General features: G+C 27.6%; 4 protein-coding genes and 1 long non-coding RNA gene across 9 annotated transcripts; 1 reads left to right on the plus strand and 4 right to left on the minus strand.

Annotated features, from left to right (window-relative positions):
- Window positions 1-12,240: 12,240 nt before the first annotated feature.
- On the minus strand, window positions 12,241-28,408 carry LOC132937023 (uncharacterized). The gene is made up of 11 exons (XR_009663586.1): window positions 28,291-28,408; window positions 27,999-28,113; window positions 26,430-26,522; window positions 24,802-24,894; window positions 23,178-23,270; window positions 19,931-20,023; window positions 18,307-18,399; window positions 16,683-16,775; window positions 15,060-15,152; window positions 13,857-13,949; window positions 12,241-12,325 (listed from the first exon to the last, which is right to left on the minus strand). It is a non-coding gene; the product is annotated as an uncharacterized LOC132937023 (long non-coding RNA).
- An 11,209-nt stretch (window positions 28,409-39,617) lies between these two features.
- On the minus strand, window positions 39,618-46,119 carry LOC132934835 (peroxidase-like). Its single transcript, XM_061001219.1, has 10 exons — window positions 46,071-46,119; window positions 44,321-44,474; window positions 43,967-44,240; window positions 43,675-43,901; window positions 43,340-43,501; window positions 43,059-43,261; window positions 42,205-42,749; window positions 41,236-41,392; window positions 39,978-40,344; window positions 39,618-39,918 (listed from the first exon to the last, which is right to left on the minus strand). The coding sequence occupies exons 2-10, from the start codon at window positions 44,457-44,459 to the stop codon at window positions 39,734-39,736; spliced, it is 2,259 nt and encodes a 752-aa protein (XP_060857202.1). The 5' UTR covers window positions 44,460-44,474; window positions 46,071-46,119; the 3' UTR covers window positions 39,618-39,733.
- Window positions 46,120-61,734: 15,615 nt separating this feature from the next.
- On the minus strand, window positions 61,735-71,912 carry LOC132936594 (uncharacterized). Of its 3 annotated transcripts, XM_061003345.1 has the most exons (3): window positions 71,521-71,853; window positions 64,365-64,424; window positions 61,735-64,046 (listed from the first exon to the last, which is right to left on the minus strand). In XM_061003345.1, exon 3 carries the CDS (start codon window positions 64,024-64,026, stop codon window positions 62,125-62,127), a length of 1,902 nt encoding a protein of 633 aa, XP_060859328.1. In that variant the 5' UTR covers window positions 64,027-64,046; window positions 64,365-64,424; window positions 71,521-71,853; the 3' UTR covers window positions 61,735-62,124. The 3 variants fall into 3 exon arrangements, with proteins under 3 accessions (XP_060859328.1, XP_060859329.1, XP_060859327.1); XM_061003346.1 differs by lacking the exon at window positions 64,365-64,424 and having other exon boundaries at window positions 71,757-71,912; XM_061003344.1 differs by lacking the exon at window positions 64,365-64,424.
- A 75-nt stretch (window positions 71,913-71,987) lies between these two features.
- On the plus strand, window positions 71,988-87,807 carry LOC132936596 (7-methylguanosine phosphate-specific 5'-nucleotidase). 3 transcript variants are annotated; one of them, XM_061003350.1, is made up of 9 exons: window positions 71,988-72,100; window positions 75,735-75,852; window positions 75,996-76,097; window positions 76,197-76,295; window positions 76,359-76,428; window positions 83,110-83,332; window positions 86,944-87,202; window positions 87,277-87,399; window positions 87,499-87,807. In XM_061003350.1, exons 3-9 carry the CDS (start codon window positions 76,080-76,082, stop codon window positions 87,637-87,639), a joined length of 933 nt encoding a protein of 310 aa, XP_060859333.1. In that variant the 5' UTR covers window positions 71,988-72,100; window positions 75,735-75,852; window positions 75,996-76,079; the 3' UTR covers window positions 87,640-87,807. The 3 variants fall into 3 exon arrangements, with proteins under 3 accessions (XP_060859333.1, XP_060859331.1, XP_060859330.1); XM_061003348.1 differs by lacking the exon at window positions 71,988-72,100 and adding an exon at window positions 75,134-75,578; XM_061003347.1 differs by lacking the exon at window positions 71,988-72,100 and having other exon boundaries at window positions 75,134-75,852.
- Window positions 87,808-87,961: 154 nt separating this feature from the next.
- Window positions 87,962-111,704, minus strand: LOC132936597 (galactosylgalactosylxylosylprotein 3-beta-glucuronosyltransferase S-like). The gene is given in 8 exon segments (XM_061003351.1): window positions 87,962-88,202; window positions 88,283-88,424; window positions 89,141-89,347; window positions 89,443-89,717; window positions 91,600-91,889; window positions 102,163-102,227; window positions 102,229-102,883; window positions 111,182-111,704. Coding segments are annotated over 7 exon segments (1,434 nt in total). The 5' UTR covers window positions 102,637-102,883; window positions 111,182-111,704; the 3' UTR covers window positions 87,962-88,155.
- Window positions 111,705-144,179: the final 32,475 nt, after the last annotated feature.

Raw genomic sequence — 144,179 nt, forward strand, 5'->3', positions numbered from 1 at the left:
GGTGATAAGCATTTAAAAGTTGTAATTACAATCTATAATCTAAAGATTCGATTTGAAGTTGATGATTGCTCTAGTAAATCAATTTTTATACTAATTATAACATTCATTGGAGTTTAAAACAAAAAAAAAAATGATTGGAACTAAATTGTTCCCAATGTTATAGAATGAATATCAATTAATATTGTATGTTTATCTCAGGAATAAATTGTTTTAAGCTATTTAAAATGTGAAACAATTTTATTTAAATAGACCAACAATATATTAAAATTAATATCTTAACATTTAAACTAAATGAAATAACATAAATGATAGGTAATAAGCAATTAAAAGTTGGAATTAGGTAAATAAACATCAATTTAAGTGTATCATAAAATAATATTCAGTAAAAAACAAAAGGGAAGTTCCAAAAACTTTAAAATATATATATTACTAGATTAGAAACATTGTAAGAACTCGTAAATGTATAATTTATGAAACCTGATACGGATGTTTAAAATATTATAGATGTTTATTGGTAAACTTGCATGAAGAAGAAAGAATGAATAAATATATTAGTTACTCAATTCAGAGATAATTGTACAAAATGATAATATTTAACAAAAGAAATAGATAAAAATACATAAGTGGCAAATCATATTTATAAACCAATAAAATATAATGATCAATAGTGTGTTACAGCTAATAAAATAAATTGTGGATCTTGATGTTATAATATATTCTATGCAAACTCATAATAGAACTAATTGAGAATATGAAATTTTATTTTATTTTAATTAGAAGATTATAAATCAAATTAAATAATTTGGTAAAATGTTTCTTAAATGACTTTCAATTTAGTATTTATAATAAATTAATTGTTCAGTTTTACCATGATCTCAGCTTTTCATATTTGATGTTGAAGTCTTATTTTCAATTGTGTTAATTGTTGCATTTAAAAATTCAATATGATGTTTTTATTCCACTAAAAAAAAAATTTTATGTTAATTATAACAATAATTAGAGTTAAAATCTTAAAATATATTAGTGGATCTAAATTTTAATAAATGATATACCATGAATATCAATTAATATTGTATGGTTAACTCAGGAATATATATTTTAAACCTATATAATATGTTTAACGAGTTTATTTATATACACCTACGATATAACAATCACAACAATTTGAAATCGATACTCAATGCAATAACATCAAGAATAAGTATTAAATGTTTAAGAGTTGTAATTTAATAAATAAGTAAAATAAATATCAATTATTTATTTCTAATAAATTAAGAGTTCAGTTATACCTTGATTTCAGGTTTTAATAATTGATGTTTAAGTTATATTTTTAATAGGGTCAATTGTTGCTTTTTAAATTCTATTTGACGTTGATATTCTACTAGAAAAACAATTTTTATGTTATTCATAACAATTATTAGAGTTAAAAACTTAAAATATATGAGTGGATCTAAATATGATCCAATGATATGGCATGTTTATCAAATAGTATTGCATGGTACCTCAGGAATATATATGTCAAAGCTATAAATTATGTAAAATGATTTTATTTATTTATACACCTACAGTATAATAATAACAACAATCCTTAATTGACACTCAACAAAAACATTAATAATAATAGGTGATAAGCATTTAAAAGTTGTAATTACAATCTATAATCTAAAGATTCGATTTGAAGTTGATGATTGCTCTAGTAAATCAATTTTTATACTAATTATAACATTCATTGGAGTTTAAAACAAAAAAAAAAATGATTGGAACTAAATTGTTCCCAATGTTATAGAATGAATATCAATTAATATTGTATGTTTATCTCAGGAATAAATTGTTTTAAGCTATTTAAAATGTGAAACAATTTTATTTAAATAGACCAACAATATATTAAAATTAATATCTTAACATTTAAACTAAATGAAATAACATAAATGATAGGTAATAAGCAATTAAAAGTTGGAATTAGGTAAATAAACATCAATTTAAGTGTATCATAAAATAATATTCAGTAAAAAACAAAAGGGAAGTTCCAAAAACTTTAAAATATATATATTACTAGATTAGAAACATTGTAAGAACTCGTAAATGTATAATTTATGAAACCTGATACGGATGTTTAAAATATTATAGATGTTTATTGGTAAACTTGCATGAAGAAGAAAGAATGAATAAATATATTAGTTACTCAATTCAGAGATAATTGTACAAAATGATAATATTTAACAAAAGAAATAGATAAAAATACATAAGTAGCAAATCATATTTATAAACCAATAAAATATAATGATCAATAGTGTGTTACAGCTAATAAAATAAATTGTGGATCTTGATGTTATAATATATTCTATGCAAACTCATAATAGAACTAATTGAGAATATGAAATTTTATTTTATTTTAATTAGAAGATTATAAATCAAATTAAATAATTTGGTAAAATGTTTCTTAAATGACTTTCAATTTAGTATTTATAATAAATTAATTGTTCAGTTTTACCATGATCTCAGCTTTTCATATTTGATGTTGAAGTCTTATTTTCAATTGTGTTAATTGTTGCATTTAAAAATTCAATATGATGTTTTTATTCCACTAAAAAAAAAATTTTATGTTAATTATAACAATAATTAGAGTTAAAATCTTAAAATATATTAGTGGATCTAAATTTTAATAAATGATATACCATGAATATCAATTAATATTGTATGGTTAACTCAGGAATATATATTTTAAACCTATATAATATGTTTAACGAGTTTATTTATATACACCTACGATATAACAATCACAACAATTTGAAATCGATACTCAATGCAATAACATCAAGAATAAGTATTAAATGTTTAAGAGTTGTAATTTAATAAATAAGTAAAATAAATATCAATTATTTATTTCTAATAAATTAAGAGTTCAGTTATACCTTGATTTCAGGTTTTAATAATTGATGTTTAAGTTATATTTTTAATAGGGTCAATTGTTGCTTTTTAAATTCTATTTGACGTTGATATTCTACTAGAAAAACAATTTTTATGTTATTCATAACAATTATTAGAGTTAAAAACTTAAAATATATGAGTGGATCTAAATATGATCCAATGATATGGCATGTTTATCAAATAGTATTGCATGGTACCTCAGGAATATATATGTCAAAGCTATAAATTATGTAAAATGATTTTATTTATATATACACCTACAGTATAATAATAACAACAATCCTTAATTGACACTCAACAAAAACATTAATAATAATAGGTGATAAGCATTTAAAAGTTGTAATTAGAATCTATAATCTAAAGATTCGATTTGAAGTTGATGATTGCTCTAGTAAATCAATTTTTATTCTAATTATAACATTCATTGGAGTTTAAAACAAAAAAAAAAATGATTGGAACTAAATTGTTCCCAATGTTATAGAATGAATATCAATTAATATTGTATGTTTATCTCAGGAATAAATTGTTTTAAGCTATTTAAAATGTGAAACAATTTTATTTAAATAGACCAACAATATATTAAAATTAATATCTTAACATTTAAACTAAATGAAATAACATAAATGATAGGTAATAAGCAATTAAAAGTTGGAATTAGGTAAATAAACATCAATTTAAGTGTATCATAAAATAATATTCAGTAAAAAACAAAAGGGAAGTTCCAAAAACTTTAAAATATATATATTACTAGATTAGAAACATTGTAAGAACTCGTAAATGTATAATTTATGAAACCTGATACGGATGTTTAAAATATTATAGATGTTTATTGGTAAACTTGCATGAAGAAGAAAGAATGAATAAATATATTAGTTACTCAATTCAGAGATAATTGTACAAAATGATAATATTTAACAAAAGAAATAGATAAAAATACATAAGTGGCAAATCATATTTATAAACCAATAAAATATAATGATCAATAGTGTGTTACAGCTAATAAAATAAATTGTGGATCTTGATGTTATAATATATTCTATGCAAACTCATAATAGAACTAATTGAGAATATGAAATTTTATTTTATTTTAATTAGAAGATTATAAATCAAATTAAATAATTTGGTAAAATGTTTCTTAAATGACTTTCAATTTAGTATTTATAATAAATTAATTGTTCAGTTTTACCATGATCTCAGCTTTTCATATTTGATGTTGAAGTCTTATTTTCAATTGTGTTAATTGTTGCATTTAAAAATTCAATATGATGTTTTTATTCCACTAAAAAAAAAATTTTATGTTAATTATAACAATAATTAGAGTTAAAATCTTAAAATATATTAGTGGATCTAAATTTTAATAAATGATATACCATGAATATCAATTAATATTGTATGGTTAACTCAGGAATATATATTTTAAACCTATATAATATGTTTAACGAGTTTATTTATATACACCTACGATATAACAATCACAACAATTTGAAATCGATACTCAATGCAATAACATCAAGAATAAGTATTAAATGTTTAAGAGTTGTAATTTAATAAATAAGTAAAATAAATATCAATTATTTATTTCTAATAAATTAAGAGTTCAGTTATACCTTAATTTCAGGTTTTAATAATTGATGTTTAAGTTATATTTTTAATAGGGTCAATTGTTGCTTTTTAAATTCTATTTGACGTTGATATTCTACTAGAAAAACAATTTTTATGTTATTCATAACAATTATTAGAGTTAAAAACTTAAAATATATGAGTGGATCTAAATATGATCCAATGATATGGCATGTTTATCAAATAGTATTGCATGGTACCTCAGGAATATATATGTCAAAGCTATAAATTATGTAAAATGATTTTATTTATATATACACCTACAGTATAATAATAACAACAATCCTTAATTGACACTCAACAAAAACATTAATAATAATAGGTGATAAGCATTTAAAAGTTGTAATTAGAATCTATAATCTAAAGATTCGATTTGAAGTTGATGATTGCTCTAGTAAATCAATTTTTATTCTAATTATAACATTCATTGGAGTTTAAAACAAAAAAAAAAATGATTGGAACTAAATTGTTCCCAATGTTATAGAATGAATATCAATTAATATTGTATGTTTATCTCAGGAATAAATTGTTTTAAGCTATTTAAAATGTGAAACAATTTTATTTAAATAGACCAACAATATATTAAAATTAATATCTTAACATTTAAACTAAATGAAATAACATAAATGATAGGTAATAAGCAATTAAAAGTTGGAATTAGGTAAATAAACATCAATTTAAGTGTATCATAAAATAATATTCAGTAAAAAACAAAAGGGAAGTTCCAAAAACTTTAAAATATATATATTACTAGATTAGAAACATTGTAAGAACTCGTAAATGTATAATTTATGAAACCTGATACGGATGTTTAAAATATTATAGATGTTTATTGGTAAACTTGCATGAAGAAGAAAGAATGAATAAATATATTAGTTACTCAATTCAGAGATAATTGTACAAAATGATAATATTTAACAAAAGAAATAGATAAAAATACATAAGTGGCAAATCATATTTATAAACCAATAAAATATAATGATCAATAGTGTGTTACAGCTAATAAAATAAATTGTGGATCTAGATGTTATAATATATTCTATGCAAACTCATAATAGAACTAATTGAGAATATGAAATTTTATTTTATTTTAATTAGAAGATTATAAATCAAATTAAATAATTTGGTAAAATGTTTCTTAAATGACTTTCAATTTAGTATTTATAATAAATTAATTGTTCAGTTTTACCATGATCTCAGCTTTTCATATTTGATGTTGAAGTCATATTTTCAATTGTGTTAATTGTTGCATTTAAAAATTCAATTTGATGTTTTTATTCCACTAGAAAAAAAAATTTCATGTTAATTATAACAATTATTAGAGTTAAAATCTTAAAATATACTAGTGGATCTAAATATTAATAAATGATATACCATGAATATCAATTAATATTGTATGGTTAACTCAGGAATATATATTTTAAACCTATATAATATGTTTAACGAGTTTATTTATATACACCTACGATATAACAATCACAACAATTTGAAATCGATACTCAATGCAATAACATCAATAATAAGTATTAAATGTTTAAGAGTTGTAATTTAATAAATAAGTAAAAAAAATATCAATTATTTATTTCTAATAAATTAAGAGTTCAGTTATACCTTGATTTCAGGTTTTAATAATTGATGTTTAAGTTATATTTTTAATAGGGTCAATTGTTGCTTTATAAATTCTATTTGACGTTGATATTCTACTAGAAAAACAATTTTTATGTTATTCATAACAATAATTAGAGTTAAAAACTTAAAATATATGAGTGGATCTAAATATGATCCAATGATATGGCATGTTTATCAAATAGTATTGCATGGTACCTCAGGAATATATATGTCAAAGCTATAAATTATGTAAAATGATTTTATTTATTTATACACCTACAGTATAATAATAACAACAATCCTTAATTGACACTCAACAAAAACATTAATAATAATAGGTGATAAGCATTTAAAAGTTGTAATTACAATCTATAATCTAAAGATTCGATTTGAAGTTGATGATTGCTCTAGTAAATCAATTTTTATACTAATTATAACATTCATTGGAGTTTAAAACAAAAAAAAAAATGATTGGAACTAAATTGTTCCCAATGTTATAGAATGAATATCAATTAATATTGTATGTTTATCTCAGGAATAAATTGTTTTAAGCTATTTAAAATGTGAAACAATTTTATTTAAATAGACCAACAATATATTAAAATTAATATCTTAACATTTAAACTAAATGAAATAACATAAATGATAGGTAATAAGCAATTAAAAGTTGGAATTAGGTAAATAAACATCAATTTAAGTGTATCATAAAATAATATTCAGTAAAAAACAAAAGGGAAGTTCCAAAAACTTTAAAATATATATATTACTAGATTAGAAACATTGTAAGAACTCGTAAATGTATAATTTATGAAACCTGATACGGATGTTTAAAATATTATAGATGTTTATTGGTAAACTTGCATGAAGAAGAAAGAATGAATAAATATATTAGTTACTCAATTCAGAGATAATTGTACAAAATGATAATATTTAACAAAAGAAATAGATAAAAATACATAAGTGGCAAATCATATTTATAAACCAATAAAATATAATGATCAATAGTGTGTTACAGCTAATAAAATAAATTGTGGATCTAGATGTTATAATATATTCTATGCAAACTCATAATAGAACTAATTGAGAATATGAAATTTTATTTTATTTTAATTAGAAGATTATAAATCAAATTAAATAATTTGGTAAAATGTTTCTTAAATGACTTTCAATTTAGTATTTATAATAAATTAATTGTTCAGTTTTACCATGATCTCAGCTTTTCATATTTGATGTTGAAGTCATATTTTCAATTGTGTTAACTGTTGCATTTAAAAATTCAATTTGATGTTTTTATTCCACTAGAAAAAAAAATTTCATGTTAATTATAACAATTATTAGAGTTAAAATCTTAAAATATATTAGTGGATCTAAATTTTAATAAATGATATACCATGAATATCAATTAATATTGTATGGTTAACTCAGGAATATATATTTTAAAACTATATAATATGTTTAACGAGTTTATTTATATACACCTACGATATAACAATCACAACAATTTGAAATCGATATTCAATGCAATAACATCAATAATAAGTATTAAATGTTTAAGAGTTGTAATTTAATAAATAAGTAAAATAAATATCAATTATTTATTTCTAATAAATTAAGAGTTCAGTTATACCTTGATTTCAGGTTTTAATAATTGATGTTTAAGTTATATTTTTAATAGGGTCAATTGTTGCTTTATAAATTCTATTTGACGTTGATATTCTACTAGAAAAACAATTTTTATGTTATTCATAACAATAATTAGAGTTAAAAACTTAAAATATATGAGTGGATCTAAATATGATCCAATGATATGGCATGTTTATCAAATAGTATTGCATGGTACCTCAGGAATATATATGTCAAAGCTATAAATTATGTAAAATGATTTTATTTATTTATACACCTACAGTATAATAATAACAACAATCCTTAATTGACACTCAACAAAAACATTAATAATAATAGGTGATAAGCATTTAAAAGTTGTAATTACAATCTATAATCTAAAGATTCGATTTGAAGTTGATGATTGCTCTAGTAAATCAATTTTTATACTAATTATAACATTCATTGGAGTTTAAAACAAAAAAAAAAATGATTGGAACTAAATTGTTCCCAATGTTATAGAATGAATATCAATTAATATTGTATGTTTATCTCAGGAATAAATTGTTTTAAGCTATTTAAAATGTGAAACAATTTTATTTAAATAGACCAACAATATATTAAAATTAATATCTTAACATTTAAACTAAATGAAATAACATAAATGATAGGTAATAAGCAATTAAAAGTTGGAATTAGGTAAATAAACATCAATTTAAGTGTATCATAAAATAATATTCAGTAAAAAACAAAAGGGAAGTTCCAAAAACTTTAAAATATATATATTACTAGATTAGAAACATTGTAAGAACTCGTAAATGTATAATTTATGAAACCTGATACGGATGTTTAAAATATTATAGATGTTTATTGGTAAACTTGCATGAAGAAGAAAGAATGAATAAATATATTAGTTACTCAATTCAGAGATAATTGTACAAAATGATAATATTTAACAAAAGAAATAGATAAAAATACATAAGTGGCAAATCATATTTATAAACCAATAAAATATAATGATCAATAGTGTGTTACAGCTAATAAAATAAATTGTGGATCTTGATGTTATAATATATTCTATGCAAACTCATAATAGAACTAATTGAGAATATGAAATTTTATTTTATTTTAATTAGAAGATTATAAATCAAATTAAATAATTTGGTAAAATGTTTCTTAAATGACTTTCAATTTAGTATTTATAATAAATTAATTGTTCAGTTTTACCATGATCTCAGCTTTTCATATTTGATGTTGAAGTCTTATTTTCAATTGTGTTAATTGTTGCATTTAAAAATTCAATATGATGTTTTTATTCCACTAAAAAAAAAATTTTATGTTAATTATAACAATAATTAGAGTTAAAATCTTAAAATATACTAGTGGATCTAAATATTAATAAATGATATACCATGAATATCAATTAATATTGTATGGTTAACTCAGGAATATATATTTTAAACCTATATAATATGTTTAACGAGTTTATTTATATACACCTACGATATAACAATCACAACAATTTGAAATCGATACTCAATGCAATAACATCAAGAATAAGTATTAAATGTTTAAGAGTTGTAATTTAATAAATAAGTAAAAAAAATATCAATTATTTATTTCTAATAAATTAAGAGTTCAGTTATACCTTGATTTCAGGTTTTAATAATTGATGTTTAAGTTATATTTTTAATAGGGTCAATTGTTGCTTTATAAATTCTATTTGACGTTGATATTCTACTAGAAAAACAATTTTTATGTTATTCATAACAATAATTAGAGTTAAAAACTTAAAATATATGAGTGGATCTAAATATGATCCAATGATATGGCATGTTTATCAAATAGTATTGCATGGTACCTCAGGAATATATATGTCAAAGCTATAAATTATGTAAAATGATTTTATTTATTTATACACCTACAGTATAATAATAACAACAATCCTTAATTGACACTCAACAAAAACATTAATAATAATAGGTGATAAGCATTTAAAAGTTGTAATTACAATCTATAATCTAAAGATTCGATTTGAAGTTGATGATTGCTCTAGTAAATCAATTTTTATACTAATTATAACATTCATTGGAGTTTAAAACAAAAAAAAAAATGATTGGAACTAAATTGTTCCCAATGTTATAGAATGAATATCAATTAATATTGTATGTTTATCTCAGGAATAAATTGTTTTAAGCTATTTAAAATGTGAAACAATTTTATTTAAATAGACCAACAATATATTAAAATTAATATCTTAACATTTAAACTAAATGAAATAACATAAATGATAGGTAATAAGCAATTAAAAGTTGGAATTAGGTAAATAAACATCAATTTAAGTGTATCATAAAATAATATTCAGTAAAAAACAAAAGGGAAGTTCCAAAAACTTTAAAATATATATATTACTAGATTAGAAACATTGTAAGAACTCGTAAATGTATAATTTATGAAACCTGATACGGATGTTTAAAATATTATAGATGTTTATTGGTAAACTTGCATGAAGAAGAAAGAATGAATAAATATATTAGTTACTCAATTCAGAGATAATTGTACAAAATGATAATATTTAACAAAAGAAATAGATAAAAATACATAAGTGGCAAATCATATTTATAAACCAATAAAATATAATGATCAATAGTGTGTTACAGCTAATAAAATAAATTGTGGATCTAGATGTTATAATATATTCTATGCAAACTCATAATAGAACTAATTGAGAATATGAAATTTTATTTTATTTTAATTAGAAGATTATAAATCAAATTAAATAATTTGGTAAAATGTTTCTTAAATGACTTTCAATTTAGTATTTATAATAAATTAATTGTTCAGTTTTACCATGATCTCAGCTTTTCATATTTGATGTTGAAGTCATATTTTCAATTGTGTTAACTGTTGCATTTAAAAATTCAATTTGATGTTTTTATTCCACTAGAAAAAAAAATTTCATGTTAATTATAACAATTATTAGAGTTAAAATCTTAAAATATATTAGTGGATCTAAATTTTAATAAATGATATACCATGAATATCAATTAATATTGTATGGTTAACTCAGGAATATATATTTTAAAACTATATAATATGTTTAACGAGTTTATTTATATACACCTACGATATAACAATCACAACAATTTGAAATCGATATTCAATGCAATAACATCAATAATAAGTATTAAATGTTTAAGAGTTGTAATTTAATAAATAAGTAAAATAAATATCAATTATTTATTTCTAATAAATTAAGAGTTCAGTTATACCTTGATTTCAGGTTTTAATAATTGATGTTTAAGTTATATTTTTAATAGGGTCAATTGTTGCTTTATAAATTCTTTTTGACGTTAATATTCTACTAGAAAAACAATTTTTATGTTATTCATAACAATTATTAGAGTTAAAAACTTAAAATATATGAGAGGATCTAAATATGATCCAATGATATGGCATGTTCATCAAATAGTATTGCATGGTACCTCAGGAATATATATGTCAAAGCTATAAATTATGTAAAATGATTTTATTTATATATACACCTACAGTATAATAATAACAACAATCTTAAATTGACACTCAACAATAACATTAATAATAATAGGTGATAAGCATTTAAAAGTTGTAATTAGAATCTATAATCTAAAGATTCGATTTGAAGTTGATGATTGCTCTAGTAAATCAATTTTTATACTAATTATAACATTCATTAGAGTTTAAAACAAAAAAAAAAATGATTGGAACTAAATTGTTCCCAATGTCATAGAATGAATATCAATTAATATTGTATGTTTATCTCAGGAATAAATTGTTTTAAGCTATTTAAAATGTGAAACAATTTTATTTAAATAGACCAACAATATATTAAAATTAATATCTTAACATTTAAACTAAATGAAATAACATAAATGATAGGTAATAAGCAATTAAAAGTTGGAATTAGGTAAATAAACATCAATTTAAGTGTATCATAAAATAATATTCAGTAAAAAACAAAAGGGAAGTTCCAAAAACTTTAAAATATATATATTACTAGATTAGAAACATTGTAAGAACTCGTAAATGTATAATTTATGAAACCTGATACGGATGTTTAAAATATTATAGATGTTTATTGGTAAACTTGCATGAAGAAGAAAGAATGAATAAATATATTAGTTACTCAATTCAGAGATAATTGTACAAAATGATAATATTTAACAAAAGAAATAGATAAAAATACATAAGTGGCAAATCATATTTATAAACCAATAAAATATAATGATCAATAGTGTGTTACAGCTAATAAAATAAATTGTGGATCTAGATGTTATAATATATTCTATGCAAACTCATAATAGAACTAATTGAGAATATGAAATTTTATTTTATTTTAATTAGAAGATTATAAATCAAATTAAATAATTTGGTAAAATGTTTCTTAAATGACTTTCAATTTAGTATTTATAATAAATTAATTGTTCAGTTTTACCATGATCTCAGCTTTTCATATTTGATGTTGAAGTCATATTTTCAATTGTGTTAACTGTTGCATTTAAAAATTCAATTTGATGTTTTTATTCCACTAGAAAAAAAAATTTCATGTTAATTATAACAATTATTAGAGTTAAAATCTTAAAATATATTAGTGGATCTAAATTTTAATAAATGATATACCATGAATATCAATTAATATTGTATGGTTAACTCAGGAATATATATTTTAAAACTATATAATATGTTTAACGAGTTTATTTATATACACCTACGATATAACAATCACAACAATTTGAAATCGATATTCAATGCAATAACATCAATAATAAGTATTAAATGTTTAAGAGTTGTAATTTAATAAATAAGTAAAATAAATATCAATTATTTATTTCTAATAAATTAAGAGTTCAGTTATACCTTGATTTCAGGTTTTAATAATTGATGTTTAAGTTATATTTTTAATAGGGTCAATTGTTGCTTTATAAATTCTTTTTGACGTTAATATTCTACTAGAAAAACAATTTTTATGTTATTCATAACAATTATTAGAGTTAAAAACTTAAAATATATGAGAGGATCTAAATATGATCCAATGATATGGCATGTTCATCAAATAGTATTGCATGGTACCTCAGGAATATATATGTCAAAGCTATAAATTATGTAAAATGATTTTATTTATATATACACCTACAGTATAATAATAACAACAATCTTAAATTGACACTCAACAATAACATTAATAATAATAGGTGATAAGCATTTAAAAGTTGTAATTAGAATCTATAATCTAAAGATTCGATTTGAAGTTGATGATTGCTCTAGTAAATCAATTTTTATACTAATTATAACATTCATTAGAGTTTAAAACAAAAAAAAAAATGATTGGAACTAAATTGTTCCCAATGTCATAGAATGAATATCAATTAATATTGTATGTTTATCTCAGGAATAAATTGTTTTAAGCTATTTAAAATGTGAAACAATTTTATTTAAATAGACCAACAATATATTAAAATTAATATCTTAACATTTAAACTAAATGAAATAACATAAATGATAGGTAATAAGCAATTAAAAGTTGGAATTAGGTAAATAAACATCAATTTAAGTGTATCATAAAATAATATTCAGTAAAAAACAAAAGGGAAGTTCCAAAAACTTTAAAATATATATATTACTAGATTAGAAACATTGTAAGAACTCGTAAATGTATAATTTATGAAACCTGATACGGATGTTTAAAATATTATAGATGTTTATTGGTAAACTTGCATGAAGAAGAAAGAATGAATAAATATATTAGTTACTCAATTCAGAGATAATTGTACAAAATGATAATATTTAACAAAAGAAATAGATAAAAATACATAAGTGGCAAATCATATTTATAAACCAATAAAATATAATGATCAATAGTGTGTTACAGCTAATAAAATAAATTGTGGATCTAGATGTTATAATATATTCTATGCAAACTCATAATAGAACTAATTGAGAATATGAAATTTTATTTTATTTTAATTAGAAGATTATAAATCAAATTAAATAATTTGGTAAAATGTTTCTTAAATGACTTTCAATTTAGTATTTATAATAAATTAATTGTTCAGTTTTACCATGATCTCAGCTTTTCATATTTGATGTTGAAGTCATATTTTCAATTGTGTTAACTGTTGCATTTAAAAATTCAATTTGATGTTTTTATTCCACTAGAAAAAAAAATTTCATGTTAATTATAACAATTATTAGAGTTAAAATCTTAAAATATATTAGTGGATCTAAATATGATCCAATGATATGGCATGTTTATCAAATAGTATTGCATGGTACCTCAGGAATATATATGTCAAAGCTATAAATTATGTAAAATGATTTTATTTATATATACACCTACAGTATAATAATAACAACAATCCTTAATTGACACTCAACAAAAACATTAATAATAATAGGTGATAAGCATTTAAAAGTTGTAATTAGAATCTAAAATCTAAAGATTCGATTTGAAGTTGATGATTGCTCTAGTAAATCAATTTTTATACTAATTAAAACAATCATTGGAGTTTAAAACAAAAAAAAAAATGATTGGAACTAAATTGTTCCCAATGTTATAGAATGAATATCAATTAATATTGTATGTTTATCTCAGGAATAAATTGTTTTAAGCTATTTAAAATGTGAAACAATTTTATTTAAATAGACCAACAATATATTAAAATTAATATCTTAACATTTAAACTAAATGAAATAACATAAATGATAGGTAATAAGCAATTAAAAGTTGGAATTAGGTAAATAAACATCAATTTAAGTGTATCATAAAATAATATTCAATAAAAAACAAAAGGGAAGTTCCAAAAACTTTAAAATATATATATTACTAGATTAGAAACATTGTAAGAACTCGTAAATGTATAATTTATGAAACCTGATACGGATGTTTAAAATATTATAGATGTTTATTGGTAAACTTGCATGAAGAAGAAAGAATGAATAAATATATTAGTTACTCAATTCAGAGATAATTGTACAAAATGATAATATTTAACAAAAGAAATAGATAAAAATACATAAGTGGCAAATCATATTTATAAACCAATAAAATATAATGATCAATAGTGTGTTACAGCTAATAAAATAAATTGTGGATCTAGATGTTATAATATATTCTATGCAAACTCATAATAGAACTAATTGAGAATATGAAATTTTATTTTATTTTAATTAGAAGATTATAAATCAAATTAAATAATTTGGTAAAATGTTTCTTAAATGACTTTCAATTTATTATTTATAATAAATTAATTGTTCAGTTTTACCATGATCTCAGCTTTTCATATTTGATGTTGAAGTCATATTTTCAATTGTGTTAATTGTTGCATTTAAAAATTCAATTTGATGTTTTTATTCCACTAGAAAAAAAAATTTCATGTTAATTATAACAATTATTAGAGTTAAAATCTTAAAATATATTAGTGGATCTAAATATTAATAAATGATATACCATGAATATCAATTAATATTGTATGGTTAACTCAGGAATATATATTTTAAACCTATATAATATGTTTAACGAGTTTATTTATATACACCTACGATATAACAATCACAACAATTTGAAATCGATACTCAATGCAATAACATCAATAATAAGTATTAAATGTTTAAGAGTTGTAATTTAATAAATAAGTAAAAAAAATATCAATTATTTATTTCTAATAAATTAAGAGTTCAGTTATACCTTGATTTCAGGTTTTAATAATTGATGTTTAAGTTATATTTTTAATAGGGTCAATTGTTGCTTTATAAATTCTATTTGACGTTGATATTCTACTAGAAAAACAATTTTTATGTTATTCATAACAATAATTAGAGTTAAAAACTTAAAATATATGAGTGGATCTAAATATGATCCAATGATATGGCATGTTTATCAAATAGTATTGCATGGTACCTCAGGAATATATATGTCAAAGCTATAAATTATGTAAAATGATTTTATTTATATATACACCTACAGTATAATAATAACAACAATCCTTAATTGACACTCAACAAAAACATTAATAATAATAGGTGATAAGCATTTAAAAGTTGTAATTAGAATCTATAATCTAAAGATTCGATTTGAAGTTGATGATTGCTCTAGTAAATCAATTTTTATACTAATTATAACATTCATTGGAGTTTAAAACAAAAAAAAAATGATTGGAACTAAATTGTTCCCAATGTTATAGAATGAATATCAATTAATATTGTATGTTTATCTCAGGAATAAATTGTTTTAAACTATTTAAAATGTGAAACAATTTTATTTAAATAGACCAACAATATATTAAAATTAATATCTTAACATTTAAACTAAATGAAATAACATAAATGATAGGTAATAAGCAATTAAAAGTTGGAATTAGGTAAATATACATCAATTTAAGTGTATCATAAAATAATATTCAGTAAAAAACAAAAGGGAAGTTCCAAAAACTTTAAAATATATATATTACTAGATTAGAAACATTGTAAGAACTCGTAAATGTATAATTTATGAAACCTGATACGGATGTTTAAAATATTATAGATGTTTATTGGTAAACTTGCATGAAGAAGAAAGAATGAATAAATATATTAGTTACTCAATTCAGAGATAATTGTACAAAATGATAATATTTAACAAAAGAAATAGATAAAAATACATAAGTGGCAAATCATATTTATAAACCAATAAAATATAATGATCAATAGTGTGTTACAGCTAATAAAATAAATTGTGGATCTAGATGTTATAATATATTCTATGCAAACTCATAATAGAACTAATTGAGAATATGAAATTTTATTTTATTTTAATTAGAAGATTATAAATCAAATTAAATAATTTGGTAAAATGTTTCTTAAATGACTTTCAATTTAGTATTTATAATAAATTAATTGTTCAGTTTTACCATGATCTCAGCTTTTCATATTTGATGTTGAAGTCATATTTTCAATTGTGTTAATTGTTGCATTTAAAAATTCAATTTGATGTTTTTATTCCACTAGAAAAAAAAATTTCATGTTAATTATAACAATTATTAGAGTTAAAATCTTAAAATATATTAGTGGATCTAAATATTAATAAATGATATACCATGAATATCAATTAATATTGTATGGTTAACTCAGGAATATATATTTTAAACCTATATAATATGTTTAACGAGTTTATTTATATACACCTACGATATAACAATCACAACAATTTGAAATCGATACTCAATGCAATAACATCAATAATAAGTATTAAATGTTTAAGAGTTGTAATTTAATAAATAAGTAAAATAAATATCAATAATTTATTTCTAATAAATTAAGAGTTCAGTTATACCTTGATTTCAGGTTTTAATAATTGATGTTTAAGTTATATTTTTAATAGGGTCAATTGTTGCTTTATAAATTCTATTTGACGTTGATATTCTACTAGAAAAACAATTTTTATGTTATTCATAACAATTATTAGAGTTAAAAACTTAAAATATATGAGTGGATCTAAATATGATCCAATGATATGGCATGTTTATCAAATAGTATTGCATGGTACCTCAGGAATATATATGTCAAAGCTATAAATTATGTAAAATGATTTTATTTATATATACACCTACAGTATAATAATAACAACAATCCTTAATTGACACTCAACAAAAACATTAATAATAATAGGTGATAAGCATTTAAAAGTTGTAATTAGAATCTATAATCTAAAGATTCGATTTGAAGTTGATGATTGCTCTAGTAAATCAATTTTTATACTAATTATAACATTCATTGGAGTTTAAAACAAAAAAAAAAATGATTGGAACTAAATTGTTCCCAATGTTATAGAATGAATATCAATTAATATTGTATGTTTATCTCAGGAATAAATTGTTTTAAACTATTTAAAATGTGAAACAATTTTATTTAAATAGACCAACAATATATTAAAATTAATATCTTAACATTTAAACTAAATGAAATAACATAAATGATAGGTAATAAGCAATTAAAAGTTGGAATTAGGTAAATAAACATCAATTTAAGTGTATCATAAAATAATATTCAGTAAAAAACAAAAGGGAAGTTCCAAAAACTTTAAAATATATATATTACTAGATTAGAAACATTGTAAGAACTCGTAAATGTATAATTTATGAAACCTGATACGGATGTTTAAAATATTATAGATGTTTATTGGTAAACTTGCATGAAGAAGAAAGAATGAATAAATATATTAGTTACTCAATTCAGAGATAATTGTACAAAATGATAATATTTAACAAAAGAAATAGATAAAAATACATAAGTGGCTAATCATATTTATAAACCAATAAAATATAATGATCAATAGTGTGTTACAGCTAATAAAATAAATTGTGGATCTAGATGTTATAATATATTCTATGCAAACTCATAATAGAACTAATTGAGAATATGAAATTTTATTTTATTTTAATTAGAAGATTATAAATCAAATTAAATAATTTGGTAAAATGTTTCTTAAATGACTTTCAATTCAGTATTTATAATAAATTAATTGTTCAGTTTTACCATGATCTCAGCTTTTCATATTTGATGTTGAAGTCATATTTTCAATTGTGTTAATTGTTGCATTTAAAAATTCAATTTGATGTTTTTATTCCACTAGAAAAAAAAATTTTATGTTAATTATAACAATTATTAGAGTTAAAATCTTAAAATATATTAGTGGACCTAAATTTTAATAAATGATATACCATGAATATCAATTAATATTGTATGGTTAACTCAGGAATATATATTTTAAAACTATATAATATGTTTAACGAGTTTATTTATATACACCTACGATATAACAATCACAACAATTTGAAATCGATACTCAATGCAATAACATCAATAATAAGTATTAAATGTTTAAGAGTTGTAATTTAATAAATAAGTAAAATAAATATCAATTATTTCTTTCTAATAAACTAAGAGTTCAGTTATACCTTGATTTCAGGTTTTAATAATTGATGTTTAAGTTATATTTTTAATAGGGTCAATTGTTGCTTTATAAATTCTATTTGACGTTGATATTCTACTAGAAAAACAATTTTTATGTTATTCATAACAATTATTAGAGTTAAAAACTTAAAATATATGAGTGGATCTAAATATGATCCAATGATATGGCATGTTTATCAAATAGTATTGCATGGTACCTCAGGAATATATATGTCAAAGCTATAAATTATGTAAAATGATTTTATTTATATATACACCTACAGTATAATAATAACAACAATCTTAAATTGACACTCAACAATAACATTAATAATAATAGGTGATAAGCATTTAAAAGTTGTAATTAGAATCTATAATCTAAAGATTCGATTTGAAGTTGATGATTGCTCTAGTAAATCAATTTTTATACTAATTATAACATTCATTAGAGTTTAAAACAAAAAAAAAAATGATTGGAACTAAATTGTTCCCAATGTTATAGAATGAATATCAATTAATATTGTATGTTTATCTCAGGAATAAATTGTTTTAAGCTATTTAAAATGTGAAACAATTTTATTTAAATAGACCAACAATATATTAAAATTAATATCTTAACATTTAAACTAAATGAAATAACATAAATGATAGGTAATAAGCAATTAAAAGTTGGAATTAGGTAAATAAACATCAATTTAAGTGCATCATAAAATAATATTCAGTAAAAAACAAAAGGGAAGTTCCAAAAACTTTAAAATATATATATTACTAGATTAGAAACATTGTAAGAACTCGTAAATGTATAATTTATGAAACCTGATACGGATGTTTAAAATATTATAGATGTTTATTGGTAAACTTGCATGAAGAAGAAAGAATGAATAAATATATTAGTTACTCAATTCAGAGATAATTGTACAAAATGATAATATTTAACAAAAGAAATAGATAAAAATACATAAGTGGCAAATCATATTTATAAACCAATAAAATATAATGATCAATAGTGTGTTACAGCTAATAAAATAAATTGTGGATCTTGATGTTATAATATATTCTATGCAAACTCATAATAGAACTAATTGAGAATATGAAATTTTATTTTATTTTAATTAGAAGATTATAAATCAAATTAAATAATTTGGTAAAATGTTTCTTAAATGACTTTCAATTTAGTATTTATAATAAATTAATTGTTCAGTTTTACCATGATCTCAGCTTTTCATATTTGATGTTGAAGTCATATTTTCAATTGTGTTAATTGTTGCATTTAAAAATTCAATATGATGTTTTTATTCCACTAAAAAAAAAATTTTATGTTAATTATAACAATAATTAGAGTTAAAATCTTAAAATATATTAGTGGATCTAAATTATAATAAATGATATACCATGAATATCAATTAATATTGTATGGTTAACTCAGGAATATATATTTTAAACCTATATAATATGTTTAACGAGTTTATTTATATACACCTACGATATAACAATCACAACAATTTGAAATCGATACTCAATGCAATAACATCAAGAATAAGTATTAAATGTTTAAGAGTTGTAATTTAATAAACAAGTAAAATAAATATCAATTATTTATTTCTAATAAATTAAGAGTTCAGTTATACCTTAATTTCAGGTTTTAATAATTGATGTTTAAGTTATATTTTTAATAGGGTCAATTGTTGCTTTTTAAATTCTATTTGACGTTGATATTCTACTAGAAAAACAATTTTTATGTTATTCATAACAATTATTAGAGTTAAAAACTTAAAATATATGAGTGGATCTAAATATGATCCAATGATATGGCATATTTATCAAATAGTATTGCATGGTACCTCAGGAATATATATGTCAAAGCTATAAATTATGTAAAATGATTTTATTTATATATACACCTACAGTATAATAATAACAACAATCCTTAATTGACACTCAACAAAAACATTAATAATAATAGGTGATAAGCATTTAAAAGTTGTAATTAGAATCTATAATCTAAAGATTCGATTTGAAGTTGATGATTGCTCTAGTAAATCAATTTTTATACTAATTATAACATTCATTGGAGTTTAAAACAAAAAAAAAAATGATTGGAACTAAATTGTTCCCAATGTTATAGAATGAATATCAATTAATATTGTATGTTTATCTCAGGAATAAATTGTTTTAAACTATTTAAAATGTGAAACAATTTTATTTAAATAGACCAACAATATATTAAAATTAATATCTTAACATTTAAACTAAATGAAATAACATAAATGATAGGTAATAAGCAATTAAAAGTTGGAATTAGGTAAATAAACATCAATTTAAGTGTATCATAAAATAATATTCAGTAAAAAACAAAAGGGAAGTTCCAAAAACTTTAAAATATATATATTACTAGATTAGAAACATTGTAAGAACTCGTAAATGTATAATTTATGAAACCTGATACGGATGTTTAAAATATTATAGATATTTATTGGTAAACTTGCATGAAGAAGAAAGAATGAATAAATATATTAGTTACTCAATTCAGAGATAATTGTACAAAATGATAATATTTAACAAAAGAAATAGATAAAAATACATAAGTGGCTAATCATATTTATAAACCAATAAAATATAATGATCAATAGTGTGTTACAGCTAATAAAATAAATTGTGGATCTAGATGTTATAATATATTCTATGCAAACTCATAATAGAACTAATTGAGAATATGAAATTTTATTTTATTTTAATTAGAAGATTATAAATCAAATTAAATAATTTGGTAAAATGTTTCTTAAATGACTTTCAATTCAGTATTTATAATAAATTAATTGTTCAGTTTTACCATGATCTCAGCTTTTCATATTTGATGTTGAAGTCATATTTTCAATTGTGTTAATTGTTGCATTTAAAAATTCAATTTGATGTTTTTATTCCACTAGAAAAAAAAATTTTATGTTAATTATAACAATTATTAGAGTTAAAATCTTAAAATATATTAGTGGACCTAAATTTTAATAAATGATATACCATGAATATCAATTAATATTGTATGGTTAACTCAGGAATATATATTTTAAAACTATATAATATGTTTAACGAGTTTATTTATATACACCTACGATATAACAATCACAACAATTTGAAATCGATACTCAATGCAATAACATCAATAATAAGTATTAAATGTTTAAGAGTTGTAATTTAATAAATAAGTAAAATAAATATCAATTATTTCTTTCTAATAAACTAAGAGTTCAGTTATACCTTGATTTCAGGTTTTAATAATTGATGTTTAAGTTATATTTTTAATAGGGTCAATTGTTGCTTTATAAATTCTATTTGACGTTGATATTCTACTAGAAAAACAATTTTTATGTTATTCATAACAATTATTAGAGTTAAAAACTTAAAATATATGAGTGGATCTAAATATGATCCAATGATATGGCATGTTTATCAAATAGTATTGCATGGTACCTCAGGAATATATATGTCAAAGCTATAAATTATGTAAAATGATTTTATTTATATATACACCTACAGTATAATAATAACAACAATCTTAAATTGACACTCAACAATAACATTAATAATAATAGGTGATAAGCATTTAAAAGTTGTAATTAGAATCTATAATCTAAAGATTCGATTTGAAGTTGATGATTGCTCTAGTAAATCAATTTTTATACTAATTATAACATTCATTAGAGTTTAAAACAAAAAAAAAAATGATTGGAACTAAATTGTTCCCAATGTTATAGAATGAATATCAATTAATATTGTATGTTTATCTCAGGAATAAATTGTTTTAAGCTATTTAAAATGTGAAACAATTTTATTTAAATAGACCAACAATATATTAAAATTAATATCTTAACATTTAAACTAAATGAAATAACATAAATGATAGGTAATAAGCAATTAAAAGTTGGAATTAGGTAAATAAACATCAATTTAAGTGCATCATAAAATAATATTCAGTAAAAAACAAAAGGGAAGTTCCAAAAACTTTAAAATATATATATTACTAGATTAGAAACATTGTAAGAACTCGTAAATGTATAATTTATGAAACCTGATACGGATGTTTAAAATATTATAGATGTTTATTGGTAAACTTGCATGAAGAAGAAAGAATGAATAAATATATTAGTTACTCAATTCAGAGATAATTGTACAAAATGATAATATTTAACAAAAGAAATAGATAAAAATACATAAGTGGCAAATCATATTTATAAACCAATAAAATATAATGATCAATAGTGTGTTACAGCTAATAAAATAAATTGTGGATCTTGATGTTATAATATATTCTATGCAAACTCATAATAGAACTAATTGAGAATATGAAATTTTATTTTATTTTAATTAGAAGATTATAAATCAAATTAAATAATTTGGTAAAATGTTTCTTAAATGACTTTCAATTTAGTATTTATAATAAATTAATTGTTCAGTTTTACCATGATCTCAGCTTTTCATATTTGATGTTGAAGTCATATTTTCAATTGTGTTAATTGTTGCATTTAAAAATTCAATATGATGTTTTTATTCCACTAAAAAAAAAAATTTTATGTTAATTATAACAATAATTAGAGTTAAAATCTTAAAATATATTAGTGGATCTAAATTATAATAAATGATATACCATGAATATCAATTAATATTGTATGGTTAACTCAGGAATATATATTTTAAACCTATATAATATGTTTAACGAGTTTATTTATATACACCTACGATATAACAATCACAACAATTTGAAATCGATACTCAATGCAATAACATCAAGAATAAGTATTAAATGTTTAAGAGTTGTAATTTAATAAACAAGTAAAATAAATATCAATTATTTATTTCTAATAAATTAAGAGTTCAGTTATACCTTAATTTCAGGTTTTAATAATTGATGTTTAAGTTATATTTTTAATAGGGTCAATTGTTGCTTTTTAAATTCTATTTGACGTTGATATTCTACTAGAAAAACAATTTTTATGTTATTCATAACAATTATTAGAGTCAAAAACTTAAAATATATGAGTGGATCTAAATATGATCCAATGATATGGCATGTTTATCAAATAGTATTGCATGGTACCTCAGGAATATATATGTCAAAGCTATAAATTATGTAAAATGATTTTATTTATATATACACCTACAGTATAATAATAACAACAATCCTTAATTGACACTCAACAAAAACATTAATAATAATAGGTGATAAGCATTTAAAAGTTGTAATTAGAATCTATAATCTAAAGATTCGATTTGAAGTTGATGATTGCTCTAGTAAATCAATTTTTATACTAATTATAACATTCATTGGAGTTTAAAACAAAAAAAAAAATGATTGGAACTAAATTGTTCCCAATGTTATAGAATGAATATCAATTAATATTGTATGTTTATCTCAGGAATAAATTGTTTTAAACTATTTAAAATGTGAAACAATTTTATTTAAATAGACCAACAATATATTAAAATTAATATCTTAACATTTAAACTAAATGAAATAACATAAATGATAGGTAATAAGCAATTAAAAGTTGGAATTAGGTAAATAAACATCAATTTAAGTGTATCATAAAATAATATTCAGTAAAAAACAAAAGGGAAGTTCCAAAAACTTTAAAATATATATATTACTAGATTAGAAACATTGTAAGAACTCGTAAATGTATAATTTATGAAACCTGATACGGATGTTTAAAATATTATAGATGTTTATTGGTAAACTTGCATGAAGAAGAAAGAATGAATAAATATATTAGTTACTCAATTCAGAGATAATTGTACAAAATGATAATATTTAACAAAAGAAATAGATAAAAATACATAAGTGGCAAATCATATTTATAAACCAATAAAATATAATGATCAATAGTGTGTTACAGCTAATAAAATAAATTGTGGATCTAGATGTTATAATATATTCTATGCAAACTCATAATAGAACTAATTGAGAATATGAAATTTTATTTTATTTTAATTAGAAGATTATAAATCAAATTAAATAATTTGGTAAAATGTTTCTTAAATGACTTTCAATTCAGTATTTATAATAAATTAATTGTTCAGTTTTACCATGATCTCAGCTTTTCATATTTGATGTTGAAGTCATATTTTCAATTGTGTTAATTGTTGCATTTAAAAATTCAATTTGATGTTTTTATTCCACTAGAAAAAAAAATTTTATGTTAATTATAACAATTATTAGAGTTGAAATCTTAAAATATATTAGTGGATCTAAATTTTAATAAATGATATATCATGAATATCAATTAATATTGTATGGTTAACTCAGGAATATATATTTTAAACCTATATAATATGTTTAACGAGTTTATTTATATACACCTACGATATAACAATCACAACAATTTGAAATCGATACTCAATGCAATAACATCAATAATAAGTATTAAATGTTTAAGAGTTGTAATTTAATAAATAAGTAAAATAAATATCAATTATTTATTTCTAATAAATTAAGAGTTCAGTTATACCTTGATTTCAGGTTTTAATAATTGATGTTTAAGTTATATTTTTAATAGGGTCAATTGTTGCTTTATAAATTCTATTTGACGTTGATATTCTACTAGAAAAACAATTTTTATGTTATTCATAACAATTATTAGAGTTAAAAACTTAAAATATATGAGTGGATCTAAATATGATCCAATGATATGGCATGTTTATCAAATAGTATTGCATGGTACCTCAGGAATATATATGTCAAAGCTATAAATTATGTAAAATGATTTTATTTATATATATACACCTACAGTATAATAATAACAACAATCCTTAATTGACACTCAACAATAACACATTAATAATAATAGGTGATAAGCATTTAAAAGTTGTAATTAGAATCTATAATCTAAAGATTCGATTTGAAGTTGATGATTGCTCTAGTAAATCAATTTTTAAACTAATTATAACATTCATTAGAGTTTAAAACAAAAAAAAAAATGATTGGAACTAAATTGTTCCCAGTGTTATAGAATGAATATCAATTAATATTGTATGTTTATCTCAGGAATAAATTGTTTTAAGCTATTTAAAATGTGAAACAATTTTATTTAAATAGACCAACAATATATTAAAATTAATATCTTAACATTTAAACTAAATGAAATAACATAAATGATAGGTAATAAGCAATTAACAGTTGGAATTAGGTAAATAAACATCAATTTAAGTGTATCATAAAATAATATTCAGTAAAAAACAAAAGGGAAGTTCCAAAAACTTTAAAATATATATATTACTTGATTAGAAACATTGTAAGAACTCGTAAATGTATAATTTATGAAACCTGATACGGATGTTTAAAATATTAAAGATGTTTATTGGTAAACTTGCATGAAGAAGAAAGAATGAATAAATATATTAGTTACTCAATTCAGAGATAATTGTACAAAATGATAATATTTAACAAAAGAAATAGATAAAAATACATAAGTGGCAAATCATATTTATAAACCAATAAAATATAATGATCAATAGTGTGTTACAGCTAATAAAATAAATTGTGGATCTAGATGTTATAATATATTCTATGCAAACTCATAATAGAACTAATTGAGAATATGAAATTTTATTTTATTTTAATTAGAAGATTATAAATCAAATTAAATAATTTGGTAAAATGTTTCTTAAATGACTTTCAATTTAGTATTTATAATAAATTAATTGTTCAGTTTTACCATGATCTCAGCTTTTCATATTTGATGTTGAAGTCATATTTTCAATTGTGTTAATTGTTGCATTTAAAAATTCAATTTGATGTTTTTATTTCACTAGAAAAAAAAAATTTATGTTATTTATAACAATTATTGGAGTTAAAATCGTAAAATAAATTATTGAATCAGATTATGATTCCTAAATAGGAATATATATTTTAAAGCTATATAATATGTTTAATGAGTTAATACCTACAATATAACGATAACAAAAATTTGAAATTGATACTCAATGCAATAACATAAATAATAAGTATTAAACAATTAAAAGTGTGATTAAATAAATAAGTAAAATCACTATCAATTATTTATTTCTAATAAATTAAGTGTTCAGTTATACCTTGATTTCAGGTTTTAATAATTAATGTTTAAGTTATATATCTTATTGTGTCAATTGTTACATTTTAAATTGGATTTGACGTTGATATTCTACAAGAAAAACAATTTATAGGTTATTCATTACATTTATTAGAGTTAAAACCTTAAAATATATCAGTGGATCTAAATTTTACTTAATGATATAGCATGATTGTCAATTAATATTGCATGGTAGCTCAGGAATTTATATGTTAAAGCTATATATTATGTAAATTGATTTTATTTATGTATACACCTACAATATAATAATAACAACAATCTTAAAATGGCACTCAACAATAACATAAATATTAAGTGATAAAGAATAAAAAGTTGTCATTAAAGAAATAAGTAAAATGACTTTCAATTTTATATATCTAATAAATAAAATAATCGGTTATACCTTGATTTAAGGTTTTAATAATTGATGTTCAAGTTAAATTTTCAATTATGTTAATTGTTGAATTTAAGATTCAATTGAACATTGAAATAACATAAATAATTAGTGATACGCACTTAAAAGTTGTAATTAAATAAAAAAACATTAATTTAAATATCAAACAATAGCCAGTAAAAAGAAAATGGGATGATCAAAGAACATTAAATTATATATTATACATAACTAGATAAAAAAAATTGTAATAATACATAAATATATAATTTTTAAGACCTGATATGGAAGCTGATAAATTTATAGATGCTGATGGCTATCTAAATACTTAATTATTTTGCATGAAGTAAAAAGAATCAATAGTAAAACAATCGTAGTTACTCGATTCAGAGTTAATTAGACAAGAAGATAATTTTTAATAAAAGAAATAAATAAAATAATTTGTGTAGCATATAACATTTAAAAACCAATATAAAATGACAATCAATAGTGTGTGATATCTATGAAATTAACTTTTAGCTTTAGAAGTTTTTATATTTTCTATGTATACTTACAATACAATTAATTGACTATAAATCAAATTCAATATTATGGTAAAATGTTTATGGTTTGATTTTTAATTAAATAATTAAATAAATTAGATGCCTAATATATTATGTTAATTTTTTATATTTAAATACACCTATAATACACCTAATACAAGTTTTAACATTTACTACACTGTATGCATATAAATATATAATAGGGATATGTTTAATTCTATAGATTTTATTGTATATAATTACCAAATTGTTATCGTTTGATGTTTAATCTCTGGCTATTTGTTATTGAAGTTGTATTCATGTTGATTCTCGAGGTACAGTTTTGGTTTATTATAACTTTAGAAAATGTAATAATACACTAGAGGAAATAAGACAATATTTTTTAGTACTATTTTATTGGGCTAATGAAACATAATTAATAAAAAAAAATACAAATGTTAAACACCAATAATGTTAATATCATGTAAATACCATGAGTATTATGCTATATTGCTTCACTACTCATAAGCATTTCATTAAACAAAACTTAACTTACCTAACTATAAACTATAATATAATTAATGTCTATAAGTTAATTTCCACGGTGATAATACACTACTGGCTGCTCAGCGGCCACTGACGAAGATCGTAGTCCGTTTCCGCGGATCTGTTGGTTGTTGTACTTAGTAAATAGTGTTATCTCTTTTGTCACTGATAATATATTTGTTGATATCAGTCATCTGTTATATTAAGTTGCCTTTACCAAATTTATTAGGAGCAATTTATACCTACTTTTACATTATTTAGTTATATTTTTTGAACACCCATGGATTCAAAATCTTTAATTGTCTATTATGATATTCTTGCAAGCCTATTGAGTCTATTGATTTTATAAATTTGCTTGATGATGTATTTTATAATTTCAATGTAAATTATTTTACTAGATCTTTACGTTAAATAATAAACGAATGCATTTAAAACATTAACGGGAATTTTTCTAATTTTTGATGTACACTACAAAATAGGTACAACAAACGAAATTTGTATTTAATGTATTTAAAAATGTTTATTACATATAAGGCATGAGCATAAAACGTACTTTTTACTATTTTCTTCACAGTGTACTTTTTTAATATAATTTTACACAATTTTAGAATGTTGAAGTAGTTCATCTTTTCCATTAATTAACCAGTAAACAAGGCCTAGATCAAATGCCCATCTAACATTTCTGGTTTGAAAATCACCACAAACATTCGATTGTTTGAGTATTACATACATTTACCAAGTTATACAGGTAATCCTAACTTAAATAAATTAGATACACGTTACACCGTAACGGAAAATGTAGATCACCAACAGGCAACAACCGTTAGTTCACGCGTTAGGTATTGGTCAGTGGTCACAATATTACGTCCGATATTGGCTGTATACGTCCGAATATATAAATTCTATTTATAATGGTCACACTAGTTCAGAATAATTCGGCTGAATACGACCGTTGACGGACAAAAACAATATTATTTGCTTTTATCGGCCGTTTGAAGCCGAAAATGGATATTTCCCGCGCATCGTCTACTGATCCGAAATAATACCAATATAGTTGAACAATTATTATTAGGTTTTAGTATTATTATTCATCATTTACATCAAACACTAGTACGAAAACGGTACGTCGTACGTTGCTAGTTTTCGTGTTTCATTGCCTGTGTTTTATTGCGATTTTTATTGATTTAAAAAACGTATCTTTGAAATTTTAAATAATGGTTGACTGCGAACGACTAATTAGTTTAGTTTTTGAAAGAGAACCTATATGGGATTCTACTAGCAAAAATAATTATAATAGAGATATAACCAGGAAATTGAAAAAGAAATATCGGTCAAAAGTAAGTAAATATAAAAAATAAAAATACATAAATTGCATTTGAAAATTAATAATATATTGTAATTGAGATTATTGTTTATTATTATTATTATTGTGATGATGGTAAATCTGAGTTCAATTTGATAATTAGATAATAAATAAAATACAAATATATAGGTAATGAATTATATACTATACGTACAATATTTAACAATTTTTACTTTTATTTTATAGCTCCAACAGTTGTGAAATAATCTTTAAAAGTATCACGTTTTATGTATACTTCCGTTCTTGATCTGTTATTGCGTCTAGATACTGAATGTGTTTCTGAGTTTATAGTCGGGTCACGACGAAACCTGCTCCAATAGTGTTTCATCTATACTTTCATTATCGATGATAATATTATGCAATAAACATATATTCTTAATAACTATATTAACATGTTCCGGGTTCATTTGAAGTTCAGTTTTTAAACATCTCCATTTTGATACCAAAATTCCAAAAGTGCATTCAATCATACGCCGAGCTTTGCTCAAACGGTAATTAAATGTTTCTTCTGCCGAATCCAAATTTATATCAAACGGATAGGGTCTTAATAGATACTCTTTCAGATATCCTTGATCACCCAATAGAACAAATGGCATTGGAGTATTTGTGCTCGGTAATGGTCTGTAATTAGGTATCTACATTTTTATTTAGCTTCCAAATGTTTAAAAATATTTGATTCGGTAAATAGTCCACTATCGCTCTGTCATCCGTATGCTCCTATATCAACCGATATAAATTTATATTTGGCATCACAGACTCCTTGTAAGTGGACAGAAAAATAACCTTTGTAATTATAAAACATCGAACCAGAGTTATTTGGGCATTTTATACGAATATGTTTTGAGTCAATACATTCAATACAGTTCGGGAATTTCCATAGTTTCTCAAAATCATATAGGCGATTTGTTCAAATAATTCAGTGCTTGGGAACGGCATATGAATGCTAGAAAAAACCTCCCAAATATAGCATTACAAGTCTCGTAGATAACTTTACCAATTGTATATAGGCCATTCGAAATGAAAATGACAACGCTCGATAAGATATGCCTGTAGATAAATACCTACAAAATACAAATAAATAAACATACATTTCCTTGAAAAAAAATTTAAAAAATGATATGTATATGCACAATATGTATTATGTATTTTTAATATGTTTAAACTGCTATTGTAACAATTTGTGTAAGGAGCCTTGTATTACATTTTTCAACTTTTTTAAACATTTTTTTTTGTGTGTCTATACGATAAGTATAGTCAAAATAATGATTCGTTTTCAACTTCAGTATCTCGTTCGATGGGACCTTTTAAAGATAGAAATTTTGAGTGTTTTATGTCTACGCAGATTGTTCCACGAATCTACTCGAAAAAGTACATTAATTCTTTATTAAATATTATGTAATTATTTATTTTCATGAATACATGCATTTATACATGTACCATATACTTACATTATACAAATTATATATGACAATGGTTAGACTGAAAAGTTTTTATGACACAAACCAAATTTTTTTTTTGATGAGTGGTGGGGGGTAAATGTTGGAAGTAAATGTTTTAATCCCCCCCCCTCCAAAAAAAAAAAAAAAACATGACCAAATTATGCCACTGGACCGTAGATATATGAAAGTTTAACTGGTTGTTTAATTAGCATCTTCCATATACCATAAAATTTTGAAAATATTTTAACTCTTTTTGAGCTGTTTACGGACATTGTCAGTTTTCAATTTTTTTAGTTTTTTTTTTTTATAAATATCAATAAAATTTTATTTGTTGAGGAAAAAATCTTGAAAATTTAATACAATAGGCTCCTAATATACTGTTACAGTGATATTTGAAAAATATTAAAAATCCAGTCACAATTTTTTTTATACGCATTTAAAGTTCAAATATTGATAAAATACGTAAAAACGACGAAAATGTGCAAATTATTTTGAGCTAGAAATTCATAAAAATGTTGCTTTGTAAATCTCACGCCGAAGCAATAGCAACGAGCAACTATCAATTAACAATATTCAACAGGCAATACGTATTGCCCCCTGGCCGGGCCCTAGCTCTCAGATAGAAGAAACTCTGTAGCAGCAACACTCAGTACTCACCACCTTGTCATCATCTGATGAGGATGATGTTTTATTCTGGTGGCATTTAAGAAGAAGAAGAAAAATAAAATGAATAATAAAAAAACATACTACGAATAGCTCGTATTGCTCAACACTGTCAATAAATATCGACCGGCAACACGACGGTCATGCGCGTTGCTACAAGTTCGCAACAAGAAACATCGTGTTGCTCCGGTGTGAGAATATTCATTAATTTATCAAATGGCAATATTATTGCTTATTGCCGATTGTTAGTTGCTCGTTGCCTGTTGCTCCGGTGTGAGAGCCGCCTAAGATTTGAAAATGTAATACAAGATTCCTCATAAGTTTGTCCACCTTTAACAAAAAAATTCTACAAGATAGTCAAATTAAATTTTTATGAGCGTTTGAAGTTCATATTTTTACAACATTGGATATTCACTCGATTTCTCATGTAGCGATTTTCTTATTTTGTTGTAATTCAATAACGAATAACTGTATACATGACAATTTCACTGAATATTTATATTTTCATTTTCTAAACTTAAAAAATGTTGACTCATTTTGAGCTGTTTACGGTCAATTTCAAATTTCAATTTTTAGTTTTTTCTTTTGCAAAATAATATCAATAAAATTTTATTTGTTGGGCCAAAAAGCGTGAAAATTTAATACAAGACTCCTGATATATTACTACAATTATATAGTTGAAAATATTAAAAATACATAATTTCATTTATAAGAATTTAAAGTTCAAACATTGGCAATATTTATCAAATTTAAAATTTATTAATTATTATGTAATTAAAAAGTTATAAAATGTTCAAATTGTATAGCTAAGGATTGAAAATTTAAAACAAGGTTCTCTGTAGGTATAAGTATAGTTAGTTCCATAATCAAAAAATCTAAAAATATACATGAACACAGATTTTTTTATAGTTATTTTGAACGAAATTATATTTTAAATAGCCAAGAATAACGACTTTACTTATTTTTTAAAATTTCATAATAATAATTCAACTTACTGCGCGGCTACCGTTAATAAAAACTAATAAGTAATAAAAATACAAATATAATATAATATAATTATAATATGTATAAACATTTAGTAGGCTAATTTTTTTTTTTACATATGTGATATTTTAAAGACTAAATGGGCAAGTTTGAGAACTACATTTAGGAAAGAATTAAAACGTCCCACAGGACCCGAATTAGAGGATGACATTTTTGAATTACAGTGGAAATATTTTGAGTCATTATATTTTTTAAAGGATAATATAACTCCTAGAAAAATGGCGGGAAACATAGTAGAACAATCAAAAACTCATACTGATGAACAAGCAGAGAGCTTTCCAAATTCACCATGTAATTCATCCATTGATGTCGTGAATGATTTTGATGAAACGAGTTTTTCGAAAAAACGTACGGAAAATCCATCGTCTGCAGGTATTTTATCTTTTGCAGCAGGACCATCATCCAAAAAAAGAAGGGAATAAATTATGTGATGCAAGATTTACTAGCAATCGAAAAACAAAAACTTCTACAGTTCAATACAATACAGGCAAATTCACAAAAAAAAAAGCCGAAATCCACAGATTTATATATAGGTAGCAAGTCTTTTAAATTCAGCACATAAATCTTGTTATAATTTTGATGTAGAACCAGGTATAATAAAAAAATTTAATAATAAAAAGTGGGCAAGAGGATGTTGTTCTGCTGTTCAGTACGTTACAAGTGGGTCACTGAAATGAATGAGCTTTTATGAGCGTTTGAAGTTCATATTTTTACAACATTGCAAGAAGTAATTTTAACCATTATTATTAATTGAGCAAAAACTAGATTCGTTGTGACTTATGACGAACATAATATGTTATAGTATGTATATATTGTAAAAAAAAATATTATAAAAAAATATTTTTGGTATTCAATAGGTGAAAATTGTAAATATAAAGTAATAATTATTATATTATAATAAATATAAATATCATTTAAATAAAAAGAAATATAACATAGATACAATAAAATTTTAATTTATAATAATAATTTTCTTTTTGATTTTGCCATTATATTCAACACGTCTATTGGTTGAAACTGATATTTTCCCAATGAACGGATAAAAGAGTCATCCCTGTTAAACGGTCATTTCCAATTTGGTATTTCACCGATTAATGTGTGTGCTAACCATATCATTTAAATTTTTTTAAATCATTTAATTTTTCCATAACATATAATTAACTATTAGCTATGTCGTAAGTGAATACAAAAAAAACATCATTTTAAAAACACTAGCTTTTTCGTTCCACTCAAATTCTAAAAAAATTTCGTCGATGACATTTTGGGGGGAGGAGGAGGGTCCGGAGTCCGGACCCCATAGACCCACCCCCTGGCTACGTCACTGGTTGCACTTTTTGGCGGTTGCCCGACATGGCATTACAGTGATTCTCGGGAACACCCACTAATGTTCATATACTACTCAAACACAGCCCAAATATTCATGACATGTGAATTGCCTAAACATTACTCCTTAAAACATGATACTTTGGAGCCTATTTAAGAGCATGTCAGTGCAATATTTGTTTCTCTCTTAGACCCCCGCGCAACATAGATAAAACGCTTTCACCTAAAATCGTTTTTTTTTTATGATTTTTTACTAATCATAGTAATATTATAGTAAGTAATATCAACTACTACAACAATTAAAGAGGATAATATTTTTGAGGGTATGAAATATCGATTTTTTTTTTTATATTTATTGACTTTGTATTCAATGTAAATAAACATAAAATGTTGTACATACATTTAAATGATGTTTAAATTGTATTGAAAAAATAATTAAACAAATCGATATGTCATATCCTCTTAATGTAATAATTTTCGGAATAATTTTATAAAAACCAACTTTTTTTATTGGATAATTTTTTTCTTGGTAATATATAAATCATATAAATTATTTCCAGATTAGGTACCTACTAAGTAATATAAGAAAATAAGAAATATAAAATATTTATAAACGTATCATCTAAAATATTATATAATAGCATTTGAAATAATTGAACAATTTGTTAGTAAATAAATAAATAAATATTGGAATGATTGTTTAAAATAATGGATGAGTCACTTATCGGCACTAAAAATAAAATTTGCATTTTCATAAATTAAACCATAGTGTATTTTTAAGACTTGATTGTATCATACTTTAAATAGATGGTTAAAATATTTTTGGTATTCAATAGGTGAAAATTGTAAATATAAAGTAATAATTATTGTATTATAATAAATATAAATATCATTTAAATAAAAAGAAATATAACATAGATACAATAAAATTTTAATTTATAATAATAATTTTCTTTTTGATTTTGCCATTATATTCAACACGTCTATTGGTTTAAACTGATTTTTTCCCAATGAACGGATAAAAGAGTCATCCCTGTTAAACGGTCATTTCCAATTTGGTATTTGACCGATTTATGTGTGTGCTAACCATATCATTTAAAATTTTTAAATCATTTATTTTTTTCCATAACATATTATAATTAATTATTAGCTATGTCGTAAGTGAATACAAAAAAAAGGTGGATAAGTGGATGCCGCTCTGCTGTAAAGTAGATTACAAGTGGATCACTGTAATGGATGGTGTTAAATTTGAATTCAATGATATAATATCATTGTATAAGAAAAACGATTCTGAGCGAAAACGGTCAGTCAGCCATGATATTACCAAGTATATTTGATGATATTATTGTGAATCACGCTTTTACCCAACAAATAAAATTTTATTGATATTTATAGAAAAAAAAACTAAAAAAATTGAAAACTGACAATGTCCGTAAACCTCTTAAAAAGAGTCAAAATATTTTCAAAATTTTATGGTGTATAGAAAATGCTAATATAAACATTCAGTGCAATTTTCAAGTATCTACAGTCATTTGTTTTTCAATTACAATAAAATTAGAAAATTGTTATGTGAGAAATCAAGTGAATATCAAATGTTGTAAAAATATAAATTTCAGACGCTCATAAAAATTTAATTTAAGTTTCTTGTAGACATTTTTTTTTTGATAAAGGTAGACAAACTTATGAGTAATCTTATATTACATTTTAAAATCTTAGATTTAAAAAGAAAAATTTTTATGAATTCTCAACTCAAAATAATTTGCTAATTTTCGTGATTTTTCCGTATTTTGTCAAAATTTGAACTTTAAATGCTTATAAATAAAAACTGTGACTAAGGATTTTTAATTTTTTTCATCTGCCTTTGAAACAATAACCTAGGAGCCTTCTATTAAAATTTCAAGCTTTTTTACTCAACAGATAAAATTTTATTGATATTTAAAAAAAAAAAAAACTAAAAAAATTGAAAACTGACAATGTCCATAAACAGCTCAAAAAGAGTCAAAATATTTTCAAAATTTTATGGTGTATAGAAAATGTTAATATTCAGTCATAATTTCATGTCCCTACGGTCATTTGTTTTAGAGTTACACCAAAAACCAAAATCGATTTTCTCGAAAACAGATTTTGCGTAAAAATTCCCGTTTTTCCTTAATTTTTCTTTTGTTTTTCACGTCGCTTTTGAAAACTACTGGGAAATTTTTACTTTTGACCCCCAAAGTATGTGGAATATTATATTCAATCGGATGTGTATATTTTACCGATGACGGGTGCAGTGAGACCAGAAAATTCAGCCGATAAATAAACCTGAAAAATCGTATGAATTTGACGGTCTGAAATCGGCCGATATCGGGCGGAGTGTGACCAATGCCTAAAATGACAAAGGCCCATTGGCCATAACCGAAAAAAATATATATTATTTCATAAAAAATGTAACTGTTTGAGTCTTTAAATGTCCACCAAATTATAGGTATTAAATAATCTTAAACATTTTTAATAGATTTAATTAATAATAAATTAAATTTTATGTCAGTTCATTAGAAATAACAATTTTTATATGCATATTTGAATAAATAATAATGTAATACAACTAATCCATCAAATTATTTTGTGAATGAACAAAATAAAGTTTATATTTCATTTTAAATTACCCATGTATTTTGTATACTGTTTGTTGTTTAATTAAATTGTATGATTTGTTTATCAATTAAAATGTACATTTTTACCATCTTTTAGTATCTTTCGAAATTCTAAAGAGTTCAAAAAAACAGTACCAAAGATTATAAATCGTTCACTATCTTAACCTCTTATCGAAGCTATATCTAAAGCTATAAAAGTTGAACATTTTATTCATTTTTAACTACAAAACCATTTTTAAGTTTTAAATTCTATAGGTCCGTTTTGTTAAAATTCGAACTTTAAAGGCTCCTAATGTATTGTTACAATTACAGTTGAAAAATAAAATTACATTGTCACAATTTTTTTTATAAGCATTTAAAGTTCAAATTTTGACTAAATACGTATAAATCAAGAAAATGTGCAAATTATTTTGAGTTAGAAAATCATAAAAAATTTCTTTTTTAATCCAAGATTTGAAAATTGAATTCAAGATTCCTCCTAAGTTTGTCTATCTGAAAGTCAAATTAATTTTTTATAAATGTTTGAAGTTATTTTATACAAGATTGGATATTTACTCGATTTCTCATGTAAAGATTTTCTTATTTTGATATAATTCAAAAACAAAAAACTGTAGATACTTGAAATTGACACCGTATGTTTATTTTATCAATTCCTATACTTGACAAAATTTTTCAAAATATTTTGAATAATTTTAGCTGCTTATGGACATATTCAACTTTCAATTTTTTAGTTTTTTTTTTTCTATAAATGTTAATAAAATTTTATTTGTTGGGTCAAAATAGCGTGAAAATGTAATACAAGGCTTCTGATATATTGTTAATAGCAGTTGAAAAATATTAAAAATACTTTGTGAGGATTTTTTTTTATAATAAGCATTTAAAGTTCGAATTTTGTCAACATTTATCAATTTAAAAATGATTTTGTAATTAAAATGTATAAAATGTTCAACTTTTATAGCTATGGATTAAAAATTTAAAAAAGGTTCTACGTAAATAGGTAAATAAATTACTTTATTACCTATATGGCTATATATTTATATGTTGTTACCTTTTTCAATACATAGACAATTAAAATACATTTATTAATATTAATACTATTAATACAATTTACTATTTTATAAGACTTACTAATTAGAAAAGTCTTAGTCAGTACGTTTTAATAGACCTAGGTTGCTATACCTTATAAAAGAGATGGGAGTGGACAAAAGATGGTTCTTCAGCACTATCCGCAGTGATTGCTTGATGTGATCAATGAAGAACAAAATAGTAATAAAGTGTTATATTTTAATTGTGTGTTTTTTAATGTGCGTCGGAAGCTATCGGCGTATACGACTACTTATATTTTATTATATATTATATGTTGTTGAGAAGTGACATATTAAATTTAAATGTTGTGATTATGAGTTATGATATTTTGTTATTAATTTTTGTATGCATAATTTGAATATTATTACAAATCAAAAGTTACATTACCTTTCGAAATTGATCATTGTATAGTGTACAGAGTAATGTGTTAATCAAAGGCGCAAATTGGGTTAAATATATGGGGGTGCTAGATTTATGTCGACTAAAGTGATCAGTGGAGGACTTTGCCCCCCCCCTCACACCCCCCTCCAGTCATACACCTTAATTGTATACACCTTCGCGTTTATCTTAATACAAACAATTACCTATAACATAATATATTACTATCTATATTATTGTTCTGATAATGTTATTATTATGAAAACGACAAGGTCTTATAAATAATTGTATCCAAATATCTATGGCATAATATTATAGTGGATAAAAATTCGTTGATGCTATCAAAAAGTGAGCCGTTAGTTGAGCCCAGCTTTATCGACAATGTTATCGATTAATAAACTAGTTCCGGATCAATAAAGTTCCGACGTTTTAAACTTGAAAGGGAAATATCAGATAATAAATTAAGATACAATTCCAAAATTATTATAGAAATAATTTCAGTGTTCAATCACCCATACTCTACAGTATTCTAGAGTAACCATGCGTGTTTTTTTTTAATTCGTACCATATTTTGATTTTATTATCTTTATAACTATTATTATTATTGTCATCATCATTATTATTATTATCAAACAGATTTATGAAATATGACTATTTTATTAACTATGAAATCATGTATTTTTTTTTTGATATGTTATATTTTGAATTATTATAATTATTTAAATAAATATTTTTGTAGAATATAGCTTAAAATGGAAAATAGCAACGTTGTTTTATAAAGTTTTATAAACGCTATATAATGTTTTTTATGCTCAATCGTGTAGATTTTCTTTTGTATTCCGATTTTCTTTGATACGCCGACAATAAAATTTGGGTCAATCGTGTCTCAGTCAAAATTTGCCATGTCGTACATAATATGTAAGACGGATACAACAAATGCACGGATAGCGTTCTCTTAACACAAAATTGTAAAACACAGTAAATTAGTTAAAATTGTTAAAATAAAATATTTTAAAATATAATCCAGTAATTAAAATATATTATAATAAACAAATTTGTTAGGTTACAATCAATTGTAAGCTTGGTTAAGTCAATTGTCGGGAATATTTATTATTTTGTATTGGAGATTTTTTTATGGAGACATTTTGAAGAACCTATTGGTTGAATTTTAAAACATGTTTAAAAGTTTCCTTTTTAATTTTTCCCAAGATTTTCTCATTTAATTTCCAATTTGCCCGAAAATCTATTAGCTGAACCTATCTTTTAAAATAGTTGATAAAATTTAAAAGTATATTTTAAACAATTATAAATAAAATATATAATATAGACATATAATTAATATTGAAAGAATTTATTAAAAAACATTACATATATATAATGCAAAAAAGTTCAACTTATGGTTAATTAATATTTATTGATATTTTTATACAAAAACTTAAAATAATTATTAACAATTTCAATACTGATTTTTCAATAAATTAATAATTAATAAATATATCAATGTTTTGTATGCAGTTATTTTCAAATTGTATCGACCTTCTCAAACCAATGATTGAGATTGATTTTTGGAATTGAATGTGAATTACAAAGTTGCAAATCAGGAGTTGTAGGTTTTAAAAATACATTTTTCTGCATCGTTGTGATATTATCACTGTTATCACAAAAGACTCTGGCAAGTGACACTTTTCTGATTTCTGCCAGTTGATCTTAAATTTAAAAAAGTTAGTTAAAATCCGTTCATTAAAAATATTTCAGTTATACTTACATTCGTTGAATACTTTTGGTAAATCATAGAAATATCTATCTGCAATTCTGGTTCTAATAAACTGTTCTCTAATGATACACCTCATCGTCGGGCCAACCATTGCGTCGTCTTCGTGTTTCTCAAATAATGCACCTACCAATAGCTCTATATCGTTCCAAGCTCTATACACCTTCAATACTTTCGGATTAATGATCTCTAACATATCTTGTTTATTTCCTATATCTTTTAGCCCGCAATATTTTCTAAATTGTTTGTAGCTTGGAATACCGTGATCGCGGTTTCGTTGTATAGCCAAGCCTAATACGTCCATTCCATAATAATCATAACCTAGTATTGATGGACGATACAAGTATAAGTAATTGATCATCTAAAACAAAAATTCGATATCAGAAAATATAAACAAATAATTATATAATAATACTAGCTGATCCCGTACACTTCGTTACCCATTAAATGTACCAACTCTATATGACTCAAACTTTGTTCAGTTGATTATTTAATATTCGGTGTATCGTGTTCAAAATGTATCTTAACTTTTCTGTTGCCCAGAATAAAAATTCTGTTTCGCAGCAGTACATTATCAGGTAGGCAATCTACCTGCAGTAGATCGCGGACCCCGTGCTGTTTGTACATAAGTGTATAATTTAACTCTAAAGTATCAAAGTTATACCAAGTTGGTCGTTTCTACAATTAATACAAAATCCTATCCAAACCTAACCGTACTAAACTCTGATGAATAAAAAAAACCAAATGTAACCCTTTTTAAATTAGCCTATCTTCTTCCCAGAGGTCTAATCTACCCATAAACATTCATTGATATATATATATTGACAAAATATAATAATACAAATCAACAAACATGCCCGATTAACCAATAGCAACCAATATATTATACACTATTATTATTTTAATCTGCAACAAAAAACTAAATTTTTATTTTATTATTTAGTTTATTTTTTTTTTTGGACAGATGGGGCCACTATTGTATTTTTGACATCCAGATTTCCTACTTTTCCGGTGAATTTTTCTGAAATTTTCTTTCATGTAAACCTTCTTCGTGAAATAATCTTTCGTTTAAAAAATAAATCAAGAAGATCTGATAAGTAGTTCCAGAGTTTAGCCTGTAGAGAGATTTTCATTTCACATTTATATAGTTAGATTTAATATAGTCAATATAATTTGAACGTTTTATAATCATTGATGGAGTAAAAAAAAAACAATATCGTTGCGTTATTTTGTTTATGTTGCAAAATCCTACCTCTGATGAAAATCCCATATGGACTTCAAGCGTATTCTGCGTAGCTAGTCCCCTGACAAGTTGATCCAAGAAATGTACCATTACATGATTTGGTATGTTGAAATGTTCATTTAGCAAAAGTTCCCCTTGTTCCTCTTTTCGGTCTTCCGAATATAATCTAGGTAAACAAAAATATTCATACAAATTAATAATTATAAGTAGCATCGTACGTACACTGGTAAATTTGTTGATTCTCTTTACGCACAAATTCACAACATTTGACTTCTCAATAAATTGTTATATTATTACTTATTAGTAATAAAAGTATAAGCAGACACTTGTTAACTCTTAATACTATATGATACATACATTTTTAAAAAAAAGTTAAGATATATATTTCATATAATATTTCCACGCAGAATATTGTTACGCACATACTAATTTTTAAATTAAATATCAAATGTTGAAGAAATAGGATTATTTCTTTGAAAGAAATTGTAGATAAGATGATTTAATTGGTATTGTGTACACCTCTAAATTTGTAAATTTGTAATTAAACTAAAATTAATGTCCTAAACCTAAAGTCCCTGAATAATAAAATAGGTACATTTTTTCAATATGGTATAATCATATACATTTTTAGAAAAGAATTCCACTTAAAACTTTGGAAAAAATGTAGAGGTCGTCATTTAAAAATCAAAAGCCAATAACTGGTTCACCGGGTAAAAAGCATATAGCCTAAAACTGTTGAGGGGGGCTGTAACCTCACTATAATCATTTCTAAAAATGATATGTGTTTAGTACCTACTAACTTTTAAATTGGTGGGACTAAGTCCCCCCAAGACTCCCCCCCTGTATCTGCATTAGAGAAAAGAAGGTAACTATTGTTGCCCGTATACACTATACATAGGTATTTTACATTATTTTCCAAAGAAACATTATTTAATAAAGATGATTGTTCAAATCAATTTTTAATATTATTGAGCTAACTTGAATTTATCACTGATCATTGAATTGCTGAATGGTAGTATGGCGGTCGCGAAACTGTTGCTAACGGCCGGATCGACAGTCTCGTTGTACGCGTTGCTGTACCCTTCTGTCAACAGATCCAGTCCGTTTTGCCTGGTGTAGTTTTCACCAAGGAGAGCCGGTAACCACTCAGCGTACGTGATGTGCTGTATGGACGCTATTACGATTTTCCTGGCTTCCTGGAAAATGCGTTCGTCACCCCAGTGTGGGTTGATGTAGGACAGCTGTTTGGCCAACCGGTTGTGTTCTCTCATCCACAGTGTATGCAAAACTGTCAGTTGGGGAAGCCCGCTTGCCCGGACGTCACCAGCCTTGTAGCACGTGCCTATGCCATACTGGCACGCGTTATCATCGTCTTCCCGCGGCATATATTGCGGTTCACTTCGTCTTTTGTAGTTTATATTCGTCATGAGTTGGCCATTCGACTTGGTCCTCAACGACCGCATCTTCTTCTCCGTAGAACCGTAAATCATTGACCCGTCTAAATAATGAGTAGCTTGGTTCATCTGTAAAACATAAACGTGTTAAATAAATGTAAATCTGTTATTTTATGTGATTTTTGGCGAATTCGCAGTCAGTTATCAACATTACCTAAAGGTAGGTATATAAATTATAAACGTAAAAACTAAACATAATTTAACCAAATTAACAACATTTGTAATTTTTTATTTAACATTAAGACGCTATTTGCTGTGTAACATCTTATAGGGATTTTGAATGCAGCGCATTTTCCCCAAAATGGTTTCCACGGCTATTGTAATCATTATTATAAAAATATATAAGCTTATCGATATAGTATTTTATATAGCCGTTACTTGTTCCCTGGGTCCAAGTGTACAATCTGAACGCACCGCTGATACCGAACGCACGTAGTTCATGCAATTTCTAAGTTTACGTGGACTAACAAAAATATAATCGTCCTCCGGTATCTCTACTTCCATGCACAGATTATGTCTTAGTGGAGAAGGTAGGTTCGTTCCGTTATCATAACAACAGTTCAACGGTATTTTTGATTTCCCTATGGATTTAATTAAATATTCACATGCATTAATTACGACCAATCAATATATATATACGGTAATGTATTTAATCCTACTCATATTAGACATTGCCGTGTGTGATAGATCGTGGCCTATAAACATCGTCCAGTACGCCATTGCCATAGTTTTTACGGGGTCAGGCGTGTGCTCTTCATTTACAAATACATTGCTTAGATATCTAGGTTTGGGTAGATCTATTGTTCTAATCGTGTCAACACCTGTATGAACAATTAAGTAAATCACAGTATTATAGCTACATGGATGTAAATTATAAAACGTCATGCTAATAGCAGATACCACGTTCTAGAAGGAAGAGTGCTATGAATATCTTAATGTTTTTAATAAAAAACTTATATAAATATACGTTACAAAAAAAATTAAAAAATATTACCATTTAAGTAGATTGGAGACAGCAAACGTTTATATGCCGTGGTTGACTTTCCCAATGAGGAACGTTTCAAGTTGTTACAAGAACCATCAGCACTACGATACATAAAATTCTTCCCGATGCAGGCAGTTTTGTTGTAATACTCGGATAAACACATCTCACCCAAAGATGTCCTGTCTAGTTTTATTTTCGTTAATTGTTTGGCACATTGTATAGCACTATTATTGTATCTGAAATAGTAATTTAATTTATGCATATTAAAATATTCATTGGGATATTTATTGTATGTTTATACATTTGACAATATTTATCGTTTATAAGGCGCGAAACATCAGTAATAAGTTCGGCATTTCGATATCCTGGATATCCGTCTCTGAAAAGCTTAGATTCAATCTGTTGTGCACGAACTGGGTTTGTCAATGATGTAATATGAACATTAGCAGCCGTTATTAAATCCTCGACAATATTATCTTCATATTCTAAGTTTTTGACAGCAGACTTAATTTCTTCTTCTATATCATCGAGTTTGAGATTTAGGTACCAGTTTGTTGAGTTTATTTCCAAACCATCTATATAAATAATTTAATCGTTGCAACCAATTATTTGTATAAAAAAAATAAATTATTTAAGTTAAAATTATGATTTATACCTTTACAAACGAACTTATTATTCCATTGAGAACCAGAATCTATTTTTGAAGCATTACAAGGCTGTCTTAATCCTCTACAACACGATTGTAAGAATACCACCATACAAATCAACAAACGTATAGATATCGAGAAACTCATTCTGCTAATTATAAACTGTAATCATAGCATAAAATGTATAATTAATAATTGTTAACTATAAGTCTATAAATCAAACTATTTTATTTACCTGATATTGGTTGAAGTAAATAAATATACTTTCACAATTATTACTTCTCATAAATTAATCACTAACGTCTAACACATTATCAAGTATAATTTGTTAAAAGTTTACCATCAATAAGTTATGTCCATACATTAATCTATTTGACTATACAGTAAATCTCGACCAATTGTATATGCAAATACATAGTCGTACCTGTCCAATGTGAATATTAGCTCCCCGCCCAGAATTATTGTTGTGTATTTCGTTATGGTAAATGTAAAAGCATAATAATATAATACTTACTAATATTATCACTTTTGTAATTAGTATTCATCACAATTGTGTTTTACATCAGAACATAATAAATAATATCATTATAGATTCTGAGCAAAGTAAATTAGTACTTTTAAGAGGTAAAAATTGAAAATTGAACATATTCAAATACTAATAACCAAATTAAGAAAACTTTTCTATATTTTTAGACAACTACAAAATATACCTACTAAACATAAATCAATTAAAGGTGATAGCACTTATAGAATCTCTAATTTAATATGGAATTATTGCCTAGGGTAGTGCCAATAATACGAACCTTCGTCAACTACATAACACAAATCGTATTAAAGAAAAACGGTTTATTTCATGTAAACAATCTATATTCAAAATCGAATGTTTTACCAGTAAAATACCTTTTCTATAAAGCAGCTGTCACATTCATGGTCAAAAATTACCTAACGAAAACATCAAATCGTGCTTTTAACACGAGATATAAAACTAGCCATATTATCATTCCCAGAATGTATAAAACTATAATATCCCAATCGTCACACACATTTGTTGGACCATTTATATACAATAAACTTCTTCATGCGCTATTTGGTGAAAATCTCAACATTTTTAAATTCAAACTACAAAATTGGCTTATGCAACAAACTGGAGACCTAATAAAAATAATTTCTTAACATGTCACAATGCCTTATGTATTTCGTGTTCATTTAATTTTCGCATTAATATAGGTAGATACTTATAAATATTTTTATAATTTTTATATTTTATATTGAAACTTAAATTGAATACTTATCTAAAATTTGTGTTCATAAATTATTAAATATATTTTTCCAATTTAATTTCTTATGGTTTGTTTAAAGTTTAAATAGATTTAATTTGTTGAAACTCCAAGTTTATAATGAATAGGTACTTCAATATTTTTCGAAAGGGGTGACATAATTATTAGTGCCTAGAGCGCAAGCTGATCTAAATTCAGTGTTGGTTATAAAAATAATCCAACCAAAATATATATTTTGTTATTGCGTAACTAGGATTTTAGGTTATTTTACTTAATCAAAAGATAACTCTTCACTATTTTAAGATGAAAAATAAACACGTTATTATAATGTTAAGTTAATTAATTTGTTCAAAACATAAGTATAACTGTATGGATTAAACATCAAGGAACATTAACATATGTATAAAAAAATACAATAATAATTATTATTAAGTCATTTGACAGTAAATATTAATTCATCAATATTTATTTTTTTACTAACATATTTTTGTATAGATATTAAAGCTAAACCTCGAAGATGCTCTTGTTTCATGAACACTCATGGCATTTCTCCAAAATGTCTTAATTATTTTCAGTTTTGAAAAGAAACTTTCTGCACTAGCACTGGTTACTGCAGGAGAGTCAAATAAAATATTAAAGCTGTGCAAACTTCGGGGAAACTTGATAACAATAAGTAGTTATTTATTTTAATTAAATTTGATAGTTCACGTATGGTTAAAATCTTATTAATTTCACTTTTTTAGAAATCAGATAGAATTGATAACTTTATTGGTTACAATAGTGAAAAAGTTAAAGAAATATTATTAAAGCTACTAAAGCGCAGGTTTATCTAATTTATTATATTATCGTGTATACAATAAAATATAGTTACTTTAAAACGGTTTTCTAGATTTACTAACGAATAAAATGAAATTATCATATCAGATAATATGAGTACCTAGGTAAACACTGAATAACTACAAATGTTTACCACATACCTACAACAAATTATTAGATAAATGTTTAAGAAATTGTTAAAAATATAAGAAATAAGAAATTAATACATAAATATCATTATCATAAGTATGTACTTACCCCAGCGAGTAAACTCCCCTTCCCAAACCATCACAGAAAAGCTGAACGATGACCGTCTGAGCCAGCGTTTCCCAACCTTTTTGCAATGGCGACCCATCAATTTAATCTTTATTAGGTACGCGACCCCCCCCCCCCCCCCAAAAAAAAAGTATGCCGTAAATAAATAAGATTTTTATTATAATCCATTTTATCATTGAGTTTTTTATAAAATACAATACGCGCAGAGAAGAACCAGCAATGTGCCTAACCTGTGGAGAACTTCTCACAGTCAAACACCTCCTCATCCACTGCCGCATCCATATAGATACCAGAAAAAATCTAAAAATGCCCGACAACCTCTTTGAAGCCCTCAGCCCTACACATGACAACACCAACAAAATAATCATATTTTTAAAACAAATTAACATGTATAATTTAATTTAAGAATTTATTGTAAAACTATACTCTATTATGTACTAACTACCAATTTTGTTGCAAGCTAATAACCTAGTAGTTGATGCTGTACCATGAATAAAAAAAAAAAAAAAAAAAAAATACAATACGATTACAATATACTGAATAATAATAACTTAATAAATAAATAAATAAAATAAATTATAATAAAAATATAAAATACAAAAAATTAGTATAATAGAAAATGTAGTGTGAATTTTGATTTTGGACACTGTTGCATAAAATTTCTCGACCGAGACCGATCGTATCGACTAGTCACTAGTCATTAGCACATTTACCGATAAGATAAAAAAAATTCCATAATCGTAATAACTTTACGTCATTTATTCTACAATACTAGTTATTTATACTATTTATCAGACTCTGAGCTATACTAGGTTAATCATTCCGGAAGCTCACGATGCATCAATCAATACAGATATTCGCGCGCTCATTAAACAGCATGAAAAAGGAAAAATGAGAAAAGTACCTAAGTAAACGCTCTGCTGTACAGTAAATATGTATACAGTGTGCCTCATCATTGAGTAAGTCACTGTAATGTTAATATTAAATTTAAATTCTATGATAACTGAAAAATTATTCTAATTGAAGACGGTCAGTCTATATTAGGTATAGCTGTATAGGTACTACCTAAGTATATTTTATATGTTTATGATATATTATATATGTTACGGTGAATGATGTAAACGTGGTAAATGTCGTCATTCCCTAGTAAATTACGTCATTTACCTAAAAATTAGTAAATGTTGTAAATGTAGACATTCCCCGGTTATTGACGTCAATCCTCGGTTTAATTGGAGAATGATGCGCAATATATTCAAGGGAAGAATTGTATCAAATTTTAAAAAATAGTGTTGACTATTTAAGTTATTCATTCGGCACATTTAGCAGTAGGACATGGTGGTAGAAATAAATTTAGAAATTCAATTAACCTAACCTTTCATTAATTTCATTGAAATCAAAAATTACAATAAATCGTTATTAAATAGTATCTATATTAAAATAATCAGTGTATTATTTGAGATTTATCATCATTTACCACAAGTTTTGGTAAATGACGTCATTGACAGGGAAATGACGACATTTACTAATTTTCGTCTTTCGCCGTAACATATATAATAATAATTATAATAATACTATAATTTATTTTACTATTAGTACTTAATACAGTAGGCATTATTTGGTATAAATTTATACTAAGGTGTTAACCTTAACAGGCTTAAAATTAATCTAAATATTTTGAAAATTGTATTGTATATTACCTACTGTAACTGTATGGACGTATAATAAAATTTAATACTACCTATGGGTACGTAAAAGTTCACCCACGAATTAAATTTTTGAATTTCAACAAAATAACTATAAAATCGTTATTCTTTGTTTAAATATCTAAATTTGTGCAAATTTAAATTTAAAATATCTAAAAAAAAATTGTTCTTATATATTTTTTAGATTTTTAAATATAAATATGCACAAATTTATACACTATAATATAATCATAACAACAACTTTTCATCGAACTCCGTTAACTTTTTAACGGATATCAGGTACCTAAATTAAACACTTTGTTTACACCTCATTCTAAGAGCCTAAGAGTGTGACGCTGGATTAATATACTCTAAGTACATACACCTAGTAAGGTCGGAACTTTGTAATTAAAATTGTCTATAAAGGAAAAAATCTTGATTTTGATGTGTAACCTAAAAAACCTAACCATAGATTGATTGTTAAAGAGCCGCTTGCTTGATATATTAATTTCCTACTAGTTAGTAACTTAATATATAAGTAGTAGGTATTATACGTATTGCACAGGTAACCGCACAAGTGTATTAAACAACAATAATTCTAGGTTAGAGAAGCAGAATGCAGAAAACGCAACGATTAACGGCCAACTATTAACGGCACTAGGTATAGTATAGAAGTTTGAAACAATGAAACGGGTCGTAAACATTGATGTTATAAGACTGGATACAACACGCCTATACTGACTTCGTAAGCTGAGGTCGCGGTCATTATTGGGGAAGAGGGAAAGTTCAATATCTACGAGAGAGATAGACTATAAGAGGCCTTTTGAGGCCTTTTTAGGTTAGGTTACAAATATGAATAATGATTATTAAATAATATGTAATAGACTGTAATAAAATAATTAAAATGTTATTTCATATTTTCATAATTTCATAGTTTTGAATTTATGATTCATGATTTTATTATTTGTTGTTGTTTTTTTTAAATCGTGTTAATGCTTATCAATAATAAAGGAACTCTTATAACCTCAAAAATTGTATCACTTTATTCTTAGTTGATAAACCCGATGTCCTATCCAGTTTTATAATATCTATGGTTGTAAACACGTCACAAGGCGGTAACCAGCGGTCGACACTCATTTTCACCCACCTATTGTGTACCAAGGCCTCGTACCTACTCTGCGTAAACGGGGTCCGGACAACAACGCAAGATGCGGCCGCCATTATGGCATGATACACATTATATTTTTTTATTAAAAATACACGTTTCATTTAATAGGTTAATTTATGATTTAGATGGTTTTTACAAAGGGGTCATCTGCACAATTGTTCTAATATTTTGCATTTTACAAAGTATTAATTGATGCAGTAGATAAAATTAGTAATCCCAATTGACAAAAAACCACCAATATTCATACACTAACCTATAATGGGCAACTTCTGCTTCAAGATCATAGACTTGTAATAGATATACCGCGCGTTAGTGAAATATATTTAAACCAACATATTATTATGTGCGAGAGACAGACTGTCTTTACTTTTTCAAGGAGATTATAAGAAATTTTATAATACTCCTTGATAGCTGGTAATATTTAGTTGATTACTGGCTTCTATACTACACTAGAGAGCATAGATAATATATATATAAATGCTCTCTATACTACACTAGAGAGCCTTTATAATAAGAGAGTGGCCAACTCGCTAATGCCGTCCGATTGGCCGTTTGATATAGACCGTTATTTTCGGTCCATCAGTGTTTCACTGCGAAAAATATTATCGAATTAACGTAAACAAATTATCGTAATTATCGATTTAGGTATGATAAAACCACAGATATATATAATATATTATATGTATATATATGTGGATGAAACGTGATAATAATTAATTTGATTTAAACATAACCTCAATGTGGACCGTAAATGGCGACCACTATATAATCCTGATAAGGACCGTTGGCGTCTCTCTTCTTATATAGGCTCTCTATACTACACTATATAGAAATCTGTGGTCTATACCATAGAGTAATATAGAGGCGGCGTATAATAGATCCTACTTATTTGTTGGTAAATAAACGTATAGTACTTACCGGTAACTTGTATCAGCTTGTTAAATGAAAAGATTCTTCCTTTGACTGCTATCCTGCAATTGAATTTGGATTACTTATGTTGTTAAATGACAAAATTACTTATTCAATGGTTGAGATAATGTATTTATCTACTCACGTTTATCAATCCGTCACTATGCCATGATGGAGAGACAGCTAGCCAGTTGTAAATCTTCTTGTCTTCTGACTGGTGGTGGTGGTGGTGGCGTACGAAACTGATGTCCGTGGTCATGGGAGTGGTTCCCACTACCGCCCCCATCGGACGAATGACAATCTTTTATTCCTATTGTGTGCACTCCCGCCGCAAACCCTCCAGCAGTACCACAATTATCTACCGGGTGTGCAAGGTGTTCATTGTACAATGGCCCTATACCTATATAGCCCCCTCCCCCCCACCATTATCGGTGTGTAAAGATTAATTTTATATAGTCGTGGTTCTGGAATTGAAACTTAAAGAGCCTCGCTATGGGTTTTTATTTAAGGGACAAAATTCTAATCTCGTCATCATCTACCGGGATCTATATGTTAATTCTCAATTGTTAAATATTATTATTATTATTATTATTATTATTATTATAAGAGTGTGAGAACGGAGTACCTACGAATGCCACTCTTATACGCACATGCACAATGCACATGTCAATAACTCAATAACAGTTAACTTCCAATACGAATTTGAAGGGAACTTACTTATTTATGTCTGTTTTTAATTTATTTGACCTTATAAATGTGTGAGAAGTAAATTAAATAGTATAAGTCCCTATCGGCTATCTGTAATATTATTCGGTGTATTATTGTCAAACCATTGGTCACAAATACAAATAGTATGCGTGTTTAGGAATTAAACCTAGTTTTTTCGATAATCACTCCATTACATTTGATTATAATAAAAAATAATATACAGTTTATTTTCTATTTTTCGATTTTTTCCGAGAAATATATAGTAGGTATTTAATATTCAAAAACCAAAAAGAATATTAACGCAATATTATAACGCGTCTGGTCGTTTTTCATGTTTCTATAATATTGTTTAAATGTGTGTTTGTACCATGTGTGCTGTATGTATGTACGGTATTTAGAATTCGACCTTGGGTTCAAGCGAGGCGGTGACCAGTTTTTTCTCGGTATTTTGTGTCGAGGGGTGCGCAACAATGAGACTCTGCCTATACAATTATTGTCGGAATTCAGGAATTTACGGACCGGTTTTATTGTGCCGGGTACGTATAATGTAATTTATAGTGCACGTGCAGCTGTAGCGAACGCATGAATAACCCGAACAATAATCACGTTAGCCTAGGTATAATCCGGAGACACTCTCCCGGTTTAAACTCTAAAATAACATACCAAGCTCACTGTGACGAAGCTGAAGATTATAAAAATAACAATAATAATAAAAATAAAAATACTAACTATATTCCCTTGTGAAGATCTATCAAACAACTAGGTGGCACAGACAGAAAGTCTCACCCAACTACCCAAGTCGCGTAAATAAACGGACAGGGAAAATACTGGATCATAATAATTCATATTGTAATAATTTAAGCATATGTAAAGCTACCCAACTGAAGTTTCTCACAATACAACTATCTTACATTTCGTTGACATTAATTATAATAGCAATAATTTACTATATACATATAAATATACATATAAATGTATTGTGCCGTAAAGTTCGTCACTCACGTAGGCGTACATAACTGGCGGTGAAAATTTTTTTAACCAATAATTGAAATGGAGTACAGTCAAAATGGTAAAAACCTATAAACAGTTGATAAATATAAATTTGTATTACATTATACATTTATACCTACCTCAGATTAAATAAAACAGTTTATATAATATTATAATCTGTTATTATACTGAAATAAGTGACCAAAAAAATTGGCTTTGTATTAATAATAAGTATAAAAATAAAATTTAAACAAATAATTTTAAAAAAGGTGGGTAAGTGGATGTCGCTCTGCTGTACAGTAGGTTACAAGTGGGTCACTGTAATGGATGGTGTTAAATTTGAATTCAATGATATAATATCATTGTATAAGAAAAACGATTCTGAGCGAAAACGGTCAGTCAGCCTATGATTTTACCAAGTATATTTGATGATATTATTGTGAATAAAGTAATTTATATATAAACTATTTACTCGGAGCCTTGTTTTAAATTTTCAATCGTTAGCTATAAAAGTTGAACATTTTATAAATTTTTAACTACAAAATAATTATTACATTTTAAATTTGATAAATTTGAACTTTATATGATTATAGCTGAATTACCCGGCTTTGCCTGTGTGTAGTTTTTGTTTTATCAAAATTAAATTCTTAGATCAACACAAATTGTTGTGTTTTAAAGAAGAAAAAATTTATTTTACTTAATGCTATCAAGTGCTAAAAAAGTAGTAGTTGCTGAATTATAAAGACAACAAAAATAATAATAATAGTATTTACAAATGATACTAATGATTCTGATACACATATTGTTATTAAAAAATGTTTCTATAATTATATAAAATTTTGAAAATCGGGTGACGTGGTGACACTCGAGAAGGTATTTGGAACAACTTTGTGAAAAAAATTGGAAAAAAGTTAAATAGCGTCGTCACAAAATTGGTACATAAAAAAAGCCTGTTCTTTTATATATATAAGGATAAAAAAAAGGTGGATAAGCCATAAAAGTTAAACATTTTATACATTTTTAACCACAAAATAATTAATAAATTATAAATTTGATAAATGTTGTCAACATTTGAACTTTAAATGCTTATAAAAAAAAATTGTGCCTATGTATTTTTAATATTTTTCAACTGCTATTAGAACGATATATCAGGAGCCTTATATTAAATTTTCACGCTTTTTTACCCAACAAATAAAAATTTATTGATATTTATAGAAAAAAAAACTAAAAAAATTGAAAACTGACAATGTCTGTAAACAGCTCAAAAAGAGTCAAAATATTTTCAACATTTTATGGTGTATAGAAAATGCTAATATAAACATTCAGTGAAATTTTCAAGTATCTACAGTCATTCGTTTTTTAATTACAATAAAATAAGAAAATTGTTACATCAGAAATCGAGTAAATATCAAATGTTGTAAAAATATAAATTTCAGACGCTCATAAAAATTTAATTTAAGTTTCTTCTAGACATTTTTTTTTTTGATAAAGGTAGACAAACTTATGAGTAATCTTATATTACATTTTCAAATCTTAGATTTAAAAAGAAAAATTTTTATGAATTTTCAACTCAAAATAATTTGCTATTTTTCGTGATTTTTCCGTATTTTGTCAAAATTTGAACTTTAAATGCTTATAATTAAAAACTGTGACTAAGGATTTTTAATTTTTTTCATCTGCCTTTGAAACAATAACCTAGGAGCCTTCTATTAAATTTTCAAGCTTTTTTAATCAACAGATAAAATTTTATTGATATTTATAGAAAAAAAAAACTAAAAAAATTGAAAACTGACAATGGCCGTAAACAGCTCAAAAAGAGTCAAAATATTTTGTAAATTTTATGGTGTATAGAAAATGCTAATATAAACATTCAGTCAAAATTTCATGTCCCTACGGTCATATACCATAGTATTATAAACGTTACTCTATATTCAGTAATCACCAATCACCATTAGGTACCTATTATAAAATCGTTTTTATAATAATTTAAACCTACTGTGTTGATATGTTTGTTATTAACACGAACACGACGGGACCACAAAATAACCTGTTCGTGTTAAAAAAATTTGTGTAAACCGATAGGTTTAACACGAATTTGTTCGTGTTATCAGAGAAGGTTAAATCTAATACGTTATTTTACACTCAAATACATTTTTTTTATTAAGTAATCTTCAAAATAAAAATTTACATTTCTTTGGTACATACTACATATAAACAAATATTTGAAATATTTTTAATTAATTAATTACTACGCTACATTACATATATAAAGAAATATTTTGAACCAAGCGCAACTGCTTCGTCAATCTTATCTTTATTTTTAATAATTGTTGATAATGTTGATTTTGGAATGCCATATTTCTCCGCGATTTTGGTTTTAGGCAGTGTACCTTTTTCGACTTCTACTAAAATTAGTTGCTTAGTTTTTAGATCTATGGACATTTGCTTCCTTTTCAAACTCATTTTGGTCAATCACTAACGACACCAACAAAGTCAACTGACCAACTGATTGATAGAGCAATTATTAGTTTAAACGAGAGCGATTATCGCCGAACTAGATTGCACACATACAAATGTACACATGTATACATATGTATGTACCTACAATAGAGAATATGTACATACATAGTAGGGATAAGATAAGATATCGATAAAACTGTGTTATAAAGATTAAATTACTAACGACTAGTATACGAGTAATAAAACGAAATTAGATACATATGTACAGATTGACATTTTTCTGTTCGTGTTAATCAACAAAACGACAATATGGTACCTAAAATTTGTTCGAGTTTCGTGTTAACCGAAATAATTCGTATAAACCGAGGAAATAAAAAAACCCCTATCTTATAGTATAGAGCCTTTCTCTGGACTGAAAAACCGGTTCGCGTTATACAATAATTTGTGTTAACCGAGTTCGTGTTAACGAGGGAGTACTGTAGGACGCAAAAAAAAACGAATTCCAATCTATATTTAATCTATATATATTAATACACAAGGACTTTTTTTTATCGTATCAATATCTCCCCATATGTGTATTGTAAGGGAAAAATAAACATCATTATAATGGCTTTGTCGATTAGAGTTGCTCGGAAAAAAACGTTTTTTATTATATGGCCGTTAATGCAAGTAAAATCACATAAACAAAATACCTGTTTTCCATTATAAAACGTTGATATTATACGAATTAAAGGAAAAGAAGCTCAAACGCTGATTCCCGAACATTATACGGACTCAGAGTGTGTGGGTCAGGTATATTATTTGTTTGTTCAGTCGTAAAATATAGAAATGTAGGTAGGTACGACAACGATGAAGGTAGTCTTACTATCTGCAGGACGTCGGTGTAGGCAGGTGCATATACGTAAGAGTAGGTACATAATATAAAAATATAATGTGTTTAAAATCGGCTGAATTCCAACCCCACAACTCGGTAGATTTATGTTATGCTGCAGCCACGATATTCGGGAGAACGCTCATAAATATCTTAGTTTGGTTAGAGTTTTACCTGAGTAAATAATTTACATTATTTTTTTCTAAACAGTTATAACATGGTAATAATCGATGGACATGATGATACATAACGACAATTATGGCAAACGCTCAGAAATATACGTACGTTTCTCCAGCCCCCATACGAATTAAAACGGTTAAATAATGTTTAATTCAGTCTTCGACGCTGAGTAGAAACGGTTTAAATGCTCGAATTTTGGCAGGAAAAATCATCTGATTAGCTAGGTTATCCCGTAGGCTTAGGCGATAGGCAAAGTGACGTTAGGTAGGTCCGATTGAAATTCAAATTTAAAATGATTTTGTTTTATTAACGGAACTATAATTACATAATAATAAAATCATAAATGGCAATAAAGAGGAATAGCCCACGGTACTTGGGGCTTTGGGTTTACGGATTCAAAATAGGTCACGCAAAACCACGCCAATTGCACGCTAAATATTGAGACATAAAAAAGTCCTTAAAGTTCAAAATTCTCCTCCCACTTTGCTTACATTTTTAAACCTGACCTAGTGCCACGCAAATTTAAAAACCAGTCACGCCAATTCACGCTAATTGCACGCTAAATATTTAACCAAAAAAAATTTTGAAATTCGATATGGGAGGGGGGCTGGAGAAACGTACGTCAGAAATGTTCTAAATTAGCCAAAAAACTGAAACTGCGATTATCGACGTCTTTGTCATATTTGACAATTTATTTTATATTCATTAAAAATTACCAACAATTGATTGACTCTGTATTGAAATTGTGATAAATAAGATTTTTTGTTAAAGGAAGACATTTCAGGGGGGGTCAGAACCGTGTGTATATGATAATAATTAACACCTGCGAAGTGGAAACAAAATATACATAATATGACGATGTAGGTACAGTGTATATATTATTACAATGGTGTCTATGATGGGGGGACAAAGCGATAGAAACCCTACCACTTTGGACTTTTTTTTCATAGACTTACTTTTATTTTGTACATCAAAATCCAATTCATATTATAGTTTGAGCAATTAACACACAATATTTAATTACTCCAAAGTCCAACCTATACTTAATTATGATAAATAATTTAACCCAAATGTGAAAGGTAAAATTGAATAACGTTATTAAAAAAATGATTTATTATTAAAAACAACTATTATTTTGAAGTTTTTAATTTAATGTTTTTAGAATGCAAAAATTCACCAAACTCTCTCAATCAAGGCCTAATGAAGTCCATACGAATGTATTATACACCCTCCACTCGCCCCCCCCCCCTTCACAGGGGTCAAATTAATAGTTACGCTGATTATATCGATGGCGAAATATAAACTCTTAAACTAATAACCCTTTTACCTGAAAATAAAAGATACAATAATATCCTACACTCCAACATTTTTACTTAAGTTGACGCCACACCCGCATGTGTTGTCTCCGTCTTACAAACACGTAACATATCAAATTTACGCTCAAAAATTCACGTTTTATGCCGTTAGCGTAAAAATTAGAGAGAATCGACTTATTATGAAACTTGATAGTAAGAATATTATCTATGTTTTGTTGGAAATCTTTTTACGATAATTCAGTTTTTAAGTGAGTTATGCGTGTATAATAAATGTAAATTAAAAATGATCATAACACACTTAAAAACTGAATTATCGTATCAAAACACAGATAATGTTCTTACCATCAAGTTTCATAATAGGTCGATTCTCTCTAATTTTTAAGCTATAACGGCGTAAAACGTGAATTTCTGTGCGTAAATTTGGTATATTACGCGTTTGTAAGACGGAGACAACACATGCGGGTGTAATGTCCTGACCGTATTATGAATAGCAACTTCAAAGTCCACCATAACTGGAAGTGGTTGAAACCATCAATTATTAATAATTATTAATGTGCGGTATGAATGGCTATTTTTGTCAGGAAGCAAAACAAAAACTAATACAATTTCTTGATTGCCCCTTAAAAACACTGATTCATGGCTCTTGGTGTGCCAGGCCGACACTGCTTGTAGACATTTTTTTATTTGATAAAGGTAGACAAACTTATGCGTAATCTTGTAATACATTTTCAAATATTATATTTAAATAGAAACATTTAAATTAATTCTAACTCAATATGATTTGCACATTTTCGTGGATTTTACGGATTTTGTCAATATTTGAACTTTAAATGCTTATAAAAAAAATTGTGACTATGGATTTTTAATATTTTTCATCTGTCTTTGAAACAATAAATCAGGAGCCTTCTATAAAATTTTCAACCTTTTTTACAAAGCAAATAAAATGTTATTGATGTTTATAAAATAAAAAAATAAAAATTGAAAACTTATAATGTCCGTAAACACCTCAAAATAAGTCAAAATATTTTTTAAATGTTCTGGTGTATAGAAAATTTTAATTTAAAGATTCTGTCGAAATTGCATGTATCTACAGTAATTTGTTTAGAGTCCAAAAACCAAAAACCAAAATTGATTTAGTCGAAAAGTCCCGTTTCACCTTAATTTTACTTTTATTTTTCAGGGAACTTTTGAAAACTACTGGGAAATTCTTACTTCCCCCCCCCCCTTCCAAAGTACCAACTAGATTCACTTTCCTATAAGAAAAGATACTGTTAACGAAAGTCTAAGCACTTTTACTGTCCTAAAAGGTGATGACAGACACAAAAAAAAAATTTTAAAAAAACACATCATTGTAAAATCAATACATTCATCTCTCCGCTCAGAATCTAAAATATATTATAATTTATAAATAAAATACACTTGAATAGAACATGTTTATGCGCTGTGTATGATGATTCTCGAACTTCAACAAAACCTTTCTTTCTTCCGGTACAAAATATTTTAATTTTTATTGTTTGATCAAAGATAGTATAGGTATGGTATCGAATAATTGAATGTCGATAAAATATGATAATCTCAGCCATTTCCGAACGAATTATCGTTAATTGCCGATATCGTAGTCCGGTAGTAACTGTCTCGTCGTTAAGTACATATACTTATAAATTATAATATAATATATATTGTTTAGTTAAATATTTCGTGAGTCATGAGTAGCTGCAGGGGGGACTATTAGGGGCCACTCCCCCCCCCCCAAGCTGTATATCTAAACAATTTTATACTGTTAAAAACAAAATTACAAAAAAAATCATCGACATTTTCTGAAAACTATGATTCCTCATCCCCCCCCCCCCTAACCAAGTTTATGGAGCCGCCCCAGGTTAACCTTTTAAATGTATTGTGCCGTAAAGTTCGTCACTCACGTAGTCGTACATAACTGGCGGTGAAAATTTTTTTAACCAATAATTGAAATGGAGTACAGTCAAAATGGTAAAAACCTATAAACAGTTGATAAATATAAATTTGTATTACATTATACATTTATACCTACCTCAGATTAAATAAAACAGTTTATATAATCTGTTATTATACTGAAATAAGTGACCAAAAAAATTGGCTTTGTATTAATAATAAGTATAAAAATAAAATTTAAACAAATAATTTTAAAAAAGGTGGGTAAGTGGATGTCGCTCTGCTATTCAGTATGTTACAAGTGGGTCACTGTAATGGATTGTGTTAAATTTGAATTCAATGATATAATATCATTGTATAAGAAAAACGATTCTGAGCGAAAACGGTCAGTCAGCCTATGATATTACCAAGTATATTTGATGATATTTTTGTGAATAAAGTAATTTTTTTATAACCTATTTACGTGGAGCCTTGTTTTAAATGTTCAATCATAGCCATAAAAGTTAAACATTTTATACATTTTTAACCACAAAATAATTAATAAATTATAAATTTGATAAATGTTGTCAAAATTTGAACTTTAAATGCTTATAAAAAAAAATGTTGCCTATGTATTTTTAATATTTTTCAACTGCTATTAGAACGATATATCGATATAACGATATACTAAATTTTCACGTTTTTTTACCCAACAAATAAAAATTTATTGATATTTATAGAAAAAAAAACTAAAAAAATTGAAAACTGACAATGTCCGTAAACAGCTCAAAAAGAGTCAAAATATTTTCAACATTTTATGGTGTATAGAAAATGCTAATATAAACATTCAGTGAAATTTTCAAGTATCTACAGTCATTCGTTTTTTAATTACAATAAAATAAGAAAATTGTTACATGAGAAATCGAGTAAATATCAAATGTTGTAAAAATATAAATTTCAGACGCTCATAAAAATTTAATTTAAGTTTCTTGTAGACATTTTTTTTTCGATAAAGGTAGACAAGCTTATGAGTAATCTTATATTACATTTTCAAATCTTAGATTTAAAAAGAAAAATTTTTATGAATTCTCAACTCAAAAATTTTGCTAATTTTCGTGATTTTTCCGTATTTTGTCAAAATTTGAACTTTAAATGCTTATAAATAAAAACTGTGGCTAAGGATTTTTAATTTTTTTCATCTGCCTTTGAAACAATAACCTAGGAGCCTTCTATTAAATTTTCAAGCTTTTTTACTCCAACAAATAAAATTTTATTGATATTTATAGAAAAAAAAACTAAAAAAATTGAAAACTGACAATGTCCGTAAACAGCTCAAAAAGAGTCAAAATATTTTCAAAATTTTATGGTGTATAGAAAATGCCAATATAAACATTCAGTCAAAATTTCATGTCCCTACGGTCATTTATTTTAGAGTTACACCAAAAACCAAAATCGATTTTCTCAAAAACAGATTTTGCGTAAAAATTCCCGTTTTTCCTTAATTTTTCTTTTGTTTTTCACGTCGCTTTTGAAAACTACTGGGAAATTTTTACTTTTGACCCCCCAAGTACCAACTAGATTCACTTTCCTATCAGAAAAGTTACTGTTGAAGAAAATCCAAGCACTTTTACTGTCCTAAAAGGTGATGACAGACACAAAAAAATAAAATTAAAAAAATAAAAAAAAAAAAACACACATCATTGTAAAATCAATACATTCATCGCTTCGCTCAGAATCTAAAAAGTAACATAGGTATTAGGTATAAAGCTGTTACAGTAGGGGGAAAGAATTATGGAATGAAAAAAAAACTAAAAATTAAAGAAATATATTATGAAAAAAAATTGTCTTATTTATTATTTAATATATACAATGATAGTTTCATCTCAGTGGTTTCCTATAAGCTATCCCTAACCTATAACTATATACTAAAATGAAAATAGTTAAAAAATGTAGGTTTTAAAAATATTATAACAGAACATTTTTTAAAACAAAAATGTTTTTAACAGAATCAGTATTCTTAAAGTACAATAATAAATTACTTCTAGTTTTGAAACGATTATTTATTTTTAGATTCTGAGCGGAGCGATGAATGTAATGATTTTACAATGATGTGTGTTTTTTAAAAATATATTTTGTGTCTGTGTACATGATAAGTATTTTCAGTGTGAAAGTGAATCTAGTTGCTGCATTCGGGAGGTCAACATTTATAATTCCAAAACTCCAAGTACCTATCTAGTTTCCAAAAGCACCGGAAAAAAAATTTAAGGAAAAACGTGAATTTTTACTCAAAATCAGTTTAAATCGATTTTGGTTCTTGGTGTAGCTCAATAAAAAAATTACCGTAGATACATGACATTTTCACAGAATGATTAGCATATTCCATAAAAACCTTTCAAAATTAATAACTCATGTTGAGCTATTTCTATATGCTTAAGCACATTCAATTATTGTTTATTATTAGTTTTATTTAAATGTCAGAGTGAATTGACCTCTTATAAAATCTAAAGGTAAGATTATTATCTAGGCAATGATAAGATGTATAATAAATTTACAATTTTAAAATACTCATAACTCGCGTTAAAATTAAAATATAATAAAAAGCCCAAGAGGTTGCCTAGATAATAATCTTACCTTTAGATTTTATAAGAGGTCAATTCGCTCTAATTTTTAAATTAAAGGAGTTACACATGTTCAGCTGAGCGTACAATTTGCTGTTATGCACTTGTAAGACGTAGACAACACATGCGGGTATCACATCCTCTTAACGACTTAATCTCTAATATTCTAATCTGATAATACTTGATTAGTATAATTTTTTTTCATGTACCTATTTGATTTATTTTTTCTTAACATAATTAAATGCATACATTTTTGAGAGATGGTACTGGTCAAACAAAATTCTTTAATAAATAAAATTACATTTAGTTTCTTAACATATAATAAAAGCGTACAACAAATAGTGTTAAATTAATTATATTTCTTATGATATAGAGTATAAGGTTAAAAACATTACAATATTGTTATGTATACCATACATATTTTCATTCCTTTTACATCTAATTGATGGTACATTTACAAAATATTTACAAATTTGGTGTTGATTATCATTATTTAGTTTTCATTACATTTATTAATATTCAAACACATATTATTTAATTTGTTGAATTCTCCATCTGGAATAATTGAGTTATTTTTGAAAACATCACTACACATAATCATCTTCAATCTTATATGTAATAACTTTTGATTTGGAAATTTATTAAAAATTTATGTTATTCTCCATTTTTTAATATTTCATTTGAATCAGTTAAGCTTTTCTTCAGTATTTCATTATTGTAATTTTCATCTTCTGTTATTTTATCAGTTTCTTCCTTTTTTAATTCGTTATTTTGCATGATTTTGTCTTCTTTTTGGTTGATTGTTACGTTGTTACTTAGACTTAAACAGTCTCTTTCTTCTGCAGCGTCATCAGAGCCAATTTCTTCCTTTATTAATTCGTTATTTTGAATGATTTTGTCTTCTTTTTGGTTGATTGTTACATTGTTACTTTGACTTAAACAGTCTCTTTCTTCTGCAGCGTCATCAGAGCCAATTTCTTCCTTTATTAATTCGTTATTTTGAATGATTTTGTTTTCTTTTTGGTTGATTGTTACATTGTTACTTTGACTTAAACGGTCTCTTTCTTCTGCAGCGTCATCAGAGCCAATTTTTTCTTTTTTTAATTCGTTATTTTGAATGATTTTGTCTTCTTTTTGGTTGATTGTTACGTTGTTACTTTGACTTAAACGGTCTCTTTCTTCTGCAGCATCATCAGAGGCGGTACTTGCCTCACTACCAACTATTAATTCTGCAATCTCAGGTTCTAAATGATTGGACTCATCGTCAGATGAAGAACTTATATATATGATTTCAGAATTTCGATTAATTGTTGGTAATACTTCCTCGTCTTCATTACTTTCATTTTCATCATCATTTGGATCAATTTCTGATACTTCCTCTTCATATTCTTCTTCTTCTTCCTCTCCTCCTTCTTCTTCTTCATTGCTTTCATTTTCATCAACAATAGAGTCATTTTCATCATCTGAATCGTCTAATATCATTTCAATATCAGAATCATCACTGGAGTCAAGTGTCACTCCTGATGCTGAATTTTTAGCCTCAGTGATCATTTGATGAACAGTAACTATATTTCTTGTTTTTGACTTAGGTCCTGGTTTCATAGTTTTTCGGGTATTTTCAACCTCGATATAGGTTGGAATCAAACTTCTTTTGCGTTTAAGAGATTTTGTTGGTTTATGTTGTGATGAACATTCGCCACCACTACCAGATGATATTAATGTATGTAATGATGGTGCAATTAATTCATCGTAATCATTGTTATCAATTGGAACAGATGAACATCGACGCTCAGCCACCCCGACAGATAAACACCGTTCGAAGGACTTAGGTTCAGATGAACGGCGCTTAAACATAGGCAGATTATCAGGTACTAATGGCATAAACATAGGTATATGCATAGGTATATGCATAGGTATATGCATAGGTATAGCCCTACTTAAATGTATTGTGGCGGATTCATCTTCGTCATCACTTATTGTTATAACATCAGATTCAATTACTTCCTTTTTTATTTCGGATTCTTTTAGGAGAACAGCGGGTATGTCCATTTTGTCTTGATCAATTTCGCTTTGGATCATACTTTGATCTGGGTTGCTTCCAGTCGCATTTGGATAAATTTCGCTTCCAGTCGCATTTGGATCAATTTCGCTTCCAGTCGCATTTGGATAAATTTCGCTTCCAGTCGCATTTGGATAAATTTCGGTCGCATTTGGATCAATTTCGCTTCTAGTCGCATTTGGATCAATTTCGCTTACAGTCGCATTTGGAAAAATTTCGCTTCCAGTCGCATTTGGATCAATTTCGCTTCCAGTCGCATTTGGATCCATTTTGCTTACAGTCGCATTTGGATCAATTTCGCTTCCAGTCGCATTTGGATCAATTTCGCTTCCGATCGTTCTTTCATTCAATTCACTGCCAATTGCATTTTCATCCATTTCGCTTCCAATCGCACTTTCATTCAATTCACTGCCAATTGCATTTTCATCCATTTCGCTTTCAATTGCACTTTGTTCCATTTTGCTTCCAACCGAACTTTGATCCAATTCGCTCGACATATTTAAAAATTAATCGACACCTAAAAAAAACAACAACAAAATGCATTAATAAAAGTTATATATTTTTTTTTAACATAATTTACATTAACATTTACTACTTAAAGGAAAAAGAAACTACTATTATTGAAATACGCATTATAGTTAATGTAATTGCATGTTTTTTATATAAATTATAAAGAAATATGTATCTTACACTAAAAACAAATGTAATCTTATTTTTATATTGGCAATACACACACAATTTAGCAGTGGAGACAAAAAAAAAATGAAATGGGGTCTTAACAATAAGGAAAATGACAAGTGTGAATGCGGCAAACGGCAAACAGATGAACACTTACTCAGCTGTACCATGAATCCAACACAGTGTACCAAGGATGCCAGACATAGCTACACATTGGCTGCAATATAAGATTTGACAAAGTTACTGACCATTAATAATAATTATTACTATCTATTTATTTATTTGTTTACTCATTTATATATATGTTACCTATTTTATAACTAATTGTGATTATTGGCAATTTAAACTGGCCACGAGAAGAAGAAGGGGAGACATAATATCTATTCCACTCATGCCAAAAATGGCACATAGGCCAAATTTTATCAATGTGCACAAATTCTTTATCATTTTCAAATATTATATTACAAATTATAAAATTATGAAAGTTTGGAACTCACAAAGATATCTAGTACTAGAAAAATAGCCAAATTAATACTCTCAATATGCGCATCAACAAACAGTTGTGATAATGTATTTTCGATGTGATCTAATCAAAATCGAAGAATACATTAACGGATGAAGCTAGTGTTACTGGTGTTTCAATTAAACTAATGAAATACACATCTGATATCACAAACTATCCAATAAAAAACAGGAACCAAAATCACAATACAAATATAATGTAATAGATAGAGAAGTTTAGATAACAATTAAAAGGAAATAGTATAACAATGATCATAAATACTTAATTTCTAATTTTTTTTCACCAATCTCTCTTACCACCCTAGCAAAATATTTTGATCAATAATAATTATAAAAAAGCAGGTAAGTGAATCGTCACTCTGTTGTACAGTAAGTTATAAGTGGGTTTTTGTAATTGATGGTGTAAGCTCAAAACAAGTCGAATTATTTTGAAAATGATATCATAGCAGGAATTGATAAAATAAACATATAAGATGTAACTTTTAAGTATCTACATCAAAATAAGAAAATCGCTACATAAGAATCAAGTGAATATCCAATGTAGTAAAAATTCGAACTTCTATTAGAAAAATGAATCTAGTTGGTATCTTGACCGACTTTTCAATATTTTTATTTTCAATAGATAAAAATATGGGTATGGAAAATATTACCAATTAATAATACTCATATCTAACTTGAAAATAAAGATCGCTGACACATAAGCACAGATAATGTTCTTACTTAAGTTTGATAATAGGTAAATTCACTATGATATCAAAATTGACAACACACTATTGAAACTAGTGAATGAGAATTTTATATATCAAACGTATATAAGACAGACCTACGGCTCCAAAACTCTCAAGCCACTCTGCGTACCACAGAGTAATCATCTACTGATGACCCATGGACCACCAGTTAAGAACTCCCATGCTTAAGGATGTGGTCTATCTGCAGCCGGCTAGCTATTTACACAGGCTTATGATCTTTAATAGAAACGGTCTAATCTCTTTTCTTTGGTTAACACTTATCTTTATGACTTTCGATAACCTTAGACATTCCATAAAAGTATGGACGACACTACAACTTATTCTACATATTAGTTTAGCTTTCATGCAGTGACACCCTCAATATATTGTCAAAATATTTGTGTTTAATCATAAGTCGTGACAACTCAAACACCAATTTTGAATTATTAAAATGTTTTGGCAAACAATGAAAATGCTTTATTGTGAAACTGAATATGAATTTGTATATATGTTAAAAGAGGAGAATTTTACATTGCAAACAAAAGAGATGTTAAACAACTCCAAAATCTTTTTAATTTACTTTGTGGAATGGTACTATTAAATTTTAAAGAATTTAGATTTTTTTTTTCACCGGTAGTCCACATACTATATTTGTTAATTTCTGATAGATTGCATACTATATTCGCAAATTCATCGATGGACCACATACTATATGACAGGCTTACCATCCACCACTCTATAAAAAACTCAGAGGCCATTCGATTGAAACGGGTCTTCACTACGTCTCTTACACCAAGTAATATTAACAAGAACGGAAAATAAGTTTTTTTAATTTGTAAGAAAAATGGTATAGATTTTCTACTCACATTATTCAATGAGTTAGAGGAATTGCATATAGACATGTGATGTCTTGGGCCGTGTTTGGCAAAACCGCAAATTTTTGCTGTACATATGTGATGTGATTTTATGCACTGAAGATGTTAGTGAGACCAGAATTTGTCTCAAGTATTTAGTTTTTTTGAAATATTTAAAATCTTATAATAGTAATTATTATTACGTACACCTCTATAACTGCAGCAGTCACTTATCGCAATTCTCAACACAACATGGCACAACCGGCCAGTTTTTTTTAATAATTAAAAAAAAAACAAAATGTTTTACTGAAATTCTGATACATCTATCGTCTTTTACACAGTCTCACATTTATATGTAAATCAAACATCAAAAATACAATTTGTAGATGGATAAATCGTTGTGTGAAGCGAGCAACTTTTTCATGTATGTGATAGGCCATTATATCGAGTCTGGCGCAATGTCACCTAGCCATTTTAATCTCCTTAAATAATTTTTTTATTTTACAATGAATTTTGACCAAGTTGTTTTTAAAGGTTCTAACAACCTACAATAATATTTAAAGAAAAAATTTTTTTTGTGTTTTCTACTCATTCAATACTAGCTTGTTATTAGACCAAGCACATTAACTATTAAGTTTACTTAAGTGTGAAATGTGAATAATTAGATTACAATGTGCTTAAACAATTTTACTCATAAAATATTGTTAACTAGTATACAGTAGAAAAGCACAAAACATCTAAAATAGGTATGAAGATACTGGAACAAACAAGCTTGTTTACATTAATTATTATCTAATATAAACTAATGTGTGTTATTTGTATTAACTATTTAAATTGTATATTGTATTGTTTTAAACTGTTGTATACGGCTCAGCCCTTCAATAATGATAAGTAAATAAAATAAAATAAATAGATAATAGACTAGTAGAGATCAGAAGTTGTATTTTTTTCTGTATGCACTTAAATATAGCAGACCAAGCTAGATATCCATTCTATATAATGACACGTTGAAATGCAAAAATTAAAAATACATATTTTTGCATATTTTATCTATTTTAGAAAAAAGTGCGTATTTCTCAATTTGTATGGGCTTTTTATACTTGTTTAATATTTTTGCGTTAGAAAAATATACTTTCAGATACCGTTGTTTGTTTGATATAGAAAATATCAAGAAAGTTTAAGTTGTTCAATGCAAGCGTTTACTGGTATGAAAATGACAATAATCTATATGTTTACTTTACCTAAAAAATTAATTTTATTATCAAATAACTTTCATTCTATATTTATATTTTTAGATTGAAAAAATTACAATTTATCATATCATCCAACCAATTTTGAATTCAATAAAATCATAAAAAAAATTATTGGTAGGTATGCTTGGTACATATTTTTGCATATTTAAAACATTTTCATGCATATTTTGTCTTCTTTAGCTCCTACAACTTCAAAGCCCTTATTAGTAACAGTTTTTAAAAAATTATTATAATATATTATACATTTGTACATAAACAAAATTTATAATAGGTTACCTATTACAAAAGACCAGATATAATAGATATTGAAACTTTTTTAAATATCAGGTAAATCAAATCTGATCAAATATGTAGGCACAGTGTACAGTGTAAACTAATCAGACTTATTCCAAGTCCCCATGGGAAGATAAATATAACTATATAAATAAATCATAGAAAAAATGAAGGATGAACTATTAAGACTTGCTCTGAGTTTATGGCAGAAAATCAAAATTTTAATTTACATAGTCCGCCAATTTTTTTTAATTACCTGTCTAAATTATACAGCGACAACAAGTGTATCTAGACTTAGCAGTACTTTTTAATTATATATAATTTAGATAAGTATATAATTAACAATTTTAATCCAGAAAAATAATAAGTACCTATCTTTTAATTTTTTAGATTATGGTTTTATAATGGTGTTTATTTTTTTTATTTTTTTATATCTTGTATACAAAATATCTACCAGAAGGAGTGCTTTGATTTCAACATATAGTACCTTATCTTTTAGCAAATTGGATCAAGATGGACTACATAATAGACTACACACAGTAATACTAATGTTTATAGCTGTAGTAAAACTAGATGTAACCTATTGGAATTGGACATTTAGAAAAATACGAAAGAAAAGTGTTGATAAAATTATAAAATATACTATACTATAAGTTACTTACAAGTTCTTTCTTCACCACTTACTAACAAAATTATTTTATTTTTTAAAAGGTGAAATTAAATAGTATTATAATATTACTCATATTTTATTGTTTGACATAATAATAATAATAATAATTAATTTTACTGCTATATTGTATAAACTAGAATAAAGGTAATTATTATAAATTTAACTGACAAATTACGAAAAACCGCTAAAAATGGGATTTTAATTTCTAACGCTTTGTCTATCACCATAGAAACGAATAAAAAATACCTATTATAATATAAATTCAACATACAGGATATAATAAATAATAACAATATCCTGACTGATAATTGACAAACCGTCTCCGCTCAGAATCGTTTTTCTTATACAATGATATTATATCATTGAATTCAAGTTTAATACAATTCTTTATACATTGACCCACTTGTAACCTCCTTTACACCAGAGTGACATCCACTTACCCACTTTTTATTATTTATTATAGCCTTTAAGTTGAATCCCATTTTTTTTAATACTATTTTATAATTGTGTAATCTGTTAATGTTCATCATGTTATTTAAGTAAATAATTAATTATTATAAATTTTATGTTTTTATTGTGTAACTTTAATGTATTAATCATTGAAATTTTGTCATATTTATACTGCAATTTTCATATGTACATATTTGCATTGCAATTTATACATACTTTTAGCGCAATACTGCAATTTAGACATATTTTTAATGTAATTAAATCCAGTCTTTACCTATGAAACAAGATCAAGAGTACCTACATAGGTAATAAACTAATAACTAATAATAATTATTGAAAAATTTTAAATAGTAGTTGTACAGTCTTGTTCTGTCAATTGGAACTTTTACATTGACTTTTCAGGTACTAATTTCAATATAATTTCTTAATGTTATAATTTTATTGTATACAACAGTTATTAGGTACAACACACCAATTCTAAAATATTTTTAACATTATAAACTATTTTTACTCTATTCAAACTATTGTCTTAGTAGTTTTTATTATTTAAGAAATTATAAGAAAATAAGAAACTTAGATATCTACTGGGATATCTGTTTGAGCCGTAACTTACATTGCCTGTAAAGCAATCAGATAAAACGGTAGAAATTGTAAGAAAAAAGTAACACAATCTGACGAAGAAATTCAAATAAATTAAATAATATAAGTATAATATTAGGTTTATAATATTACAGTCGATAATTATTAATCTAATCAATTTGTAAAAATCTTTATTTAAAACAGAAGCAGTCGGTGTACTCGCATGCAGATTTGTCTAGCTCTTCATAAGAATTATCAAGAAAAATATTTGTTTGTCGACAAACACGTATTAGTATAATATGATCAAAGCTAGTACCAAAAATTGCATTATCAGGAACTCCATAGGTAATGAAATTCACTATTTGCCTTTTATGTAATTTTTATCTTTTCAATTATTTAATTAAAATTGTTAAAATTAATTAAATTACTGAATTGAACTAAAACTGGTACCTATTTGGTTGGGGGCGTAGATCTTATAATTTTAAGAGGGCCTACCAGCATTTTTCTGGTATCCTGGTGGGCCAGTACTCGCCGAATAGTATACACCTATTTTATAAATGCACTACAAGCGAAACGAGTATATCATATTTGGAGCCCTTGAATTTGTTTCTCAGTACCTAACATAATCTATCCCTATACACCAGAGGTCGGCAACCTTTTTGAACTCCCGGGCCACATTCAAAAATAAACATTTTATATTCCAAATAATCCAAATTATTTATCAAGAAAAAAATAACTGTTTAAAACTTTAAAATAATAGAACATAAAAATTACAATTTTTAATGACATAATAATTATAATATAAAAGTATGGAAATTACAACTGCTTTAGGCTTAATTTGATTTTTGTTGTTTGGATTATTTTTTCAATTTCCACATTAAAATTACTTGTGCTGGCTCTAAGTATATGGTGGAGATGGTCATCAATTAAGCGTGAACGGTATGGGTTTTTAATTTTTTTCATATGAGAAAAGGCCTGTTCACACACGTAAGTGGATCCAAACATATTGAAGTATTTTGCAGCTATAATTTTGCAGCGAAAAAAAGTAAAGGAGATGCTTTGAATGAGTCTTTTAAGATATCGTGTGACTGCAAATCTATTATTTCCATTTGAAGCTCAACATCAATATCTTCATAATCAATATTAAATGGATTGGCGAGTAGTTGAAAAACGCAACGTTTTACGTTACTGAACAGAATCAAAAATTAAGAATGTAACCCAAATACACTCGTCGTATCTACTTTAAGTATCTTATCGGTAACTGCAGTCGAGGTATATCTACCATTATAAAATATGACTGAAAGAAACGTTCAATTATATATTTTATACAATATGATTTTTTCGATATGATATTCAATTAAATGTCGTTGTCGTAGAATTTAAAGCGGACCACGGGTTGCCGACCACTGCTATACACCCCTGGGTACCTGGGCGTATTCAAAACGATGGAAAAAATACTAGACAACAAAAATACCAGCAAACGTGTGACGATAAAGCAAAGTAAAGAGAAGTGTGGCTAAGTATAGTAAGATTGTATTGGGCACACAGAAGAGAAACAGCAGCTTAAATGTCAACATGTTACCTGAATAATTGTAGACAAAATTCAACGAGTGGCAACTCAAATCCTAGGACTTTTACGATAGATAATAATTATTATGAACAAAAGAATAAGCAAATGTTTTGGAAATGTATATCAAGTCTGCTATAATTCACTCAATTTAACAATAATAAAAACCTAGTTGTTGAAACGGAATCAATCTGCGCTACAACAGTGGTGATAATGGAAGAGAAGGTACCTAAAACTAAAAGACAAACATTCTTTTTTAATAAGCAGCAGGTGGCAGGTACCTGGGCGTATTCGAAACGAGGAGAAAAAATACCAGCAAGCGCACGCCCAATAAAGCAAAGCGAAGTGAATCAAATATAGCGAGATTGTGTTGGGCAGAGAAAAGAAACGGTGTCATAAACGTCAACATGATGTTACCTGAATAATAGTAGACAAAACTCGACGAACGACAAATCGTATCCGAAGACTTTTGCGATGGATAGTAATTATTACTAATATGGTGTGCACCGGCACACACACGTAAGGAACTCACTTGAAAATGTTGTGATAAATGACAAAAATACAAAATGCATATGGCGACCGGTCTAGAAAAAACAGCGTCTCGACATACGTCATTCACGCGATCAACAACAAAGTAAAATGTCGGCACTTACTACTTCACACAGCGACAAAAAATGGCAGTGGCACGATCAGTGTGTGAAACGAGTACTACGCGTCTAGCGCTCACACTAAACAAAACACACGTTTCTCGCGCCGATGCGGCGATACTGTCTGGCGTCTACACACTGCTTCTTACCTCCAATAGTGGTATCGCGGTAATAGTAGCGTCTACCACTAACTGCCACTCACTACCATGGACGACTAGCCGCGGCTGATGCATTCTGTTATCGGTGCTACCAGAACCGTGGTTTGAAAGTAAACATACAAGGAGACAGTATGGAACGTTATCGCAGTATACAAAATAATAACAATAATATTGTAATAAATTACATAGTAGGTACGTAATATTATTCTTACCTTACCATTTTTTTTTTTACAGATCATGATATTATACTATATACTATGGATGGAGCCACAGCGTATTAAATCAATACAAAAAAACGTTCCCGATGTCAGCAACGAGTCGCCGTATTATGTAGATATGCGCATGCGCAACGCGACTTCTCGCATATTTATCCACAGATACCAATTGTACCTATGGATAATTATGCGAGGAGTTGCATCGCGCTTACTCACCTCGATCACCTAATTCAGCGACTCGTCGCTATATCGGCAACAAAATCATACGCTGTAGTTACATCCATACTCCATAGTATATAATCTAAGGTAATATTATCATAGATGTTATGATATTTATGTATATTATCCATGAATATTATACATTTACACACTATAATAGAAAATAGTGGTAATAATACGTATATTACGTAATTTACCTAATAACGAAAAGTTTTATGCCATAAGAAAATATCGTTTAAATATCCAATTTTGACGAAATTTTAACCTAAACTTCTAAAAAAAATCATTGTGCCCATAATGTGTTTAAGATAATATTATTTAACAACTGTAAGAACAACTTCAGAGGAAGTTTGTACCTATTACATTTTCAAGCTTTTTGACTAACAAAACAAATTTTGTACTGTCCCAGAGTACGCCATTGAGAAACATAATAATTAATAACATACATGATAGTATGATATTATTATATTATATAGTATTAGTATATGACGGCAAAATAATATTACGTTGCACTTATGACCTATAAGCTACAGTAGCGTACCTATCTAGGATTTTTTCAAGGGGGGGGAGGGGTATCTAATTTTTAATAGTCATTCAGAATACACATATTATTTTCGTATTATTATATACATATTGTATTGTGTTAAAATTTGGTTTCAGAGGGGGAGTACACGCCACTGATAAGCTATGCATGAAAACACTAATAAGAGTATTGAGTAAACCTGCTACGACGAAGAACGATACAAATTACAATTTCTTATATTATATTAATATAATACACAACGTAATCGAATAACTAACATATATCACTGATTTGATATTTTTTGTTAAATTTGTTTGTTGTGTCGATTTAACTTGGACTAAATTTTGACCTAATAATTATTAATAGGAGCTGAAATTGCTGAATAATTTGGCACGTCTAATGTCTACCTAACCTACGAATTCCTTATTTTTGTGTACCTAGTACACTAGCGTCTATCAAATTCCAATTGGCTGTCGAAGGACGATAACCGTTTATATTCTATAGTAGTATAGTCATGTAATCAAGTAGATTTAGGTATAGTGTTTATACTATAAATTACGAATTTTTTATATTTATCTATTAACATGCAGACAAAATAATCTTATTATGCGAGAAATATGTTCAATCTGCCGAAAATCTTAATAGAGTCTCGTTGTAGGTAAGAATAAGATAAAATAGGTAAACGATTTTTCATATCGACGTAATATTATCTGATTTACAATCTATTGCCTACTCGAGTGACTAGATAACAGTTAGTGCAGTTCGTTAATTTGTTTTTCTATTCAGTACTATTCATTTTTATATGATACATAAAATTTTTAAAATTCATGTCGAATAAAAACTTTTTGATAAATATTTTTATTACATAGGTATTTTGGCGAAAATACCAACAAATATTTAAAACATATTTTTAATTATCAATTTTTATACGCCTAAAATTAAGTTAACAGAATGTAAAATAAACGTGTTTCAATTCGTTTTGAAACTATAGAATAATTAATTATAAAATATATATAATGTATAGTATTATATTTATTGTAGGTATGTCATTGTGTCAAAAATCATTATAAAAACATTAATGTTATCGCCGCGGCCGTGCTGCCTCGAACTTTTAATACCACGGAACAACATTTTCCTTTTAGAAATTACTAATAAAACTAATGATTGTTAGCTGCAGCAAATAATATAATAATAATATGTATAATTAATGTACAATGTATATTACTATTTCGACATTCATATCAATTTGTTAAATGCAGTCTGCAGCACTCGATTATTTGCTCTTAATCGGCGTCGGCCGTCTTTATTTAATATTTATAATTATTTTTAATTATAGCTGTACATAAAGGTGCACACACTTATGAATAGTATGTAAATTTAATAGTGGAATACATTATGCAATATGCCTATTGTTCTGTGCTAACTAGTAATAATAATAATAATAATAATAATAATAATTTATTTACGGAAATAAATTCCAATTACAAAAATATTGTAGTGACAGTTTGTGTTAAGTGCACATAATATGGGTTACAACTTAAAAGTAATGTGACTAGTAGGTATGGTATAATAACTAGTAGGTTAATGCAAATGGGTAATAGGTAACTTCTTAGGTACAATCGAACCCATTCTTTCTTTGTAAGTTTGTAGTAGGTAGAAAATAGAAATTATAGACTATCCCACGAGTCACGGCTTCTCATAATTCGTTTATAAATAGGTAGGTGCTAGGTAGGTAAACCACTGAACTAACATTATAAGTACCTTTGTATATTATAATAATAATATTATCATAGTTACATGTCAGCCGCGGGTATGTACGATAGAACTTAAAAATTAATTTATAAATATATTATATAATAAGCAAATTATCAATGGACTAAATGCTATTGCGAAAAAAATACCAAGCATAACATTTTTTCAAAGGAAACAATTTTCCTAAGACCAATACAATTATCCGTTTACGTGGCTTATTATGTTCGTGGTGGACAATTATTGACATCAAGCAATATGCCCATTTTGAATGTTGATAACGCGACTGGCGATTAATAAATAAATAAAATATACAAAGCAGTGAGCACTATAATATAATATAAGCACATGAATGTTTTACAGTATTTAAATTTCAAATATTGTACGTCGTGTCGACTGTCGAATACGCGGAGAATGGTGAATTCAGAAAATTCCGATTTTGACACAAAAGTAACAATAAAATTGATAAAATAACAAATAATTTCCTTATCATTTCCATAGCGTTGGCGAAAATGTATATAAGTACAATTAATCGCAAAACAATGCCAAAGGCCAAACAACAGCTAAAATCCTTAAGTGAATGGCATCAGCCGTAACTGTTCAGCTATGTTTAATCCACTCATAAAGGATACCTAAATCATAGATGTATAACAATCCCATGTCGCTCGTGTATTTCCTCCATAGACCTATAAACTATGATTTCCCCCGAACTGCAATCCCCAATATATTTTGTGCCACTGGTCTATAATACATTTGTGTTTTGTACGGCGGCAGCGACGATTATAATTAATATTATACTAATACAATAATACCTAATTAGTAATTTGTATTAGAATATAATATTGTTATTGTAGAAAGTTAGTAGACACGAGTCACGGCGGACATTGCCATTGGCCAAAATCTCGTCGCCTTATCTGCCATTCTGCCACGTTATTGTGACGAACGACGGTGTTAATCTTAATAGGTAGCTAATTCTATAATCTATGGTGTTATTTGCCCGGTCATTTTTTCTATTACCTACATGACAACCGTGTCATGCGATTAGCTCCAATAGTATTACAACGTAGGTAGGTAGGTACTTGCAATAACATTTTTATCGGCCACATTTAATTCTTAATAGTCGCATTGCCGTCCGATATCGACGTCGTCGTCAAGAGGTCGAAAGTCGTCCAAGTCGAACATACAATCGCGACCGCCGACAATCGTTGAGATCTGGTCAGTCTTCGCTGACTATAACAGTAAGTTACTGTCGCCACCTCCGCGGTTTCACACGGTTGAGTTGTGACGACGTTTATTTCATTTTGTGGGACGGACATTGTGCACTTGTTGCTCGACACCGTTCTCATAACACATTAATAATAATTGTGTGTTGTTGTTGTAGGTTTGTACCTAATTGATTTTCGTGTGAAGCACTCCCGAGCCATTTTACGCACTGCACACGTTCGATTCACATCTCTATTCAACCATGAAGTTCACTGATGAGGTACGTTTTGTGTAATTTTCATCCAGCCTCATCGACTGCGTTTTAGATAGGTAACCTATCTATAGTTAATATAATATAATACCTATTTGTATTTTGTAGATCCAACAAAAGTTTGCTTTCACAGTTCATATCCGATGTGAAAATGATGTCAATGAAAAGATAAAACAACTGGTATCGGGCGGCCCAGATAAATTACAAGTAAAATTGTTTTGTGTAATATTATATACCTACTAATACTATATATTTATCGTGTATGTCTAGATAATATCAGATTTCGATCGAACCATAACTACTTCAGAGTATAACAATAAACAAACCATGAGTAGTTTTAGTAAGTTGAAAATTGAAAACAAATATATTATTAAATATTCCTTTATAATTAATGTTACAAATATTTGGTTTAAGTTTTAATATTTAATTTTATCTATTAGCCTGAATTTTTACTGAACAAAAATTAAATTATAAGTTATACATTTTTTATAGGTATTAACATTTTTAAGATGTGCTAGAATTTTAGTATATTTTTAAGATCATACAGTTTACAAAATATGTTAAGAATTTAGGTTTTGTTTAAATTTTGCTACAAATTCTAATTTTATTATTTAGTCTTAAATTAAACAAAATAAGTTTTAATGCTAGCTAAACTATATTTAAATAAAGTAAAACATTTAGGTAATTGTCAAATAAAGTAAAAAATAAAATAAATTTAAGAAAAAATTGAAGTAATGTAATACATAATATGTACATTACATACTAAGAATTAAGAAACTATTGGTTATTCTATCCGTAACAACTATAAGTTGTTTTTCTAATGTAATATTTTTATCTTATTTAATAAACAATTAGAATATTGCAACATTTTATTATTTCTGAGAAAAACAACAAATTTCAGAAAACTGTGCTATCCAAAATATAAACTTTGTCCAATGATAAAACACACTAAACATTTATAAGATTATAATTATATTTTATAAGAAATAAAACAAGAAACTAGGAAGTAAAATTGTAATACATTAAACTTTTTTTGAAACAATACAAAATATAAACATAATCATTCATAATTTGTTGTTATAAAAAAACAAATTAATGGAAAAAAAAAACAGTATTTTAATACTGTTACTATTTGACATTGTTATTTAAATTTTTTTTTTTTTTTTTATTGGTCTTGAAATCTATAAAATTTCTGCTTCGACAACTTGGTCATTAGCATGTTACTATAAATAATAGATACATAATATTTATAGTGGGTGACAGATCTAAGAATTAAATACAAAAAGATACAATAGAAACAGTTTTAGATTAGTTCGTTTAGTAATTTGTACATTGAAAAGGGGTTGACTAGAGTAGCTTGAGTAATTTGGTTGTCTTAAAGAATTCGATGGTGTTGATCTCATTTTCAGGATTTGGGCCTAGACTTGCTCCAATTTGGTGGCTTATATTGAGCTCCTCTCTTTGTTGTATGTAAATTCTACATTCTTCGAATATGTGTTTTATTGTAATTGTTGTGCCACATGATTGGCATATTGGTGGATTTCCTTTGCTCATTTTGTACTCATGAGTTAGTCTTGTGTGGCCAATTCTGGCCCTATTTAGTTTTTTTTCATTTGTGGTACTAATATTGGGATTTCTTCTCCATCTTTGGACCGTTTGTTTAACTTGGTTTAATTTGGTGTTTTGGATGTTCCATATATTTTGCCATATTATAGTGGTGTCTCTTTGAATTTGTTTTCTTATGTCAGAGTATGATGAAATGTTAATATATTGTGAATTCGGTGAATTGATTGCTAATTTAGCTTGTTTATCTGCCCTTTCGTTGCCGATTATTCCAATGTGTCCAGGTATCCAGATTAATTTTATATTGTTGTTCTTTTGGTTTGCTTCCTCTAGTCTATTCTGAATTTGAATTGCTATGTCGCTCGGATTGAATTTATTTTTTACACTAATTAGTGTACTTAACGAGTCGCTTAGAATGATATGTTTTTGGTTTTCCTTTTTGTTTATATATTTTATGGCTAGCAATATAGCAAGTGCTTCGGCTGTATATATGGAACATGTCGATGGTAGTTTGAATGATGTCTGTGAATTGTTTTTTATTATGGCTATTCCTACCCCTTCGTCATTTTTGGAGGCATCTGTATATAGTTCTTGAAATTCATTTTGGTTCTCTAGAGTATTTTTCAGAAGGTTTTTGTATATAAGTGGAGGCGTGTTTTCTTTACGTAGAGTATTCAATTCTGTGTTTATTTTATATATGCTTGTCCATGGAGGACAAATTATTTTTTCTTTTTTTATTATTTGTGGAATCTTGGTGTAGTTTTTATTATTTTGTAGATCAAGGGTTATGTTGCTAGTTGAAGCTGGGTTATTTGTTAATCTGATTAGTCTCGCAGCGTATAGGAGTGTCAACTCTGTTCTTTTTAGGTCTGGTGTTGGTTCACCCGCTATATTATAAATACTTTTAATTGGGCTGCTTTTAAAGGCCCCTATAGCCATTCGCATCCCCGTGTTGTGGTTTGAGTCTATATATTTTATTAATGTGTTTTTGGCCGTGTTATAAAGAAATGAACCGTAATATAATTTTGCTTGAATTGTTGATTTAAATATTTTGATCAATGTTTCTGTTTCACATCCCCAATTTGTGTGCGATAATAGTTTTATTAAATTAAGCGCTTTATTTGTAGATACTTTCAATGATTTTATGTGCTGCGACCACGTGAGCCTAGAATCGAATGTTATACCCAATATTTTTATACATGTTTTGTTGGGTATATTTTTATTATTCATTTTGATATTTAGTTCTCCTACATTTGATTTCCTGGTAAAGGTTATGCTCTTTGATTTTTCTATTGAAAAACCGAATCCCGTTTTTGCTGACCATTTTTCTAGTTGATTTGCTGTTGCTTGCAGGTGGTATTTAACTGTTTTGATATTTTTACTTCTACATGAGAAATTAGCATCATCTGCAAATATGTTGGCTTTTATCGGAAATTTACAATGTTTATCAATTTTGTTAATTGCCACTAAAAATAGTGTAACTGAAAGTGCGGATCCTTGTGGTACTCCATTTTCCTGTGTAAAGGTATCAGAGATATGGTTTGATGTTTTGACTTGGAATGTTCTATTTTTTAGGAAGTTCGTTATAAAATTTAGCATATTACCTTGGCATATGACTTTATTTAGCTTAGAAAGAATGTAGTGTCTCCAGGTGACGTCATATGCTTTTGAAATGTCTATACTAAGTAAGCCTAAGATTTGTTTATTTTGAAGAGCTTGCTGAGCTTCTTCCTTTATTGCGATGAGGTTGTCGTATGTGGAGCGATTTTTTCTAAAGCCACTTTGGAACGGCGTTAGGTAATTAATTTTTTCTAGATACCAAATAAGTCTAAAATTTACAATTTTTTCTATGACCTTACACATGGTGTTTAATAATGTGATTGGCCGATAACTTTCTGTGTTGAATCTACATTTTCCTGGTTTGTTAATAGGGATGACTATGCCCTTTTTCCATGTTGAGGGGAAGATACCGTTACACCAAATGGTGTTGTATATTTTTTCGAGTAAGAGTTGACTTTTTGGACCAAAATATTGTATAAAAATAAATGGAATCCCATCAGGTCCTGGGCTTAGACTTTTACATTTTTTTAGTGTGTATGCTATTTCTTCCCTTGTTATCTTTGAATTAATTTGAAGTTGATTTTCATTGTTGTGGTCAACTATATTAATGATGGGTGTATTTTCTTTTATGTGTTTGAGATTGATAAAGTTTGGACTGTATGATGTGTTATTACTGTTTAAATGGAAGTACTGTCCTAATTTGTTAGAAATTTCATTTGGATTTGTTATTAGTTTATTGTTGATTTCATCGATTAGGTTTATTTTATAGTTACGTTTAATTCCTTTAAGAGAGTGTATTTTATTCCATATGAGTTTGGTATCTGCCTTTTCGTTTATATTATTGATGAAGAATTCCCATGACTTTTTTTTACTTGATTTAATTATATATTTAGTTGCTGCCCTATGTTTTTTTAAATTAATATAATCACTTTGGTTTTTTGTTTTTTTGAATTTATTAAGGGCTTTATTTTTAGTTTTTATTGCGTTTTTGATGGTCTCATTCCACCAGGGTACCTTTGGTTTTTTCCCCCATTTCTTATTTTTTCCTATCGTAAGTTCAGCTGTTTTTATTATTGCGTCCGTGAATAATTTTGTTAGACTGTCTATGTTTAATGAGTCCATATATTGTATGTTGTCCACTTCCAGTTCTAGTGTCTCTGTGTATCTGGCCCAATTTGGGTCTTTTAAGTTCCACCTCTCTATTGCTTCATTGTTTTTTGCGTTGTATGTCCTAGATAAAATTTGAAGTATTATGGGAAAATGGTCACTGCTAGTTAGGTTTGGCGTTACGTTCCATTCGATCCGTTGTGCTAATGATGTGCTAGCGAAAGATAAATCAATGTTTGATACGTTGCCATTTATTGGATTTAATCTTGTGGGTTCGGTGTTATTTAATAATATTATGTTGTTATTTTCCAGGATTTTTTCTATGACTTTACCTCTCTGATCAGTGTTTTTGGAACCCCATATTACGTTGTGACTATTAAAATCTCCTACAATTATAAATGGTTGTGGTAATTGTTTTATAATATTGTTAATGTCCGCGTCAGTGAATGATTTGTGGTTAGGTAGATATATATTGCATATGTTAATATCATTATTCGATAATTTGACTGTGACCGCTATGGCTTCTATGTCTGTAGATATGTTTAATTGACTGCTCGGGTAATTAGTATTAATGTATATGGCCACTCCACCACTTGCCCTTGCACTATCTAATCTGTTTTTATTATAACCATCATAATTAGCTAGGTTTGTTATGTTGTCGTTTTTGAAGTTAGTTTCTTGAATGCATATGATATCTGGATTATGTTCTTGTATTAAAATGGTGATTTCTTCGTACTTTTTATTGAACCCATTCATATTCCATTGTAGGATTTTTATATTATCATTTTTTTGTGAATTCATTGTTTGTTTTTTTTTTGTGGTGTGTTTTTTTTTTGTTTTGTTTTTTTTTTTTTTGTTGATTTGTTTATGCTTCTGAACTAGCTGAGTCATAATTATCATCTACTAACTTTTTAGTAAAACGAGTAAGTCTATTTTTTATGCTTTTGTTTTTTAAAGTAGGTTTTATTTTTAATAAAATATCAAGTAGTTCGTCTTTAGTAATCTTGTATTCTGTATATATGTCATATGGGTTAAAATCACCTTGGTTGTTTTCAAAAATATGTTTGAATGTAGTGAAGTCGATTTTGAAGTCTTCGTTGTCATTAAAGATTTCTTCTGCAGGGCTTAAATTAGTATCAATGTTTTCTAGGAATTGTTTGAGAGAATTAGAAGTTATTTTGGGTTTTTTTGTTTCCTGTACTTTCATGGTTTTGTTTTCTAATATGTTGCTTTGTGAGGGGTTGTCGATAACTGTAGGTGATTTTGGTAATGAGGGGGAGGGGAAATTGAAAGAGTCAGGAAGAGATCTTTTTGCGCCAGAGGTCGGGTCTATATCCATATTAGCCGTTAAGACTTCTTCATTTGTGGTGATTATTAAATTTGGTACATTTGATTTGTTTTTATATGTATTGTCAGGGCCATTTTCATTTGTTGCCGTCTGTGTTATGATTGTGTTTTCTTCAGGTTTATTCGGACAATTTGAGGCAATGTGGCCTTGCGTTTTACATAAGAAGCATGTTAGCGAGTCGTCCGATATAAATATTCTGTAGTTTGTGTCATCGTAGTTGATTAGGATTGAACTAGGGAGTTTTTCTACGTCTTCTTGACTTATGAATAATTGACGACGAAAGCTTAAAATGTGGGAGAAGTCGGCATCTTGTATACCTGCTCTTAAAAATGAGATGTTGCTAAGCAAAACTATATTAAGTTTGTTAAATTCATGTTCTATGGCTTCGTGCGGAATGTTGGGATAGACGTTAGATATAATTATTCGTTTGTTTGGGTTATGCAATTTACGGATTTTGAATTGTTGTTCATTAATTGTTATTATTGGGTGGTTGATAGTGAGATTGTCTACTAATGCTTTATTAGTTAGGAAAATGCACAATCGTTTATTCGATATACGGGAGGCGAAGATGATGTTGGCCGGTTTTACAATATTGCCGATAGCGATAATATAATCTTTGTGCGGGAATGTTTCGTTTATGTCTATTAATATTGCTTGTTCTTTTTTCGGGATTAGGCTGTTTGCTACAGTTGAGGCAAAAGATTTTTTGTGTGCATCTGCGGATATTTGTGCTTCGAGATTGTTTGTTGATGAGGAGGTCTTCTGTGGTGTGAGGATTTGCTGGGTTATTTTGGTTACTAGTGGCGTTGATTTGGTTGTTAATACCTGTGAGGTTTTAATTTGATTGATTTTACTGGGTGACTTTGTAACAGTTGACTTTGTGTTGGTTGGTGGGTTTTGACGGATTGATGGGCTCTTCATCGCGGGTTTTTTTGTGAACATGATTTAGTGTTTTGGGCTTGTGCCCTGGTTGTTTTTTTTTTTTTTTGAGCGCGCGCCTACGGTATTAAATAATTACCATATTTACCTGCTTATATTGACTGCGTTGACTGTATGCTATCGAAGCTAATAAATACGGGACTCGCGATAATAAACGTGTTGTCTGTACGCAGTATAAACACGAACTGGTGTTATTTAAATATATATTATATTTTAATCATAAATTTTAATGTAATTTATAAATTGATTAATAGTTCAAAGGTTTTGAAAATAAAATGCATAAAGATCAAAAACTTAATCAAATATAACCTATGTTATATTTACCTGTTTTTGTTTACAATTACTAATAAATCATTTTCAGATATTCTTGGTACTTAGATTCAATGCAATAAATTATTACTTATAGTAAACATATGATTTTACTAATATTAATTATTAATAAGCGTTAATTAATCTAATGAAGACTTTAAAATAAATGAATAATAACAATTTTGTCTTGTATAGGTGTCTTTGAAGCGTGTGACAGTCTGTCAGAAGATTACAAAGAAAAAGCGAGAACACTATTACAAAAATATCGACCAATTGAAGATAACACACAAATGACAGTTGCACAAAAGTTACCATTTATTGAAGAATGGTGGCATCAAAGTGAACTTTTGTTGAAAGGCCTATGTTTCCAGTATGAAGATATTATTAAATCTATCAAGAAAGCTGACCTTCATCTTAGGTATTTCTTAAGAGGATGTCAGCGCACTATTTGTTTTCTCTCTCTGACCCACGCGCAACATAAACAAAACGCATTTGCACAGAATTGTTTTTTCTATGTTTTTAAATAATTTCAGAGTAAAATCACTCATTACAAAAAAGATAGAGAATAATATTTTAGAGGGAATGATATATCGATTTTATATTTTATTGTTATTTGACTTTATATTCGACTTTCAAAATAAACAAAAAAATGTTGTAAATTTAAATTATGTTTAAATTGTCTTGAAACTATATATAGAGAAATCAATGTTATTCCTTCAAAAATATTATTCTCCATCTTTTTTGTAATGAGTGATTTTACTCTAAGATTACTTAAAAACATGGAAAATAACGATTCTGCGCAAATGCATTTTGTCTATGTTGCACGTGGGCTAGAGAGAGAAAACAAATAGTGCGCTGATATCTTCTTAATCATTGGCTGCAATGTAAATAATTGGAGTTTTTAAATTAGTTCTTTTAGAAAATTGTATGGTGATTTTAATATTATATTTTATATAATATTATATACATAATTAGTGATTAAATGTTTTAAGTTAGTAAGTTAGTAATGTTTTATAGTTATTTAATATCACTGAGTTCGTCAATCATCTATGTATTAATAAAAATTAATATTTGTGTGTGTGTAAGCGATCCTCAACTAAGTCGTATCACACTCATCGTTCTGAAATTTATGGTACATAGGACACATATAGTGTATATCAATTTTTAAATTTTAAATACTGACTCACAGGGATTTGTAAGCTCGCGGAGAACGAATATTTTTTGTTTATAAATGGTTGCGATTGGTTATATAAAATAAAATAGTAATATTAATATTTTTGTTTATAATTTAGGCCTGTATTTTATATTTTGTTAAAACTATCCAAGTTACTGTGTTAAAAATATGTGTAATTTACATTTAACTGAGTTTGAGATAGGCTAAATCCACTAGCATTTTTTAATTTATCACGGGCAATATCATGCTGGTTCAGTTCTATAACCATAGATTAAAGTGTATAATTTCAACTAAACTTTTTATGCTATTATTTATAAAACTATTGTTATAATTATTATAGTCCAGATTTATATGATTTTACTCATTGTTACTGAATTTATGCAGTCTTACTGCAGTAAATAATGCAGACTATTGATTCAACACACAGTTATAGGAAACGTTTTAGATTCTGAGTGAAACGATGAATGTATTGATTTTACAATGATGTGTGTTTTTTTTTTTATTTTTTTTTTTTTTTATTTTTTTATTTTTGTGTCTGTGTACACGATAAGTAGTCGAAATAATGCTTCGATTTTCGACTTCAGTATCTTGTTCGATGGGAAAGTGAATATCGTTGGTGCATTGGGGAGGTCAAAATTTTAATTTCCCAGTAGTTTTCAAAAGCGATGTGAAAAACAAAAGAAAAATTAAGGAAAAACGGGAATTTTTACGCAAAATCGATTTTTAACAAAATCGATTTTGGTTATTGGTGTAACTCTAAAACAAATGACCGTAGATGCATGAAATTTTCACTGGTTGTTTATATTAGCATTTTCTATACACCATAAAATTTTCCAAATATTTTGACTCTTTTTGAGCTGTTTACAGCCATTGTCAGTTTTCAATTTTTTTAGTTTTTTTTTCTATAAATATCAATAAAATTTTATCTATTGAGTAAAAAAGCTTGAAAATTTAATAGAAGGCTCCTAGTTTATTGTTTCAAAGGCAGATGAAAAAAATTAAAAATCCTTAGTCACAGTTTTTAATTATAAGCATTTAAAGTTCAAATTTTGACAAAATACGGAAAAATCACGAAAAATAGCATATTATTTTGATGAGAATTCATAAAAATTTTTCTTTTTAAATCTAAGATTTGAAAATGTAATATAAGATTACTCATAAGTTTGTCTACCTTTATCAAAAAAAAAATGTCTAGAAGAAACTTAAATTAAATTTTTATGAGCGTCTGAAATTTATATTTTTACAACATTTGATATTCACTCGATTTCTCATGTAACGATTTTCTTATTTTATTGTAATTAAAAAACGAATGACTGTAGATACTTGAAAATTTCACTGAATGTTTATATTAGCATTTTCTATACACCATACAATTTTGAAAATATTTTGACTCTATTTGAGCTGTTTACGGACATTGTCAGTTTTCAATTTTTTTAGTTTTTTTTTCTATAAATATCAATAAATTTTTATTTGTTGGGTAAAAAAGCGTGAAAATTTAATATTAGACTCCTGATATATCGTTTTAATAGCAGTTGAAAAATATTAAAAATACATTTGCACAATTTTTTTTTATAAGCATTTAAAGTTCAAATTTTGACAACATTTATCAAATTTATAATTTATTAATTATTTTGTGGTTAAAAATTTATAAAATGTTTAACTTTTATGGCTAAGGATTGAAAATTTAAAACAAGGCTCCACGTTAATAGGTTATATATAAATTACTTTATTCACAATAATATCATCAAATATACTTGGTAATATCATAGGGTGACTGACCGTTTTCGCTCAGAATCGTTTTTCTTATACAATGATATTATATCATTGAATTCAAATTTAACACCATCCATTACAGTGACCCACTTGTAACCTACCGTACAGCAGAGCGACATCCACTTATCCACCTTTTTTTTTTACATATTTATGAATATTTCATGGATCAGACAATATTTTGTCAATTTTGGGAAAAAAAAATACTAATTTATTTCATTTTTAAAATTATTGTAATTAATTTTATTAATATAGTTCTCGAACATTATTTTAAATATTTTGATTAAAAAAAAACACGTATTGATAGTACTATTATGTTGATCTGCTGTTATTGTATATCTTTACACCTAATCTATACTGATAAGAACAACGTATTTATTTATCAAATGTAAAAGTTTTTGGTTATGCAGTTTGTGTATTTTTAAGCTTTTAAAATTAATAAAATACAAATCGATATATTTTACACACCTTTTAAAACAATGGATGAACCGTTTAACACAAAAGACACTATTTTAACTTACTATAGTGCAATAATTGCACTAATTATTATTCCATTGTGCAAGTATATTATACATCATTATTGTAAAAAAAAAAATAATAACAAAATAAATATTTAAGCATTTATTGAGGGTTATTGATTATTTTTACATATTTTTCTAATATTTTTAAGTGAATATTTGTAGGTTTCTTAGGGAATAATATAAATCCGGACTATAGTTAAAATATTTAAATTAATATTCTTTAATTTGAGCATAATACTAATGAAATATTTTTTCTTGCACGAATGATATTACCTATACATTAGTTGCTACATAAATTTGTTTATTCTGACCATCATTGATACTAACATTTGTCTAGCATTAATATTAAGTTTGAGGTCAATACTAAACATATTAAAGTTTGATCTAATGTATAGATTAAAAATAATAGGTTATTGTTTTTTAACGGTATTTTTTTTTATTGTCTGCTTTAATAATACATAAATTATTATAATTTATAATAATAAATATTATTAGCAATAGTAAAGTATAAAGTATTACCTATATGTTCTTTTTCAATTTTAAATATTTATATATTTTTTTTAGAGACGGGAGTGCTGAAGCATTTAACAAATTATTCAGAAAAAAAATACCTATTATTGTATTATCTGCTGGCATTGGTGATGTTGTTGAACTGATACTAATGCATGAAAATTTGTTTACTGATAATGTATCAGTAGTTTCAAATTTTTTAAAAATGTCTAAAGATAATAATGGTTTATCCACAATTGAAGGATTTAAAGGACAAAAACTCATACACGTATTCAACAAAAATGAACATGCATACATTGATTCACATAAAAATGTAAAACGAACAACAAATAATAATTACTTGTAAAATATGAAATATGTACTTTATATTTTTTTTTCACTTTTCAGGATACACATTTAAGTGGGAGATCCAATGTTATCCTTTTAGGTGATTCGTTAGGAGATGCAAATATGGATGGTGGTATCCAATATGATACTGTACTACGTATAGGATTTTTAAATGCCGATTTGGTAATTGCATATATTTTATCTATCATACATAATTAGAATAAATATTATTTTTCAATATAACATAATAATATAATATAATATTAATATTAATAATTATAGATGGAACACGAGGATGGATATTTGCAGCAATATAAACTTGCCTTTGACATAGTTTTGGTTCAAGATCAAACTATGGGATTGCTAAATTATTTATTGGATGAAATAATCGGAGTAAAATCAATGCCGTCTAATAAAAGATAATAAAGAGACAACAAAGTGGATATTACTAATTATTATTATCACTGTTTTTATATAGTGATAAAAATCAAATACATATATATTATTTACATTTTCAATAGTTATGAAATACTGAATCTAATCTGTTATAACATCTATCTTAGAAAATAAACTAAAATAATTATTATTCAATAGATTCATTATTTAAATTTAAAATTAATAGTGAAGCTATCAATTGGCTATAAAACAAAATTATTATTGTATATCAAAAGTATTTTGTATTGAAACTTAAAATTGATTATATTTTATAGTATTAAAATTACTCACACATAAAAAAAAAAAAACATGAACAATATTATTATATAATGACTTCAACAACAACAAAATATATAAATGAAAACAAAAATATTATATGTAACAATACAAATTAAAAGAAATAAAATAAAATCTTATAATATTCTGCACTAAAAATTATACTACACTTTATCTAATTTAACATTTTACATAAATATTTTTTAAAAAAAATGAGGTTATATTAGGTTATACCCTAAAAATATTACCATTTTTTGTCATATAACTGCGAACACCTAAAAAAAAATTAAACAGATAATTACTCAATGACTATATACTCAAAAACTAAAAATTATAAATAACTATTTTGACCCACCTGTGGTTTCGCTCACTCCGCCTATACCTAACATAGTCACTTGATCGAGTAGAGTAGCAAGTGAACCAGGCAATGTTGCTTTGGATTTGACCATCACTATTGGCTTAGGTTTCTTCGCTGTCTGAGTGTGCCAAACTAATATCTGTGACAATCGTGTGTATGTTATTATAGAAATAATTTCATATGAGATATAACAAATAAAAAATGACTAAAGTTAAATAATTTCATAAATAGTTAAATAGTTTCGAACCAAACTGTAATGGTGACTGACAAACTAAACTAATTTATTTATGACTTAAAAAATACTCAATATTTCTATCCCGTTTATAATATATAATAATACTTCTGTATTTATATAACTCGCATACCTTGCTAATTAAATAAACTATTTACATTTACTTATTAATTACTTTCCAAATAAACTACACAATATAGGTAGGCATAGTCAAATATTTTATAATTTTTACTTTGGTTCGAATAGAAAAAAACACAAATACAAAACAGAATTTATGTTGAAATAAAAGTAAAATAAACAAATGATCTTCACGGATGGAAAATTTTATAAAATTGGTAAACACAAGAAAGTTGTTCAAATAAATTTAAGTACTAAAAGCTAAAAATAAATAAATAACTGCCATTTTAATATTTTAACTTTATTTTGCAATAGATTTATTAAATGTAGTTATTTTTTTTTTATGTTAGCTTACAGTAATATTTAAGCTAATCATTCTATATCATTAAATACATTTTATATTAAAGCAAAATAAAAATATACTCTCAAGTTCCAAGTTGATTAGATATAAGATATCTACCAAAGATCTATGGGTAACTAATGTGTAATTTATCATTGATACATACCCTGGTACAATTTTCTGCTTTTGGCTCAATTTCATCTAATCGAATAGCCAGAGCTGATAAGAAGCGGTCTTCTTCAAAACCCGCCTTATATGGCATAGTAGCATAAGGATATTTGAATAAAAGTTGAACATTAATAGCAAATCCAGCCATGTCCACTGGAAATTTTCTTTTTGCTGGCCAACTATCAAAAAAGCCAACTACTTTTCCCTTAAAATCAATTAAGGATTAATAAGTAATTAAAGCAAATATTTGTATAATTGTATAGTCTAGCTAATGTGGTTGAGAAATTATAATTAACTAACTTTATCAATAATTGGTGAACTAACACCATACTCTCCAACCAAGCCAACCGGGAACATTGATATTTTTTTTGTGGTACGTATTTCCTTGAAAAGGTCCAGATGGAACGTGTTGTCATCGTCGCCAAAATAAATTACAGCATTCGAGTCATTAATGTTGTGGTTCAGTCTTATCCAGTTGAGAGCAGCTCTACGGTTGGAAACACCACGGGGCATGGCGTCGGGGTTGTGTTTATATATCGATGGCATAGGGCTGGCAATATACGTGTAAGGAATGCCTAATAAAAATAAATGATAAATGATAATAATTCAACATTTAACAATAAACAATAAAATGTTGAATTGTTAATTGTAAGTTCTATAAGTATTAATGTTGGTAGCCAGGATGGACTAGGCAGGTGGTCAAAATTTCCACTTGGCCACTCATCATATTTAGGTTATAGGATTCATAATAATATGTGTAGTATAAACCTACATAATATCAAATATAAATTTATTATGTCTATTTTTTAATGGTAAATTAAACGAGAACAATGCATCATAAGTATTCAATGTATTATCATTATTATAATCACTTTTTGGATTTTTAAAAAAAAAAATCTTTTTTTTTACTATAGCTTATAGGCACCTATAAAACACGTCGAGTACTTAATTAGGTAGGTACTAGGTACAAGGTACTTTAAAACCTAACCGGTAGGTATATTTCTTTTTAATTTTAATAATTGTATGCATTTTCAAACTTCAAAGGTCCAGTTAAAAATAATTAGAAATTTTCCTATACTGGAATCCATGTTCCAAATATCTATTTTGATGGTTGGTAATCAAATATTACTATGTTAGTGTGTAACTGAGGTTTGTAAAAGAATTATTGCGAACATAAATTTTATATTTTCGTGGCTGCCTTTTAAATTGACCACTGGTTGGGGTCTGTCCAATCTGACCGTAACGTTAAAAGTAACAGTATTCTAGCCTCTAGGTAGGTAGTGTACAGTATGTCCCAAAAGTCCAATATCAGTGTTGTATCTCTATCGCAAGTTAATACCTATATTGCAATTACAGTAATAAATATGGAAATTCTAATTCATTGGTATCAGATTCAAATTTCTTATTTGCCAAATTCAAAAACAATTTTATACAGTTCACTTTATATTTTAATCTTGATCATATTTTTTAAAACAGTTTGAAAAAAAATATATTAAATTTGAGTGAAAATCTACCAAGTTAAAGTAAATTAAGTCGTTGGATTTGTATGATGACAATCTACTTCGTAGGTACCTATTTTGTTTTACATTTAAAAATGATTTATACGTATTCTGTACAGTGTAAAATTGTACATGATTACATCGACATGATAAAATATTATCTACCTAGGTAGGTATTCCAGAAATAATGAAATTTGCAGACAAGCTACAAAGGTATGGAACGTAATATTGAATATTTTATATTATTTGACCTAATTCTATTGTATATGTGTCACTACACAATTGTGTATATATATTGTTTTGTAAATGGAGTTTTTTCCGTCAATAAAGATAATAATAATAATATAGGGATCGTCAAAAACCGTCGTAAAGTGTCAGGTAGGACAGATTAATGTCTTGATTTTTCGAAACAGATAACATTTCGTTATTCTTTACTTATAAAGTTGCACAGTTAATACATTTTTTCCAAGTTCCACTAATAATTAGATATTTACAGATTGTCATAAAAAAATATCGCGTTCCAATAGAGGTAGATTTAATCATTTAATTGCTAACGTACCTTACTAGTTATTATTATAACGAGTTCAAAAACTTAATTTTCTTTAACTAGGTCGATTTTTTCTCTACTTTAATATTTTTCTTATTTTAACTGTTTTTAAAAATGAGATCAAGAAAATGGCCATCTTGAAAATTAGAAAAAAAACTTAACTGCATAATATTTTTTATGAAATTTTTGATTTTCAAAAAAAAAAAATGAGTATTAGGTATGCCATTTGATTAGAATTTCTATAATATAGGTACCCTATTATTGTAAAAAAAACGGCATTTAAATAATATATTGTTTTGCCAAGGAAATACTAAGAGTTATAAGGGACTTTTGGGACATATTCTAGGTAAGTACAACTGTATAATATAGTCTACAGGTAACTAAGCACGTATTATTGAACATTATTCTCACTGAAATCTGGCAGTAAGTTCATTATTTGTAGACTGCAGTCGGGTCGGTCGTCAGCTACTATCCAATAAAGTCGGGAGACATGCATTAGTGTCTGACCCAATCTGGTGAGCTCGGCAATTTGCTCTCGCCGTGGATATGTAGGCGTAATGAAATATATGAGAGTAGTATCGTTCCCTCTGTCACTGTTACGGGCTGTTTCACTCTCCCCATTGTAACTGTCTTTATTTCCAAGGTTTTTATCGACGGTGCTGCTTGTGCTGTCGACTGTTTGTCGACGATGGCGGCTAAATCTGTCCTGCAAAAATAAAAACAAACAAATAATTATTACCGTCGTCACAAATTGTCCTTTCAATTGCAATGCCCAATCTCCGGCGGTAAATTATTTTAAGATTCCGAATGGAACGAAATACGTGTACCGATAATGATATATTATGCGTCACATGACTCATGTGATCATGTTGATAGTTTAATAGGCACTAATCTCCTAATATAAGTTGCACTTTTAGGCTTTAACAAATTGAAAATATCAACAGTTAAAAGAATTCGTCAAAATCATTATAATATTAGCATTTAGTAAATTATTGTATAGTTTAAAATTTATAACATTTTCAATTTGTGTAGCAAATACTTGAAAATATATTAAGTTGGTTCCTTAAAACTTTTTTAATAGCAACCTAAAAATCTCAAAAAATGCATAGTATAACATACAAAAGCCGTCTGCCGAGTACTCGTATTTACAGCTATATTTTATTAGTTGGTAAGTTTAAATTTGGGATTTTGTTTTTAAACAAGTAGGTACCCACAACAGACACAAGTGGTCCACAACCCACTTATCGTAATTATAACTGATTATGATTTAGCTGCGGTTATACTTTCTAAATGTGTATATTATTTACTATAGCCTATATAGGAAGGTATAATATTTAATATTTATCGGTACCTACTACAACAGACTATCATCACTAGGCAGGTCTCGTAGTAGGGCAGCTGTAACCTCCAGTAAAATAATATAAGTATAAATAAATATTTAAATCAGTTATTACAATATTTTTATTGTCAGGTATGATGTAAAATTGTCATCAATCATTTCCCTGTATCACCATAATATTATTATGGTATTAAAATAGGATGTCAGCACACTGTTTGTTTTCTCTATCATCTTGCCCGCGCGCAACATAGACAAAACACATTTATGTAAATCATTTTTTTTTATGGTTTTGAGTAATCTTAGAGTACAATTACCCATTACAAAAACGTTAGAGAAAAATATTTTTTTAGAGCATGACAATTGGCTGGTCTCAATATTGTCTCAAAACAATTAAAAACATCATTTAAATTTACAAAATTTTTTTTTTATTTTGCAAGTCGAATACAAAGTCAAATAATAATAAAATATAGAACTGATACGTCATACCCTCAAATTATTATCCTCTATAGTTTTTGAAATAGGCGATTGTAAACCAAGATTACTCAAAAATCATAAAAAACGATTTTAGGTGAAAGCATCCATGTTGCGCGTGTGTCTGAGAGAGAAATCAAAATATATTGCGCTGACATCCAGACATATTATTTTAGTAGAATTTAGTCGTTATCTATTGACTATCACATTTATTACGGGCAATATTATTTTTCAGTAACATTATTGATCGAGGAGTTGTAGCACGTTATTTTTCTTGTGAAATTTGTAAATATTTTGTTTTTTGTTGTAGGACGTGAAGGGAACAGTCAACTGCAGATTATGATAATTCACAGATAATGCAAAGTTGGACACGAGCGAAAGACCGCTGTAATTTTATGAAATAAAAATTAAAACATCGATCATTTAAATATTTAGTTGAATCATTTGAGGCTCAGTTACCACTTTTGTGGGGGTGGGGGGGAGGGTCCTAGCCGTACCTCACCTATATAACAAACCATCAGCAGCCCCTCCCAAAGAGAAATCATGGCTACGCCATTGAATTGTATAATATGGAAATAATTATTTAAAAATCACACAAAGTCAGCTAGGCAAATGGTGTATGAAATATTAAAATAGTATGGAATGAACCTATTTTTTTTTTTTTAATGTAAAATTAATTTATTATATACCAATACGGCAATACGGTCTAGGCGTCTAGCTTTAAGTTTGGACCTAATAGGAATGAAAACCCTCAAAATTCGTGAGTATACAATTTAATTAGATCTCACTTTTTTCAATTAAAATTTTTTTATAACGTCCACATTATTGTGCAGTAGTGACTGACATTTTTCCTGTATTACAGTATATTATACTACCACTTCCCACTGTTATTTGCGACCCTCAGTGGTTAATACGACCTATATTTTTGTCACGACTTATATAACAATCAGGTGGTGAAAGAATGCTCATGATAAAATATATAGTAATCAAATTAATAATTATTATTGAAATATTTTTTTCACATTTTTATTAATTATTATTTGTTTTATATTTATTATGATAATATGTATATGTTGACTTGTAAGACTTCTAATATAATTAATATTTTTTTCATATAATACATTTTCTATTAAGATTTTTAACTGGTCGTTTGCAAACTATTTTAATTTTACAATTATGGCTATGTTTTGGAATCTTATTGATGGTCACCGTAGAATTGCTTATTACAATATTGAATATATTATGAAGTATAATTATGCATTATACTTATTATAAAATATTAGGTATTTTTGGTTATAACTTATAGACTATGTTATTTTTATATTATATTCTTACTCGATATTTTAACTTAATATACATTCGTGTCACGTCTCACGTATAGGAATAAAAATCTTTTCCAACTATTCAATTTTCCAAGTGGCCAGTTCAAATTAAGTACAATAAAAAGTTGCATTAGTATGTAGTTGGGATAATCTAATAGATTGTTTAATGAGTAACATTGTATCAAATTGTCATACAATTGACAAGTGTCAATTTCTTTATCTGTATATAAAAGAAAAAATAGACACACTTCAAAGTAGTACAACAATTTGTTTCTATAGAAGTATCTATAGATACCTAATTGTTTTTTTGGGAAAAGGCAAGAATATCGATAAAATTAGATTATCATATTATAACTAAAATAAAAAATATGCATAGTACCTATATGATGACATGGTAATTATTAATGAAAAACGCAAAAAGACAATCTGATATTAAAAAAAAATATTTAGATGAAATTGTTGACATTTCTCATGCTGATGCTTTAGTTTTTATGTTAATTCTGGAAGACAGTGAATTTTTAATAGCTCAGTATAACAGAAAATCGTAGATAACTTAAAAAAGAAAAGAAAAAAGTGGATGCTGCTCTGCTGAACAGTAGATTACAAGTGAGACACTGTAATAGATGGTGTTAAATTTGAATTCAATAATATAATATCATTGTATAAGAAAAACGATTCTGAGCGAAAACGGTCAGTCAGCCTATGATATTACTAAGTATATTGATGATATTATTGTGAATAAAGTAATTTTATATATAACCTATTTACGTGGAGCCTTGTTTTAAATTTTCAATCCTTAGCCATAAAAGTTAAACATTTTATACATTTTTAACTAGGTACAAGATAATTATAAAATTTTAAATTTGATACATTTTGTCAAAATTCGAACTTTAAATGCTTATAAAACAAAACTGTGACTAAGGATTATTAATATTTTTCAAATGTCATTGTAACAATATATCAGGAGCTTTGCATTACATTTTCACGCTTTTTTAACCTACAAAAAAATTTTTATTGATATTTATAGAAAAAAAAACTGAAAAAATTGAAAATTGACAATGTCAAAAAGAGTCAAATTATTTTAAAAATTGTATGGTATATAGAAAATGCTAATATTAATATTCAGTGAAATTTTCAAGGATCTGCAGTCATTCGTTTTTTAATTACAAGAAAATAAAAAATCGTTACATGAGAAATCGAGTGAATATTAAATATTGTAAAAATATGAATTTCAAACGCTCATAAAAATTTAATTTGACTTTCTTTTAGTAAGAAAGTGTGTCTCTCTTGTGTTATTGTTATTGAAGGGGAATTTTATTTGTTCGAGATATCGAGAATTTTGAATTATCAAGGTTCGAGTTGCCAAGAGTCGACTGTAAATACAATATAAAAATAATAAATCTAAAAAATAAAGTACCTGTCGTTAAATATTACAGTTTTATATTATTAATAATAATATAGTATAAATTAGCGTTATAGGTATATAAAGTAAAATTAATAGTTATTGCAACCAAAGTCATGATGACCTAAAATTAATAATATAGTTTTCTGTACCTACCTACTATTTACGTATTAGGTAGTTTAATATAGTGGTTGTACTGTAACTGTAACTATATACATTATGTAAAAATACCTATCTATTGACTATTAGGTAAGTATAAGTACAAAGTACCTATACAAGCTCTGAAGTACGTACACCATCTAACTATTCTAACTGACAAGTGACAACTTTATACATAGTATAAACTATAGATTATAGATTATACATGTGCCAAAATCACTATATAGTAAAAAAATAAGAAGTTTCAAAACTTTTTAATAAATTGAAAAAAGACAATGAAATATTTATTTTAAAATTATATCTTTTAATATAAAGAAAACATTAAATAAATAATATGCTGTTTTTTAATTGTTTATATGGAGATCTGGGTAGGAACTTTAGTTGCTGGGAGTACCTTGAGTGATTTATGACTTAGAACTTAATATTTTAAGTAATTTTTAGTGTCCTTATAAGGACTCTAATAATGATGGCCTGACATCCATCTAGGTAAAATGTCAAGTAAGTCTTGATAATGCGTGGACTTTTTTTATATTTATTATTTATCATGTCTAATTGTGAATAAAAAATATTATATTCACATAATTAAAAAATGAACAGTAGGTAAAATTGTATTTTTATGAGGGTGGTAAGTACTATCATTAATCGTAAAAGTATCCATAGAATACCTAGCATAAAACTAAATTCACTTAGAAAATTAGATTTAGGTACCCAACTATTTAGTATCTATACTAAAAGTATCATTAGGATTCGATAGTCAATACTAAATGTTAAGGAGTTTAATATAGGGCAATTTTCGGTTTGTGCGTGTATGTCGTGTGATTGTTTGCGTAGTACATAACATATCATAGGTGTGTCAAGTGGGGTAAATAAAGTGGATGAGCGCTCCCTTACGTTTACGCAGTACACAGACGTTAATAACGTGCACAGGAATACTCATTATTTTATTTTTTTTTTGTCTCAAAAGTCATAACTCATAATGTGCATTACTGAAGTGGACCACACGTGCACCATGTATGAGATATAAACAAGGAGCCGTTGTAAACAGTGGAACATAAATTATTTATTTATGTTAAGTTTTTTTTGTCTAAAAGTTTCAATCTTGGTCAAATGTATTGAACAACCTAATTATATAGGTAAAATTTAACATTTCTGAAACTAAATTTAAATTGCTCATAAAAAAAAACGACTTTTTCACTTTATTGAACTTGAAAATCCTTCAAAAATAAAAATATTTTGGTAAAAGAAAACACAGCCGCTATCGAATCCCTTATAGCATAGTTGAGTTATAGCACTAACTACTAAAGATTAATGAAAATAAATATAAATAAATACTATATTGTATTCTGAAAACATAGAGTACCCAGGTTTATTTTAAAATATAAATTAAGATATAAACCATCTATACTTATATAATGTATAATAAGGAGTATTTGATCAATGACGTGATTGGCATGAATAAAGCATGAATAAATGCATGATTAAAGAAGTCACTTATTAAAAACACTTCAAAAGTTTCGAAAGATTAAAAATAAAATAACACTGATAACATTTAACAAATTTAAAATTTAAAAATGATTTTGTAGTTAAAAATTTATAAAATATTCAAATTTTATAGCTAAGGATCGAAAAATTAAAACAAGGATCCACGTAAATATGTAAATAAATTACTTTATTCACAATAATATCATCAAATATACCTATTTAGTAATATTATAGGCTGGCTGACCGTCTTGGCTTAGAATTGTTTTTCGTATAACTACAATATAATATTATATCACTGAATTTAAATTTAACACACCCATTACAGTGACTCCGCTAGACACCTAATGTACAGCAGAGCGTTATCCACTTCCCAGATTTTTTAAATTTTGGCTGCCATCTGAGTATTTTACTTTAAATTTAAATAGATTAATGTAAATGATTACAATTACACATGAATAATTATTGTATGGTAATATTAATTCTTAACATGTGTGTATTAACACAATGTGGTCGATATTTGCTAGGTAGGTATAACATTCAAACAGGAACATGTCTGTATTTTTGATTATTTTTTAGGTATAGCAATTAGCTTGGTTACCTGGGTGTATTATTATATTTTCAAAATACTTATTAAGCTAGATTTGCAGTGTATTGTGTTAATTGCATAACATATTATATTTTATGAATAATATAATATAATGTACGTCGAAGTAAATGACTATGAAAAAAAAAATGATTTTGGCTTAATTAATTTAACTAACGGTGGTACTAAAATGTGTATACTTACGTCGAATCGTTGAGGCGCAAGAGCCAAAAAGAGTAAGCCACAAATTAATTACGTACATTTAAATTTAGTAAAACGACAAAACGTACACCAACCTTTATGAATACCCACAAACTTATGATAATTGTCTTAATTTTTGTTAAAATATAACAAGAAATATAAAATAAATAACCTAGACCGCGTGACGTCATGTGGCTATCTCTCTTGGGTTCTTGGGCATCTCAACAAATCGACGTATACAAATTTTAGTTCCACCGTTAGTTATATTAATTGAACTAAAGTAATTTTTTTAGTTTTATGGTCCTTTAAATGTTATTAAAATAATTAGCATACTTAAGCAAAGTAGTTAAGTTGTTTATGTCGGATTATAAGTTTATATCAATTTACGTAGATCTTTGAAAAATATGGCCAGATGGGACGGTTTATTTTTTAATAGGATAGAATTTTTTTTTTTGATCTATATAAAACAAACGGTAGAAAAAAGATTTTGAAGGTTATAATGTAATATTATAGAAGATTTTACGATTCTCAGTTGGTAAAAATTCAATTATTTCTGCAGATGAACATAAAACATTGATTTTAGATTCTAAGCGATAAACGTATTGTTTCAACAATGTTGTGCATTTGGTTTTTTTAATGCCTGTATACACGAAAAGTAGTAGAAACAGTGCTTTTGATTTAACACTAGGAAGGTGGTTCTGATGAAAAATCGGACCTAATTGATAATTTATAAAGATCAAAAATCAAAACTCTCAGTATTTTTCAAAATATTCGGGAAAAAAACCAAATTTAAACCAAAATTAAATTTTATACGTGAGTTCAGTTTTTGACGAAATCGATTGGGTTTTTTTTGGTTTGAATCTTGGATTCTTAAAATTATCACCAAATGTTTTGAAGTATTAGAATTTTCTGTAATCATAAAATTTTCAAAATATTTTGATGCTTTTGAGCTATAAATATTTGACATTTTTGATTTTTTTAAAGTTTTTTTGCTACAAATGTCGATAAAAAAAATTTCGCTTCGTTAAACAATTAGGAAATTGATTACAAATATCTTAATAAGTTTTTATTATAGACATTTTTAATTATTAAAGATGGATGATAATATACACACTTTTTTATAAGCATTTGAAATTCAATTTTTGACAAAAACATTGGGACTTCAAAATTTTTGTTTAATACCTAGGTATGCTTGATATGCCTGGTGATGTGGCTTTATGTATTTTACAATATTTAGATTTATTTTATACAAATTTCTATTTATAGTTTATAGTTTATACCGTATGACTATAAATTGTTACATTCATTACTATAATAAGTAATAACTAATAGCAATAGGTTTTTTTTAACAATAGACGACAGACTGTCTCCGCTCAGAATCGTTTTTCGTACCTATTCAATAATTTATCGTTGTATTCAAGTTTAACACATGTATTACGCCAGTGACCTACTCAATGGCGAGGAACACTCAGCAGAGCGGTTACCTACTTTCCCCCCTTTATTCTGATTGTCACATACAATGTAAATGCAAATGTAAATATAATTATTATTCGTATTATTTATCTTATGCATGATTTGTAAGTTATATAATAATTATATTATAATATGTTGTCACGACAGCGCCGTTTTCGTCAAGAAAGCCCAAATTCGAGTCGATAAATACTGTGCACTATAAAGACAACATGCACGACGATTCTCACACCTTATAATAATTATATAACCAAAATACACAGTTTGTGAGACACAGACCCACAAATAACTACTATACTTCGATAAATTATTCATTTTTTCCCCACCCTTCTATTACTGTCCATATTATCTTGTTTGAAGACGACCGTCTCGTAATCGACCGTCACTTCTTTTTCGTTTCCTGGCCTTGAATTCGACTGAGACCAACCGGTGATCCATTCCTTTAGTTGTGTTTTCTTTTTTTTTTTAATATAATAGTTTGCCGCCAGTGAGCCAAAATTAGTGGCAGTGGTTTCCATTTTGATAAAAAAAAAAAAAAAATGATTCGTTATCTGGCCCGTATGTATTTCTTCTCATTTGAATCATTATTAGATTGTATTCTAATATTTTTTAGATTATTTTAAAGATTATGTAATGTTTTTACTAGACGTCTACAAGGCGCACTATTGAGATTCTTTCGTAATCTATGCTCCATAGAGACTTTTATTATTTTTATGGTCAATTATCCGTATTGAAACCATGATGAGAGGTGTAATTATCTATGTTTATAATAGACGATCTGAATATTATTCTGAATCTATTATATTCTTCTTAGTTCGAGTTTAATTCTGTTCAAATTCTTGAAACCAAATTTAATTTTAAAATTAAAATCTCCAGTTTATCCAAACAAATTTATTGCCTACAGATATATTTTTTTCTCTAACTCCCATCTACACACCCACTTATCTTGTTTCCGGTTCGATAAATATACTATTTCTACTACCTTAAACCATAATTATAATATATTTACAAGAACAATAATTATCTACGAGCCTTCGAATATTAATGGCCACCCGCCTAAGAAAGATAAAAAATGAGGCATGTCATCTCATATTTTAAAGTTTAAGCCCGGTATTTTTGTCAATATTAAATCTATTACCCTAGAAAATGAAGATGACGTACAACAGGGGTCAGGGAATAACAGTATTTACAAATGATTGTTAAAATTTAAGTTAACCAAAGTTTACATTAATTTATATTTTATAATGTTATATACTAATTACATTAAACTCTCGATAAACCACTGGTGGATTATTTGTGGTCTAGTACTCTCAAAATATGGTTCATGTGCAATATATTATATATTTGTGAAAAGTAATTGTAAATGTTATAAACACATATATTATATAAATGTTTAAATAAAAATACAACGTGTACTTAGGCATTACTAATTTTCATTAAATAATAAATACTATTTAATATTACATAATATATAATTTATAATAATAAAATAATATCATTTTTATTTCAATTTGTATTTTGCGGATTAACCGTGAAATTCACTTATCCCACGGTCGCTGTATCATCCTATTCCGCAGTATTCGAGAGTTTACTGTACTAAAAATTAAAATGTGGTCGTGTTGTACACATCTTATATTATCACAGTATGTTATACTTATAACTTATAAGACATTATACGGAACATCCTGACGAGGCGTGGGTGGGTGGTGAAGTCTCGAGAGATTGCAGTTATATTTTATACAAATATTATACGCGAGTGACCAGTAAGGCAGTAACCACGACTAATTGATTATGTGGTTACACAATATTAACCGTATTTTTATACAGCAATTTTGATTCGTCGAACCATGTATTTGATACCATATCTACCTATAATGGTTAAAGTGGAAACCATGAAGCGTTAGGCGAGGAGGTTCAAACTGGGGGGAACAAACATCGGATAGGCAAAACTGGAGGCGAAGCTATTTATGTCGGGTTAGTCCTAGTGATCGATTTCCCCTAAGAAGAAAGAAAAAGTACCAAATGGTAACACCCAAAGATTTTCACCTAACCAAACGTAACCGTATGAAGTTGGAATATTTCAAGTTTTACATCGTGTGGTAACTAAATATTTGATAACATTATGATAAAATATGAAAAATTAAAATGGTATAGAAACGACACGAAACCGGAAACGCGGAGGAGATGTGTAGCCGCCAGCCGGCTTAACACGTTTTATGGACCTAAGTAAAAATTATTTGATTAAAATAAGTGCGGTTTGACCTCGGCGAATGAAAGGATGAACATATAACATCTACCTAGGTAACGTGACGATTGCCGATATACGTAACGGCACACGGTGCCATCGTCGTGGTCGTCGTATACAGCTGATGTAGTAATTTATGTAATTTATATTTATAGTATGCCCACGCAATGAAAACAAACGATCGGATTGTACAACATTTTCGAAATTTCGTATTTCCGAATTTTGTAGAATGAAACGCGTACATATTATTCGTAATCGACGTTGGCCGTCTAGCTATCTACGAATTATAAACTCTGGTACTTACCCCGGTCGGCGGGGCTGCGTAGGTGATCACGGGTTTCGCACACGGTGTACAGCTTGGACGGGGCGTGTCGCCGAAGAGCCAACCAACTTGGACCGGTATGGCTCGTTGTCCACAGCCACGGTGTTGGACGATTCCTGGAGCAGTGACGTTGACGACAGCGGCACGACCGCGCAACACGCTGTCGCCGCGTAATTGAAGTAAAACGCCGCGGTGACCGTGGTGACGGCGGCCACGGCCAGAAACATCACCGCGGCGGACTTCCACGTCTTCTTTACGTGCATGGCGGCCGTCGTCGGTCGGGCGACACCGGTTTTGCAGCTGTTGTTGTTGTGGTAGTTACATCGACCCGACGACGGTGCATGCAATTGAGTTTTGATCCCACACCTGTAGCCGTTATTGCTGTTATTGCTGTTATTGCTGATGCTGCTGCTGCTGCTTCCGCAGCTGCCGCTGTACCGGCGGTCGGTCATGATAACGCCGTCATCGGCGCGGTGAACCGGAAGTTATCGGGATAGCGCTGAAATACTGTTGACCGGCGATCGTTGTTGGGGCAGCGACGCTTGGGACACCGGAGTGGTAGTAACAACTGAAGTCGTCGTCACCGTCGTCGTTGTGGGAGGCGTAGAACTGTGGCGGCTGTCGGTGATTGAAGTGCGGTGACATGACTGCCGGATGATCACCGCGCCGCGTATTGCTGGCATACGACCGATTCCTCACCTAGAACACGTGAAAATCAGAACCTTGGTATACGAGTGTACAACGAGTATCGGAGTATCGCGATAGTAAATTACCACGAATTCCTATTGCACTCTGCGACGCTTTACTCAATTTAAATCATATCGATGAGTCACGACCCAAGTCAAGTAGCCACTAGGGCCGTAATTTCCTTAGAGGAGGAGTGTATTATGTATTAATGTGTTCTTCAACGCGTGAGCTAGGTATGTCGAATATGTCTGAACAATATTCTCATATATGTATTATTATATAGCAAATCAAAAAATAATAGCTAAACCATAGACCAACACATATCTTTCCTTATGATTATATATGTAAAATGTATATAAAACATAAGGATTTTATACTTTTATACCTTTTAACACTATAGACAGTGAATAGTGACAACGTTTGGACACCAACCTCGAGTTGCCACAAGTCTCGGGTTTGAATAATATAGTTTTCCGGTATATTGATAAAGTTTTACGGGCCAATTGTCCCAGAATTATACTTAACAAATTATTAATTATTATGTTATTGTTTTGTTTTTTGTTAAACATTTCAAGTATAAAAATATATTCTTTTGATAATATAATCGAGTAGATTGATTGACAAAATTTATTTTTCATTTATTTTTCTTGTGTGAAGGGTGTCAATATTTGTTTTTTAAAACGGGTTTGTACGATTAACTGATTTATTATTGTCTCATATAAAACAAAGATGTGTGACAGTGAAATTTTGTTATTTAAAAAATCACGTTGATACCTATCACGCGTAAAATAATATTTTACGATAACTATCTAGATACCCTCATATACACATTAGGTGGCTGAGAAAACTTGAGCCAGTGTGCATTGAACACCCTATATCATCGTGTAATGCAATAGTATAATAATAATATATTATGTAATATACAGCGCACGTCTAAAACTCTTAAATATACGCTTTGAAGTACTCGTCGCATATACTTGAATCTGCTCCACCTACAACAGCGTACCCATACTTGAAAAGTCACGGGTTTTATTTTTATACACGAGAGCACGTCACATACATATTATATAATATAAATAATGTACTCAACAATGCAATTTAAACGCTGTCCCACACCACCTCAACCCGTGTGTTATCAATCGAAATTAAATTCCTGACGCGTTGAATTGCTTGAAGAAAAGTGATGGTTGAAATATACAGGTTATTGCATATTGACTCAAATTGTTATCATCATAAACAAAATGGCAGCGTAAAGGGATATCACAAATATAAATTTTTCTACCGATAGAAAGTTGGAAAACTCTCAGATTTTTGGTTGGGATAACTTGACACAGGAATCGATTAAAGGTTAATTTTTTTATTAAATATACCTTGGGTACTGTAATTAAAAACTTTTTTTTAAACAAAAATTAACACATTTTCATAAATATTTTGTAGTTTTATCTTCTTTTGTATAATAACAACGGTGAACACTAGGTATATCAAAACATTCACTATACACTCATATTTAATCTTCAATGTAATAATTAATTAGCTATATGAGCATCTATGACAATAATACTGTATATAGTGTGTACATATATAAATATGCAAATTCTGATCAATGACTTAAACATTTTGGAGAACAATACATTTTTTTTTTTATATTAAATTGAATTTCGATTTTTAACCCAATTCCATATTATACGCTGGTCATTTCCCAAATAAAACAAAACAAATTTGATTTTTCAATTAACTGACACGATTATGTTACATAATAATATATTATTATTAGAGGAAATTATGAATAACGTTTGATGAATATTATAAAAGTTATAAGACTGTCCCAAACTCCCAAAATCATGATCTTTTTTAAAATAATTTAAATACTATGCATCACGGTAATGGGAGAACATGACTTTAAAACAAATGTTTTACATTTCTACCAAAAAGTATGTTTACACCACTAAACTTCGGTTTTATACATTTTTTAGAAACTAAGAGTTCAACATAAATAGCTCATGACACGATTTATGTTCTCAGAGAATACACAGTATACACACATTACTATATCAGGTAGAACTGTAGAAGGAAGCAATAATAATATGTTGTGCGGTGGCAATTAACTTGACGAGCATCCGGTGCTAGTAATAGGTTTTTGATTTTCATCGTTTCTAACTGTTTCCGTGGACATATATAATATTGAATAATGTATATATACTTGTATATAAAATATATGGTAACGTTGTAATAAATAATACATTTGTGGGTTTGCCTGTGACCTATATAATATTGTTTATTAGGACTAAGCTGCAAACTACCTAGTTAAGGCCTAGGAGAAATGGGTATTATAATACCAGTCAGTGGAATCAGTGGAATAATAACATTAAAAAAAAAAAAAAAAAAACAATCACATTTTGAGATATACTAACATTTTAGTGTTATAGTTGTGTATAAATTATGATGTACAATGATTATTTTATGACTTTTTTCTCAGCGTTTTAATTTCTTAACACATTTCAGTATTTCACTATTAGAAAATATACAAAATTTCAATATAATTTTAAGGTATGGTTTTGTACTTAGTTGAAGTATTATATACGATTCAAATAAAAACAGAATATAATATAATAGGCACCTCTATATATTTGAATATTAAAATAATATAGTAATTTTTTTTTAAATATTTATGAGAAGGGTACTTATAATATCAGTCAAAAGGTCAAAAGTTAGGGGATTATTCGTTGATGCCGGCCATTTTCGATTTTTCAAAAAATCTTTTTATTACGAACTTGAAACTTAGACCTTAGATCTAACTGACACGTTAATGTTTTTATAGAACTATAATAAGCTATTTATTATTTTAATTTTTCAGAGATCTTTCACTCAGGGGACTGGTATCGTAAACATCTAGAGATTGTTTTAAAGTAATTTGCAATAAATATTTTAATATCTTATATCACTAACTAAATCTTTTTTTGAGTGGTTCCTTATTGATACTTACTATAGCTACTTGATAGTTGGCACTTGTACCAGTTGTACTCGTAAGCGTAAATAGGGATTAAGGAAGTCAATAGGTGTTTGCTTACACCCCCCCCCCCCCCCCCCAAGCGAAATTCTTGCAAAATATAATTTTGTCATGTGTTCAATGTTTATAATAATTAATAACTATAGAAATTATCAATATTTTGGTTTAATAAAATATGATTATTGGTTATTTCAGTTTTCAAACAAACATTCGCAGTAATACATGAAAAATGTAAAATATTATTTTTATTTTTCTAATACGAAGATAATTAAAACGTACATAATTTCAACCATGTTGATATAGATTCAGTGATCTAGGTAGGTATACTAAGCATAAAAAGAGATGATGAAAAATTATATTTTAAAAGAATTTCATAATTCATCTTAAACATCTACAGGCTACAGGCATAACACCTAACAGGCTTGTTACTAACATCTTGTGCCTATACAACTATAAAATATTAAATTGACGAAATTACTGTAAATTGTAAAAATATATAATTATTTTATTGTATAATATATTAGATTTTTTGATAATTATTTTTAATGACGAGTAGTGTGGGGGGGGGGGGGCTTTTGGCCCTATGACTCATTTTCAACTTTGCACACCTACAGGGACTTACACTGGGTAGTTCGGTAGTACACGTAATATGAATCATTTGATATTTGATTTCAAGCACAGTTGCAAGTTTTTATAAAATAGAATCGTCTCACGTTTTTCGCTGTGACGTATATTAGTATATTGGTCGGGTCGTCTACCCTATTCAATGGGAAATTAGGTATTGCGCGCAATCAAATTTTAATTATAGCTTAAATAGCCAACACTCAACGAAAACTGGCATTTAACAATAATCGTCTTTTCACAGATCATTCCATTTGGATTCTAGTGAAATGATTGACGAGGGGTTCAGTGTATATATATATATAGTTAAAGTATATTATGTTTTTTTTTTTGGTCTAACGTTCCGATCGTAAATCTGTTCACTAACGCCAGCTGCGGTGTACCTACATATATATAGCAACTCATATGGTACCGCAATGTTAGCCACCACATACCCAAAAAACCAGCAGAAATTCCAACAGCTTATTATTATTATAACGTTGTACCTATAGGAAATTATATATATATTTATGTGTGTGTGTGTGTGTGAGAGTTTATAATAGCTAATAGCAGTTATATATTAAATGTTCCATTGTTTTATAGCACATAATCTACTTGACAGCGGACATATTTTAATACAGCGGAACCGCTGGAACCTCTGTATAGCGGACATTAAATACAATAATAACTACTCAAGATTGGCGTTGAATCAATTACATAGGAGTATCCAGAGTTTTTTTTTAAAGGGGATTGGGCCAGCTGGTGCATTGGTTTTAGTTTGGTACTTAGTTAGACATTTTCAGTAGTTTTCAAAATAATTGGGAAACACTAAATAAAAAGAAACTGAAATATTTACAGAATTCAAGTTTTTAACAAAATGATATAATTTTTAACTGATATATAATTTTTTAAGTCTTTCGACTTTTTTGAGCTATTTATAGATTTTTTTGAAACTTGAAACCCTTTCGTGTGTGTTAAAATAGCGTTTGAAAGTTTAGTTTTCAAAACCACGAAAATGTACAAATTATTTTCCTGTTGAAAAATTCATACAGTTTTCAATTTTTATAAACTATTACTATTAGGCTCAAAAATATAATACAATCTTCCCTATAAGATTTTCTTAAGAACCTAATTATTAAAAATACATTAAGTAATTTTTATGAGCGTTCAAAGTTCAAATGTTTATGAAATTGCATATTAATGCAAATAAACGAATAATAATGAATTTCCTCTATAAATGTTAGTTATTTTGCTGCAATTCATAAAACGTTGATATTTTTATATGGAGACTTAGCGGCGAAATAGTTGCCGATTAACCACGAGTGTATATACTATATACTTATGTACTAGAATTTAAAATATAAACTCGCAGTGCCTGAAATGTCTTAGGCGGCACACTAATTTATAACCATAATATGAAATTTTCTATCTGTGTATAATATAGGTATAGTTATACAATCTGAAATTATAAAATTGAACTTTCATAAATTTTTAATGCTCCAATCCACGCCGCACCTTAATAATTGATGTGTCAAATATTATATTACATTGTTATATACTGCACATAATCAGAGTGTCAGACGAGAGGCAGTCCGTACATAATAACCAATACTTAATTAGTAATAACTGTGCATAAGACTTTGGTTTATAATAATATGTAAAATAAATAGTCCACGTCACGTGGCGCGTAGAACAATTTTCTCGGTAGAGATCATCGTCATTAATATAATACACAGTAAAATTAAATATATATATATATATATATATACACATATAGGATGTCGTTTAAAACAAAACATAATATTATACTGTACGCAGCCAAAAATAATATCACGCCACGCGTCAACCCGTGGAACCTACCACTACGCGTGACGAGGTGTTATTATATATATATATATATCGCGATCCACCGTGCTACATATTATATAGTGTGCCATTATTATAGTACTGCAGTGTAGGCCAAGATGGTAATGGTTTATAGACCGTCACCGAGGTGCGAATGACAAAACATAATTAAATAATATTATATATTTAATACTCGCGGCTTAAGTGTTCCATATTATTATTTCAGACATTCGTAATAGCCGAGTTGGAATGTACAACAATATCATTATATTTTATGAAATAATATTATGTCGATGCATTGCGGTTAATGTGAATATGTTATGATCCATCGATTCCGGTGGCAGACAAATGATATAGGTACCGGTTTACAAAAAGGAAAATAGTAGAATGATTTAATTTCTATAATATTTTGAAATAACAAAAGCAACCTTTTATACTTATTTCATTTATTTTAGATAGGTACCGATGTATTTAATGTTATACTATAGTCTCGAATAGTGTATACGGAGGCAATGCTTTAAAAATGATAGTTTAAAACTTTCAATGAGATTTGTTTTTTTCCTAAATTGGACTAAAATATCATAATAATTATTACAATCTATTCATACAGTTCAAAACGTATTAAAAGACGAGAACGATAACACTGCAAGTATTATAAGTATTGTAGAAGCATGGTTGATAAGTAAAATAGTTTACCTATGTCTATGGTCATTTGATTTATCTACCTCCAAAAGAATTTTCGTAAAACACTCGAGTACAATAATTGCGTAACACTCGTAACAGATTAATTTTTCGAGTGAAGTTGAACAAGTTGGCACGTGCAAATTGCGGAGCTCTGTTGATGTAAATTTGATCGTAAAAATAATATCAACTCTATAGGTATTTATCGAAACTATAGAAATATTATGATATTGGGTTAAGGTAAATTTCCCCACAGCGGTGGGTCATCGGCAAACATTTTAAATCACCCGCGATTACGTTACAGTAAAATATTATTTATGTTACATTATAGTCTATACATACGAGTGTATTATTATTATACTGTTATTATATTACATTATCATAACATATTGTTCTACAATTCTACATATAATATGATGTACCTCTATACGTGCTATTGTACTGCAGTACCGCTTGCGGTGTAACGAATAAGCTCCGTCGCCACAATATATTATAATAATAATATTAGAAATCTAAATATTAGGTATGTATATTATAATAGCATTGAATGGTACTCGTACAACACGTATGCTATCTACTGTAAATATTTTATCTACCGTCATTCCTTATTATTTGTTTAATATGCCATCTACAAATGAATTCATCTATTTGTACAATTAATAGGTATGCCAGGATCTCCCATTTCCTCACACGTTTTTTAAATTCAACTACCACTTATAGCTACGTCTCTATATATAACTACTGTACGCCTGTACCAGTCGACTATCATAGTAAGTATTTGTCTTGATCTTTTTGTAAACACTTCGGCTTGCGTTACCTGTATTAGAAATATCCAATTCCAGACATGATATCTACGCGACATCGAACAAATTTAAACCACAATAATTAATATTTGAATAAACTGTTGACTCTCTTTTTTAGTACATTATGGTTTTCAAAATATTTTTCTACTGAATCTCGTTTTCTACTATTTTTAAGAACGTTTTTTTTTAATTCACCACTACAAACTGTTTCATTATTAATATTTTAGTACACGTTTGTTCATTGGTAACCTAATAAACCATGTATTTATAAAAAACGTATTTCTCTTCATTTTTAAGAACATGTCGATACAATTAATAGTCCGTAGCCGAATAATTAAGAAATAATAATAATATAATAGTTAATAATACAAACTCTTACAGTTAAATTACGTATCATCCCACTCACAAACATAGACTGACAGACTAATATTTAGTGCAATTATTGCAAAATGATAGAGTATATTATACCTACAGCCATACGGTATAATACGATTGGTACCGAACACCGATGAATATTGGTAGATACCTATAATTTTGTAGATAGCATTTACCTACTAAACCATCAAACGTGCGGTAGATAGCATATAGTTGTACGAGTACCTATTAATGTATACGAAGATTATAAAATATACAGTAGAAATCGTGTATTATGTCGTTCAAGGGACCAGTGAAAATAGATCATAAAGACCGATAGTCATAAGGGCGATAACATTGATAACAACCAAAATGTAATAAAAAAATTAATAGAAAACAGTATACATTACCTATATTATATTTTAATCACAAAATGTTTACTCTAATTACGAATATCATTAGAAAGTAAAGTACCACCTATACTATTATTACATATTAGCATATTACATAATATAGCATTCATGGTCAATGATATTAAGTACATTTTAAAATAAAAATCGGTTATGTTAGTTACTACTTTTTCAAATTTTGTTTTTGAACTTATATCATCAAATATATTAAATATAAAAATATAAAATATATATCATATATTTTAATGGCCAAAAATTTGGCTCCGATTGTTTAATATTTTGTCTTATGGCTTATGTTTAAAATTATCATTGTCCTAGACTGTCGAAATTATATGACCCGCGATCGTTAGAAATAAAAATATTAATTGTTTAAATTCACAAAAGATTTAAATAATCACATCCATATAGGGTATACTTTATAATATTATAAGAAACGCCATAACAACCGATAGGTAACATTTAACATGGTATAAAACATAATATAGGAATTTTTCCACAGGAGTCCTTTAATTTTAGGTCATTAAACCCGGTGCAGTATGTCACTTCAACCGAATTCATTATAAACGATTTCTACTGTACACATATATGTTATGCATGTATTGCTGTTTACCGTGTGATCGAATCCCGTTATATTTCCGACGATAAAACGCTGAAAACAGTGGCGGCAAGTAGCGCGCGGAGTTCGAGGCGGCGTTTTTGAGCTTACCACGCGTGTAGTTTCCGCACACCGTACGTCATGCAGTGTAATATATACACACAGACGATGACAGGAGCCGGCGCGGCGGTCTTAGGATACTTAGGTACGACTGCAGGCCACGAAACTTTTTACAAAAATTTGAAATTTTTATTCTTCCGTCGTCTTCGCCGCGGGTCGCGGACGTCCTGCGCGCGTTATCGCGCAGGTATGATACTGTTATAACAATAATATTATACCGACGATGTCATAATAATATAATGTAATATTATATTATATTGTAACTATATAGGTAACCGCGATTAACTGAACGCCTCCGCCGGAGATCCGGACGGTGTGAGTGTGTGTGTGACGCGTGTGTGCGCTCGTCTCGCGTGTATACCGCACTAGCTCCTAATATTATAATAACTGTCTGCTGCGCCGCTGTCTATCCGAGTGCGGCCATCACGGTGCAGTCCGGCGATGGCGCGGGTCTAAAAATAAACTATCGTCACATCTCCTCGTCTATGTAGACTGTAGAGCAAACGGCTGCCGGAGACGGTGCCACGCGCGCGTTTACCGGCTCGGCGCGGCGGCGAGGAGGGAAAAAATTGACAGAGAGAGAGAGAGAGAGAATGAGGTTGAGGGTGAGAGAGAGAGAGGGTGATAGAGAGATGAGCGAGTGGTGGTTTTTACCTACTTTTAACTTTGTGGATAGAATAAATACGTGCACGGGGGACATTGTAATAAGCTGGTCGTGAGGCGAGTGTATTATTATTATTATTATTATTATTATTCGTTGTCGCCGAAGAGATGCCGTGCAGGGCTGAGGAGGGGAGTCGGATCTCTGCAGCGCCGACGGAAGCTGCTGCTGCTATACGACAGCCGTATATAACACGCGGCGGTGGTCCAGCAGCCCGATATCCTTTGGCGCTCGTCTACCACAGACCACGATTCTGGTATAATATTTAAATCGCATATCGCATTTCATCATGATATTAAGCACCTATAATATTATATTATCATATCGCACGTTATCCAGCCGCGATAACCATGGTAGATGGACATTTTAATTCAATATATGTACATTATATAATATGATACAATATAGCCAAGTAGGAAATTCGTCATTCTGAGAAATGCCCGGGCAATGCCCTAGATACGTGTGCCAAGTAAGAATATATTATCAAGTATTTCTCATAATAGAGCATCTACGTCCGATCATTTTTCACAATGAAAAACAAAATATACAATAATCAAGTACTACATCATTATTACACTATATAACTATTCATTAATCTAAATTATTTACGTTGGTTGGTACTTAAATATTTAAATAATGACATTAAATATCAAGCTGGACTAATATTATATACTTACCTACCTGCTATTTATTTATTACAAAATGCTTATAACATTGAGTTCCATCATATTACCTGATTATTAATTTTCTATTACTCTTTCAACTGCACCTACTGTCTGTACAAGAACACAATATTTTATCATATTATACGTTATTTGAACTTTGAAGTTGCCCTTACATGTTTCGTAATGCAATTTTTAGTTTTTGGGACATTGTCCGCGTGTTTAGGAATAAATCACGTCGAGTAGTTAACTGATTCCGAGCATAATTATTGTGCCAATATTCAATTTGATGTACCAATTTCATAATTATATTATCATCAAAATATGACATACTTACGATTACAATAATATTAAACAACAACAAACAATTCATAATATGTATTATAATATATGTATAAATGTATAATATGTACATATTATGTCGTGCTAATCCAATCCGAAGAAGTATCGGATATATAGAACGTTTAACAATTTATAAATCACATTTACATTTTTGATAGCTGTTATCAAAAGAATTCTGTTAAATAAATAGTAAATACACTTAATATTAAACTAATACACAGTTAATTTGATTGTCGTTAGAAATTGACTATAATTGTACATACATTGAACAATAATTATTAATCAACTTTTTTTTCAGGCGAGTAGTAAAAAAGGTACAAAATGTACGCAATATCAATGGACATTGTGCACAATTGCATGTTTCATTATATTAAACTAATAATGAAAATCGTGGACGGTAAATGTCACTGTCAATGTGCAGTAAATTAGTATGTTTAATGTATGTATCTACTGTATAGTACGGTAGTCGGAAAGGTCGAATCGCACTTAAATTTATGTCGAGTTGTACTCGGGTCAAAAAAAAAGGTTATTTCGATGTTCAGAATTGCACGAAAACCATTCACGTACATGTTTTTATTTATAAAATGTATAATTGTCATATACAATTAAATCCAGAGTTGGTTTAAATTACGTCCCCCCAAAAAGGTCACAGTTATATACTACGTAAATTGCGGCCCGGGATATTATGTTTATTTCCAGTCGGCATAACAGTTAATTATTCTTTAAAAACGTCTTTTTGGATAACGAAGTTTCACATATGTATGTGGAGCCGAAATTCATCCAAATACAACATCAAAATCAAAATAGATCAAAATATATCTATTACCTATGTACGGAAAACCAGCATCAAAAATAATATTTTTTGCGGTCCAGTTATTTCCCCTCCACGGGCCGCCTATTGCCGACCCCTGCCATAACTGATACGTATTGATCAGCCTGAGCAGTCAGGCTACAAAAGCTAAACTTACGGAAAAAGAAAAATAAAGCTAACAAGAAAAAAATATAATATGAATTGCAACCAAAAAATAATTACTTTTTTGGACGCGGGAATTATCTTAATATTACATATTTTGATAAGTTTCCTAAAAATTACTAATTTATTGTTATTAATGCATCGTTTAATCATACACATTTTTTCTAATTCATTATTCATACACTTTTTTATCAGATATTTTATTACTTATAAACATAAACAACAAACTCAATATTTTTAACCATACCAATATTTATTCAATAACTATATTATTACGGTAGGTTTGATTTGATAACCAAACTTGAGTGCAATTTTAATATTACATTTTTTTGACTCGAGTGTTGTTTGAATATTTTGGTTTTAAGTAAAGAGTTGTAGCCCGTAGAAACCTTAAATAATTAGGTTAATTTAATAGGTCAATTCGCTCTGATACTAAAGATAATACAGATAAAAAAATATACAATTTTGGGTCTGGTGAACGCAAATTTGCTATATTGCACGTAGATCAAACACATATAACAAATAGTGCGCTGACATCCTCTTAAGAGTAAAAAAAAAAAGTTTCATACATCTTAATTAATAAAAACAACCGTCATTATTCGTGAAAATACTCACCTTCAAAAAAAAATACAAACTTAATGTGCAAAAAAAAAACTTTTGATCTTTATACATGCGTATACATACGTTGATCTTTATACATAATATGAGTACGGATACGATGCTATTTCTATATCTCGTCCGGGCTGTGTTCCATCTAAAACGGTGTCTCAACAAACCCGTCTAATCAACGTGCAAAAGATGACCCAACAAAATAAAATTCTAAAAATATTGATTTTTATTTTTATTTGCCACGAGTCGTTCGATCAGTATTGTGAATGGTATGTAGGCCAGAGTAATAATATTATGTAAGTACTAATTAAAAATTCATTTTTCACGTCAAATCGGTGTCATATTGCAGTAAATGTTGCTTGAAATTTAGTCGTACAAATTCATATTAATATTACGTACTAAATAACATTTAAAAATCGAAAATTAAATTTCTGTGGTGAGGGGGAGGGGGTTATTAGCACTATATAATTTATTATTAAATGTAGGTGTGTTGTCATTATGTGGCTACTCTTCTCACGAGTCTCATCACTCTCATGTTATATAAATATATATATTATCTGCATACACAGACATAGTAATAAATCAATTACAGATTGTTTGTTTTTAAAATAAAGTCATGGTTGAAATATACAGGTTATTGCATATTGACTAGGATTGTTATTTTCAGAAACAAAATGGCTACGTAAAGGGATATCACAATTATAATTTTTTTTTATCATCAAAAATACGCTGACAGAAGCTAACAAATTCAAAATTCCCGCGCATATATTATACTTAATTATTATTGGCTCTCTTTACTCTGCCATTTTTGTTTTTATCATTAAATATTTGATTGAGAATATAATATATGCAATAACATTGTATATTTCAAACACGAATAAAGTTTTTAAAAAAAATGTTGGTAGCAAGACATATTTATTTAATTAAAAATACTAAAGAGGAAGATTACATTTTATTAAAGTAAATATGTTTTTAGCGTAACAATTTTATTAAACCTCAAAAAAAATTAAAAGTACAAATTAATTTGCTTTTTTAAATATTATACAACCTAGCTATTATTAAGTTATACTATTCTAGCTGTATGCCTATATTCCTTTTGCGCTAAGACTTATCTATAGACTACAATTACAATTGTGAGCCAAAAAAGTTTACCAGATTTAAATTATAAAAAAAAACGCAGGTAATATGCCAACAATATTAATACCTACCTACATAAGAAAATATATTTTCTATATTATAATAGGATATCTTTTTCAACTTTTAAGTACATAATATGAAAAATAATTAGTTAAATTACAATGTTTATTATAATTTATAATTGGGGTATAAATGAACTCGTCGATTGACACAGGTCTTAGAAAAAATGCCTTGAAAATAACTCTTAACATATAAGATAACATATTTTACGAAAAAAAATAACTTACGATTTACTTCTATTCATTTTAGTGTATCTCAGTTTCTCTTAGTGTATCTCGGTGAATCTCACGATATTGTATGCGGCCGTACACGAACTACTACTGTCCTATACAAGTATACAACTATGATAAACATTTTGAAATAACTCAGTCGTAAATTCGTAATAATAATAATAGAACCGAACGACGAATATTAAGTCTTGCCCATGTATATACAGCTGTTATAAATGTGTATAATGTATATTATATACCTCATATATATATATTATAATAATGTAGGTACCAAATGCGTATAGACCTCGACGTTAATCGACTTCGTTTTAGACGCTGTACAATATTATAATGTGTATATTATGGGTACACGCTGCACCAAGAATACAAGACATCGGCTTTTCGTATTATTAATATTATTATTATTATTATTGCGATGACGAGGCGACGATGATAAATGAAAATCGACAACGTTCAACCGATGACGTGCGCACATGTATATTATGACAGTCGTATGTATAGTAATAGTATATTATAATAATGTAATATTTAATTGTAAATCATTATTATAAAATATGAAAAGTTGAGGGACGTCAACTCCGACCACGGCCGCCGGTGCTGCGTACATACTATTATTTAGTATACTGTATATATACGCGTGTATAATGTATATAATATCTATTATCTATACGACTATATAGTATATATACCACTATACCAGCTTTGCGGATATATAAGGCGATTGTCTTATCACTTGACACTCAATTTCTCGCGGTAGTTTTATGTTTTTGAAACTCTTTTTTTTTAAATTCTTATTTAGGAATTAAAAATAAATAATGCAAATATTAATCAAAATGTAACGTTTTTATTATAATATTATAACGGTATTATTCGGATTTTTTTGTGTTTTTTTTTTCATCGAAATTTTGCGTGATTTCGTATATTATGATTTGTACTGATCGTACATATAATTTTTCACTCTCTCTCAAACACTCGACTTCTAAGATAGAAAAAACTTTTTAAGTCATAGATAGTGGTTAAAAAAATAATGCAGTTCAAATTCGAACTCAAAAAGGGAGTGCAATTAAAACATTTTGTTTTTCTGCACATAAGCGTAGGAAAAAAAGGTTAACAATTTGATTTTTTGAAAAATAATTTTAATATCAAGTCAGTTATGCAGTATAAAAACCAGTATCAAATTAAAGGTGATCCAACAGAAATATTAAATGTTTAGGTACCATCAATCGTGAATCGTGATCATGTTATTATTTTCAATATTCTATGGCGCAAGGACGAGGACATTCCATTTCGTGTATTGAAGACGATTTTACAGAGTTTCATCGGAGCTATGGTGCTTATAGTGGGTATTATACATACAATATACATACATGTATACGGTATAGTTAGAGTATTATAAGTTATAAGAGTATTATAATAGTATTTTAAGTTCGAGTATTATATAAAATTGATCGTAATTTTAAAACTCCGATAAATCCCATTCTAATGTGTGACTGTATAGAACTCTAAAATATTTTACACATTGTAATTTTGCTACACCGTGTAAGTAACTTTAGAAAATTAAAATTTCTAGTAAGTAGGTAACTCGTTATTATATCATTGTCTGTATGAGATTTTCACCTATAAAATGCGTCGGCTGTCGAATATTATAAATTATATAACATATTATTATTATTATTGTTAATTGTTGTTATTACAATAACTAATACATTTTAATCCTATTGCTTTAGTTGACTCTCGACGAGACGAAAACAATATCGCAGTGCTGACGTGCTGCATCGTTATAATAGCACAATATCTATATAGGTACCTCTTAATTGTCAATATACTATAATATAATGTATGGTTATACTGAGTGCGTCCTTTAATTAATATGTACACGCGCGTGCATTATATTATCGTCGTTGAATTAAATTATTATTACTATTATATATCATTGTATATTATATTATAGTACCGGTTGACGGTGAAATGGAAAACACAACAATTTTTTAAACAACCACCCGTCGTCTGATCATGTGTATATATAAATGAAAAAAACTCTCTCACACACACACACACACACACACACACACACAAACACAATGAACTAGCGCAAACACGATTTCGCGCGAGACCGCGTACCTATATTATAACAATATCCAGAGGACTGCAGTACAATAGGACGGCGCGCGGCGACTGTCTCGTGGTACAGTGCTGTTGTATAGTCATTACTGGCCGACGGCGTGTTTGCGAATAGTGCGTGCGACGACGAGTATCATACGCATGGGAGTTATATACCTACCTACCTACGATATATTATAATATAATATTATAAAATATTATAATGAAATAATGCAGCAACGACAACAATGTAAAACAAGTATAATAGTATACAACTATATATTATAGTGTTATTTATACGGAACGCCCTTATATAATAATATATGATGACGTATAATATATTATATTCGTACAACTATTAGCTGGTATATACGTAAGTGTAAAAACATATATACCGGCCGGTGAATATAAAAAGTATACTTAAGGTGATACTATACGGTATTCGTGGGCCTATAGTGTCGCAGTGGCGGATTTATAGATATAGATAGGATAGATAGGTACCCAAGTATAAAATACCCGGACTGCAAATGTCATAACTTATGTCGTATAGCCAGTGCAACAAGGGCCCCCCTGCTGATGATGCAATAGAAAATTAAACCGTATACTATACGCTATATACTTGTATTATAATGTATTTCGTATAAGTGTGTGTTAAATTGTTCAAACATTTTTATGAACCTCATAAATGATAAAGTAATATCATATTTTTTACTTCTCATTCTATTATTTCGGCTGTTTTCGAAATAAAATGTGTAATAATTATCAGAGTTTATGTATGGTAAAAGAATATTTTCCGCAGGAATTCTCCATTAAAAACCGCTGTCACATTATTTATTTATTTATCGTACATGGTAAATAATATACTAAGAGACACACGTACAGACGTACAGTGCCGTACTATGAAACTATGTAAACAATTCGGCCCATGAAAACTATTTGACCGACCTTCACATTTTGTTCGTCATGGATAACTGTCGTTATTCTGTTTAGGATATAAATGCGCATGCTTTTTTTGAAATAACATACTATCTTAGAACATGTTTCCCTCAAATTAGTAATCACTCATATTTTGCACTTAACACAAACAGAATATAATATTAAATTAAAAAAAACCCATTCAGTTTTTTATCTATAAAATCGCTTATTTTTAAAAATGCCAATAATAATGTCTTCAACATCAATATTTAAGTAAATTTACAACCATAAAGCAGGAATGCTCTTTAATCATTAAATAATAGACGAACATACTCAGTCTCAGTGGCGTACTGGGGTCCATTATCTTTTTGAAGGATAAATGAAAATAAAAATAATAAACAACGGCCCGGCGGGGAAAAAAAAACCCGATATTCTTCTGCCGGCATAGTCGCGGTCACTGGACACGTAGTAGAAATAAATGTCAGTATAGTTAACACGGTATAGGTATTCAGAATAAAATAAACACAATATAAAATCTCGGGAAAAAATGTTAATGAGTTGTCTAAAACGGATATGTACAGAAAAACGAGAATCGCGCAATCGCATGATAATATACAATAATAGAGTTCAGGTATAGGTACCGTTCGTACCGAATAGAGAAATCGCAAAACGTTTCACAAAATGTCATATTGTAAAACATTTTTTTTTTTTTTTTACGCGCGCCATCATATCTGCCGCCCGTTGTTTCCCCGTTAAATACGCCACTGCAGTCATTATTCACTGTACACTATATTATAGTTGCAGTTGTATTATAATTGCGGTAATTAGTACATTACATACCATTTATTAAGTATATAGTGTATAATAACAGTACGAGTGGTTCAAACATAATTTTATTCACTATATTTTGCTTGCGTAACGAAATAATGACCCATCGCACGCTTGTACGCAGGATGCGCTAGCGACACACACACACACACACACAAACACACCCACATACCCACACACACACATAAGCTAGCTGCACAAGTACACGAGCGTCTCGTCGGTCTGTTGTACACCTACTGCAGCGGGTGCGTATACAATAATATTATATTATGTTCGAATCGAGCTCTCAGATTTTATTCATTATTCGCGCCAGGTCGGCTACGATAGTATTATTATATCACATATTATACTCGTATAATATTGTTATAAATACACTATTAATGTGCAGCGGCCTGAATGGGCGTACACCCGACGACAGAGCCGAGTCGCGCCAACCGGATATAATAATGCGATCCGCATATACACATGTTCTACGGGCACTTACAATATTATGCTTTATATATATATATATATGCACGTGAATGCGAGTTGTGTGCGGCAGAGATGTGCATCGGTAAACGAATTCGTTATATTATAGATTAGGACCAAGTTATAATACACGTCGTCTCTTCAGCACCAAGTTCGCAAACATGTTTGACTCCGCAGTATACTGAACTTGTATAATTCTAAAGAATAATTTTGGCGAAAATTCAACTCTTTTCACTCTTTATATATTATTATACATTATACCTATACGGTATTAACAATTTTCCTAGTCGTGTACGATGTGCAATACGATTATATGACTATCCGACTATCTATATTATGTTGTTACAAGTTAAAAGTTATAAACGTAGGTATAAATGTATATGTATAACCATTAATTATAAATACTAGTATATAACCGATGGTATAACCCGTGTCCCTATTATGAATTACCACACAATTAATTTATACACTTTAAAGAGGGTATTTGAATTCAGAAATCAGAAATTACTTTGAAAATTATTAATTAATTTACTTGTTTTGTAATATTTAATTACATTTATTTTTCTAAACATAATTATCTTTTTTATGTGTAATATTGTGTATTACATAATATTATGTAGGATATTTAAAAAAAATTAGAAATAAAAAAGAGGTAATAAAGAGGGTATTGAAAATAGGAAATAACTTTTGAGACTGATGAATGATAATTATTAATTAATTTACCTATTTCATAATATGCAATTACAATTATTTTTCTAAACATAATTTTTTTTATATGGAAGTATAATATATTGTCCGTATTTTTGCATGGTCAATTTATGTGTCAAATAAGACATTTACATTGACTATGTATGATAATTATTAATTAATTTACTTGTTTTTTTATACCTATGTAATTAGTAATTATATTTATTCTTCTAGACATAATTTTTTTTTTTACAAGTATATTACGCATTATATTTCATATTTACATAAAATACAGAATACGCTGTAGGTATGCATCGACAACATAAAGTTTTTGTAAGCATACACAAATATCTGCTTTAATCGAGAAGACTGCAGTACATAAGATAGTATTAAGTACTTACACTGTCATCTCTATGATATATACCGCGATATACCAACGTGCTACGTCCAGGTGACCACGTTTTAGCCCTAATAATGACCAATATACATATCTGATACTGATACAGTGATACTTTTGTAGTATATCAAATATGATTGTAATATACATCTGCGCCAATAGTAGGGCAGTGACTTAGGGGTGGGGTGTCCCTCAGTTAAAAAATTAGTATAGTTAGTACCTATACTAAGCATAATAGTACCTATATAATTTTTAGAAATTAAACTCAGTAACAATTATTGAAAAAATAATTGTTTTGGTGAAAGGTACTGTATTTATTAATTATTTTCTGATAAATAATATAAACACAGACGATAAGAAGGAATTTTTGTATTTACTCATGTCATGTATAATGTGATTAAAAAACGCGCTGCCATGCTATATGTAAATTATAATGTGTTGTAGGTAATTTAATTTTTAATGTCTTTATTCAAACTATAGAGTAATATATTACTCAATGATTCAAACCTGATATATAATAAGCGATAAAATTATAACGATTTAGACTTGTTCATGTCCGCACGCACTAGGATAACCTATGAATCTCAATATTTCATGCTCACGCCTCCTCCCACCGGTCAACATCTAGTGATCGATTTACGCACCAAAACAACATCGCATTTTATTAAAATAAAAATATATAGTATAAAAATGTAATATTTTGTATTTGTAAATCCGATAACTATAGTCGTTGAATTAGGAGTGTGGGAGTACGGTCCCCCAGGAATTTTTTTAATTACTATTATGGACTTAAAAAAAATTGTCTGTGTATTTGTGCCAATAATAAAAAACAATATGTTTTTCATACATAGAACAATATATTTTTTTCGGGGGGGGGGGATATCCCCCCACAGGTTATGACGATGACGGTGCAGTGGGCGAAAGTTCGTAGACCGAACTACATTACGTCGTTTATTACTAATACCCCTCTTTTAATATCAACTTCGATAACCGAATCCCGATTTTCTCGCACATGTACGTGTACGAAGTAAATACTTGCAACAACTCACAAAATTCATATTATTATTTATTATGATATTATGATATTACTGTGATTATAGGAAGTCGGAAGTTTACGAGCATGTCTAGTAAGGTCGCAGAATCTAACGACACTAGGCACTAGACACACCAGACGTTTCTGGACACACATATACGATATACATAATTATACGTTCATACATATTATGCATACCTACATCATAATATATTACGTATTTCTTTACGTTGTTTTTGCGAATTAATATAAAACACAATTTACGTTACAACGATAAATGTGCACCGATAATAATCATTGGTATATCTAATACTATGATATTTTAGATTCTGAGTGGAACGACGAATGTATTGATTTTATAATGATGTATGTTTTTTTTTATTTTTGTGTCTGTGATCACCTTTTAGGACAGTAAAAGTGCTTGGATTTTCTTCAACAGTAACTTTTCTGATAGGAAAGTGAATCTAGTTGGTACTTTGGGGGGGGGGGGGGTCAAAAGTAAAAATTTCCCAGTAGTTTTCAAAAGCGACGTGAAAAACAAACGAAAAATTAAGGAAAAACAGGAATTTTTACGCAAAATCTGAAGTCCTTGAGAAAATCGATTTTGGTTTTTTGGTGTAACTCTAAAACAAATGACCGTAGGTACATGAAATTTTGACAGAATGTTTATATTAGAATTTTCTATACACTATAACATTTTCCAAATATTTGACTTATTTTGAGCTGTTTACGGACATTGTCAATTTCCATTTTTTTTATTTTTTTTTTCTATAAATATCAGTAAAATTTTATCTGTTGAGTAAAAAAGCTTGAAAATTTAATAGAAGGCTCCTAGGTTATTGTTTCAAAGGCAGATGAAAAAAATTAAAAATCCTTAGTCACAGTTAATATTTATAAGCATTTTAAAGTTCAAATTTTGACAAAATACGGAAAAATCACGAAAATTAGCAAATTATTTTGAGTTGAGAATCCATAAAAATTTTTCTTTTTAAATCTAAGATTTGAAAATGTAATATAAAATTACTCATGAGTTTGTCTACCTTTATCAAAAAAAAAATGTATACAAGAAACTTAAATTAAATTTTTATGAGTGTCTGAAATTTATATTTTTACAACATTTGATATTGACTCGATTTCTCATGTAACAATTTTCTTATTTTATTGTAATTAAAAAACGAATGACTGTAGATACTTGAAAATTTCACTGAATGTTTATATTCGCATTTTCTATACACCATAAAATTTTGAAAATATTTTGACTCTTTTTGAGCTGTTTACGGACATTGTCAGTTTTCAATTTTTTTAGTTTTTTTTATATAAATATCAATAAAATTTTATTTGTTGGGTAAAAAAGCGTTAAAATTTAATACAAGACTCCTGAAATATCGTTCTAATAGCAGTTGAAAAATATTAAAAATACATACGCACAATTTTTTTTTATAAGCATATAAAGTTCAAATTTTGACAACATTTATCAAATTTATAATTTATTAACTATTTTGTAGTTAAAAATGTAAAAAATGTTTAACTTTTATGGCTAAGGATTGAAAAATTAAAACAAGGCTCCACGTAAATAGGTTGTATATAAATTGCTTTATTCACAATAATATCATCAAATATACTTGGTAATATCATAGGTTGACTGATCGTTTTCGCTCAGAATCGTTTTTCTTATACAATGATATTATATCATTGAATTCAAATTTAACACCATCCATTACAGTGACCCACTTGTACTGTACAGCAGAGTGACATACACTTACCCACCTTTTTTTTAATATATCAATATAATATTAGGTATACCTATGTTATTATTTTCGATAAAACTGGATATTAATGTAATTATATAATAGTACTAGTAATAGCACTTCACTGCTCATTAAGAATGCCTTCTCTATATGATTGAAAATGTGTGTTCAATTCGTCGTTATTTCAATGCCCGGCGTAGTGATGTTCAAAACTTCCTGCGACAAATTCTCGTGGATTTACCTCATTTTAATCTCCTTTAAAGATTTTTAACAATCATAACAATGGTTAGTGGTTAGTAGTCACACTCATTTTGATGGTTTTGACCAAATTATATTCAACCGTAATTATTATTTAAATTTTTGTAACCAATAGCAACCCTATGATGAACAGAAATATATTATTATTTATTATTATTATTTCTATTATTTCTGTAAAAAATTCTTAAAAATTTACAAAAAAAAATCAAAGGCCACTTATTGAGATATAATAATAGGTAGGATTGGTATGGAATGTAACTTTCTGATATTAAAAAAATAGTCTGTACTTAATAAATATAATATATTTTAATTTATTGTATTATACTGTATAATATAATAAATTCATATAAAAAACAAAAATACAGATTATAGGGTTGCGTGACTCGCCCACATTTTATATATTTATAATTTATAAGGTGAAATGATTCATATTTTTTTGTTCCGTCAACATTGAAATTCAAACAAATAGTTTACCTACCTCTGAGTTATTATGTATTGAGGTTAACAATTAATCTGCAAATCATGGTAAAATATTTAAAAAATATGGGGGTATGCGGGAACTATGACGATTTCAAAATTTAAATTTATAAATATTAGTATTTTATAATTTGTAAAAGTTGTAGTTCAAGACGTTCAATTAAATGACTAACTATTAAATTTATTTTGTTATTCGTACAATGTTCTGTACGTTATTTCCGTAAAATATTATTCTTGATATAAGTAGGTAATGTAGTTTATCATCTTAGAAACTATACTCGTTTACGGGATATTTCTTAAGGCTTAAATGCCATGCAAAATTGAAACATTTTATAATATATATTATGTACCTATATGATCTTTAAGAGTTTAAGACATATACTTAAAAATTCCAAAAATCATAATTTGAATAAATACATCATTAAAGGATGACATGGTAGTACACAACAGACTTGAATCACTCGGTACCTACTTATAATTTATATACGATATTATTATTTTGTTGTTATAATATCACGTGCAATTAATACGCCCATGGATTTTTCATTAACCCAAAACGCATCTGATGTAAACTGATGGAGTATAATTAAACCAGTTATTATTACCTACATTTATTCCTGGTTCTTTTCGCCTGTTACAACTATTATTAAACTGTATCCGAGGACGAAACAATTCACTAGTAAATATACATGACGTACTATGTTACATAATATAATTGTCTTAGGGGTTTTTTTTTTTGTATTTTTTTGTCGTTTACAGGTCCTATAATTTTATCATACTCTATTATATATTAAGTACACATAATATATTTATAATCAAAATTGTACGGCCTATCGTATTCTACTTACAAATTATTGTTGTGGCCTATGCCCTATTTGGCACAATGGCTCACCGCAGCACGTCTGTACAATTTCATTCATTGTAAATTAGTACCTATATAATCATAAATTAGCAGATGATAAAAGCAGAAAATATTACGAAATATTTTCCAGACACACACATTATTATTATTATTCTTTATAGGTACATAAAAATTATCACTTATCGTTTTTATCTGAGATGTCTACTTAAACCCGCAAAAAATTGTTAGTACCTAATACATTCAACTGAAAATTTTTAAAATGTTGAATCTGTATATTTTTTTATGAAAAACTGGTATAATGAGGTAAAAAAAATTGTGTTTATAAATTAAATAAAGAGATATATTATGTGTTTCGGTAATTGTAATCATATTATATTGTATTATAAATAATATTATTAATATAGAATTAATTACAACCTAAATGTTTAGGTACTAATTACAGTGAGTATAGTTGTACTGATTACATTGGTCCACAGCATTTTTATTCCAGTGTCATATTTTTCCTAGATCCACGATTATACTGGGTGATTCTTTTATCAAACAACACTCAATATTTCAAAAAGTGTAAATTTTTTTGAAAATATATTTTACATAGTTTCAATTCGCTTATAAAACAACGTTTTTATTAAAACAAATTATATTCCAAAGCAGAATATTATTCTTAGTATTTTGATACATGCAAATCGAATTTGGGGCGAGTTGTTTATGAGTTATAACTGTTATAAGTATTTAAAGTTTAGATGAGCGGAGTGGAGTGGTACGGGGTTACCCCGAGAAATGTTTGTCCACTTCTCCGCTCTTCAAAACTTTGAATATTTATAACTCATAAACTACTCACTCCAAATTCAATTTTCGTGTATCAAAATACTAAGAAAAATATTCTGCTTTGGAATATAAAATTAAAACCCTATGTTGCCATTCAAAAAAGTAAAAAACTTGAAAAATTATAAGGATAAAAAATAATTAAAAATATATTTTTTTATAAAAACGTTGTTTTATAAGCGACTTGAAACTATGTAAAAAAATATTTTCAAAAAAATTTACACTTTTTGAAATAACGAGTGTTTGATAAAAGAATCACTCGGTATGTAACGCGTATTATATTAATTATAGGTGATAATAACCATGTTCGACAAAACATAATATTTTTTAATGCTATTATAGAACGATCCCAATTAGGAGTACCTATCTGCAATTGTAATTATTATTTTACCAAGCAATATGAAACAGCTCCGATTCGGCTAGGATTATGGGATTATCGTGTGCCGGCTTTATTGTATTTTTTGGTCGATAATAATAATTTTCGTACGCACACGTAGTATATAGTAATATAAAATATATTTAAGGGCGGCTGCGGTGGATGGCGCGTTTATTATTATTTCTCAGTGACGGGACTTAAGAGTGCATGTGCGAAACGGACGTGTGCGCAACGTTCTGTAAAATATATTACACGACGTGTGGAAAACTTCAATTTCAGTTATCCGGACGCTATACAAATATAATATTATGACGGTTTTATTTGATTTCCTTTTCCCGTCTCCGCGGGGGATGATTTTGCAACGAACGACTGTTTGCGCATAAACATATATATATATAAGTTGGCATACGTAGGCATCGATTCGCGGAGACCCTCTGATATTAGTATACAATAATAATTGGAATGGATGAGCTGCGCCGGGCAAGGAGATTTTCATCGGTGGACGACAGTTGCTGATTGAACAAAATCGTTCGTTATCGTATAATAATATGTGATGTGTGGTCTAACAATTACCGTCCCGAAGACCATCCCTCGTGCAGCAGGGGTCCCAGATTAGTGATGAGATGGTATTATATATATATAGTATGATAATAAAACATTAATCATTTTCTGTCCGTAATTACGTAACTGAGGGCAGACGACTGTGTTTGTTAAATTCGGTGGTGACTGGTGAGGCGACCAAAATCAAATTTCAATCCCTGAAGTGGAACAAATCTAAATATTAATATATACACTGTACGGCATAATATTTAGGCTGCGTGTGACTGTGTGTACTCATGATTTAGTTTTATCTCCTCTGGACATCGTATTAGACAATAGCATTATTTAAAAATCACAATGACATATATTCAGTGACCAATACTGTCATACTGACTTCGAAGTGTAGCTCGGCACTCTGTGAGCCTATTAATTTATTATACCTACAACATTTTGATCAAGATTGAAATAGGACCTATGAATATAAATTTATAATATTTATATCCAAGTACCAAGTATTTATAAGACATATCAAAAATAACATAAGTAGGAACATGGCAATTAAAAATATGATTGGTGAAGGTGAATGAAATTTAAATTTTAAAAAAATATTCGGTTTTTATTTAGTTTATCTAGTTTTTTTTAACATGTTTTGACGATTATTTTTTGTCGTAAAATGTGAGGCTCGTTATTAAATTTCAAAGGAATATTTTGTCAATTGGTACAGGTGTCTTCTGTATCCCATGAGACGTTAGACTATCTTGATTTTTAGAAGGTTAACCACCTAACCTAAACCTGCTGGCTTAAAAACGTTTTCAGTTTTTTTAGAGCTGCAAATGTTTTTTTTCCACTGTTGCTTTGTGGCAGTTGAAAGTTTAGAATAGTGCCTAGTGAAAATATTAATATATTAACACGTGAAAATAAACCGATTAGAAATAAAATAATGTGTTTGTTAATCTATAGAATCGTGCTAATAAGTTTTTATTTGCACTTGTTCAGTAGTTAGGTAAACTTAGGTTACTCATATAATATAACAATATATAATATTTTAAACGGTTGAGATGCATGCCAAATAACGAAAAATAATGTGCACCTAATTAAATACGAGTGCGCATTTCACCAAATTGCAGAATAGGCATTGCCGTCGGAGTGAAATTTCTATGTGAGGTCCCTTATACACGGGTCGGGTTTTTTCTTCGTACCCACTATACCTATATAATATATATATATATATATACCACAGTATTATGTATGTAATAAAATAAAGCCGTTCTACACGGTGCAGGTGTACACTAATAAACAGTATATTATATAGAGCCGAAGGCAATTTTACGCAATACCATAATATTATATTCGAACAGAGTTGTATAACAGAAAATACCTATGACCATCGGCAAATTATTTTTTTTATATATTATGTATAATATTATACGTAGGGATATTGAATCAGTGTGTGTGTGTGTGTGTGTGTGTGTGTGTGTGTGGTATTCATGTGTAGCCGCCAACGTGGAGCTGCACATCGATGACGACCAACTGGACTGGTTTTCGTCTCGAACGACCACAAAATTCGCTTTTACACGATGTTCTGATTTCTAGGACCTACCACACGTTTTGTATAACCTTATTGCTTTGCATATTATATGGGACGTACTATATGTAATATAAATACACTCAAGCGAAGGTGAATCTAAACACGTTATTATCATATATTCAGATATTCTGCCGAAAACCTGTTACATTGGAAATTCACTAGTTCCACAATTATAGCAGCAAATTCATATACTACATATTATACAATTATGCATAAACATGATATAGATAAAGGTTAAGATGTCACTGTGCGGGAAGAACTTCTGCATCGGTGCAGATAAATCATATTTGATATTGCTCACGATCACGTAATAAGTGCGTGTGATATTAACAAAGTTGTATGTTTTACTTATTGCGTGTGCAAGGCTACTGAAAAATTAAATGCAGTTAACAAAGTTAAAGTCCTGTGGAGGCACCCTCGAGGATAACCAAATTTTGAAAACAAATTGGGAATGAAGTGAGTATAACACAATTTTTAAAAACGATACGATAATAATTTTGTTTGCGAAACGTTTGTGAGTAGAGCTTAGTTACTCAAAAAACTGTAAGGGTTTAGTTAAGGCCCCGCATGATTATATACACTTAATGATGATATTTTGCTTATACTGGACAGTTTTACGATATTTCTGAAAATAACAGATGTAAGTGTTCAGAAAAATCAAAAAACAGGTCTATAAAGTAGATAACACTTTTGTTCAATTTTTATCTACAGAGCAGCGTTAAACTTTTATGGAATAATTCTACGACCCAAACAATTTTACCACTAAGCGAAACATATAACGATTATCGGATTATGGTATAAATGTGTGGACTCCCAACAATTTTGAAAAAGTCCAAAGCCCAAAGCGTATTTGGTTTGGAACTAAAGCGGCATATTAGTGTGTATATGGACACACAACTACAGGTAAGAGACTTAACTGTCGAATGGGTGCTAGGAGGGCTGAGAATTAAACAAATTATATTTAACCCTAGTATGATAACTATTCACCAAGCACTGATAATTTTACACTCGATATTTTAGCATGTGTATCGTACATTATTCTAACTCCCGTCCACCATTCATAAATATAAATTCGGTATCTTTAATGATAAGATACCGCATCTATTGACTATTGGTGCTATCAATTCATTGACCGATTATTCCGCAAGGTTATCGACGGAAAAAACTTATTCTATACTATATTCGTCGGTTTGTTAAATTCGCGTAATGTTAAGTGATAAACGACAAAGGTACATACTAATATACTACCTATAATCTATATCTATAATGTTATAATGTTAAAGTCTAGGAGCTACTGATGGCTTGACCTCACCAATTTTAACTTCCTCGAATTTCTATAGCTAATAGAATCGTCGGGCTGCTACGATGGAAAATCATCTGATTCGTAGACTGTCTCGGGGGGAGGGGGGGGTGTCCAAAATCGGGACATAAATCAACCGACTTAAACGCCTCAGCCATCAACACCATATGATTTGAAATAATTAAATGATGTTTTAAAAAAATCGGCTGAATCACGGGTTTTCTTATGACTCAGATTATACGAATAATAAAAAAAAATTAAATAGTGGATTTAAATTATTTATTATATTATATGAAATTATATATTATTTGAGTTTATTTTGAAAAGCACACTTGAAATTCACTGGAAATAACATAAATATCTAATACCTACTATCATTATAATCGTCGATTTGACGCATTTCCAGCGATAAAGGTGTACAAATAAGGTAAATCACAAGCGTTGAGCCCCTGTTGTTATTCTATCTAGCTATATTATAGTGTTTTCAAACCTCCTAAACGTATATCCTGTGGACACTACAGCATCGCACCCGCATCGGTACCCCATCACTCGCATTACCACCTATATATATTTTATGAATTTTAAAAAAATCACTTACCCTTTATATTATTATGTACCGAGGGCAACGGTCGAGGATATCGCGGCAGAATCCAACACTGCAATGTCTGTACCATAAGTATAAGTATTACTTGTACCGCGGCGAACGTTTGGACACGATACCTACGACGATACCTGCAACATCGCCAACGGACGTTATCCAAATGCGCAGGTATATTGTGATACGGGTGTGTATGTGTAAGATATTAGTGAAAAACAATAAAGATTATATTATTATTATTATTATTGCATTGTGCTGCGGCGATCGAGCATCATAATATTATTATGAATCACGAGCCGTTCCGAACGATGCGAATAAACCTGTACGACTGACGGCCGGCCGGCTCGCGCGAAACGTATATAGGTAATGGTAGGTAGGTATAATATTGTGTATATAATAATATATAAGTAGGTGGTACGACGCATAATGATATTCGACTGGCTCGGCGGCGGCAGCGGCGTTGGTACCTATAATGTTATAAAATCGTCTAGGCGGCTGACAATTATTTATACTATCGTCATCGTCTCATATAATCACCGTCGTCGTGATAGCTCGTTGGCGCGACCGTCTCGCGCGTTTAGGCCGAGGCGGCGGTGGTCGTGTTGAAATCGTTATAGGATATTCGGGCAAAACAATAATAATATGATCAAACGATAGGACGAGAAAATTATTTTCAGTGGCGGCTGTGGCTATGACGGCGATCGGGATCCAACGCGTAAACGATTATTGTAGTAACACGCCGCGTTTTAGGCGTTTCGTGCATGGTTATAATAATATTATATTATATAGTCGTATAGCGGTATTTATAACCGTAGACGCACGAAATATAACGCAAATAACACACGATGGTGTAAAATTGTACATTTTCCGATTTTCTCAAACTCGTGTCGGTATGCGCACACATATACTCACTCGCGGAGCTGCAGCAGACGGACGAGGTCTCGCGCGCCGATGACCACCGGCACCGTTAATATATAAATTTTAATCATTATTATTATACTATATTGTACGAGTCGTTTGTGTGCATATGTGTGTATGTGTGTGAGAGACAGCCTACTTGTGTATTCGAAGAGATTTTTTTTTACAACGACAATCGAGTGCGTTGATAAAAAAAAAGAAAAGAAACTGTTTGAATAGTATACCTAAGACTCGATATAATATTATATTGTTGTTAGCACGTTCGCATAAACTCGAAAGCCAAAACAGACAAAATAACATAATATTATATAGTGTTATATTGCTGTAAATACAATATACTATATTATATACAATATTACAATGCGTATATAGTGTTGCGTAGGTATATATTATTATTATTATTATTATAGGTACCGTGTCGTGTACTCACGAAGACCACCACCACTACTTCCACAACGACCGGCCTACGTCGTTATTTCGTCGGTGATTATATACATTATACACCTATAGGTATAATATAGTATATACAGGGTGATTCACCAAACACGCTCACCCCCTTTTTTTCGCTTCAATAATGCAGTTATTCAAAATCTGACTGTTGGAATTATTAAATATACTTAAAGTCAATATTTTCAAATTCTTGAAATTGTTAGTACTACTTGAGGATTATCCTGTGGAAATGAAGAATTCCGTTTAATAAACGAGAACTTTTCCCTTTTATACTAAAAATTATTTGGCGATTAACTTTTCTGAAATTTTTGTCGTATTAAAATCAAACTTCGAATGAGTATTTATCTAACTTTATGTGTACTACGGTCTGAGGATAATAAATTAATATGTCCAATACGCTAATGATTTGAAAAATTAATATTAAAATCTATAAACATTTCAAATTTGGAAAAATTTTAAGTATCTGCTTATAATAAATACTAGACCTAATACTTACATCTATTTTTTATTTTTGTAAAACCATTTTTAAGGACTATTATCTTTAATATATTCATTTTAAAACTACTTGTTCGACATTTTAATTAGGTAGATGGGTACATTCATTTCAAATCTCAAGAATTGGAATAGATGATCTTTACCTAAGTATAATTAAAAATTCCAAGTATCAAATAATTCATTATTAAAGGAAAACATGGAGGGGCATGCTAGGTGATTCGCTTTGTATAGTGTATACAAATAGACAACATACCATGTACTCGATGAACGGTCTTAACCATTCGTGTACAATATATTATACCCACATCACCGCTATCAATATAATAATGTATAAGTTATAAATGTTATAATATAATATCTACGTCGTCGTTGGCTTACCACATAATACTAAAACACTTTTTAAAATATTATATTATATTGATGATTGCTGACGGTGTAAACGGTGGGACCGGTTGATGAAGTGCATAATATAATAATATTGGTACCTATAATAGTATATAATATTTTTTATATAGGTACATGGCAGGTATAACGTTAAGTTTGAGTAGAGCCGTAGAGGTATGTACACTCACGATGGAATAGGTATTATAGGTAGCCAGGTAGGTATGATATAGTTGTTACACGTGTAGGTACCTATATATACTATAATATTATAATGTATAAGTAAAGTGGCATTTGGTCACCGCCATCGGGCAATAAAAAACGGATATTGTTTTTTTTTTTTGTTTAATAATTTATATAATATACAAAGCACCTTCTTTGCCTGAAACAATGAACAAAACATACGCATACAACTCGGTTATAAGTTATAATAATAATAATATAATGTACCTATATACACGATACGCGGTGTATCATGTACCTACCGGGTATGTTACAACACTATACGCATTATATTATTGCTTTACACTGCCGTCAAATAATAAAGATCGTCTTTATGGTCTATGGTCTGTACCACGGTATAGACTTGCGCGTGCACCTGACTTGCAATATAATATAATATACACAGCAGATTTCGCGATGCGATGGAGATAAAGAAATTATTACAAAATATCTGCTCGCAGTGTGTTACTGCACGACGTGCTATTATTCATTAAATATTGTGTCCTAAGGGTAATATTTACGTTTATAAATCACTAACTATTGTAATCATTGAGAAATAGAAACCATGTATTGTGTATATTGTGTACGATCAACAGTAGAAATTGTAGAATATACAGAATTCAAATGTATTCAAATATACCTCACCCTCCTTGCTATTTTTTGCAAAACTGGAAAATTCTCCAAAATAAGAACAAATTTTTTTCTGACTTGAATTCATAGCGTAGACCAAATTTACCACGAGGTTAAACTGTTTTAAGGTGCAGATAGAGCTGGACTAAAGCTAAGGTTTAGGTTCTCATCTTTTCCTTGGTGAAATAAACATTATTTTGCGAGCACTCACTGCTGACAAAATGCACAGAGACCAAATTTCACGCAACTTTGATCGCAGGAGCGACTACTAACTGATCATCAGACCAGCGTCGTAGAGCAGAGGGAGGGGTAATGTGTTGGCCCCCATCCTCTCTGCCAACCATACAAAATGGAAAGTATGTAAATGTAGGTATTTACAAACATTTAAAACTACTAATATATTAGTTAGCCTATAGTAGTAGCCCCCCCCCCCATATTATAGTCCTGTCTACGGCACTGCATCGATGGGCAGTTCGGAGCGTTGGGAAATCTCGCTTAATGGGTTTAGGTAGGTACCTACCTACATAGATACTGTCTATTGCGATTTATTGCTTGTCGACTGTCGATGGTGTTATAATAGGTACGCGCACGACAGCGATGACCGAACACAAACTCGATCGCTCGGATGGCATACGACCATTACGCGATTTACGACGACACAATATCTGCGGCATTTACTGCAACAGTGCAACGTATATAATAGGCATATAACAAAGCATACAACAGTGTATAATGCATTATTGTAACGCGAACGATGACAACAGTATATTGTTATTGTCATTATAATGTATTATGTCGCGTAAAATATAGGTACCTACCGATGAACTGCTGTGCGCAGAACTGTATAATAATTAATAACTATAGGTAATAAAATATAATAATACTAATAATACTAATAAAAATTAGGGTTTGTGCCTTCTTGAATTCGCATGGCTTTTTGTGCTGGTCATAAATTACCTACTCTCTAGGTAAGATATAAGTTTGTTTTGTGAAACGATGAAATTAAATACAAACTTTGGTTTTGTTATATTATTATTTCGTATACATATTTCGAGAAAAGCTTATAATATTTGAAAATTTGTTTGCATATCAGTAAATTTTTTTAATTTTATAATTTTCATAGTTATAATATCGTCGATCAATATGACAATACCATTTTGGGAAAAACATTTCACAAATAAATAATCTTTACTTAAGATTTTACGAGTCTCTGTATCGAATGATAACCCTCTTACTGTCGACAACTAGAAACTTAAGGTGACGTATTAAGGCACCCGGTGCCGATGCCATTTTGTCCGCAAAAATACACTCTGCGGAAATAACGATAACGCCTTGTAGAATCAACCAAATTTCATAATTTTTTTTTAGTTGCTAAAGGGAAATATTCTACAGCCCGCATCGATATCTGTTTTTTCAGTATTTTATTCTCAAACTGTATAATATGTCTACAAAAATATATAGGACAAATAGCATGTTTTTAATACAATTTCAAATACAAAATCAGATGCGGGCTGTAGGACATCTTCTTTTTTCGGATAAAAAAATAGTCATCAAAATCCGACAATTCTACAAAGCTTGAGAGTTATTCCCTAAAAAGTCATTTTTTTCGATATAATACACCCTATCGACCCCCCCCCCCCCTACTAAATAGGTATCGGGATTAGTAGAAAAGTCTTATAATTGAGGTGGAAACTAAAATATAAAATTTAATTTTCAAATTTTATAGAATTGTGGAAAATTTTAAAAAATGGCACCGGGATCCTTAATGGCATTTTGATTTTAGTAATAGACATTAATGCATTATGTTTTTAGAGATGTCGCGCGATTAGATAATCCCGTATTCAAGTACAGCGTATACCTACCTCCCGGACAGTAATTTTTTGCTTAAAAATATTATTTTAACATTACATCAATATTATTCGTGATTATAATATTAGTGTAACGTTATTATAATTTATAATATAGTCTCTCGCGACTTGCAGTCATGCAAATATACTACAAACGAATACAGAACAGACGAAATAATATGTAGTGGAAAAAGCGTCAATTACATCAATGAGTATTGTATTATAATATTTTAATAATATTAGGTATGTTTTTATAACATGTTTTTCATACATAAAAAAAAAATAAGCCAAACTTCTAATTTTAATATTTGTTTGAAACAATCAAACTGGGTTTGTTAATTTTTTTTTTTAAATTTAAGATGGATCGTGGCGAACAAAAAAGTCACTTTTCAAATTGACCAGGTACAGTATGCTACTTTCTAGTTTTAAACAATGAAATTAAAAATGTTGATATGCGTAGGTATAAGGACATCCATTTTTAATAATTTTCTGGTAGTAAGATTAGTGTAGATTCTTTCAGAAATATTTTTTACGTACGAGTACGATAATAATTCATCTATATACCTACATCATAAGACTTATAAACAAGTTAATTTCTTTTTTTTTTATTGAAACTTCATCTTTTACTGCAATTTTTTAGGTTAGTTGTAAAACTATGAAAATCTAAGGGGTCTATTGACCAATTTCCACGTACTACCACAAATCAAATTTGACACAGTTGGACCTATTCGTCAGTCGTCCCCACCTGTAAAATCATATACGCATTCGTAAATGGCTATATAGCTATGTTGTTAGACCTAAAGTAGGTAATTGAAATGAGATATAATTATTATTTGGTTACATACGCAATTATACGTACCTAGGTACTATAGAGTGGTGTACTAATTTTGCGCGTTCCTTAAAATATGATACTACTTATGTAATATCGAAGACCCGATTAGATTAAGCTCATAAGAGTGGTATACAACTTTAAATTTAAATAACAAATAACAATACCTAGTTTATGAATAATGGCATAATGCACTACATAGTTTATTATTACTGTAATGATTAATGAGGTTAAAATACCACTTAACAGTATATTATTATGTAATAAATAATTTATAGGTACCTATATATTATACATCTATATTATACAATAATATGCGAAAATGAGAAATGGTTTTTGGACTTTACTGCACTTTAGTGTTTTGCAATATTGTACCATTATAGTTTTGATCACATTTATTCAATATGAAAACAATTATTAGTTCATTAGTTCAAGCACTGAAATGAAATAATATTGAAATGCGTATGACCATAATATATTAAGTACCTAGATAAGATATTGTTAACCATGAGTTTATATTTTATTATAAAATGATCAATAAATAAATAATTATAACTATAATAAATAAACTTAGGTACTCGTATAAACTAGAATTACAAAATTGTTTTATTTATCATTATTATTATTTACATCTTATTAATACTATTAATCATTGAGTCTATATTGTATTGAGAAACAATGTACTAGGTATACAAATGTTCTCTTCTGAGAAGGCAGCTAATGGAATGGGAAAATGGAAAAATTCGTCGTAGTGGCTAAAACAGTATAGTAATTCTACCTTTTAATAATTGTTGTACACAATCGCTAGTGTGAATTAAGTAATAATTAATCTTTATAATAGGTAATTACATTTATTACAATATAGCAGTAAAATTAATTATCATATTATTATTATTATACCAATCAATAAATATGAGTAATAATATAATATTATTTAATTTCACCTATTAAAAAATAAAATAATACTGTTAGTGACTGGTGAAGAAATAACTAGTAAGTAACTTATTGTATAATATCTATATTAACTGCATTTTTATATTTTATATTTTATATTTTATATTTTTATCAACACTTTTCTTTCGTATTTTTCTAATTGTCCAATTCCAATACTTACATCTAGTTTTACTATAGCTATAAACATTAGTATTACTATATAGTTCACAATAAACGTAGAGATGTTATTTAAATTACGTGCATATAATGAGTATAACCACTTTAACTTTTAATATTATGCATAATGCATAGTTGTACAGACATGAATACATTAGCTTATCGGCTGTTGATAAATTGGTTTTGGATTTAGTCAATTTAGATGCCTACGGGCTACGTTTTTTTGGGAAGCATTATATTGTACTATGTATTAACCTATCTACTACTAAATGTATTTTTAAGTGTAGGGACTGGATTAATAATACAATTAAATTACAGACATTCTAATTTGTTCATAGTTTTATATCCAAGATATTTTCTATGAACCTATTAGGATAAATCATATTATTAATTTTAACAATACAATACAATCATTTATAACTTACTTTTATACAACTTTCACAAGTGTGTTTGTTTATGAAAATAGTTTTTACTTGTGTTTAAACAAATTATGTTATAATTAATAACCTAAAAACAAAATATTTATGAATTTTTAGAAATATAAAAACAACTTTAAAAAGCGGGTGAGTGGAAGTCGCTCTAAAGTAGGTTACAAGTGGTTCACTGTAATGGATGGTGTTACATTTGAATTCAATTTGAATTTGAATTTGAACATTTTTGAGATTTAGATAAATGTTGCCAAAAAAATTGTGCATATGGATTAATATTTATCCACTGCTATTAAAACAACTTATAAGGAACCTTGTGTTACATTTTTAATCTTTTTTACCTAACGAATAAAATGTTATTGACATTAAAAGAATATATACTAAAAAAATTTCAAATTTCAAATATCTAAGATTAACTCAAAACGAGTCAAAGTATTTTGAAATAATTGACTGCATTGCAGTGGTATTATTATACGATTATTCAATAATATTTATTCGGTCATATCAATTTTAATGTGAAGCCAAAAAGTATACGAATACCACACGGCACACATCCGAATTTAATGGAAAATCACCAATAGTTTATGTATTGTATCACACAATCAAAATAATTTATAGATAATATGTGTAACCTGCAGTCTGTGGTTTGAAGTTATGTGATATACACTTTTACCATACGTACCAATGTGGCAATATACCATTGTCCCTTAGACAGGTATTATACATTTTTAATATTTGTATCATATCACATTTGTATAGTCTGCGATACGCATACACACCTTATCTAGCACTTTGAAAATCAGCAACGGACAAATTAACGGAAGTTTTAGGTAATTAAAAATTCTTCAATTTTTTACTTCAGCATATTATTTGGTAGTAAAGTGAATCTAGTTGGTACTTTGAGAGATCAAAAGTAAAAAAAAGGTGGGCAAGTGGGTATCGTTCTGCTGTACAGAAGCTTACAAGTGGGTCACTGTAATGGATGGTGTTAAATTTTAATTCAATGATATAATATCATTGTATAAGAAAAACGATTCTGAGCGAAAACGGTCAGTCAGCCCATGATATTACTAAGTATATTTGATGATATTATTGTGAACAAATGAATTTATATATTTACCTATTTACGTGGAACCTTGTTTCAATCCTTATCTATAAAAGTTGAACATTTTATACATTTTTAACTACAAAATAATTATTAAATTTAAAATTTGATAAATGTTGTCAAAATTTGACTTAAAATGCTTGTAAAAATGTCTGTTTTTCCTTAATTTTTATGTTGTTTTTCCCGGCGCTTTTTAAAACTATTGGGGATTTCAACCTCCCCAATGCACCAAAAATATTCACTTTCCCATTAATAAAGATACTGAAGTTAAAAATCGAATCATTTTTTCGACTACTCATCGTGTACACAGCTACAAAAAATAAAAAATAAAAAAAAAACGACATCATTGTGAAATCAATACATTCATCGTTCCACTCAGAATCTAAAAATCCAAAATCCAAATCAGGAAAACAAAAAAAAATAAGGAAAAGCGGAGATTTTTACGTAAAAACAGTTTAGACAAAATTTTGATTTTGATTTTTGGTGTAACGAAAAAAAAGTAACCATAGATCCATGAAATTTCCACCGAATATTTATATTAACATTTTTTATACGCCATTCAATTTTAAAAATATTGTCAATATAATATAATTTTTTTGCTCCGTTATAAAACTTGTAAGTTGTAGAGCAGTAGAGTAATATTAAACAGCCATAAGCACGATTTTTTTTTTATAAATATTTAAGTTTAAATTTTGATTAAGTTTATCGAAATGTTGAAATCTTACAAATTAGTTTGTAGTTAAAAATGTATAAAATGTTCAATTTTTATTGCTAAGGACTGAACATTTAAGACACGGGATCCTCATAAATAGTTAATAGTAAACTTTTAAGTACCTAGATAAACAATCACTTGTTTTTCTTAACAAACATAGAAACCAATTGTTTACTATATTCACCTACAAACATACTCATGTCAATTGGTAATTCTACACATTTAGACCTATTTTCTTGTAACATAAATTATGTATAAATTAGCTTCGTATTATATTATATTACCGATTGGGAGTATTGTGAATTTGTATTATTATATTGTTGTAATTTTTGTATCTTGTTTTTATTTTATTATATTTTAATTTAATTATTATATTTAATGTTTTTCTTCTTTTTCTCGTTGCATACACTTATTATATAATTCACTAATTCATTTTTAAAAACCTTATTAATACTATACATAATTTATACATAATTAATAATCATTATTTATACTCTTATTTAAATTTATCAAAATACTTTATATGGCTGTCATATTTGTACACAGATTGTAAATGGAGTTTTGCTCCGTATATTAATAATAAATAAATAAATACAGTAACCAAAAATTTAAAAAATATTTACCCCACCACAGTTTTTATAGACATTTTATGTTAAAATTTGAGTGAAATTAGATATTTACATAAAGTACAACGGTTTTAATTATTCTTTTCTAAATTAAAAATACTATTCGTGTGTACTTTTCGCATACAATGATTTTATATCGTTGAATTAAAATTTAACACATCCGTTACAGTGACTCCTTTAGAGTACACCATATGTACAGCAGAGCAGTATCCACCCACTTGCCCACGTTTTTTTGTTTAGGTATAGCCATATAGGTACTATATAGTAAAGCCCATGTTAAACTGTATCTGTTAAGTGTTGGTCGGTTAAAGTTTCCTGTAGGGTGCAGACTGCACTCAGACTCTAATGAGATTATTTTTATGACACAAACATTAATAGTATAGACTATAGTCGTATAGATATTGGGCAGGATAACGATTTTCGTTGTACCCGATACCACCACCGCATAATATTAATATCCTTTATAATATTAATACACGAGTTATCGAGAACAAGGACGGCGCACGCTAAAAACAACTAAATTTCAGAAATATTATACTGTGTTATAATTTTTAACAGCAGAAAAAGTAACATCGCAATAATACGGATCATAATGCCTATACGAACCATCAATAAGGATATAACTGGTGTTTTGGCTGGCTGTGAGGGCCGACTACTACTGAGGGTAATAATATATTTATATTCACATATTATTGAAATAAAAAATAATTCTATTCATACACCTACTGAATATAATCTAATGATATTTTATGTTGATATTTTCTTTTCAACATCTTTATATTGCCAATGTTATTATTTTTTCCTCTAGATAATTTGTTATAAAGGTGTCTAGAAACCTGTATATTGTCTTTTTTTTCCAAAGACACACGTTGGTTTTGTAATTTTATTTATTTTTGTTAGCATAACCCGCGTAATGCATCAATTCTTAGATGATCGCCTCGCACTATTATCTCTGATATTGAGTTGGTATTTGTTTTTCATAAAAATATCAATAAAATATGAGTAATAATATATTATTATTTAATAAATAATTTATAGGTACCTATATATATCTATATTATACAATAATATGCGAAAATGAGAAATAATTTTTGGACTTTACTGCACTTAAGTGTTTTGCAATATTGTACCATTATAGTTTTGATCACATTTATTCAATATGAAAACAATTATTAGTTCATTAGTTCAAGCACTGAAATGAAATAATATTGAAATGCGTATGACCATAATATATTAAGTACCTAGATAAGATATTGTTAACCATGAGTTTATATTTTATTATAAAATGATCAATAAATAAATAATTATAATTATAATAAATAAATTTAGATACTCGTATAAACTAGAATTACAAAATTGTTTTATTTATCATTATTATTATTTACATCTTATTAATACTATTATCATTGAGTCTATATTGTATAGAGAAACAATGTACTAGGTATACAAATGTCCTCTCCTGGGAAGGCAGCTAATGGAATGGGAAAATGGAAAAATTCGTCGTAGTGGCTAAAACAGTATAGTAATTCTACCTTTTAATAATTGTTGTACACAATCGCTAGTGTGAATTAAGTAATAATTAATCTTTATAACAGGTAATTACATTTATTACAATATAGCAGTAAAATTAATTATCATATTATTATTATTATACCAATCAATAAAATATGAGTAATAATATATTATTATTTAATTTCACCTATTAAAAAATAAAATAATATTGTTAGTGACTGGTGAAGAAATAACTAGTAAGTAACTTATTGTATAATATCTATATTAACTGCATTTTTATATTTTATATTTTTATCAACACTTTTCTTTCGTATTTTTCTAAATGTCCAATTCCAACACTTACACTTACACTTCTAGTTTTACTATAGCTATAAACATTAGTATTACTATATAGTTCACAATAAACGTAGAGATGTTATTTAAATTACGTGCATATAATGAGTATAACCACTTTAACTTTTAATATTATGCATAATGCATAGTTGTACAGACATGACTACATTAGCTTATCGGCTGTTGATAAATTGGTTTTGGATTTAGTCAATTTAGATGCCTACGGGCTACGTTTTTTTTTGGGAAGCATTATATTGTACTATGTATTAACCTATCTACTACTAAATGTATTTTTAAGTGTAGGGACTGGATAAATAATACAATTAAATTACAGATATTCTAATTTGTTCATAGTTTTATATCCAAGATATTTTCTATGAACCTATTAGGATAAATCATATTATTAATTTTAACAATACAATACAATCATTTATAACTTACTTTTATACAAGTTTCACAAGTGTGTTTGTTTATGAAAATAGTTTTTACTTGTGTTTAAACAAATTATGTTATAATTAATAACCTAAAAATAAAATATTTATGAATTTTTAGAAATATAAAAACAACTTCAAAAAGCGGGTAAGTGGATGTCGTACTGCTGTACAGTTGTAGGTTACAAGTGGGTCAGTGTATAATGGATTGTATTCAACTTGAATTCAATGATATAATATCATTGTATAAGAAAAACGTTTGTGAGCGGAGACGGTCTGTCAGCCTGGATATTTTATATTGTTATTATTTATTATAGTCTGTAAGTTTTTCCCTGCGTGTTTAAAACTATTGGGAATTTTAAATTTTAACCTCGGATGCACCAACTAGATTTACTTTCATACCAGAAAAGATACTAAGTTTAAAATCTAATCATTATATTTCGAGTTTCGACTACTTATCGTGTAGACACAAAAAAATACACATACACATCATTGTTAAATTAATACATTCATCGCTCCACTCAAATTCTAAAATCAATATTTTTTTTTTAATATTAATCAAAATTATTCTCATTTTATTCAGATATAACTTAGGAAATATATCATGTGAAATCATGAAAGCCCCGTTTAAATTTCCATCTATATTTGAAATATGCATTTGGTTTACCATTATAATAATATATTATATACAATACTACAACGTATGTCATTGGTACAATTCTAGTTCAAGTATCGATAATTATTACATTTCAAGTGGGATAAAAATGAATTATATTTATGTAATTTTTGATTAGGTGCATAAAATTGATTTGTGCATTGAGTGCATAGGAATTTTCAAGTCACAAGAAAAATATTCTAGTTACTCGACTGTAATTTAAATTGTTTAATCAATAAACATCGTTTATTGTTACAAAATATGTTTGCTTTACTATCTATAATAGTATAATAATTATTAATTAATGATTTTAGTTATTTGCAAATAGGTATCGGTAATTCTTACCACTAATTTATTATAGTTATTACACGTTTATAAACATACTTACCAACTTTATTATGCACTATTAATGCACACGTGCAATAAATTCTCAAGCTGTATTATATATATATATATATATACTTATTACCTACCGTGTGTAAATGTGTAATACTATGCCAACTATTATTATAAAACAGAAAAAAAGCTTATTATAGAT

This window comes from Metopolophium dirhodum, chromosome 1, assembly GCF_019925205.1.
Source record: "Metopolophium dirhodum isolate CAU chromosome 1, ASM1992520v1, whole genome shotgun sequence".
Taxonomy (NCBI): domain Eukaryota; kingdom Metazoa; phylum Arthropoda; class Insecta; order Hemiptera; family Aphididae; genus Metopolophium; species Metopolophium dirhodum.

Coding starts and splice junctions, on each gene's coding strand:
- LOC132934835 (XM_061001219.1), bottom strand. CDS start 44,459: ATGAGTTTCTCGATATCTATACGTTTGTTGATTTGTATGGTGGTATTC. Junction 44,241..44,320: donor TAATAAGTTCGTTTGTAAAG/GTATAAATCATA, acceptor TTATTTATATAG/ATGGTTTGGAAATAAACTCA. Junction 41,393..42,204: donor ATGATCAGTGATAAATTCAA/GTTAGCTCAATA, acceptor TTGTTTACCTAG/ATTATATTCGGAAGACCGAA.
- LOC132936594 (XM_061003346.1), bottom strand. CDS start 64,026: ATGTCGAGCGAATTGGATCAAAGTTCGGTTGGAAGCAAAATGGAACAA.
- LOC132936596 (XM_061003350.1), top strand. Junction 83,333..86,943: donor AAAGCTGACCTTCATCTTAG/GTATTTCTTAAG, acceptor TATTTTTTTTAG/AGACGGGAGTGCTGAAGCAT. Junction 87,203..87,276: donor ACATTGATTCACATAAAAAT/GTAAAACGAACA, acceptor TTCACTTTTCAG/GATACACATTTAAGTGGGAG.